General features: G+C 31.8%; 1 protein-coding gene, 1 long non-coding RNA gene and 1 other non-coding gene across 5 annotated transcripts; 1 reads left to right on the forward strand and 2 right to left on the reverse strand.

Annotated features, from left to right (window-relative positions):
* Window positions 1-29976: 29976 nt before the first annotated feature.
* On the reverse strand, window positions 29977-30083 carry LOC127124933 (small nucleolar RNA R71). The gene has a single exon (XR_007804408.1). It is a non-coding gene; the product is annotated as a small nucleolar RNA R71 (small nucleolar RNA).
* A 6768-nt stretch (window positions 30084-36851) lies between these two features.
* On the forward strand, window positions 36852-38425 carry LOC127119131 (uncharacterized). Its single transcript, XR_007802652.1, has 2 exons — window positions 36852-37531; window positions 37746-38425. It is a non-coding gene; the product is annotated as an uncharacterized LOC127119131 (long non-coding RNA).
* A 36998-nt stretch (window positions 38426-75423) lies between these two features.
* LOC127119132 (inorganic pyrophosphatase TTM2) lies at window positions 75424-83663 on the reverse strand. 3 transcript variants are annotated; one of them, XM_051049322.1, is made up of 12 exons: window positions 83441-83663; window positions 82550-82905; window positions 81689-81803; window positions 81200-81395; window positions 80993-81106; window positions 80626-80799; window positions 78514-78708; window positions 77668-77790; window positions 77479-77600; window positions 76517-76640; window positions 76108-76380; window positions 75424-75963 (listed from the first exon to the last, which is right to left on the reverse strand). In XM_051049322.1, exons 2-12 carry the CDS (start codon window positions 82884-82886, stop codon window positions 75760-75762), a joined length of 1977 nt encoding a protein of 658 aa, XP_050905279.1. In that variant the 5' UTR covers window positions 82887-82905; window positions 83441-83663; the 3' UTR covers window positions 75424-75759. The 3 variants fall into 3 exon arrangements, with proteins under 3 accessions (XP_050905279.1, XP_050905280.1, XP_050905281.1); XM_051049323.1 differs by lacking the exon at window positions 83441-83663 and adding an exon at window positions 83279-83423; XM_051049324.1 differs by lacking the exon at window positions 83441-83663 and having other exon boundaries at window positions 76108-76365.
* Window positions 83664-144179: the final 60516 nt, after the last annotated feature.

Consider the following 144179-nt stretch of genomic DNA (forward strand, 5'->3'; position numbering starts at 1 on the left):
TGTTTGCCCATGGAGGGACAATTGTAAGACCATGTAGATTGGCTATTGTTCCCATGATATGGAAGAGATAGAGTGTAAGACCTCATTGGTCACTCATATCTTCTTTTGCTCGTTACTTGATACACATTGGTGTTGTATGTGAGGATTCATTGTAAGTCCCTGTGATGTGGCATTTGTATTCCTAGGATCATACTGTGGAGGTTAGAGTAAGCCCAGATAGATTGGCATCTGACATCCATTGTTTTGATCTTGTTTGCTTATGTGAGGATGCAATTGTAAGTCCCTGTGATGTGGCATTTGTATTCCTATGATCATATGTAGGAGATTGGTATAAGCCCATTTAGTGGCATCCGGTATCCGCTTCTTTCTTTTGTTCATTTGCTTTAGGAGATCAGTGTAAGACCATTAAGTGGCATCTGAGATCCATATTTGTTTTAGGAGATTGGTGTAGATCCATATATTGGTATCCGATATCCGCTTTTGTTGTGAGATTGGTGTAAGACCATTGAGTGGCATCCGGTATCACTTTATTTGTTTATTCCATATTGCTCATTGCCTATTCCTAAGGACACACTTGAATCATCTTCTATATGATTTCAAGAGGTGGACCCTCCTAAGAAGTTTTACCTTCACTCTTCCATTCCATTCATCCCATTGTGTCCTAAACCTTTTCACACATGTTTTAAAACTTGAAATAAATGTTGTGCAAACATCCTCACCCTTTTTCAAATTAGAAACTTGGACCTTAAGTCCATGATTTTCCAAACTCCATTTTGTAAATACTTCTTTGAATTGACTCTAATCATACTTTGACCCCACTTTGTAAATAATTCCAAATCAATTAACTTCATCCATTCAAATGATTTTGTGGCTTTGTCCATGCTTATTAAGTTTTCATACATTAGCCATAGGCTTGATTTATCCTAGTTGGTTGATGTTAACCTCACCTATTTGTCCTTAGTTGATTGAATTGTAAGTCTTCCTTGCTTATTATAGGGTTAACCCCTCTCTAGCAAGTGGAAGCTTTTCTCACATGGTGGACTCGTTGTTATATAAGGTTGAGTTTTCTCCCGTGGATAACGTAAAGCCTTAGTGCTATTGTTTTAAAATGAACTCACTCATATTTTGGAAATCTTTTAGCCGAACTACGAGGTTTTGATCATGGAAAGGTACGTAGGCAACGGTTCATCCGTTCAAACACAAAAATAATTAACATGTACATTCTTTTCTCATCATCCCATTCATGTTTGCACAATATGTCAAAACAAATAAACATTTTTATACAACAAGTGTGAAAAGGGCTCCCTAGGAGTACCTAGGACGTGATGGGTGCCTAACACCTTCCCTTTGCGTAATTTACCCCTTACCCAGACTCTCTGATCTTTTTCATTAGTTTTCTACGTGTAAAACTTCTTAGGTTTTTGTTCGCTTTTTAACCAGTCCTTAGGATAAATAAAAGTGCGGTGGCGACTCGAATTCATTGTATACATTGCTTATGATTTAATTAATAGATCATATAGCGACGAATACACCGCTACAGAAAAGTGGCGACTCCACTGGGGAAAAGAGATAGGATTTTCCTGGCGGTATTGCCTACTTTTCACCCTTGTTGTATGACATTTGTTTATTTGTTAGTTGACATACTTTTGTACAATTTGGGATAACTGTATTGATTGTAATGTTTGAATTGCTTGATATACAATTGCTGTTTGCTTTGGTGATCTCTGTGAGATGAGTTCTATACCCGAACTCGAGTGCACTCTAGGATAGGAGAATGGCGTAGTCTTGTTGACTGGTGTGGAGTATTCCTTAGCCAGTTGACTTGCGAGTCCATTCACTTGGTGGAGGTCATGTTGGATTGATAATGTCACACAAGTTATTTGTGGTTAGGCATTATTCGTTCAATCATGTGCCTTAGAAGCCAAGGACCTTAGTTTACCAAACCCATCTTGGCCTATTTTTAGGACGTAGTGCGGAGGTCGTTCAGATGTAAGATCTGATGCGATTGTTACGCGATACTACACTCATAAGAGTTTCTCTTGAGAATATTTTTGGAATACGAGTATTCGTTCCTCCGATAATATCCGAAAGATGGGACGATGATTATGGGAACCTCTGGTAGAACATGTCTGGCAGGTTTAAACTCTAGTACATTCCCTTTGGGTGGTTCTTAACCGAGACTCCATGCTCGTGACTCTCAACAAACCCGTGATTCGTGGTTGAGTCGTTCAAACATCGTTAATATCAATGGAACTTGGGTATTGATAAGGTGTAAAACCTAAATCTACCAAAATGGATGATTGATATTAAGGATGTTAGAGTCGGTTCATGTACCGTTAATATCAATGGAACTTGGGTGTTGATAAGGTGAAAACCTAAATCCACAAAAATGGATGATTGATATTAGGGATTCAATGAGCTTTCCCACGACCTTTGTCTGGTGTGCTTTGCTTGATCCTTGAGTGTGATTGTTGCATTCATGCATTCATCTACATCCATATCATCAGAAAATAAGAAAATTTTCAGGGAACTCAAAGGAGTTTATTTGCAAAAAATTTCAAACATGAAAAAAACCGGGAAAATTTTTCACCTGGTATATCTGATGAGATATTCTCATATACAATCAAAATGCTTAAATATTTCGAAGTTTGCAAATAGAACCCTTGAGTTCCTTTGAAATAAAAAACAAGCATATGCATAAACACTTCATGCATCATTTGCATGAGCGGGTGTTGTTCTCAGCCTGTCCTGTGGTCTGACCCTGCGATCTTTATTTATTTTGGAGACGCACCTCACCGGTATTATACCAGAGCCATTTCTTCGAGATTGATGGATCATCTTGAACAAGAGAGTTGTGAACTCAAGGGAGGAATTTTCCAGACTGAGTGCTTTTAGTGGACAAATCCCGGGCTGGCATTGGCTACTGTTCTGGGGCATATAATGAGCAAGGTTTGTTCACGAGTGGGGGATTCATCCATGATGATCAGCCTGAAGAGAAGCTGCTGCCATCTTGGAAGAAGATGCAGAGGACTTGAACAATTTCGTCATTCCTGGCGGTGTCTGCCACAATTGGGTCGCTGTGGATGTTCCTACGGTCATTCATAAGTCAGCGTGATTTGTTCACTTTGTTCAAAACCCTTCTCCCATGCCAAAAGGAGAAGTGATGACATTGTTGGCAGCATATATACAATGATGTTTTCATTCAATTAATGCATTGTTAAACATTTGTTTTTCCTTTGTTTTCACTTTTTGCTTTTGCATGAAATCAGTGATCACAAAAAACCCATAAAAACAAGAATAAAAGCAATCTTTTTCATCTGCAAAATGATTTGCTTGTTCAAATTCTAAAAGTTTTTCATTAACCAAAATCATTATGCAGGGATTTCTAAACCCATTGAACATAATGATCCAACGCCATCTCCCAATCTTGAATTCTTTGTATTTGAGGCAGAGGAAGATGATGTTGAGGGGATTCCTGATGAGATTACCCGACTTCTTGAGCGCAAAGGAGCTCATTCAGCTGTATCATGAGAATCAGCAAGACAGTTAAACTGGGGCATTGCAAATGCAATCAAATAAAAAAAAATAGAAGAGGGTGAAAAAAAAAGATGAAAAAATCAAAAACCAGGAAATTTTTTTCAAAATTTTTCAAAAGAAAAAAGAAAAAGTATACCCTCAAAATCCCAAGTTGACTGATGCTGAATGGATTCAGAGTCGTTATGACCAGTGGAATTTGATTGAAGAGAAGCGATTGACTGCCATGTGTCATGGTCAGTTATATCAGCAAAGAATGAAGAAAGCATTCGATAAGAAGGTCAAGCCTCGTGTGTTCCGAGAAGGTGACCTCGTGCTTAAGAAAGTTTTGTCTTTCGTGCCCGATTCCAGGGGCAAGTGGACTCCAAACTACGAGGGTCCATATGTTGTTAAGAGAGCCTTTTCAGGCGGAGCTTTGATGCTTACAACAATGGATGAGGAGGATTTCACTCGTCCTGTGAATTCAGATGCAGGCAAGAGATACTTTGCCTAGAAAAAAAAAGTATATGCAAATGAAAAAACAGAATAGCTCGCTAAGTTGAAAACCCGAAAGGGCGGCTTAGGCAAAAATGAGCATCTCGGTGGAGAACCCGAAAGGGTAATCCAGGCAAAAATTAGAGACTTGAAAAGAATATATTTGCATCCCGCTAGATTGAGTACCTCATCCTGGGGCAATCTAGGCAAAAATTAGGGATTTGGCAAGAAACTGCATCCTGACAAGACTTTCTGTTCCACCAGCTGTCTTTTCGTCAGAAGATTCCCGATTCGTCGTCAACTGAAGCTTCGAATACATCGAGATTCAAATTGGTAGAGAAAGGATCATTATGTTCAATGTAGCCCTCTTCCAATATATATCACTGATTTCAAATTTGTACAGATCTATGGAGTCTTGCCTTTTGCAGACTACCATTCCATCAAATAAATTTGAGCTTTTACCCAATTATTTGCACTCTTATTTGTTTCAATTCAACAAATGTCTTGCATGTTTTAATTGATAAAAATATCATTGTTTTAAAAACAAAATTTTTCAAAATTTATTGTTTTAAACAAAGTGAACATTCACTATGATAAAAGGATACTCAAAGAATTTCTCAGTGCTCTCCCAAGGGTGGCATGATGCCCAACAGGTAAGACATTCGTTCATATTCCTGGTTTGGTTTGTATCCTTCTTCTCCAGATTTTGCTGTTGGGGTTGTTCCCCAAGCAGAGATTTGGTTGTTAGGGTTGTTCCCTAAGCAGAGCTTCTGTGATTGCTTTCTCCCGAAGCAGAGTTGTGTGTTGAAGACTCGGTTTGTTCTCCAGCAGTAGTCCTTCCCCGGCTTGGTTGTTCAGTGGTTCAGAAAGTTTGTGGTTAAGTGGGTTGGTATCCCCGTATCCCGTATTTCTCCCTGAGTGAGTTGCCAGTGCAGTCAGAGCAGAATGTTTGTTGAAGACTCGGTTTCGTCTCCGGCAGTGATTTCTCCTCAGCATGGTTGTTTTTTTGAAGATTCAGTGGTTGAGTGGGTTGATCCCGGTATTTCATCCATATTTCCGAGCTTTGTCTGTTTTCCTCAGCACGGTCGCTTTCTTTTTGAAAGACCTGGTAAGTCAGTGGTTTGATGCCCGGTACTTTACCTTTGCCCCGGCGAAGTCGTCCGCGAGGTTGTTGCTCCTCTCCATCAGAGTGTTTGTTCTCTTCAGCAGAACGGTTATCCTCTTCCTCCATGTGGAATCCTCAGTAGATCTCCGATAGAGCCGTCAGTAGATTTGTGGTGCGACGGATTATATTTGTGATTTTTCAGAGATCTCCGTCAAAGTTGATATATTCGACAGAGTCGCTGTTATAGCAGTTTGCTTGGTGAATTCTCCGTTCCCTCAGCAAATCCTCTGTTTCCCAGTTGGTTAGGATGATCTTGATGCTTTTGATCCTCAATAGTGTGGCTATGTTGCAGAATCTACTTGTGCGATCTATTTTCTCCCTCAGTGGATGTATCTTCGACAGTGATTGATGATATCCCCAGTAGAGTTGCTTGTGCAGCCAGACTCTATCTGGATGACCTTTGCTCCTTCAGTTGGTTGTTCCCCAATGGAGTTATGTTGGATCCTTTCCATAGTTGTGTTTGCTAGAATCCCCTGCATGACTTTGAAATTTCTCTTGTTCCCCTACAGATTTGTCTTGGTGGCTGTTTTGCCCGTTGTGACTCTCTGTACCCTAGTCGGGATGTTTCGCTGATCCATTGCTCAGAGATTTGGTTTTCTCCAGATATCTCTGTTTCTTTTGCCGCTGCTTCCCAGCAGTACCCGCAGATCTTTGCTTTATAGCATGGAGATCTCCAGCAGAATTGGCTTTCCAATTGGTTTTCCCCTGGAAGTGTAATACCGGACGTTTGATTCCTGGACCTGTTGTGTTAGAAATGTCTGTTTTGTCAGCATCCATCAAACATAAATCATGCATATTCATGCATATTCATAAAACATTCAGATATTCATGTTGCATTTTTGCCATATATCCTTTGTTTGTTGTTCCCTGCTATGGTGATGTGGATCTTTATAGATCTTCCTAAGCAGATGTCGGGTGTTTAATCTCTACATGTAGAGTCAGCCCTATAAGCAGAAAATGTCTGTCTTTCCTTCTGCAGTCCCCCACTGAGATATACCCTCGTGGATGATGGTTTCTTCCGTTTCCTCCCAACATATATATTGGGATGGATGTTCCTATTTGAGTTATATCCTCATTAGGGCGCGTTTTGACTCAGTCTGTCTTTTCGGATCTTTCCCGAATTTGACGTTTGTCGTCTGTTTCTTGTGCTTCCCTGTGGTGATTTTTATCCCCAGCGGATTTTTTGGGCCTCTACCTTTATACCGGTAGTTGTAAGTCCTGTTGTTCCTCTCCTCTTGGCGGAATTTGTGGTTATATACCTTTTATTTCTCCGCAAGAGTCGATTTGGCCTCTACCCTTATACCGGTAGTTATAAGTCCTATTTTCCTTGCCCTTTTGATAGAGTTGGTGGTTATATACCTTTCATTCCTCGGCAAGAGTTGTTGGTTTTCTGCCTAGTAGTGGGTAGTTATAAATCCTATTTTGTTACTCTTCAGCAGAGTTTGTGGTTGTTAAACCCTATTTTGTTTTCCGTGCGGATTTGTGATGTATTTCCATCCCCACGTGGAGTTAGTGGTTTGATATAAACCCTAATCTTTTATCCTCACCAGAGTATTTGGCCACTGCCCTTATACCGGTAGTCGTAAGTCCTATCTCTTTTCCCTTAGCAGTGGTAACCTTGGTGGTTCGATCTGATTAGTGGTGGATTTCTGTTGCTGTGGTGTTATCCCCTAACAGAGTTTTGTTCCCTGTGGTGATTTATATCCCCAGTGGAATTTGTGGTCTTCTACCCCGTATTCGGTAGTTGTAAACCCTATGTCGCTGTGATTTTTCTCTCCAGCGGATTTGTATCTTATGATACTTGTGGATAATTGCCAGTTGCTAGCAATTTTATCCTCAGCTGAGTCTTTGGTTTCTTACCCAGTAGTCGGTATTGTTAAACCCCTTGTTTTCTCAGCCAGATTTTTGGTCTTCTGCCCCGTATTCGGTAGATGTAAACCCTAATCTCTCCTTTGTGGTTATCTTCATTCAATATTCGATGTTGATATTCCTTCCTGCTTTGGGTAGTTGCTATTGAGTAAGCACTTGTATTCCCAGCAGTCTTCTGGATCATTGCCGGATGCTTGCAATGTTATCCTTTTGAAGTCGCCAGTGGGTCTTTTCACCGTTTGCTAGTGATTCGTTCCCGGATCGTTGATTGTTTATCAATGTATCCCTTGCTTTTGTGGATAATTGCCGGATGCTTGCAATTTATCCCCAGTGAGTCTTTCATTTACCCTTTTGTTGGTAATGTTGTTACTCCCTTTGATTGGTCATCATTATATGCCTGTTTGGTATCCCGATGCCTTTCTTTTCGGTCGATTTATCCTTTATTAACCCTTATACCGGTTGTGGATAAACTTCCATGCGAGTATACTATCCACGTTCTGACGGTAATGGATAATATATCTCATGCACTCTTCAGTTGAAGCCTTTTGTGTTTCCCTGGTCGAGTAAGATTCGTTATTTCCCTTTGCGGAGTCGAATATTCTTGTTGTTGGATAATTGCCGGATGCTTGCAATTTATCCATTGAGTTGTCTTTCGTTTACCCGGATGCTTGGTATCGATTGTCTCTCTCTTTTCGGTTAGTCACCTATTATATACTTCGGTATCTCTGGTGCCTTTTCCTTTCGAGTATATTATTCACGGTCTGCCGGTAATGAATAATATGTCTCATGCGCTCTTTAGTTGGAATCCTTTGTTGATTTTTCCCGGTTGAGCAAGATTCGTATTCTTTGTAGAATCGAATATTCATCCTTTAACCAGTTTGTGTTTCGGATGTGTGTCTTGGCATATATACCAACTCATGTTTTCGGTAGATCACCTATTATATACCTCGGTATCCCTGGTGTTTCTTACCATGCGAGTTTATTATCTACGTTCTGACGGTAATAGATAATATATCTCATGTGAGTATTCTTATCCACGGTCTGTCGGTAATGGATATTATATCTCATGCACTCTTTGGGTTTGTGTCCCCAGTTGAGTAAGATTCGTCTTCCCGTCGTGGATTCGAATGTCCATCCTGTAAGTCGATTTGCTTTTTCAAGCCCTCCTTTCGGATGATGAGTGTTTTGGCATATATACCAATTCACTTTTTCGGTCGGTCACCTATTATATACCTCGGTATCCCTGGTGTTTCCTTCCTTTCTACTCCCTATTATGACTTTGGTCCCTTGTGGAGTCAGATTTTCCTGAGCTTTTGTACCCTTTGTTGGTCTTCCTCGGATGTTGGTTGATTGATATCTCTCACCCTTATACCGGTCTTAGATATTCATTCTTCCTGAGTTTGTTACCCTTATACCGGTGACACCTCATCCTTGTTGCTTTTCCCAGGAGAGTCTCTTTGGTAGACATTCCCCTGTGGAGTTTCCTTTGGTGATTTTTACCCTTTGCTAAATGGGTGTTTATTCCCCAGTATATGCATTTCCCGGCAGGGAGATTCTATGTGAATCTTTTCCTGGTCCGAGTCCGGATTTTTATCCGAAGTATCCTTTCTGGATAGTTGAGTCAGCTTATGTCTTTCCAATGGATTTATTTTCCTCTGGAATTCTTTATTCCCCAGTGTGAGTCCTTTGCTTCCCCAGCAAGCTCTCCAGTCCGATGTCTGTTATCCCTACTCGGAGTCGTGTCTAGTTCACGCTGTGTCAGTTTTGTTATTATCCTAATCAAAGTCGTGTCCTGCTCACGCATTTTTCTTTTACTATCCCTAATAAGAGTCTTATTAGATTCTCTGTTCCTGGTGAGTGTATTACTCCGATGGATCATACTTTCTTCTGTGCGAATCATATATTCCCCACAGAATTTGCTTCTGCATGCATACATCTGCATCATGAGGTCTCTTAGGGACCAAAATTTGTCTCATTACTAGTATTTAAGCCCATTCTACCGCGTCGAGATGAAGATTTCTAAACTTCATTTCTCCGGATAGAATGACCTTAAATAGGGGCATCTGTAAGACCCCAATTTTGTCCCTAAGATCCCTCATGGCCCATATCATATCATATCATGGCCTCAAGGATCATTGCATACCCTAGCTGCCCTCCTAGTGGGTGGGATACCTTGTGAGTGTGATTCTTGATCACCAAGCATGTATTGCATTTGTATATCATTGCTTTCCATATGTTTGCTAACCAAAAGTACAAAAATATTGTCATCTAACCTTGTTTCTTGCAGCTGAAGCAATCATCAGTCAATCAGTCAAATCAGGCCTTGAACAATAGATGGTGGCCATTCTTGAAGAATTTGGGCACCATGATCATTCATAAAGAGTCCATATAACTTGTGATATCATTTGGAATCAAGATCTCAATTGGAAGAGGCTTGGAATTCATCAGAACATGGCCCAGTCATCCAAAACCCTAGAAAAGTCAATTGTGGTCAACTGTGCGTTTAATCAGGGATTGGAGGGTGTGAGATGGTTGGAAATGTCTCATTCATGTCCATACAAGTCTCATTTGGCATTTCAAAGATCAAGGTTGAAGGATTTGAAGTCAGACAAAAAGTTTCCCAAAATGGAAATGACCTGTAATTCTCACCTGCCAAAAATGGAAAGTTTTTCTCCTCAAAATTACTTCATCATACAAGCTTCAAATCAAAATTTGTCCAACATGAAAGTTGAAGATCTTGTTCTCACCATTCCAAAAAGTCCAAGAACACTCAATTCCCATGTGTGGTTGGCAAGATATGGTCAGATCAATTTCAGAAAATGCCCGAATTCAAAGTGGCATAACTTTCACATGGAATGGCCAAATTGGATGGTTCTTCTTTGAGAAAACCACATTTGATATGTACTTTCATAATCCATCATCATATTTTGCCAAAAACCTTCACATAAAAAGGTCATTTTTTTAGTGAACTCATTAAAATGCAAGGGCAAAATGGTCCAAAACTCAAAGTACATGGAATTTTGACATGGGACCAATTCCAATAGCTTCTAAATGAAAATTATGACTTGTTCAAATTGAAAAATCACTGTTACATTGCATGGAACTCTCCAAGGGTAAAAATGCCAATTTGCCATAATGTGCTCATTTTGCTAATTCTCAAATTTGACTAATCATGATTATGAGGTGGATTAGGCAATGATATATAAGTCTAATTATAACTGAATTCAAGGGGAATAATCACAATTTTCAGATCTAAGATCAAAATCCTCCAATTCTCTCACTTTTTCTCCACTTTTGACATAAGCATTTTTTCATCATTGCATCAAAATTCTCCATTGTTCTTGCAAGTTTTTGTTTGAATCTTCATGTGTAGGTACTGTTGAAGTTCTGTTTGAAGGAATTGAAGCAAGAAACCGCACCATTTCCAACTGTTGCAAGCTTGAGTTCTCCCATGGCAGCTGAAAATTTTCATTGATTCATGCACGGTTGAGCTAAGAATTCTTCACCAATCACTTTCATAAGCAACATACGCGAACTGTTTCACATAATTAAAGCCAAAAAACGCCAAGAACACGAGCTGCATAATCACACGGTAAATTTTCGAAATCTTTAATTCGTAAAATCAAGATATGGCTTGTGTAGTGCGTAGAACATAGATCATTCTGCAATTTGAATAGCGCGATTCCGTTAAGTATGGAGCTAGATATGTTGATCTGAATATTTGTGTGTGAAACTTCTTTCGATTATATCTTTTGGTACGTTAATCTTTGGACAAAAGCGTTGCCATATCCGTAATCTACATGGAGAGACGGTCACAACGGTATGAGGTTCGCGCGATTTGGTGAAGAAAAGCTCGAAACCGCAGCTGAAGGTGATGGACGGATGAACGCGTGAAGAACAGCTTCACTTTCTGGAAAATAATTCGCTTCAATCGTTCAGCGCATGGCAGTTTTCGAAATCTTGTTTCCCTCCAGACCGGGCCAATCGCGTGCTGCCACGCAGTTTAGTAAAACCGCGCGTTTGTACCCTGGCTCCCTCATAATTACAAGTTTGCCACTCGCTGTAATTAATCCATTAAATCCATATAATCATTTGAATAATTATTTCATAATATTAACAAATCTTTGAAAAATCATATTAAATCCAATTTTAATCCGAATTAGATGGGAGTTTTTTGTTGGATCCCATTTTTATCTAGAATTTTTCATACATTAGCCATAGGCTTGATTTATCCTAGTTGGTTGATGTTAACCTCACCTATTTGTCCTTAGTTGATTGAATTGTAAGTCTTCCTTGCTTATTATAGGGTTAACCCCTCTCTAGCAAGTGGAAGCTTTTCTCACATGGTGGACTCGTTGTTATATAAGGTTGAGTTTTCTCCCGTGGATAACGTAAAGCCTTAGTGCTATTGTTTTAAAATGAACTCACTCATATTTTGGAAATCTTTTAGCCGAACTACGAGGTTTTGATCATGGAAAGGTACGTAGGCAACGGTTCATCCGTTCAAACACAAAAATAATTAACATGTACATTCTTTTCTCATCATCCCATTCATGTTTGCACAATATGTCAAAACAAATAAACATTTTTATACAACAAGTGTGAAAAGGGCTCCCTAGGAGTACCTAGGACGTGATGGGTGCCTAACACCTTCCCTTTGCGTAATTTACCCCTTACCCAGACTCTCTGATCTTTTTCATTAGTTTTCTACGTGTAAAACTTCTTAGGTTTTTGTTCGCTTTTTAACCAGTCCTTAGGATAAATAAAAGTGCGGTGGCGACTCGAATTCATTGTATACATTGCTTATGATTTAATTAATAGATCATATAGCGACGAATACACCGCTACACAAACCACAACTCCTTTTGACCTGGTTCTTTTTGCATTTGATCAAGGACATGGAAGAGAGTATTTGACACAAGTTTCATGCAAATGCACAAGCCAGTTTCATTTGGCCCAAGTTCAAAGTTGTTGGCTTGCCATGTTGCACAAGTCAGACCACACTTAACCAGATTTTGCATTAACTTTTTTTAGTCCCCTAAGCTACTTTGTTTCACTTCCATTTGGTACTAAACATTTCTTTAAACGCCACAAGACACATTTGCAAGCTAGAATGAATGGGACCAAGGTCAAATGAAGCCCACTCGAAGTAAAAGTCAAAATCACAAATTTCCCAAAATGGATAAAGGACAAATCCATAGCAGGTCAGATCAAAGCCCTTTGTTACACTTGTTTGATGCTAAGAAGAAAAACCAAATGGCTGGGAGTGCAAACCAAGTCAGAAACAACCAACTATTGTCCCAAAAATCCCACCTTCAAGCATGCTTCGAGCTAAATCCAAACTCTGATCAAACCTCACTTTTTCTCCGACCTAAACATCCTAACACCTTTCCTATAAATAGGGGAAGGTATTCCATCTGAGAACCAAGCTTCAAAATCCAAAATCACTCTGCTTCGAAACCGAGTTTCTCTCTCAAAAACAGACTTCCTCTTTTGAAGTTATGAACCATTTCCATCCAAACCAAACACCCATAAACCTTCTCTCAACCTCACTTGAACTTTATGAAACCCTAAAACACCTTGCAAACACTTCCCATGAGTTGTCCATAGTCATCGGAGTTGTCATCTGAAATTGATTCCGACCAGGTAGCTCCACACATCTCCTTCACTCAAACAAGTTACCCTCTTGCTCGAAATCACTTGCTGATGCTAAGGCCTATGGTCTAAGCTCTGATTATCCATTGTTCAACATTTAATTTAATTTTTAGGTTTTATTTCATTTTGGAGTTCATGTGAAATACTCCACACTCAGAGCCAATCAATGGCTCATGAGTGTGGAGAAGACAACGACGATGTGTTTTGGAGTTGAATCAATGGTTGATTCCTCCTAAAAACATGAGTTGTTGAGTTTGATTTTTGAAGGTTGAAGGTTGAAGACGGTCCCTTTTGTCTCTTGATTCGCGCGAACTCAAATTCAAATAAATAACGTGCCATGTCTTGATTAGTTGTCCAATGCCTGTTTTAATTTTATTGTTTGACTTTACTATTTTATTTGTTGAAGGCGATAACTGACACCACAAGGCGCTTGGCCAAGTGGATGGGGGTTGACTCCAAGGTCAGGGGTTCAACCCTTAACACCTTCACCTTATTTTTATTCCGTTTCTTTTATTTCTATTTTTTCTATTTTTATAACCATTTGATTTTATTTTTTTCACCACCCTTTTTAATTGTGATTAAAATATTTTTAAAACAAACCCTCATTATTTCTCTCCCTTTTATTTTATTACACTTTTGTTTTATTTTATTTGGACATTTTTTGTGGACTTTTCATGTCTTGAATGATGGTGGCTAATGAGATCTATTAGGTCATGACCATGGTTGATTAGGGTTGATAAAACCTTCATTGTTTCAAACCTATTAATGAATGATCAATGGATAATTATGATACTTTGAAGCATTGATAGGTTGCCTCTATTTCAACCAAACTTGAGTCATTTGGCACATAGATGAAGCCGTGTTTGTGTATACTAGCTTGCTAATCCATTTGACTTGTTGTGATTCCATTTGACTAATTTTGATTCTATTGATTATTAACCCTCTAACCATTGTGTCTCCTTATTTACCTTGTAGATATTTCATTGTTTCATTGTCTAACTTAATCATTAACCAACTTGTTAACTTGTAATCATAGAGTGATACAATCTTCCATTTGTCAAACTATTGATAGATGAACTTAGGGTTGTATAACTTTCATTATTACAAACCTATTATTAGTTGATCATTGATCATCTTCAATACTTTGCATCAGTTATAAGTTATCCTCTGATGTGCCATATTTTGAATCTTTTGACCTATGGATATATAATCCTCAAATGATTACCTTGTACATTTAACTAACCACTAACTATACATCACTAACTTTGTTTATCACTAACCATTATTGTGATCCTGTTATTAATACCTTGTGATTTAATTTCATGTCATTGCATTGTAACTTACATTCAAGTACTTATTATTATCATCATCATCATCATCATCATTGTATATACTCATCATGCATGTTTATTATTGTTATATAATTGTTGTCATCATACAATTAAAAACAACAAAAACATGATAAAACCATAAGACCAAAAAGATGCATTTCACTTGTAATCAATCATTGGACTTATATGACTTCATATTATGACCTTTTCTTAGAGGACATTGCCCTTATCTGTTGACCTTTTGTTTCAACTTTGGATTTCATCTGTAACTTACACACCTATTGTAAGAATGGAATCATGACACTATCCTAGGGAGACATGACTGTAAGACCATTGTCTTTTGTTAGCTTAGGTCACTTTTGCACACACAGGGCTTTCTCTTGGGCTACCTTACAATGAGACCCTTTACTTTCTTGCTTTCTTACTTTGTATATTCATTATCCGTCACCAATTTCATAATCAAATCAACAAACCTTGATTCAACGTCAAGTGGCATTTTCATTATCAAATTCAAAAAACAATAAAAATATGATTAGCATTGTGTGTCACGGGTCTTAAGTGATGGATAATGAGTAAGAATGGAGCTCTCATATCCTTACTCTAATTATTTTGGACACAAGACGCTTGTCTTATTTGTCTAGAATATTCACCTCCGTCCATAGACTTTAGTACAATCTAACCATAAACAATTTTTTCATAAACCCTTCTTCAAGGTAAAAACAACATAACCCATCAAACTCATTTTTGTGCCTTAGGGAATCACACCATAAACCATTTTCTCAAAGGTAAAATCAACCAAACCACAAATATTTTCTACTCCGAACTACGAAGCTCTGATTCTTCATCACCCGATGAATGATATATAGGCACAAGGGCCACAATCCTTGTCGAGCACAATAATAAAAACCCAAAATCCCATTCTTTCACGCTCTTTTGAAAATAAAGAAATAAACGAGATAAATACCCACACACGTAGATAACTTAAATGGTTCACATGGAGTACCATGGACGTGAGGGGTGCTACTGAAGGAGAATTGCGATCCAAGACGCAGCGGAAATTAAAATTTTCTCCTTTAAAGATCCTTACGAATGGTCATGATCAGTGATAGAATATTTACCTCTTGTGACGATTGAAACCTTTGGTGCAGATCTCTTGTGACGATCAAAACCTTTGATGCAGATCCACGGAGCGATCACGAACGTTGAGCGATGACAACGTCTCTACTCAGTCCACACGAACGGATTCCTTCAATCATAGTGCTAGCTGGTACGAATGAAGGCTTTGAGTGAGAGAGAGAGAAAACGAAAATAATGCAACCGCAATGAATGCTTCTGCACAAGGGTTCTATTTATAGAACCACTTGTGTGGGCTTCAAGCTAAAAAGCCCACTTAAGTGTATTTTGGCCCATATCTTATAATATGCCCAAAATCACTTAAGTTCATGGTACCTTACCATATTTCGTATTCTACTTAAGTACACCGTACCTTTACGATGTTCTACAATTCACTTAAGGGCACCGTACCTTACAGTGTTCCTTAGTTACTCTATCTCTCATCAATCCGTCCTTTGTGTGTGACCCTGTAGGTTTTCGCGGCATTGACAATTATATTAAATCATGTATTTAACATAATAAACAGTGAGCGGTATCTAGCAACACATCACTGCTACCCAAGACACGAAAATGTCATGTGATCTGACAATTCCTTCTGTGATAATACTTATGTGTATAATTACCCTTTTGCCCTTATGTCTATATTGAACACAAGGCATAGACCGTGTCATCCTTGTCCAGTTCAATATTGGGCCCATAGACATTTATCCTGTTATACAGGATGGGTAAATTCCATCTAGGTCACTCATGTCCCTCAGCATGCTTCGTGGAGTACCCATCAACTGTCTTTATGGTTATCCAGTTACGGACAACGTTTGATCAGCAATAAAGCACTCGACTCTACATCTAGGGTCCATAGTGGTTTCAGGTCGAAGAGTGGTATATACCATTATCACCATGAGAATAACTTATGACACTTTGCATAACTTTCTATATAGTATTCTCATAGCGGGTCAATCCGGTATAAATATTACTCTTAATATTCATACTTATGTTTAAGACTTGATAACTCCTTATCCATGATCCATGAGATGTGATCATCAGTCTACAAACATAATAGTCTTAATGCTTTAATGTTATCCCACTTCACACTAAAGCTCGACTACAAATACTTTAAGAATAGTGTCCTTATGTTTAATGTGATCTCATGATTAAGTCATACTTGATACATTAAACAGACTAGCTATTCTAGGGACTTTATTAAACAAACGTAATAAAGAAAAAGTCTTTTATTATTAATAAATAATTCGATACAAGTACCAAAAGTATTGGCCTCTAGGGCTTACACCAACAACTACTACCTTCCCCTGGCATAATCGACTTCCGAACTCAATCCCGGTTGCGAGACCGATTATTTATCTGTAATTGCACTTCCTGTGTGCACACCTTTTTCCCGATGGTTTTATCGACTATTTCCCATTTCTTTCTTATAGAAATAAATAAAATTCGACGGCGACTCCGTTCCCCGATTTCGTTATCGCAACCCCGATAGCGATAACTAACAATGATTATACATATCATTTTTGTAATTCCTGTCCTTTAATAAATAATGTCTTATATTTGGGGACAATGGGAGTATTATTTACTGCCTCCAACCCTGTTTATAACATAAAATTAATTTTTTTTCTTTCTAAAATATAAAAAACACAGTAAATTATTTAAGTATATTAATTGTTTAAATATTACAATTCTCTTCATGCATCTATTTTTTCGTGAAATTTATTATACCTAAAAACCTCTCAAGTGAATTTCATCTAATGGGAGTTAAATGTTTAAAATAGTTTTCAAAAAAAAGTTAGCATTAAGTCTTTTAGATGTGTTATATTGCTTCTTTTTATTGAGCTTTTTATTTTTTATAAATAGGATTAAGGAGTGTATTAAATATAATTAATAATCTATTCCAAATTATAAATTAAAGCATAATGATATCTATATAATTTTTCCAATTCTACACGTTGGTCAAGCTAAGGATGTGTAAATTGTACTTGATGAGTTCAAAGTTTGAAATGGGGCTGACCCCTATTTTATTTGAGCAACCAGTTCACATAGATTATATGTTGCAGCTGATGAGAGTTGCAAAATTTTAGTTGATGTTTACATAATAGTTGAAGGGAATAATATTATAGATGTGATTAACATTAAGCTTGCTAGAGTTGGAGTTATAGGTGCAATGGATATTATTGAAAAAGCAAGATCAACAGGATTTTATTTGATGATTGGTGGTATGGTTGAGACAAGACTTGCTATGGGATTTGCTGGTCATCTTGTTACTGGCCTTGGATGTTTTAAGTACTATTGTTGCTTCTTGATAGATTTTCAATCTGACACTATTTCGTTATACCTCCAAGAGTGACTCAGCTTCTACCTCTTTTACTAGATTGAAAAAAAACATTTGTGCTATCAAGGTGTTTATGCTATCAAAGTACTTTTTGTGCTTGATGTCGATTGATATAAGGAAAATCTAATATTTATTTATATACGGAAAAAAAATATTATTGATTAAAAAAATTATATGAAAAAAATATTATTGTTATAAACGAGAATAACTTTACTATTGATCTAAATATTAAATAATAGAAATTTATCGACCATTCTTTTCAAATATACGAAAATAATTAAGAGAATTTATAAAAAAAGAATTGAGTATATATTTAAAAATTGTATTATCTTTTATAAAATAATATCTTATTTATATTAAAAAAACTAAAACAATAATTTATCTAATACAAGTTTCAATAGTTTTTATTTTTAATTATATTATTCTTGATATTATTGTTTAACTTTCATCTTCTGAACGAATTAATATTTTAACTTAAATTTACTATTATTCTTAAGTTTTTTTTTTTAACTTTCTATTTTTATTATAGTCTGCAAACAAATGTGTGTCCATAAATATTAGATCTTAATGAAATGTTGTTTGAATTTCATCTTCATTTGTTGGAATACTTTATTTTTTAAAATAAATTAATTTTTGTTTATGTTAATATTATTATTAAGTTTTGTCTTTATTTCAATATCTTTATTTCAATAAAATTTTAATAAATTTTATTTTCTCATAGAAATGGTTTGAAACGGGAAAAATCGAATTACTGATCCAATTATTCTTATAAACGAGAACAACTTTATTATTGATTCAAATATTTTTATAAATATTTTTAAAACTAAAATAAAATTTATATACGAGAAAAAAATATATTGTTCATTCAAATATTTTTATCTATGGGAACAACTTTACTATTGATTCAAATATTTTTATAAATAATATCAAAACAAAAATAATATTTATGTATGAGAAAAAATATATTATTTATTAAAATATTTTTATATACGAAAAAAATACTATTGTTATAAACGGGAACAACTTTACTACTGATCCAAATATTGAATAATGGAAATTTATCAAAAAAAAATTTCAAATATGTGAAAAAGATTAAGAGAACTTATTAAAAAAGATTGAGTATATATTTAAAAATTATATTCTATCTTATAAAATAATGTCTTATTTGTAATGAAAAAACTAAAACAATAATTCATCTAATTTAAGTTTCAATAGTTTTTATTTTTAATCATATTATTCTTGATATTGTTGTTTAACTTTCATCTTTTACATTTATTACTATTTCAACTTAAATTTACTAATATTCTTATGTTTTCTTTTATTTTTTCAACTTTCAAATTTTATGATAATTTGCAAATAAATGTGCGTCCAAAACTATATCCCATCCAAAAATGTCCCCCCGTGTGTAAGCACAGGTTTGTTACTAATAAGAAAATCACATCAACCTCCTCATGCATAATTATGCATTTTCAGGGTGTATAGTTTTAGTGGTAGAATTGATTTCGAATCATTTGATTAGGTAAAATTGTTCCTAACTAAAATAAGTTGAATGTAAAATACCTTATTTTTTGATACAATTGTGTAAAATTAGTTGTACTACAAAAAAAACTTCAAATTCGAACTAAAATTAGAATCAATTTAGGAAAAAAAACTTCAAAATCTAACTTCAATTAGAATCAATTAAAGAGAAAATCAATTATGTTTGAAAAACATAAAAAAAGAAGTCAAAATCAATTATGAATATCTGAAATCAACTTTGTCTCCTTACAATAAAAAATACACTTAATTACTTCATTTAACAACACTATAAATAAATTATTTAAAACAATCTAATTAGGTCAGGAATTAACTATAAACCTTCAACAAAGAGAGAGTAGATGGTAGAGAATGAATTTTTTCCGCCAAGTCATTCATTCTCACATTACTCCCGATTTTGAATGATCAACGGATATAAAAATCACAATGTTATTAAATAAATAAAATGAATAGTCATTCATAAATTCATGTGATGTTTGCATCAAATCAAGTATAAACAAAACAAAGGAGAGCTAAAACTAATTCTATTTCCCACACCACCAATTTCGAGTAACATCAACAAAACCTAAAACAGAACAAAGAGGAAAAAAGTGAAAAGATCAGTGACTCAGGCGATGTTAAAGTTCATTGAAAACAATCAAGACTTCTGTTTTTGGTTTAACTTACCATTTTCTCTTTTGTGTTGTTAAATTCTTTCAGCTGAGTCAATTTTCTACCAAATCTTAAGAATCTTATCCCTGTCATCCTCAATGGATTTTCCAACATATCAAAAAATGAAGTCCATTAACTAAAAACAATATTTTTTCATTAGAATATTTTTGAATATGTTCTAAGAAATCAAATACAATAAAGCTTGATATAAAAATAAACTAAAATGAAATAAGTAAAAAAACACAATAAAGTTTAGAGATGGAGAATTAAGTAGAAGTTTGACTTAACTGGTAAGTGTCCTTTGATGAAGCTTTAATACTATAACAATGGTTTAACCGAAGGAATGATACATTGAAGTCAAAATAAAGAGTGATTAAGATGATTATTATATTTAGATAAATATTACATGAATAACACACAGTCCCTGCCCGGATCAATAAAATATGTAATACCCAGATAAATGATGTTATTGATATTTGCAAGATGAACACATGAGAACTTACAGCAATTCTGATTCCATCTTCTTTGCCAACTTTCTCCATAGCCTTTGCAATTAACTCACCCCAATTTCTCTCTCCCCATTATCAAATATGGTCCTCAAATGTAGTTCATGTTAAAACATAAATACTAATGAGATCCAAAATTCAACTGCATCTTAGGAAAAACATGATTTCGAATTCCATTTTACCATTCACATTTTAGAAAAGATTTGTTCTTTACTTGCTTCTTTTTTCTAAAATCAAAATCCCTAAAAAAACACAAGTAGGAAGAAGAAAACAAAAATAAAACCATAACATCACAAATGATAAGAATAAATCTAAGATTATTAACTACAAATTCAATATTTATTCCCGTAAACTCTTTTTTTTTTAAAATGGGAATTTTTATAGAAAACGATAAAAAGTCATCAATAAAAATTTGAAATCAAAAAACGGAAATCTATAACATCAAAAATTTCAGTTCAGGAAAAAAATGGGGAGGTTTGTCGTAGAACAATTGACATTTAAGAGAAAAAATCGGAAAAAAAAAAACTCATCATGTAAAAGTTGAAAACGAAAAACAAAAAGCAATAACACCAAAAATTGAAGTTCAGGGAAGAAATGAGGATTTTGTGACATAAGAATGACATTGAAGCAAAAAATTAGAGAAAAATTTATAAATTGAAAGTTGAATTTGAAAACAGATTAGGGTTTAGATGTATAACAAATAAGAATATACTTATGGATTAGAAAGTTGATAACGAATGTTGAAAATAAAGGAAAGCAATGAAGATGTTATATGGATTGATAAATGACCAAAGCATAGAATAAATGAAGAAAGACTCTCGATTTTTTTTTATAAAATAACTATGTTTTTCAAAGAAATACGAAAATAATCAACTTTTCAAGTTTTTTCCTCCAAAATAACCATGTTTGGGGAGGATGCGCGGGGGAGTTGGCGCACCCAAAAAAATAAGAGGAGGCGCCAGATGCATTGGCGCACATGCATTGGGCCTCATGAAGAGGAATGAAAAAAATTAATTGAAAGAAAGCATTGGCGCCTCTTCATGAGGCCCAATGCATGTGCGCCAATGCATTTGGCGCCTCCTCTTATTTTTTTTGGGTGCGCCAACTCCCCCGGCGCATCCTCCCCTAATCATGGTTATTTTAGAAAAAAATTTAAAATTTTAATTATTTTCGTATTTTTTTTAAAAACATGGTTATTTTAAAAAAAAAATTCAAGACTGTCGGTATGAATAGACGATAAAAAGAGGAAAATGTAATTGAATAGAAGGTTGAAATTTGAGAGACTTTTGAAAAAAGGGAATATAGAGAGTCATATATTGAATGACTCATGTATTTGAAATAGTATAACATAGAGGAATGAAAAAAATTAATTGAAATTTGATTGGTTATAATTAAGTAGTATATTAGGAAATGAAAATGACACACAAATTAACCTTTTTAATTAGTTGTAATTATGGTGTTTATGAAAAAAAACGTGGTATATTTTTTTTTAATATTAAAAGTAGATTATTAAAATTAAGCGAGAGAGAATGACTGGATGTCTTTCTTTGAATTGATGGAATTAGGTACAGGACCGACCCAATCATATCGGAGACCCTGTTTTAATTACAAAAATGGGCCAATTTTTTAAAAATACAATAATAATAATTAAAAAAATATATCGAAAATACAATTATATATTAATTAAAAATAAATTTAATTATAATTATTTTGAGTTTTGATCAATCTTGATTTTTGTATGTATTGAGTGTTTATCATAATATTTCTTTCGTTTATTGAGTTTTTTTAATAATATTTTATTTATTTTTATTAATATTTATAAAAAAAAATTAAATTTTTTAAAATTTGGGGCCCTAGTGCTGCAGCACATGCTGCACTTGCACAAGGTCGTCCCTGATTAGGTATAACAGAGTTATAGATGGAGCGGAATAGAATGATATGAGTTCTATTTTATTTCATTACTAAACATAATATTTCTTCTTCTTTATGGCTTTGTTCGGTAAAACTAGCTAATAGGTTGTAGCTAATAGCATGTAGCAGATGATTGATAGTTGATAGGTGATAGTTGGTAGCTGATAACTAATGACTGGTAGATGATAAGTTAATTTGAATGTTTGATAAATTAGTTTTAGCTGATAAATACAAAATGACATAAAAAGGTATTCTTAATTAAGAAATTAGTGGTTTTATTATTTTATTATATTATATTATTAAATTATTTTTTATTTGATAAAAATAATTGTATTAATAAAAATATACATAACATTTTTAATATATATATGAAAAGTTGAAGATATCATCAAAATATATTAAATTTATATATAAATTTTATAATTAAATTTAACGAGATATATGAAATAATAATATTGTAATTTTGAATTCAGTTATATTAATATAAAAGTAATAATAAATTTATTTTCTAATATTCTACGATAAGACTGTAATAATATTCTATTAGCTTTTATATATATATATATATATATATATATATATATATATATATATATATATATATATATATATATATATATATATATATATATATATATATATATATATATATATATATATATATATATTATATATATATATATTTATATATATATATATATATATATATATATATATATATATATATATATATATATATATATATATATATATATATATATATATATATATATATATATAAAAGATAATAAATTGAAGGGTAAGAATATATTTTTGTTAAAATAATAAGGATGTAAATGAAAGAAAAAGTGACAAGCTCATAAGCTACTTCAAATACCTTTTAAGAAAAAGTCAAAAGCTAAAGCTAGTAGGAAAAGCTAAAAGCTAAAAGTTAAAAACTATTTTTTTGTGTTACAAAACAGACTCTAATTTAGGTGGAATGAAGAGTTTATCTTGTTTCGTTCTAAATTTTTTTTAACGATGGAATAAAATATTCATTCAACTCTGATCAATTTCATTACATTCCACTTTACTTTGTTCCTTCCCGCTCCATTCATTTTATAATATCTAAACATTGTCTAATGATCTAGCTTTCGATTTGACCCTAAGAAATAGAAGAAAATGATAGAAAAATGGGATGTGAGAGAGGTGTAAGTATGAGATACAATCTAAGAAGGGTGAATTAGGTTATACAATTTTTTCTTGTTTTTAAGAGATGACTCTTATGTTCTTATTTTCCAAAAGTAGTTCTATGAACTTATGAAATAAAGTGTAGAAAAAATAAATGCATAAAGTAAATAACACAAGGATATATACTAGTTCATATTTTCCAAAAAAATCAAGCGTGTAACCGATTAAGCAATTATGCAAATCGGTTACACTGTGTTAAACGTTCCAATAATTGAAATGGAACAAAAATAATATTCTGTGAAAATTACGGTGGTTCAGATTGTGGCCGTTTAAAAACGCCATAATTTATAGAAAAGTAGTTTTTTCAATACTTGTTTGATGTAATTGATTGCCTAAATATGCGAACCGATCACACTACTCATGAATTTGAATTTTTCTTTTTGAAAAATCATTTTTTTAATAAGCATGCAATAATAGAAATGATTGGGAAATCTTTAGATAAGTTGAGACGAAGTTTCTTGAGCATCTAAAGATTATATAAACATATGAATTGCCATTAAAGTACCTTGACCAATCATCCAATCTTTTAATTTCCAAAGTTTACACATTCTTGACAATTGAATTCAACATTTTTCTTCTTTCATCTTTCTTTAATGATAAGTTTTTATCTTCATCAAAATCAAACTAAGAAGGATGAACAGATCTCCCCCCTTGATGATGACACAACATTTAGATGGGAAGTTTTTGCTTGACATTTGATTGCTCCCGTTGTCTTGTATATCTCCTTTATCTTGCGTATATCCCACTTTCTTTGCAATTTATGCATTTTCCTTTGATATCTTGAAAAACAACAAAAATATTCATCTCTCTTCTTCCCCTTTTTGACATTATCAAAAAGAAAAAGAGTAAAATTCAAAGGAGTATAATAATATAAGGGAAATGATACATTATATGTAAAAATAACTTATCTTCTTCATAATATCATATGAAGTCAAAATTGATATCAATGTTGATGCTTCTTCAAAAAAATCTTTTCATTCCATGAAATTTTTAGAACTACCATATCATATGGTATTGTATCTTGAAAAATTAATATTGATTTGACAAAACTAGCATATGATATTTAAGTACCTACAAAACAATTAATAGTACTTACTAGGTACCCATTTATCTTTGGGTCATCTTGGGTTATATCCCCTCCTCATCCATATATACTCATCATAAGGAATACCATAATTTCTTATGTATCAAGCATTAGAAGTATGGTTTTTTTCATTACAATAAAATTATGTAGTTCTAAAAACATGATTCCTTTTATAGACATAAAAGATATTTCTATCATAATGCTTTTATGATGATTTATAATATGTACTTTCTTTGATTCCTTATTATTGAATTTGCTAGTAGCCTTTACAAAGATAGTTTGATTTGTACTAAGTTTGTCAAAATTAGGAAAGACAAGTACACATTTGTTACTTAAATATCTTTGATTACTTAACATATTTTCTAAACCAATTTGACTCTTTTCATATTTCTTGATCACTTGGTTTAATTCAACAATGTTAGATTCATGATCTTGACACTTATTGCATGTAGAATTTTTTACTTCTTCTAATTCCACTTTTGTGTCATTAGCCATACTTTCTAGTTTTAAAATAGTTTCCTTTGATTAGTACATTGTCTAGAAAGTTTCAAAAATCCTTCATGTAATTCATGAAAAACATTTTGTAATTCATCATATGAAGGATTATCATCAATTTCAGAATCACTAATCTCGTATTCTTCATCACTTGAATGATGTGATGCCATAAATTTCTTGCTTGCATGATCTTCATATGAAGATGAACTTATTCCATTGTCATCTAATGATACATATACTTTCTTCGAACTTTTGTCCTTCTTGCTTTTTAATTATTCTTCTATTCAAGTGTAGGAAATTCACTCTTGACATGTCCTCTTATTCCATATTAAAATCAAATAACCTTGCTTCTTAGTGCGTTTTTTTTAATAACTTATTTTGTCATTTTCATTCAGAACTTTTCAAATTTCTTGACTAGAGAATCATATTCATCACTAGTGGATTGAGATTCATCCTCTTGATCATTATCATGGTCTTTGACTCTAGTTTTCAAAGAAACATTTTTATAATTATTTTCTTGATATTCATGTTTCTCCAATCTTCCAAGTTCTATTTCATGCTCTTTGAGTTTTCCGAATAATATTTCGAAAGTCATTCTGAATAGACTCTTCTTTTCTGATATCACTGTCACTTTCTCTTGTCATGCCTTTGTTAATGACCTAAGTACTTTGAGATTTAATTTATCACTAGTAAAATCATTACCGATTTCCATTAAGTGGTTCATCAAGTGTGTGAATCTTTTCTACAAGTCAATCATTGATTCTCTAGGTTGCATCCTGAACATTTTGTATTCTTGAGATAATGTGTTCAGTTTTAACCTTTCACTTCCATAATTCCTTCATGAGTAACTTCTAATGTATCCCATATCTCTTTCGTTATTTCACAATGAGAGATACAAAAGAATTCGTCCATACCAAGTTTTGATTGAAGCATGTTCTTTGCCTTCTTGTCAAATAGAACTTTCTTCTTATCATCGTCATTCCATGAGCCTTTTATATTGATTTGTTCAACAATGTTAGTGACCATTGTAGGAATGAATGGACCATTTTCGAATGCATCCCATATATTATCTCATTTTTATTCCAAATATGACTGCATGCAATTTTTCTAAAAACACAATGTTTACCAACAAAGCATAGAGGATTGTTCCTACTGCCACCATCTCTAAAAATCTAATCAGTGGAAGATATTTTTATCCGGATCTATGAGAAAGTTACCTTAACCTGCCCTGATGCAAATTATAAGTTGAGAGTGCAATCTAAGAGGGGGGGTGAATAATGTTATATATATTTTTCTAGTTTTTAAGAGATGGTTATTATGTTCTTATTTTTTCGGAAACATTTTTATGAAATTATGAAATAAAGTTTAAAAAAACAAATGCATAAGGTAAATAACACAAGGATATATACTAGTTCAGATTTTTTCAAAAAATCACACGTTAGCCAGTTACACAATTATGCAAATCGGTTACATTGTGTTCAACATTCAAAAAACCGAAATAAAATCAAAATAGTATTATGTGAAAATTACGACGATTCATATTGTGGTGGTTTAAACACGTCATAATTTACAGAAAAATCGATTTTTTCAATACTTGCTTGATGTAACCGATCGCCTAAATATGCTAACCGATTGCACTAGTTATAAATTTCAAAATTTCCTTTTGAAAAGTCGTTTTTTTAATGAGCATGCAATAGGTATGATTGAGAAATCTTTAAAAAAATTGAGATGAAATATCTTGAGCATCTAAAGATTATAAACATATGAATTGTCATTAAAGTACCTTAACCAATCATCCATTCTTTTGATTTCCAAAGATTACATAATCTTGACAATTGAATTCAATCTTTTTATTCTTTGATTTTCTTCAATAATAAGCTTTTGTCTTTATCAAAACTAAGCTAAGAATGATGAATATATCTTCTTCATAAGAGGATTTATATAGAGATAAAGTTAAATGACAATACCCTCCAAAAATCCATACCATGCCTACCCTATTTTCTCATGTTCCCTCCTTTTGTTTGCATCCTTATTTAACTTTTTAACTTTAGTACTTTTAAAGAAAAGGACGATGGAGCTACTACTCTGGTACAATATTTGACAAAATGTATAATTTGGAGAAAGAAAACTAAATAAAAGTGTGTCCACGAGAATAGAATCTTGTGACTAGATAGAAATTTTCCATTTTTATTCTACCATTTTAGGGGCGGTTTGTTATGTTGAAAAATTAGTGTAATTCAAGTCAATGTAACAGGTTACAACAATGTTAATTATAAGACAGGGATTTGGAACAACATGTTGCTCCAAATTTGCAACCAGATGCACCTTTGTATTTTATGAGACAGAGATTTAGAGCAATTGGTTGCACTAAATGTGCCACCTGTTGCATGTCTGGGAAATTTGTTTTTTTCATTAGTTGGTTAGCGGTATTGTTTTGTATGGTGGTTTAAATATCCATGTTAGGTCATTAATATTAGAATGTCATATTTTCACCCTAATTCTCTCCAATTCTCTTTAATTCTCTCTAATTCTCTCATTCTCTCCATCTCTCAATTATTCACCATTGTTCTTGTGATTGGGGTTTTACCCAACATTTGGTATCAGAGTCTGGTTCTTTGATCAAACACTTGGTGTGCGAAAACGATTTCCATCTTCAATGAATGTATCCCTGCAAATATCCAAATTCTCGGCACGGAGAATTATGAAAAGTAATGCAAACAAATGAAGGTGTTGTTTGGTTATCAATATGTTCTTGAAGTGATCAAGAACAATGTTAATCCACTTGTAAAGACCCACATGCCATCCATTCAGAGTATAAGAAAATGACGTCAAACTGATGTGTTTGGTGGTGACCCTCGTATGGGCATAAGCAAACTTCCTATGATATCATACTATCAAGAGAGACTCTGAATGGCTCGACCACACCATTCCCCATGTACAAAATAAACGTGGCTGCATGTGGCCAGTCCTTATTGTAGGCTGATCACACTGAATCACACCGCGTTTTTGACTCAGATTTCACATGTTTATTAGGTCTTTATTATCATTTTGCTTGTGTTATGCTCTCTTTTATGTTGTTTTCAGGTATTTAGCTCTTTCGGGACCTTTTTAAAAGAAACGAAGCAAAAAGACCAAAAATAGGGTTTTTTGGCAAATATTGTACACATGGCGTTATGCATGGCGGCCGCTATAGGAGAAGCCATGACACATCAGCCCTCAACCAGGAGGAAACCGCCACGATCCCATGAACTTTCCCATTCACACACATGGCGGGCGCCATGAAGGGGTGGCGGGCGCCACCTTTGCATTTCACGTTCCCACTAAGGAGAAGTTGAAGGGCATCATGGTCTTTGCATGCTGCTAAGTTCCTCTATAAATAGGTCGTTCTAATTCATTTCCAAATCATCCAACTTAGTTTACAACACTAAAACTAAATTATCATATGTAAAAGCGGTAATTCGTCATATCGAGGGGTTATCGCGTCGTGGTGTAATTGAGTTGGAGCATTTTGATTTTGCTGTCGTCTTTATCTTCAAAGTCCAAGGTTTATTTTCCTTGTACCAGATTTAAAGCCTCCGTTTGGAGAAGGTTCTAATTTAATCGCTTTTATTTTTTTACTTGTCATGTTTTACTTTATTTAATTCCTTGTCATCATTTTTACATTATTTAATTTTCTCGCTGTTATCTTTATTGCTCGTTTTAATCATTTTACACGCTTTACTTGTTCTTCACACCTTACATTCTAAACTTCTTTTCATCATGTTCAACATCATTGTATTTGTTTGTATTACCATGTCTGGCTAAATCTCTCAAAGATTAGAATGTAAGGATCGTGGTTAAAGAGATTTTTCACATATTGAATCTGTAGAAATGCTTTAAAGGCTGTTTTAATTTTTAATTCGAGTTTTCTGAAACAAACTTGGTTAGTTTTAACTACTCAAGGAGTGCGGAAGCACCCTGGCTTAGTTAACTAGGAATTTTTATCACTTTAAGGAAAAAATGATTTTTGAAACTGTTTTCGGACGCGTTGATAGATTTAAAATCAGGAAACTCCTTAGGTAAATTTTCCAAATCAAAATCACTTTTCAACTAAGTTTACGAGTCTTATTTCTTAAAAGTAAGTTTACTACTTTAGCGTTCTGCGCACCTTTTATAAGTGACAATAAAATGCCTTAATTTAAGGATAAACTCGGTTATGAATATGCGAAAGCGACAGTTCCTGTTAAACGGATTCTTATCAAGAGTAGAAAATATTTTCCCATAAGTAATTTTATTTAGACAATTGAAACATCGTTTAACTGACGTGAATTACATTCAAGCCTATCTTTATCTGCACTGTATTTATCATTTCCTTTATTTACTGTTATTTTGCGACATCAATATCTCTTTTGTACCGCCTTAGATAAACATCGTAACATTAGTAATCGATAGATTGACGATTTGGTCTCTGTGGGATCGATAATCTTTTATATTACTCTGACGCGATTCGTGCACTTGCGAATAGAGCGATCAAGTTTTTGGCGCCGTTGTCGGGGACCAACTTCGTCAAATTTCATACCCTGTTGTTACACCGTCTAGACTAAGGCATTATTACCCGGTAAATGCGAAGAACCTGTAGTACCGGAAATTTAGTAGATCCTTTAGCGAAACCCGAATGTTACGCTCATACACGCCTCTTACTCGTCCGAATTAAGAAAGCTATGGCCGAGAATCACGACCGGAGACTTCTTAAGGAATTTTCCCAACCCTCTGACGAGGAACCTAGTTCTAGTATAGTAAACCCCCTCATTCCTGCCAACAATTTCGAACTAAAACCATCTTTACTACAATTACTGCAACATAACCAATTCGCGGGTCTCGCTACTGAGAACCCAAATCAACATTTAAAAGTCTTTATCCAACTGGCCGACACCTTTAAATCCAACGGTGCTTCACCTGATGCGATTCATTTAAGATTATTTTCTTTCTCCCTCAGAGATAGAGCACGTTCATGGTTGGATTCACTTCCAGTTAACTCAATAACTACCTAGGAAGACCTTAGAAGAGTATTCCTTGTTAGATATTTTCCCCCTAGTAAGACTGCTGTTCTTCGAAACCAAATAACTAGATTTACTCAAAACCAAGGAGAATCACTTTTTGAAGCTTGGGAGAGATACAAAGAGCTATTTAGAGTTTGTCCACACCATGGCCTAGAACAATGGCTGATCGTTCATACCTTCTACAATGGACTCCATTATAACACATAGATGAGCATCGACGATACCGCTGGTGGCGCGTTGATGAACAAACCTTACCCTGAAGCTTGTGACCTAATTGAGGATATGATGTCACACCCCGATTTTGACCCTGATATTCATATCACTATTTCATTCATTTTCTTTGTTCCTCACGATTTTGTTTCCTCTAACATGGTCCCCCCTTTTGTTTTCGTGAGCATCAAGTGGCCTCCTCTTCTGTTATTGTTGCACCTTGTTGTATTTTGCGCATTCAAGGCGAAGTTCTGCTGTTAACATATTTAGATACATAGGCACATTCCGCGTCGTTGGTAATCAAGAAAATTCAAGGATTATTGTGTTTGGATTAGAGTGGCTTACCATGTCTTAAGGGAGAGTCATTATCATGTGAGTTTTTCAAGAGGGACCAAGCATGGTCGTCTCCGGAATCAAGCATCTACTCTCAATGGATTAGATATATATCAGAAAATACTGTCGCAACGGAAATCTGCACCTGTACTGAGAGATTTTTTTCTTTTGAAACAAGGGGATATTGGATAATTCTTGACCACTTGAGGCTTTATGGTTATTGTCACTTGTTAGGTTTCGTTCTTTCATTAATTTTGATTACAGGAACTCTTGAATATGACATGCTGCATTTTGGCTATCTTGGTTTTGCTCTAGTTTTCTACCAAATGAGGCTAAAAATACTAAAGAAAGGAAATCAAGTCTTTAGGTATTTAAGGATGCACAACTTCGTTGTTACCATCCTGTTTCTTGCATATCAATCTCCTCGTGCCGGTGACTTTAGAGAAATCAAAAGTGGTTACGTAGAACGGATAAATGAATTGGTTGGATTTCACAAATATGATTGTGGTTTTCAAATTACATCAAGATCATCATTTATAGAAATCATCATATTCATGTTAGTATCACTACAGTCATACATGTTCTCATTTCCAGATTTCGTTTATGTATCAAATACTTGAGAAACAACAAGAAACATATTACGAGGATCTGAGAAAAGGCCGTGGATTTTGTTTCTCTCTCTCAACCTCATCGTGAAACTGTTCAAGGGATGCTTAAAGTCAATGTTCATTATGACTTTTCACCTCTCACTGCAGCACTCGATGTTACTTACTTTGATAGGATCCTTCTAACCTTCCATTTCCAAAAAGATAAGCCATGGATGATTTAGCTTGTTGTTGTTACTTGCATCTCTTTAGATGAAGGACCTTCACTCATTGATAGCCGGCGTCTAAACAGACCTCAAACCTGCAGGTTTTGGTTTCCAAACAAGCAAAATAAATTGTAAAATAAATTGTACATCAGTTCAATAATAATACCAGATCATGTAACAATGGTAGCAGTTTTAATAGCTTGCATTCATTCTGGTCTTGTAGCACAAGGGCAATTGCTATTCAGAAAAATGATAGAAGTCTATGCAAATAAATCTAAGGATTGAGCATTATTCATGTATGGTCCATTTCTTTGGAAGGGCTGGTCTTATTGACAAAGCAAAGGAGTTTGGAAGTGTTTAGTAATATCATACAGGATTATATATGTGTGGTTACCGTCATACTAAGACCCACCAAAGTCATTTCAAAACGGTTAAATTCCTGAACTGACCATTGTGCTTACAGGCCTCAGTTAAAACTCGAAAGCGGCACAAACCACACATCAATCTACCAAGTAATGCATCAGGAACCTAGCAGTTTGATCCGTCACCCTTGCTCCATGAACCTCCTGCAATGCAAAAGTCGCATTTTGACTACTTCAGCAGCATACCACTGATCTACACTGCTATCCTGCCAGAAGTTAGCCCCAGTAATTCAAAAACCAACTCAGTTCAGCTCATGTCAAGATGAAATTTGCAACAAACTTCGCCTTGCTTATGTATTTGGTCTGTTGTCAGAGTGCTATTTGCAGCTGGAAAATACCAAAGATACCACCGCATGTTTTAAAAATAGCTGGGAAGCATGCAAGGCCAAGGCTAGATAGTCGGTTCATTTTGGATGTCAATGTTATAGATGGTACAATGATGGCTCCATCTACTCCGTTCACGAAGATCTGGCGGATGCGCAACAATGGCACAATAGCGTGACCCAAGGGAGCTCAACTTGTTTGGATTGGAGGGGACAAATTAAGTGAATCACATTCTGTTGACTTGGAGGTTCCCGATTCTGGTATATCCGCGGAGATGGAGCTTGACATTGCAGTTGATTTTATCGCACCCCAGTCACCTGGTAGATACATATCATACTGGAGGATGGCATCTCTCTCCGGACATAAATTTGGCCAACGGGTTTGGGTCCTTATACAGGTTGATGCTTCTCTCAAGGACTCATTCTATGATAGCTTTCAAGGCCTGAACTTGAATATTCCCCTTGGTGGGGGTAGCTCTGAAGGGCATCAGATTATAGATATCAATGTTCAACCTGTTGAGGATGTTGCTTTTCACCAACCCAAAAATCCTTCTGTAATACCTGCACAGAATTTGTCAGCACCAACAAGTGTTATATCTGTAACACAAGCATGCAAAGAGAGTCAGAACAATGATTTCATTACTTCTCCAGGTCTGCTGCATGGGCAGCAGTATAAATACGTGAATTCACCTGATCTTTGTCTTTCTTCATCTAATGTTCAGAAGCATGTTGAGGAACCCTCTAGAATATCTGTTAAACTAAATTCAGGGAATGCAACTCCCATTGTTAGTTTGCCAAGTCTGACAGATTCAGTGGACAGTGTTGCTGTCAAACAAGAATTTATCCAACAGTCAGATAGAGAGAGAAGATCTAGCTTGCACAGTCAGGTTGTAAAGGCATTGAGTGGCTTGGCAACTGTCGATGAAGCTTCAGGGTCTAATATCCCTGTGCTTTCTGGGTTTAGTATTCCTAAATTGGTCTTGCAGATAGTTACAGTCGATGCCATTTTCAGAGTCACAAGTCCATCAGTGAGTGAGCTTGTTATTTTAAAAGAGACTGTCTTTACTGTGTACAGCAAGGCTCGTCGTGTTTCATTTTCTCCACACACCGCAAAACCAGTCTCAACAAAGGTTTGTTCAAAATCTGTTAAAATGCTGGTACAATTTGAAACACCGGCGGGTTTCGCTCTTTTCAAAGTTCTCAATGAAGGAAAGCTTTCTGAAGTTCGGGATTTATCTCTGGATTTTTCCACTGCTGATGCTGCAAGAAAGGTGGTCAAGCTGAAAGCGTTTTCTAAGTTTGAGAATAACAGCAGTGGGCTCATTGATGATTCACATGATATTAAGACCAGCAATAACACCAACATCCTTGGTAGCTTGACACTGAGAATCATTAAAGTAAGCAAAGGAACACAAGAGGTACAGACCCAAGACATGGCGAAACTTGTCGGTATCCGGCTGAAGCTAATGTTCAAACTTTGCAATTTAATGAAGCAGAGAAACTCTGTCAAATGGCTCTTGACATTCATAGAGCAAATAGTTCAGCATCATCAATCAAGTGCAGCAGTAGATAAGTGCTTCCTCATCTCTTCATTATTCACTCTACCGCCACCGCCGTTTAAACTTCCAGTTCAGTTCCGGATAATGCTAATATGAAGAACTGTTGGTTTTTCGATAACAATTTTAACGGTATGTCGGATGAGATTCTTGGGGAAGTTGCGATCCTAGTCTTCATGTTTTTCACATTGATGCTTAGAAGTTGGCATAAGCCCGGTAGTGATGGTTCCATGCCAAGACACAGTGGAACTACTGATGTTCATGATAAAAATTTAACCCAACTCTCTTCATCCACTTCTAAGACTTCAGTTGATGATCAAGAGAAGGAACGACTTCATCAGCAGCAGCAGGCTGAACGACTTCATCATCAGCAGCAGGTTGAGCGGCTTCATTATCATCAGCAACAGAAGGAACGATTTCAACAACAGCAAGATATTCACCATCAACAACTAGTTCACCAACAATTGAAACTTCAGCCCCAACAACAGTCTCAAGCTCAGTTAATGCATCAAGATGTTCTTGAACAGTTAATGCATGGACAATCAAAACTTGATCCTTCTAGAGATAACTTGTTAGATCAGGTATAATTGAGGAGATATCTGTATGACTGGCAGCAGAATTCACATTCTTCAGGGCACCTTGATCCGTCGACAGAGCAGTTTATCTAAGCAAAATGGCTCTCAGGTCATGAAAAAACTCAGCACCGCTGCGGAACACCCTCGAGCTTTACATCCATCGCTCTCCTCCGCCGTTAAAGAACTCGTCGAAAATAGCTTAGACGCCGGCGCCACCAGCATCGAAATCTCTCTCAAAGACTTCGGTGAAGAATGGTTTCAGGTCATCGATAACGGTTGCGGCATTTCCCCAAACAATTGCAAGGTTCTTGCACTGAAGCATCATACTTCAAAATTATCGGAATTTCATGATCTTCAGTCTCTTACTACTTTTGGCTTTAGAGGAGAGGCATTGAGTTCTCTTTGTGCTCTTGGAAACTTGACAGTTGAAACGAGAACCGCGAGCGAAGAGGTTGCTACACTTTTGACATTTAACCATTCTGGTGCTCTGGCGGCTGAAATGAAAACTGCGCAACAAGTTGGAACGACTGTCACAGTTAAAAAGCTGTTCTATAATCTTCTGGTGCGAAGCAAAGAGTTTAAGCGGAACATTCGCAAGGAATATGGCAAGTTGGTTTCTCTCTTGAATGCATATGCCCTTATTGCAAAAGGTGTTCGATTTGGCTGTACCAACACTACTGGCAAAAATGCAAAGTCTGTGGTACTTAAGACACAAGGAAATGATTCTCTAAAAGATAACATCATAACAGTGCTTGGCATGAACACTTTCAACTGCTTGGAACCCATGTCATTATGTATATCTGAGAGTTGCGAAGTTGATGGTTTTCTCTCCAAGCCTGGACTCGGTAACGAAAGGAACCAAGGGAGATGTTATTGTCTTAAAGCCCACCCTTTTGACAGCAGTACCAGCTATTATTGATCATATTCGAGATGGAGTTGTAAAAAAGGTGGAGGAAAAAGGGGGACTTGCTAAGAATCTTTTCCAGACTGCATACAATCGTCGACTGGCTGCTGTCAAAGGAAGTTGGTTAGAAGCTTGGTCTGGACTGAAATACCAAGGTTGAATTATGCAGGACAAATTCAATTAGCTGGGTGTGGAATCCTGTTGGCTTTGGAAGGTTGAATTGTAGGTCGGTGCATTGAGCTCTCACTGCCCACACATATCAGGCAACACCGAATTAGGAAAACAATGACAGCCTTAGGAAGCTCAATGATGCCATCTAGTATACTTGAAACAGACCCATAATATACCAATATAAATGCCTGCAAAAAAAAGTGTCCATCAGCTCAAAGTTCAACAAGTTAACAGTTTTGAGATTGTACTCATACTTCACTGTTGAGGAGAAGGCCTCAAGCGCTTGCGTCTCTCGAATCTTGAAGCAACCTCCTGGAAAGTTCATTAGTCATGCAGTTGATGATGTCATCAAAAATTTTACCATTGCAGTCACAATTGTAGTTGTTGCAGTGCCTGAAGGTCTACCTTTGGCTGTTACTTTAACCTTGGCATATTCAATGCGGAAAATGATGAAAGATAAAGCCTTGGTACGAAGACTGTCAGCCTGCGAAACTATGGGCTCTGCTACTACAATCTGTAGTGATAAGACAGGAACATTAACCTTAAATCAGATGACTGTTGATGAGGCATATGTTGGGAGGAACAATCTAAATCCATCAGATGACTCTTCAAAGTTTCATCCAGAAGCATTATCCCTGATAAATGAAAGCATTGCACAGAATTCCGCTGGAAATGTTTTTGTGTCTAAGGATGGTGGAGCGGTAGAGGTTTCAGGATCACCAACAGAGAAGGCGATTCTTTCATGGGCAGTCAAGTTGGGTATGAATTTTGATCTTATCAGATCTAGTTCGACAGTTTCTTCACGTCAATCCCGAGAAAAAACGAGGCGGTGTTGCTCTGAAGCTGGCGGACTCTGGAGTGCATATACACTGGAAAGGAGCTGCAGAAATAATTCTAGGAGCATGTAACCAATATCTTGATTCAAATGGTCATTTGCAATCCATCGAAGAACATAAGGCTTTTTTCAAGGAGGCTATTGATGACATGGCTGCTCGCAGCTTGCGTTGCGTTGCCATTGCATACAGATCATATGAATTAGACCAAATTCCATCTAATGAGGAGGATTTAAACCAATGGTCCTTACCAGAAGATGAGCTTGTTTTGCTTGCTATTGTTGGAATCAAGGATCCTTGTCGCCCTAGTGTCAAAGATGCTATGAGAATATGTACTGAAGCTGGTGTTAAGGTACGTATGGTTACCGGAGATAACCTTCAAACCGCAAAGGCAATAACTATGGAGTGTGGGATACTAGCTTCAAATGAAGATGTTGTTGAGCCAAATATAATTGAAGGAAAGGTATTTAGGGAGCTATCGGAACAAGAAAGGGAACAGTTGAGCAGAATGTGGGTCAGCGGCAAACAGAATTGCCGGCATATTTGATGACCTTGAATCAAACACAACCAAAACCCAGCAGCAAATCCAAAACTTCACGACTGCCGGCACCAATGGCAAGTGTTATCACACGACTGTCATTGCAGCAAAACAATCGTAAACCTGCAAAAATCAAAACCAAGAACAACCACCTATTTCAGTTGGTGACAGAGACGTTTTTCCAGAATTGTCGTTGTCATAAATTCGGAGAGCAAGTTGTTGCCTCAAGAATACTTGTGAGGAATCCGGCGTTTGATGTTACACCTGCTAATCTAATTTTTGGGATCATCGCTGAGAAGGGTGTCATTACAAAGACTAACGCTAATGATTGTTTTTGACATAAACGTTTTTGTACAGAAAACAGGTTGAGGGTCGAACTTATTCAATAAATAATCTTTGGTTATGAAGAGCAAAACACATTGCAGCAATTGTAATCCTCCATGAGCATAGTCCGTAGCATTCCAATTCATCACCACGACATGTCCTCCTGCAAGCATCAAACAACACGGTTACATTTCGATAATCTCAGGGAAAGTGTATATGCTATTCAAGTGAAAGACACTGCATTAAATAAGCTTCTTACCAGCAGTAAAAATTCTTGGAGTTGAAAAGGACGGAAGAGAGGGACCACCAACTGGGGATGAGGACAAAAATCCCAAGGCATTTTCCCACGCTCCACTACTCTGAAAACACAGCAGAGGGAGGAGATGAGTCATATATAAGAGAGGCCACTGTTCGTAAAGAGAGAGCCGAAAAACCCTAATTCTTTAGAGGAGCTGCTACTGTTTACCAACAAAAAAGAGGTCGACGGCAAGGAGAAAAGAAAACCATAGTTTTTCTTGGTGGTGAAGAACGGACAAGAAGATCAAAGACCGGTTCAAACGAAACCTTACCTACATCCGTCCGTCAATCTCGCCGCAACCGGTTAGTTTCTTTTTCGAGCTTATATTTCCATTTCTCTGTTTTAGATTCCTTAAAGCTTCTATTTGTTTGGTTATCTTGCCGTAAAATTGTGATGTTCAAATGGAAACAAAAATGATCCTAACATGAATATGTTTGCAAGAACCTGCTACTGCTACTATTATATTTGTTATTTAATTATATTCGGCGTCTGTTTATTATATTTATGGTAATGCAGGTGAGATTTGGATAACAAAGTAGTTCTAGTCTAGTGGCAGAAATATTATTTGGTAAATCCTAGGTTCTGGGTTTGATCCTTGGGTTCTAGCATTTCTTATTTTTAACATATTTTCTATTTCCTATTAGTTTTTTTATTATTATTACCATTTTTTTATTATTTTAAACCTTTTATTTATTTTTTATTTTTTTCTCTTTTTTTTAAACACTTGTTGATTTTAATGTTTGTCCTTGATTTATTGTTTAAACATCGATTTTTAATTTATGGATTTGGCAATTTTCTTGTTATTTATCCATGATTATTTTTATCGATATATTGATAGTATTTCACCACGTTTTGATTAATCGCATATGACATTTCAATTATTGTCAACATGCGCAAACCGGCTTTGAGCACATTATTTAGGTTTTGTGTGTCCCTCAATTTCCATCCGTGCAAATCTCGATTTTACCTTTTTTCTATTTAATTTTTAAGTTTGTTGTAAATATAACTTGTTGTGTTATTTTCTTCACATGGCTTACTCTTGGGCCTTCTTACAATGAGACAGTTCTCTTGCACTTACACTCATACATCGCATTGTTTGTTGTTTGGGGCCCGATTTAAATTTCATTACTTTGAATTCCCATTCGATAAAATGTACCCCCACTCCCCTGGCATGTAATAATTTTACTGTTTTATTCCTTTTATTGCTTGACTGTTTAGTTAGCTACTAACACAAGAATAAAATCAACAATTTCCGAAAGATCAAAAATAAAAACTCGATCCAACGTCGAGTATTTTCACAATAAACAAATCAAATTCATTTCTTCCTCCAATTCTATTCCATTTCTTTCAAACCTACATCAAACGCTTGATCCAACGTCAAGCCATTTTTCATAATCAAAAATAAAAAAAAGTATTAATTCATATTTAAGACCTTTTCAATAAAGATGGAAATGGAACGTGGTGGATACCGCGCACTCCTGAGACTAGGGTTCGAGATGGATGTCTCGCATATCCTAGCTCTCGCCATCATCCAAACTTATCTATTATGTTTCTCTCAAACACTCATTCAAATTTATCTTAAATGCTCATCAAATGCTTGATCTAATGTCAAGTCATTTTCACAACAAAACTCAAAAATACTTAATTCCTATCTAAACACTTTTCAATAAAGATGGAAATGGAACGTGGTGGATACCACGCACTCCTGGGATTAAGATTCGAGGTGGATGCCTCGCCTATCTTAGCTCTTGCCATCGTCCAAAATTATCAATGCGGTTTCTTCAAAACACCTAATCCTTATTAAACACTTTTTTTGCAAATAAGATGGAAATGGAGCGTGGTGGATACCACGAACTCCTGAGGCTAGGACTCGAGATGGATATCTCGCTCATCCAAGTTCTCGCCATTATTCAAAACACATCAAACCAATCAACTTTTTTTCTCGCCGCCGTGCGATTAACCCCTCAAACTTTTTCTCAAACAAAAGGTACTTTGTTTCAAAACAATGCAAGGCAATGTTTCTCCACTTGTTTTGGATAGTCCAACAATGTTTTCGTCGATTTGACACAAAGTAGCTTTCGTTAAAATCGACCAACAAACAAACATTTTTCTACCCAGAACTACGTAAGCCTTGACTTCTCTATTGAGATACGTAGGAGCAGGATTTGTAAATCTTGTCAGACCCACTAATAAAAAACTTAGGTTTAGTCCTTTGTCAAAAATCCAAAAACATATTCTTCTCTCATCCTTTCTTTCTTTCCCACTTAATAACCTGAAAAGCCTAACATTTCAACTAACACTAACGCGCACAACTGACCTAATGGTTCCCGTTGAGTACAACAGACGTGAGGGGTGCTAATACCTTCCCCTTGCGTAACCGACTCCCAAACCCTGATTTGGTTGCGACGACCAATAATCATTGTCGTTTTGTCTTGGGTTTAATCGATATTTCCCCTTTCCTTTTTAGGAATAAATAAAGTTCGATGGCGACTCTGTTCAGTCCATCATTGCGAGCATGCGATTGCGCTTCGCTAGGTCGTGTCTCTCATTTTTCATGAGGTACGACATATGGCCCAAAACCATTACCAATGGGGAACTGAACGAGCATGAGTAGAGAAAAAGGAGACCCAAGATGGAATACATGAGATAAGCTCTATGGACATGATGCAGGCAAAAATGGACGCTTTAGCCCTTAAGGTCGAACATATGTCTACAAACACTAACACCACAACGGTAGTCCACACAGAGTGTGAACTTTGTGGATCTAAAGGACATGAATTGGCGGAATGTAATCTTTTGAACGACCTGAACACCGACCAAGTGAATTACGCCCAAGGTAACCCATTTTCAAACACCTACAACCCTGGATGGAAGAATCACCCGAATTTTTCCTATAAAAACCAGAACCCTATCCAAAATTATGCACCTCGAAGACCACAAGGTTATCAAGCCCAAAAACCAAATCAACCTATGCAAGTTGTGCCCCAGAAGTCTAACCTTGAGAAGATCATGGAGAACTTTATATCAGGCCAGACTCAGCAAAACAATGAATTCCTAAACCAGAACATTCACGTAAACGAACTGATAACGCAATTAGGGACTAAGGTTGATCAGATAATCACTCACAACAAGATGCTTGGAAACCCAGATCTCACAGGTAACACAAAACCAAGCCCCACAAACTACACCTGGAGGACAATTCCCTGGGCAACCTCAACTCAACCCTCGAGGGCAAGCTAACGATATCTCATTACGAAGTGGGACCGCTTACGAAGGGCCTCATAACCTAGCAATGAGCGAGTCCAAAGCTTCTAAAGAAAATATACCTACAAACCAAGGAGAAGAACCAGTGGAGCCCGAAAAACAAACCGACCAAGAAGGAGAAGCCAAGGATAAAACTTACAAACCACCACCCCCGTACAAACCACCAATCACATATCTGCAAAAACTTAAACAAACCAAAATCAATAACCAATACCAAAAATTTATAAAAGTAATAGAGAAGCTTCATGTAGAGATTCCTTTCACCGAAGCCATCACCCAAATTCCATCTTACGCCAAATTTCTCAAAGACATCTTAACCAACAAGTGTAGGCTTGACGATCCCAAACCCTTGGAATGCAACTTTATTTCCGAGAATAAACTTGCTAAGAAGGAGAAAGACCCCAAGAGTTTTTCTATACCTTGCATTTTAGGGAGTCATGTGATCGACAAAGCTTTCCTAGACTTAGGCACTAGTGTGAGTTTAATGCCCTTAGCTGTGTGTAACAGGTTAAACTTAGGAGAATTACAACCAACTAAGATGTCCCTCCAATTAGCCGATAGGTCTGTTAAGTATCCTGTAGGCATTTTAGAAGACATCCTAGTTAGGATCGGTCAACTTTATATCCCGACAGAATTTATGGTCATGGATATCAAGGAAGACGACGATATCCATATCCTTTTAGGTAGACCACTTTTATCAACAGTAGGAGCTATAATAGATGTTAAAAGAGGAAAATTAACCTTCGAAGTAGGATATGAAAAGATAGAGTTTATTCTTTTAAAGTTCCTGATGGCACCAATCATAGGAGACGCATGTTATGCGATTGATATCATAGATGAATGCATAAGGGAACTTGATCAAGAAGGACCTATGATCAAACCATTTTCAAACCCAAATGAAAAGGATGACGAGCTAGAGGAAACGGAACCTCACACTAACGAATGTTTGGACCTTACTCCAGACCTTTCACCAAACTCCCAAAAACCAGCTCAAGAACTTAAGGAATTGCCCAAGAACCTAAGATATGAGTTTTTGGATAAAGAAATGAACCACCCAGTAATAGTTATTGCCACCTTAAACCAAGACGAGACAAGCCGACTCTTGAATGTTTTAAGAAGATACCCCTCTGCCTTAGGATACAACATCGCCGATTTAAAAGGTATTAGCCCATCCGTGTGTATGCACATGATCTCGCTAGAGGAGGATTCAAAACCTTCCAGAGAACATCAAAGAAGGATCAACCCTGTAATGAGTGAGGTGGTAAACAAGGAAGTCCTTAAATTGCTAGAAGCTGGTATAATCTATCAAATCTCTGATAGTAAATGGGTAAGTCATGTACATGTGGTACCCAAAAAGGGAGGCATCACAGTCGTGCATAACGAGAAGGGCGAGCATGTGGCTAAACGTATAGGAGGCGGATGGCATATGTGCATAGACTATAGGAAACTCAATAAGGCAACTAGGAAAGACCATTTCCCCCTTTCATTCATAGATCAAATGCCTGAGCGTCTTGCCAGACACTCTTACTTTTGTTATCTGGATGGATATTCTAGATTTTTCCAAATACCCATTGTAAGACCCCAATTTTGTCCCTAAGATCCCTCATGGCATCATAGCATAGCATTGCATAGCCTCAAGGATCATTTAAGCATCTTGGCTTCCTTTCCCTTTGGGTTGGGATTTCCTGTGAGTGGTTTGAGATCACCAGGCATGCTTGCATTATATATCATTGATTTTCTTGTTTTAATCACTAACCAAAAGCACAAAAATATGTCATCTAACATTTTGTTTTGCAGTCTAAGCAAGCACAGGTCAAGCTATTCAAGAGCATCCATTGTACAAGAGTTGAGATATTTTTCTTGAGATGAGGACCACATGATATTATATTGAGCTTATATGAGCTAGGGTCCATCTTGAAGCAGGTTCCCCAAGTGGCAAAGGTTCAAGTTCATCAGGCATTGTCAAGGTCATCTGAGGACCCAATGATCAACTGTGCAGTTAACTGAGGACTTTGAGGTGTGGGAAATAATTTGAAACATCCCATTCATGTTCAAACAAGGCCTATTCATCATGTTAAACATCTATCTTGAAGATTTTGAAGTCAGGGCAAAAGTTTCCAAAAATGGAAAGTGACATGTAATTTCAAGTTTCCAAAAATGGCAAGTTTTTGGTCCATATTCAACTTGACTTTCCAACATCAAAGAAGCTTCAAATGAATTTTTGGTGAACATGAAAGTTGAATATATTTCTCTCCCATTTCCAAAAAATCCTATATCATGTCCATCTGATAATTGGTTGAGAAGTTATGGCCAAATGATTACAAAGTATGCATGGAAGTTCAAAGTGGCATAACTTTTGATCCAAAACTCCAAATTGGTCCACTCTTTTTGCAAAATGCTCCTTGTGACCAAGACTTTCCAAGTGAATCATTGCCTTGCATGAAAGAAGATCGCATGACCACTTGTGCACACATATGCATTTTGGAGGGAAATTCAATAATTCAAAATTGGATGATCATGCAAGCCAATTAACACTTCCATGATGACCATTGGATGATTTGGAGTGATTTCAAGCCCTTGCATAGCACTGTTCACATGCACATGGCCATGCATAACCTCATTTGCATTTTTTGCACTTTGCTTCATATTCCCTTAACCATGATTAATCAAGCCTAATTTGGATTAACATCATCATTAACACACCATATAAATACCAAAACCCTAATTGTTTTTCAAAAAAAGAACAAATTCAGATCTGAAAATTTCCATTCCCTCCAATTTTTCTCTCTCTTTGATTTTCAAATTTCTTCACACAATTCATCAAAATCCTTGCATAATCTTGTTCATCGTGCATCATTGAGTAGAAATCCACCTTTGGTTTGAAGAATACAGTGCAGATTCAAGTTACACAAGTGCAAACTCATGAAGATGGAACTTGAAAATTGAGCTAGATCCAAGCTGTTTCCATTGCTAATTCTTGCATCAAGCTTCAAGGCACGCATAGAGGAGTGGATCTGGAGCTCCATAGCATCTAAGGACACGAATTCGATCACTGCAAGTTCCAAGTAAGTGAAATTCAATTATCATATTTTGCCAATTTCTTGCCATAGACATGTAGATCTTGCTTCACTGATGATGCTGATATAATTAGATTTTGATTTGGTTGAATAATGAGCTAGATATGTTGATTTAAAGTTTGGTTGTTGAAAATATTTCCCTTCGATCCGTTCGATCCATGAAGTTTTAGGCCAAATGAACATGATATTCGTGATCTACGTGGAAAGATCTTTCCAACCATGTATGATACGTCCAATTCTGGAAAAAAAATTGAGTCTCCTCTGCCTGGTTGGTCGGAGAAGACGGTTGAAACCACCGCGCGCCACCGCCTGGTTTGCTGTTAGGGTTTTAGTTCAAAACGCAGCGTTTTGTTGAGCGCGTTTTGAACCTGACGCGCACGAGTTCGAGTCCTGGCCAATGCATTTTTGATTTTACTTGTTTTATCATTTCCTACCTTGCGCGCATCAGTTCGACTCCTTCGCCATGCATTTTCTGGATTCCAATTGAATATTCGCTTGATCCTTGGGAGCGTGTGTTCGATCCTGGCGCATTGCTTGTTTCTGATTTAATTGTTGATATTATCATTTGACCCTGCCTGGCGTGTGTTCGAATCTGGTTGTGTGCATTTGCTGATTTCATTTGAAACTTCTTTTTCCCTCCTATTTTCCATATTATTTCATTATATTTCATTTTATTTTGTTCAACTTCAAAAATCCATAAAAAATAGTAGAATGCTTCAATTTGATCCTAATTTTTTTTCCTGATCTTGTTTTGATCTCTACTTTGTTATAGGATTTATTTCCTTATTTGTTGATTGCTGGATTTTTAATGAGTGATTTTTGTTTGAACCATATGCCAAATTGACATGTTACATTCAATGCTTTGTGAAATGCTCATAGTTAATCCAATTGCTTTGAAATTTGGCATGCTTGATCTTAACATGTGATATAATTTTTGAGCTTTGGTTTGGCATTTTTATCATATGATATCACTGTTTTGGACACATGAAGATATGTTGTGACAATTTGTGTCACATTTTTGGTATTCAATTTGTGCATTTTTGTTTACCTAACATTTGAGCTCTTCTGGATCTAATTTTTTGCATGATGTATATTCATAACATGTTAGTTCACATAAAAAATTTCATGATCATTGGATGCTTTTCTATTTTGATTTGGATTTTCTAATTTGGATGTCCAACTTTGTGCACATTGTTTGCCTTTGCATGACATGAATTGTTTGATGCCTTTACCTTATGAATTGATCTTGGTCCTTTTGAGGACATCTTATGACATGTTTGAACTTGATTTGTGCAAAAGATTGACTTCTGTTTTGGTCATTAGATTTGGTTTTGAACCTAGTCTTTGTACTAGTGTTTTGTACATACTAATTGTGCTTTGTGTTTCAGGTTTGGACATTTAGCATTGATGTTTGGTTTGCTCTCACTTTGTGAGATGAAAATGCTTTTGAGTACTAACTCTTGCTGTTTTGTAGGTTCTAATTGATGCTCATGAGTTCACTTGATTGCTTGAGCATTGTTCATTGAGTTGTAAATATTGGAAAGTTCCACTGTCTGTCTATTGGTTTTCTGAATACAATATTAACTGTTTGGCTTTTGTACAGGTACATTAGTTGCTAGCTTTGCTTTTGCTTAAGCTTCGGAGTGTGGTTGATACACCACTTAGGTAGCCACTCTCTTACTCCATGTAGTCTGGAAGTCCTGTCACCTTTTTGGCAGGCATTTGGCTGAAGTCCTCCTTATGAGGCTCTATTTGTGATTGTTTACATTTATGCTAAAGACCTCTAAATGAGGCATGTTACTTGATAAGTCCTCCTAAGTGAAGAGGCAATTGACAGATAGAAGGGATTAGCAAGCAATCCACTGTTATTCAGTGAGTCGTTCATTATGCTCGCACTACGTGCTGATGCTCTTGAACAAGTACCCAAGATCTTGTTTAGTGTCTGTCAAGTGGAATAGGATCCCACATTCTGGATCCCCACGCTTTCTTTGTCATTGAGCTCACCCAGGCCAGGGTTAAGAGCATGAGGTCTTATCCTCATTTCCATATTTCATCAGCTTCACCCTAACTCTCAATGTTAGTGGTTAAGAGCTCACAGATTACCTGAATACAGTTTGACTTGTTTGTCGAGGTTGATATGACCCCTCTTGACTAAAGCCCACCTTTGATTGAGCCTCTTGTTTGTATATAGTGTGTGATGCATTGTTTGCTTGATTGCTTTGCATGTGTTTGCTTTTGCTCATTTGTTTGTTTTGAGGAGTCGGGAGTAAGTCCATCTATTGGCATTCTGTTTCCTGTTTTGTTTGGAGTCGGGAGTAAGTCCATCTATTGGCATTCTGTTTCCTGTTTTGTTTGTTTGGAGTTAGATATAAGTCCATCTATTGGCATTCTGTTTCCAGTTTTGTTGTTAGGAGTTGGATATAAGACCATTGATTGGCATTCTGTTTCCTCTTTCTGTGGTTCTCTTATGAGACTTGCTTATTGTTTATACCTTGTGTTGCCTTATTCCAAAGGAACTTACTTGGATCATCTCTATGATCTCGAGAAAGGAACTCCTATTGTGGCTTTATCCCTTTTTCCCACCTCTTGCACGCTTAACCTTGATCCTTTTTCATCCTTAACCCAAAACCAAAACTTTTGTGCAAACATTTTGACTTGTTTTCAACATTAGAAACCTAGGCCTTATGCCTTTGATTTTCAAACTTTCTTTTCATAATACTCATTTTGAATTGAATCTTTAAATCAATTTTGACCATTTTGTACATACTTCTAATTGGTTAATGCAACTCACTCAAATGTGTTTCTTTGTGGTTCCAATGTCCACTTCCTAATCAAGTTTTCATAACATTTAGCTGTTAGGTTTGAGTTATCTTTGTGGTAGATATAATACTCACCTATGTCCTTAGTGATGGACAATAAGTCTTCCATGCTTATTATAGGGCATAATCCCTCACTAGCATGTCGAAGCTATCCTCACATGGTGGACTTGTGGTTTTTCAGGTCGAGTTTTCTCCCTTTGATAACAAAAGACCTTAAGGCTTTTGGACCACTCAATCCACTCATTTGTTTTTGAAATCTTTTATCCGAACTACGGGGTTTTGATCCTTATCTTTCATGAGAGGGTACGTAGGCAATGGATTCATCCATCCAAACACAAAAATGTAAATAAACTTGTATATTCTTTTCTCATCTCTTCAATCATGTTTGCACAAAATATTTTCATAAACAATAAATTTTTGCAACAAGCATGAAAAGGGCTCCCTAGGAGTACCTAGGATGCATTGGGTGCCTAACACCTTCCCTTTGCATAACCAACTCCCTTACCCAGATCTCTGACCTTCTTTTACTAGTTTTGTTAGTAAAACTTTATAGGTTTTTGTTCGCTTTCTAACCATTCCTTTGGATAAATAGAAGTGCGGTGGCGACTCGACTTTGTATGATTTACCTTGGATTTAGTTAATATCTCCAATGGTAACGAATACACCGCTACACCCATACACCCCGAGGATCAAGAGAAAACAACCTTCACCTGTCCTTACGGAACGTTTGCTTACAGACAAATGTCGTTTGGACTCTGTAATGCGCCAACTACTTTCCAACGTTGTATGATGTCAATCTTCGCAGATTATCTCGATGGGATTATGGAAGTGTTTATGGATGATTTCTCGGTATGTGGGTTCGACTTTGAGAATTGCCTCATTAATCTTGAGAAAATCCTAGAGAGATGCATAGAAGTTAACCTTATGTTAAACTGGGAGAAGTGTCACTTTATGGTTAAAGAAGGCATAGTGTTAGGACATATAATATCTGAAAGAGGCATTGAGGTCGACAAAGCAAAGATAGAAGTGATAGAAAACCTTAACCCTTCTAAGACAGTTAGAGAAGTCAGTAGTTTTCTTGGACACGCCGGTTTCTACCGACGCTTCATCAAAGATTTCTCTAAAATAACAAAACCCCTGACCGGCCTTCTGATGAAAGACGTTGAATTCACTTTCAATGAAAAATATATCGAAGCCTTTAATCATTTAAAACAAGCACTAATTTCAGCAACCATTTTACAAACTCCGAATTGGACTCAACCCTTTGAAATAATGTGTGACGCTAGTGATTTCGCTATAGGAGCTGTTTTAGGACAAAGAAAAGATAAGAAATTACATGTAATATATTACGCTAGTAGAACCCTAGATACCGCTCAACTAAATTATACAACAACAGAGAAGGAACTCCTAGCTGTAGCTTTTGCAATTGATAAATTTAGGTTTTATCTTGTCGAATCTAAGATTATAGTCTATACAGACCATGCAGCTATCTGTTACCTTCTAAGCAAAAAGGATGCGAAACCTAGGTTACTCAGATGGATCCTTTTGCTACAAGAGTTCGACTTAGATATTCGAGACAAAAAAGGAACAGAAAACGTAGTCGCTAACCATCTTTCCAGACTAGAGCATTTGAAGCCAGACCATTTACCTATAAATGATGATTTCACCTATGACAGATTGATAGTCAATTTAGATATCGTTCCCCTTGAACCTGATAGAGACAACTTTGGGACAGTTTTAGAAATTAGCAGAGTACCATGGTACGCTTATTTTGTGAATTATCTAGCCGCTGATATCATACCACCTGACCTCAATTATCAACAAAAGAAGAAGTTCTTTAAAGATGTAAGACATTTCTATTGGGACGAACCACTCTTTTTCAAAAGAGGAACATATAACATCTTTCGACGTTGCATCCCGGAAGAAGAAGTTAGAAATATCAAGAGCATTGTCACTCTTCACCTTATCGTGGACATTCAAGCACATCCAAGACATACGCTAAGATCCTTCAAGCTAGTCTTTATTGGCCAACACTATGGTGTGATGTCCATACTTATATTGTCCAACGTGACCGGTGCCAGCGCGCTGGAAACATCTCAAGATGCGACAAAATGCCTTTGAAGAACATCCAAGAAGTGGAATTATTTGATGTTTGGGGTATTGATTTCATGGGACCTTTTCCATCTTCGATGGGAAACAAGTATATTTTGGTAGTCGTCGACTATGTGTCCAAATGGATAGAAGCTATAGTCGCACCCACCAACGACACAAGAGTAGTCATCAAGATGTTTAAAAACAATATTTTCCCCAGATTTGAAGTGCCACGACTTGTCATAAGTGATGGTGGATCACATTTTATATCCAGGATATTCAATAAACTCTTAAGAAAGTATGGAGTAAAACATAGAGTAGCAACACCATATCATCCCCAGACCAATGGTCAAGTGGAAGTATCAAACAGAGAGATTAAGCATATCTTGGAAAAAACTGTTTAAATATCCAAAAAAGATTGGTCTGAAAAGCTAACAGAAGCATTGTGGGCTTACGGAACTGCTTACAGAACCCCTATTGGAACTACACCATACCAGTTAGTCTATGGAAAGTCATGCCACTTACCTTTTGAACTTAAGTACAAAGCATATTGGGCCATCAAGACCCTGAATATGGATTACCTAGCATCTAGCGAGAAGCGAATCCTCGATATCCACAAATTGGAGGAACTTCGCCAAAACGCTTACGAGAATGCCATTATATATAAAGAAAGAACCAAAGCATGGCATGACAAAAGGATTGTGAAAAAGGACTTTAATATAGGCGACTCTGTTCTCCTTTTCAATTCCAGATTACGACTTTTTCCAGGTAAGCTGCGTTCGAGATGGACAGGCCCTTTTAAGGTTTCTAAAATCCTAAAATCTGGAGCAGTTGAAATCCGGAACAATTCCTGTAATCAGTTTATGGTAAATGGACAAAGACTGAAGCAATATCAAGGAGGTGACATCCCCACAGAATGCCCTGGCCATACTCTGATCGACCCTCCGGTTCCTACCTCTGATATATAAAGTTCGAATCGTCAAGCTAAAGACGTTAAACAAGCACTGCATGGGAGGCAACCCATGATTTCTTTTCCTTTACTTTACTTTTACTATTTCAATTTATATTTTCATTTGTTTTATATATATATATATATATATATATATATATATATATATATATATATATATATATATATATATATATATATATATATATATATATATATATATATATATATATATATATATATATTTGTTTAGACTAACATTTACAATATTTGCGATTTCAGGTGTCCTATGTTTTTAACCTAACTTTTTAGGATGGAGAATTTCGACACTATGCCAGTGATCTTTCGTGACCTAGTACAGGAGCAACGCTACTCAATGTTTTCCCAACGTCCAATGATGCACACCAGATATCCTGATTCAAGTTGCATGGAAGCATTAAGCATTGAGCCTAGTGTCAGGCATTTGTGCATTCAATTGCAATGGGATAAGTATACTGAAGCGATGCACGTGACTTACAGGAACCTCACTTTTGAGTTCTTGAGCTCGCTGAACTACGAGCCCTATGTTGGTCACGCTAGTGATGGTGGCTACATTAATTTCAGGATGTTTGGGACAAAATACACCTTCAACCACAAGCGTTTTTGTGACTTACTTGGATTTCAGACTACTTATGATGCCTCATCCGAGCTCCCCATGAGCTATTTCCTGAGTAGAGACGTTGAGAAGTTCTGGAGTAACATTACATGTGGAGGTAGCCCTGACCCTTCCACCCAAATCTCTAACAAGATCCATAATCCTGCTTTTAGATATTTTCATATGTTTATTGCCCACACATTTCTGGGGAAGAGTGACACTGATACACATGTAAGTGCTGAAGAGATTTTCTTCATGTATTGTACCACTCAGTCACACCCAGTAGATTGCAGAGCTTTTCTGAACGAGAGTCTCTATCTTAATGCTCGCTCCTCTATGAGCCCTATACATGTTGGAAGCACGGTGACTCATATAGCCTCCTCCCTAGGACTTGATAGAAGGCTTTTTCACCTAACATCTTACTGCAGTTATACTTTGATGGATATTGACTTCTGTCTAGATCGTGGCCTCGTGAGGAGATCTTCTTTTCACCCAAACCAATATAGGCTCTTGATTAAGGGTGAGACTATCCACTACTTTAATTTACCAGACCCTCAGGTAACTTGTGTTTATAATCAGGCCAACTGGGCATATGCCGTAGAAGGCCAAGGCAAGACAGTAGATGAGCAGAGAACCTCACCTGAAGCAGAGCATCATCCAACACCTACCAGAATTAAAGTCCTCACAAATAATCCAAATCTTCAGAGTCCAAGCATGCATTCTGAGCTTGTTAAGTTTTGTATGGAGATAGCCCAGCTCCTCCAGGAGCTCGCTGACGTTGCTTTTCAGGTCGAAGTATCCGATGCCACACATGCCACTGAAGCCGATATACTGAACAATGAGATCGCCGACCTTAGACACCAAATTGCGGAGCTTCGAGGATCCGAAGTTGAGGAGACTCCATTATTCCCTGGACACTGATGATATCACCGACTGAGAGATGCCGTTTTATTTACCTATCACCGGCTGAGGAGACTCCATTATGCATTATTATTATTATGTTTTTATGTCCATTTTATTTTATTTTATTTTACTTTACTATTTTATTTTATTTTATTTTGTTAAGCTTAATCAAAAAAACAGCATACCATAGAAACCTATGTGCCCCCCCCCCCTTCTTGCAAAAATGAAGACAAAAAGTTGTGGCCCAAGAAGCAATGAACAAACCCGACCCAACCAATTCCGAAGCCATGATGGGCGCCATAAGCCTCATGGCGGGCGCCATGAGGTCTGAATATTTAATGGGACAAAATTCCTAATTTCACCATTTTCACATTCTCCAACCTCTCAAAACCCATTTTCTCCTCCTCCCAACTCCACCAAAGTCCACGAAAAATCTCAACTTCCTCATTTTAACTCCAAGCCATTACCATTTCCAAACTTCACTCATCCATTTCTCCACCAAAAACCCACTAAAACTCCATTTTCACTTCCTTTCCATAAACACCCATTTTTCTCTTCACTCACCATCAATGGCCAGAATGGAGTTCAACAACATCATTCTTCGCGGAGAAAAACCCGGAGAGCGTCAAAACAAAATTTTACAAAAATTGCAATCACGGGAAATTCTCGCTACCAGGTATGTAGACGAAGATTGTTTGTATACTTTAGGGACATACCATAGTGTTTTTCATATGCTTTATACTTTAGGATTACATGATATTTTTGCTAATAAAGCACCCACCTATGATAGGCTGACTAGGGAATTTTTGAGTTCCCTAATTTACACGGTTTATCCTGGCACCGCTAGCACGGTTGGTACTGTATGTTTTAGAATGTTTAATATTGAATATGAGTACACTACCGATGCTTTAGCAAGTTTGTTAGGAATGCCTTACGGAGAGGGTGCCATTTATGAGACACCCTTAGATGCTGAATGGGCACTCGAAGCATTTACTTTTTGGAATAGATTATCAAATGTGGTTGTCACTTCCTTTGAAGGAATTTTAGCTTCCAATATTCATAACCCGGTCATCCGTATTTTTTGATATCTTTTGGCATGTACTATTTTCGGTCGGGAGAATTCTAATAAAGTAAATGCTCACGAGTTGCTATTTTTACAGGGTTGCCTCACTAATCGAAGGATCAATCCTGTTCCTTTTATGCTTGCACATATGTCCACCATTCTTAAAAAGGGAGTAACCATTTCTTTTGGTGGTTTAATTACTTCTATTGCTAGAGCGTTAAATATCAACGCTGAGTTAGCCACCTTAGAACCACTCCCTCACCGCACCATTAACTTAAATTTTTTGAAGGATATGAAATTATGCAAGGTGCAGCGAGCAGTTGGTTATAACCTCATGATCCATGGTGTAGCTATACCCAGTGTTGTTTTACCTTGCTCTCAGCATACAGATGTGCGACATGTAAGAAACTAGACGTATGATCTTGATGCTCCACCTTTTACCGGTCCTTTTCCACCTAATGTTCCTATGGACAATGGGAAAGGGACCGATGATGAGTATGACCGGCGCGACCAGTCACCTGCTCATGATATTCCTACCGCATCACCTGCACACACTACACCTTCTTCTTCTGACCATTTTGCAGGTACCTCTCCCGGTTTTTACATCACTGAGGAGATGTGGCGCAAGCACCGAGAGGGGAAAGGCGTGACGCCCTTCTGAATACCATAAACCAACAATTGACAGATAATATGAGTTTTATGGTAGCCTCCTAGCAGCATAGTGAGCAAGCACATCGGACTATCACTGAGTCCTTACTTGCGATCACTAATGAGCAGCATCGCCAGCGACAGGCTGTCGCATATCGAAAAATACGATTCCTCGCGATGATCGCGGAAAAATTATGTTGTTCGAACAGAGTCGCCACCGAACTTTATTTATCCCAATAAAGAGATAAGAAAATATCGATAAAACCTTTAGGAAATAGAATAATGGTCGTCGCAACCATATTCGGGTTCGGGAGTGGATTACGTAAGGGGAAGGTATTAGCACCCCTTACGTCCGTTGTACTCAACGGGAACCTTTTAGTTCTAATTTGTATTTCGTGTGTTAATTTATGTTTGTTTGTTATCTTTGGGTTATAAGATATTGAGAATAGAAATGGATGGGAACCTCAGAAAAGGAAAGGGTTTTTTTTATTAGTGTGCTCGCGAAGATACAACAATCTCTTGCCTACGTATCCTTATGGTGCAATAAGGAAGTCAGAGCATTCGTAGTTCGGGGAACTACGGTTGGTTGGTGTTTTTTAATGAACAACTGTTTAGGTAGCATCCTAAAGGCTAAACGTTGGCTTGTCTACTCTCGGCGGAGGCTTAAACACTAGTTTGTTGTGCGCATTAGAAAGGATTAAACAGTGTTCTTTCTGAAAAGAGTTTTGATCACACGAGGGTGACAAGTTGGATTAATATGTTGGATGTTTTGTTTGACTGGTTTCGATCGCACCAGGGCGAGAAAGGATAAACTTGATAGGTTAAGATATTTTTGGTTGGATGACGATTACTCGGATAGTCGAGTAAGACAACCCATATCCTAACAGTCGGGAAAGGGAATAGAAGACTCTAGACCACTTTCTTTTTCATCCTTAATTATAGAAAGGATTTGATAATAATTAAGGTGTTTTGAGTGGATGACGAATACTCGGATAATCGAGTAAGACAACTCGTATCCTAATAATCGGGAAAGGGAATAGAAGACTCTAGACCGCTCTCTTTTTCACCTGAGTGATTATGAAAATTAGTTTGCGTATGGTTGACGTATTTTAGAATGAACGACAAGTACTTGAATGACTGAGTAAGACAACAAATATCCAAGCATTTGAGAAGAGGAATTGAAAACTCAAGACCATCTCCTTTTTCGTATAGTTTATTGTGAAAATGATTTAATTAATTTATTAATTTACGGAAAATGACAATTGCTCGACCGACCGAGTAAGAGAACTCGTATTCAAGCAATTGAGGAGAAAAGTTGAAAACTCAAAGTCATCTCCCTTTTCATTTCTTATTATGAAAATAATTTGATTTAGTCGGGTTTGGAAGTTTGTAGAAGAACGACAATTATTTGACTAACCAAGTAAGAGAACTTGTATTCAAATAATCGAGGAGAAAAATTGAAGACTCAAAGTCATCTCCCTTTTCGTTTCTTATTATAAAAGAATTTGATTTATTTGTTCTTAAGTGGGTGGAAGTGACGACTATTTGACTAACCGAATGAGAGAACCCGTATTCAAATAATCGAGGAGAGGAATTGAAAACTCAAAGCCATCCTCTTTTCATTTCCAAATGAAATGTTGTTTGATTGTGATTGGATACGTTCTTTTAATTTTTAATGAAAATACTCGACATCGGATCGAGGTTTTAATTTTGTGTTTATGAATGAAATGAATTTTAATTTAGCGTATTGTTCTTCTACTCGATTAATTAATAACCGAATAGGTCTCATTGTAAGAAAGCCCAAGAGTAAGCTATGTGGGGTTGATGGCGATGCTTAAAAGCGATCGAGTTATAAAGGTGTTTTGAAAATGGGCTCGACTTTGAATCAAGAAGTATGTGATTTTTAGTGGTTTGGAATTGATGAAATTGAAATGGTTTTGGAAATGATTATGAAACAATAGTGGAAAATGATGATGAAATAAGTCGGTCAATTTTTAATTAACAAAATTAATTGATTAAAGCTTGATTAAAATGATTAATTAAAGTTAATTAAGATTAATTATCAAAATTATTTAATTGAATCAAATAACCAAGTTAATTAAAATTAATTAATCATAATTAACTAATTAAACAAAATTTAATTAATTAATTAATTATGATTAAAAGAGAAAGAAGTAGGTGACGATGTCGATTTAAAAAGGTTGAATTGAATTGGTGGTAATGTGCTCAAACCGGTTTGTGCGAAATGACAACATTATCAATGTCATCCGCAAAGTCATAACGCGGTGAAATACTCTATTAATTTTTGAAATGTTGGCGGCATAACGACATATACAAGTCGAACCCACGAAACATAAATTCGATCAAGCAACACAAACATAAGTGACCAAATAGTAGAAATCACACATATTCTTTCGATTTATTTACAAAGTTAATATAGCATATAAGAGTTATTATTAGTGAAACTAGAGTGCATAAAGTGAGTAAAAAAAAATAGGCCTATCTTTCATCAAATCAAAAGGCCCAGAAGTCTAAATTTTAAAGCTAAAAAAAAGATTAATCAATAATGTTTCTAAATAAATATTATAGCAAACCATAAATGAGGTTGACTTTTTCACCATTCATTTACACTTCTTGGCAGAATACCATACCAATAACAAATCAAACAAGAATATTTTATTTTAGCTTATTGTTACTACTTACAGTAGTGTAAATCCAAATGTCTCCAATATCATTAATGCAACCAATAATCAAGGTAGGCTATACTATAAAATGAAAATGTCATTTTACAGAAGAAGTGTAGGTGCAGTAAACATTTTGATATCACAACACATAGCCGGAACATAAGCTAGCGTATTTAATCACAATCAAAGCTAAATTAATTTATTTCACTACTATTGGTAAGCAAACACACAAAACAAAACTAGTAATAATAATAATAATAAAAGAACATGGCAAGGCTATTTTAAAGGATGGGTATCAAAAGTAAATGGAAGAAAATCACATCCACTTAAAAGAACAATGCACACTCTAATGACTATCAAACAAAACAAAGTACCACAACATTAGAAGTCAATCCTTGAGCCTCATGATCACAGCAACATCACAAATCCATACGATGCATCAAAAGATAAGAGGTGGCAATGGGCTTAAAGAAAAACTAACAAAACAAAACAAAAAAAACAAATATTGCTAGCCTTATTTTAATAACAGTAATGATAATAAAAGCAAAAGAAAATTAACACTAAGATAAAATGGGATTACCATACACGTGTTCATCTCTTCTTCAACAAATCACTCCTCTAAAATTTTTCAAACAAAGGCATCAATGCACGACGGTAAGCAGAGGTGTGGCAAGAGCGGAAGCCGACGATGTTAACTCCAATATCCTCATGGTGGTGCGAAATCATGAAAGAAGTGGTTCTCCGGTGACGGCCGAATAGATCCGGTGATGGTGGAAATGGTGAGATGTTTGGAAGAGCGGTGGTGTTTGTGGATGTGTGACCGGTGATGGGTGGTTATGATAATAGTGAGTGGAGTTGTTGTAGGGTGGAGACTATGAACAGGAGAAAAGAAAAATGAAATTCCTTTTCCAATTGGATTCCCCTTTTCTCTGTTGGCTGATGCATCCTCTTTAACTTAACCTCTTTTTTTTATTGGTGTCCTCCCCCACTCATGAGAGAGAGAGAGAGTATTGAGGAGGGTATCCGCTTCTTTGTTTTATTTTTCTTTCTTTTATTTTGTACCGTTGGAGAGGAGTGTGGAGTGAGAGGACCACTTGCCAGCCATGTACCAGTCACAAGAAGATAAGATTGCCACGTGGCACCTAGCAATTGGATTGAAAGAGATATTTTTTTAATATTTTTTGATTTTCTATTTAACTATTTATTTAAATTTCTATTTTATGATTGGATATTAGAAATGAGTATGGATTGCTAACATGGGCCTTTGATTAATTTGAATCAACGATTCAGATTGAATCAAAGAAGCACACAAAGAAACACATCTTTTTAAATAAATTAAAATGCCTATAATGTTGTTTTTATATGATTTAATCGTTTTAAAATAATTTAAATCAATTGAATTAAATAAAATTCATAACTTTTTAAATAATCATGATAAAATTAAAATAATAACATGGAAAATTTTATTTATTCAATCTGACTATTTTGACGAAAGAACAAAATTAAAACGACTAAAAATGAATAAAAGTCGAGCAAAAAAATTTGCTCGAAAAATTAAATCGGATGCATGAAAATGATCAATGCAAAATATACTTATTGAAAAAATACAGCATTTCTTCAAATTCTGAAATAAGTTTGCACCGGTTAAAAGGCTCAGGCGGGTCAAAACGCAACTGAAACAGCTGCTGAAAAATACAACGAGCACACCAGGTTAAACTACATGAACTGTAGATTAATAATACTGGTGTCTGTAATTTTAATTCTGAAACTTTTTACCCGCTGATTTTACATGTTCTTGAGAAATGATTTAACCAATTTGTCTGTATTTTCAATAAATTTATTCTGAATGATATTTTAGGTTTTATTCATGACGAAATGCATGTCGTGCTGTGCGTATGATGCAAATTAAAAATGAAATCAGATTTACGAAAATTTAAATATGGCCGAACAAAATTGGGGTATGACAGCTGCCCCTATTTAATTAACTTAAACTAGAAGGTAAGAATGACAACAGTCTTCATACATTCGTAGTGGAAGGTAATTAAATACGAAAAGAACCAAATTTTGTCCTTTGAAATGCAAGGAAGAAATGCAAAAAAGAAAATACAGTAAGAAAAATTATCAAAAAGGTAAAATGAAAGAGTCGAGACTCTCTTGGGAATCGTCAGAACAGTATCTTGGACGTCACAATCGAGATATGTTAGCAATGGAATGACATCCCTAGCTAAAACTCAAGATTTTTCAAGATGCTAGAGCAGTATAAAGAAAATCTGGCATGAGACTCTTCATATCGATGAAGCAGCATCTCAACAGTAAAAGTGAGATTCTCTGTATCAAGTCAAAACAACATCTCATATGATAGAATTAAAATATTCCAGCAAGGGAAAAATAATTTAATTGAATCTAAGACTCTCCGAGGATATTAGAGCAGTATCTCTAAAAAAAACTGAAATGAGACTCTTCATATTGATGAAGCAGTATCTCAAACAGTAAAAGTGAGATTCTCTGTATCAGGTCGAAACAACATCTTATATGATAGAATTAAGATGTTCCAGCAAGGGAAAAATACCTTAATTGAATATAAGACTCTCCGAGGATATTAGAGCAGTATCTCAAAAAAAATCTGAAATGAGACTCTTCATATTGATGAAGCAGCATCTCAAACAGTAAAAGTGAGATTCTCTATATCGAGTCGAAACAGCATCTTATATGATAGAATTAAGATATTCCGAACAAGGGAATGATACCTTAATTGAATATAAGACTCTTCGAGGATACTTAGAGCAGTATCTCAAACAGAGAAATGAGATTCTTCAGATAAATGAAGCAGTATCTCGAATATTCGTCTGTTGGGGGAATTTTTAAGAAAAGACTTCTTTTGAGGGAGATTTACTAGAAATGCTCTGCAAGGGAAAAGCTCATAAGAGACTTTTTAGGGTAACCTCTGCTTGGGGAGCAATGATTGTAAAGAAAAATGCTGGAAATATCATTTTTAATCATAAAGTTGAACAATGATTTGCTGAGAAATAATTCTACGAGCACGTGCAGGGAAATAACTTTATTTGGAAATGAGAAATGTCCGAGACATATGCGAATGACCTTGGGTCCTGTTATTTTATATTTGATTTTTGTATGATGTTCCATTTTAGGTGGGACTTCCATGCATGGGATGATGCATGGGATGTACGCAAGTATGCAAGTTTGCTTGGGATATTTGGCTGTGCATGTAGAAATGCGAGTGATTTTTATTTTGCTGAAATTCCCATTTTGTGGGAGTGTTATGCATGAGTATGCTGATGATTGGTATGACTGTGTTTTTCTTAATTTTCTTGTTTGGCAGGAAAATCATGTATGGATGATTCGTGTGATGCATGTGGGAATGCAACTGGGTAATTGGATATTTTTGTGGGGTTTAAGATTATTCTTGACTGCCAATGAGGTTGGACTTTATATGGGAACTGCTAGATGAGGACAGAACTTGAAGGATATGTTACCAGACGCGAACTGGGGAAAATAATTAAAATGTCAGACGGGACTGAATTTGTTTTTGTTTGTCAGACAGGAACTGATTTTTAAAGTAGGCTACCAGACGAGAACTGGTGAAAATAATTGACTACCAGACGAGAACTGGTATCGAAATAGGTGACCTACCAGACGAGAACTGGTATTAAGAGATAATTTACCAGACGAGAACTGGTATTTGGCAAATGATTTGTCGTCCAAGAACTGATTTTTGATATAGTTTACCAGACGAGAACTGGACTTTGGAAATAAATCGCCAGACGAGAACTGGACTTTGGAAATAAATTTCCAGACGGGAACTGGGCTTTGAAATGAATTGCCAGACGGAAACTGGGTTTTGAAATAAATTTCCAGATGGGAACTGGGCTTTTGAAAAAGGTCGCTAGACGGGAACTGGGCTTTGAAATGAATTTCCAGACGGGAACTGGACTTTGAAATAATTTTCCAGGCGAGAACTGGACTTTGTAATAAATTGCCAGACGGGAACTGGGTTTTGAAATAAATTGCCAGACGGGAACTGGGCTTTTGAAAAAGGTTGCCAGACGGGAACTGGGCTTTTAAATGAATTGCCAGACGGGAACTGGGTTTTGAAATAAATTGCCAGACGGGAACTGGGCTTTTGAAAAAGGTCGCCAGATGGGAACTGGGCTTTGAAATAAATTCCCAGACGGGAACTGGACTTTGAAATAATTTTCCAGGCGAGAACTGGACTTTGTAATAAATTTCCAGACGGGAACTGGGTTTTGAAATAAATTGCCAGACGGGAACTGGGCTTTGAAATAAATTGCCAGACGGGAATTGGACTTTGAAATAATTTTCCAGGCGAGAACTGGACTTTGTAATAAATTGCCAGACGGGAACTGGGTTTTGAAATAAATTGCCAAACGGGAACTGGGCTTTTGAAAAAGGTTGCCAGACGGGAACTGGGCTTTGAAATAAGTTGCCAAACGAGAATTGGACTTTGAATTGCCAAGCGATGTTGGGCTTTGGTGTCAGATTTTGTGTTTCAAGGCTTTTTGATGTCAGATTCATGTTATGGGGTTAGACCCGATGAATTTTATGATATGCATGGTTTTATCTTAGAGCAAAGTGACATGACTAGTGCATGAGGATGCTTTATGCAATGATTTGAAGGTTTTCAAAATGCCCCTGCGTGAGTATTGGAAGAGAAGGTTCTTTGCAGAAAGGCTTCTGTCTGCCAGATGGCTGTTTTATGGGGGATGATAGCATGATTCCCCGACACTCATCTCGAACTCTGCATTTGCTGACTTGCGAAAAAGCTTTTGCTTGAACTGCTTAAAACATGGAGAGGACTCGCTCCTGCATGGCTCATCTTGCCCCAATGTGATGGGTCTATGCAAAATGTTTACCTTGAAAGGATTTTGAAAGCAATTGTACCATAATTTGGAGATGGATTGCCCCAGAATTTTGATCCATGAAAGGATTTATCCTTGGTTAACCGACTCTTGGAGTGGTTGACTTTCTATGCTTTTAAGGTAGCTTGCCCCGGTATGAGCGTTGAAGTGACTTAACTCACCCTAACTGAACATTGAAGGGGTCTGCCCCTGGCCACCAGAACCTCTAGGTGATCTGCCCCTAGTTAATAGAGTCCTGAGATGATTTGCTCTGGATCAACTGATTCTTGAAATGATTTGCATATTTATTAACAGATGTTGGAGACTGTTTAAGACTGACTAATTCTTGGAGTAATCTTCCTATGACCAACTGATGTTTAGGTGGCATGCCTCCGATTCATAGGTTGTGAGGTAGTCTTGATTTCGGGTTAGCACCAACGAATGTCCAAGTTCCTTTGATTGTTCCTTATTATTGGAATTTCCCTGACGTCAAGTACTGACTTGCAGTTAAAATTGTTTGCTCAGAAATGGTAATTTTAATGCGATACTCATGCAAGTTTTGAAAAGAATTTATTTGAATGACGTGATAATGTGTGACGAGTGGACCATGAGTCCAAATGTAATGCTGATTTAGCAATTTAAAGTGTGAAAGACACAGCGAGAATAATGACATTGATGTTGAATATTAGCAAATCTTTAGGAGTCAATTTACGCAACCTTGTTGTAGTATGCTTTCAGAATAAACCCTGCTTCAATTAGGTCTTTTAAGGGTTGTAACATGGCCTGGTTCACGGTTATCGAAACAAAGCATATGAGGCTCAAAATTGTCTATGTACCCACCATTCTTCTTGATAAACTCCAGTCCTACGCTCAGTTAATTCACCATACACATTCAACTTTTAAGAGAGTTTGCATGTGTAAGATCTCTTGAAATGACATACACTTTATTTTGATCTTCATGGATATTGGTGACCCTTTGATTCTTGATATGGTGGTCACTAAATCTTGTTTTTATTTTGTTGAGGGTTTTCGTGACCTCCTTTGATTCTTGTTTTGATCCCTAACTTTTGCATGGACCGCTTTTTGAAGCTTTAGTCCATCGGGATTGCCCCGGTTTTTGCCTAAGTCTCCTTTGGGTGTTCGACTTAGCGGGCTTTTATTTTTATTTTTTAGAATTGTGACTGCCAAGTCATTGGTCATTTGAAGAACAATCCAACATAACCTTTGGATTTTGCATGGTTCCTTCTATGCTTCGAGATGTGTGCAAATAATATCATGTGGTTGATCTACAGACGGGATGCTTCGTCTTGTAATTTGAATGTGTAGTCAGATTAACTGAAAACTACCCTGCCCCGGGTTTAATGTAAGGTTTTTTTTAGATCCGAAAGAAACTCCTACTTCTAGGCTCGAAGTGGTTGACTAGGGATTAACTCCTTATCTCTCCCGTGTTTGGGGATTTGAAACAATGCTTATACATCATCAGTAGGATTTTATCCGAAAGCATACAGTCAGCAATTATGGGTATTTTGTTTTCGTCATCCTCCCTCAAATCTTTGCTAAAACAAAAGTTATGGTAAAGAAAAGTGAATGAGAGAAACACTGATGTATTTTTTTATATATAAGAGAAGAAAAATGAGCGAATGTGAGATAATTAATTCAAAACATGCATCATTACTTCATCAATATTACCATTAAAAACAACAATGTTTAAACACAAGCAGCTTTTAACAACAAAGAAACTACAAATGCAAAAATAGAAACAAATCAGTCCAACGATTGCCAGTGTTGAGGATGTCTTCCTGTCTGAACTACTGGCATTAGAAGATACTCTATGAAATCTTTGAACTCATTCTGACAAGAGATTAACGTGCACCAACAGGCTTCCTTCTGAAAAGGATATGTATCTTTTGTCGATCAATTGTTGCACTTTAGCCTTGAAAGCATTGTAGTTTTCAATTGAATGCCCTATTGTTCCGGCATAATATCCACATTGCACATCAGGATCATATCCAGGTGGGTATGGTTCTGACAATGGCCTGAGAGACTTGGGCTCCACTAGTGAGCTTTGAATCAGACATGGCAGAAGTTGACTGTATGACATAGGGATTGGATCGAGAGGAGCATTCCTTCTTTCCAGATTGTTTCGAGGCCTATGCTGGTTCAGATGCTGATTCTGATATCCTTGACCACGAGATCTTTAATTTGTATGAGGAACAATCCATGGTTGCTTGAATGGTGCTCTAGGCCTTGCCGGTTGCCTATAAGGATAACATGGTGTTGGAAATGGTGATTGTTGAGAAGGTGAAGAACCATAAGGTCTGGCTGGTGCATCGTGAGAATACCCAACATCTGCCATGACTGCATTTATTTCATTATCCTCTTCCTTTTGGGAATCGCTGAGGGATTCTGTCTCGCTAGCTTGGTTGCTCGAGGCACCTTGGATTCTTACACTTTTTAGGGCACTCTCGACGCGTTCTCCAATTGTCACTAAGTGAGCGAAGTCTGATGCTGCGCCGCTAATCATCCTTTCGAAGTATGGACTTTGCAGGGTGTCCCTGAATAATTCCATCAATTCTTTGTCTAAGAGTGGTGGCTCAACGCAAGCTACTAACTCTCTCCATCTTTGGGCATACCCTCTGAAGGATTCACTGTCTTCTTGAGATAAGGCTCTTAGCTTCATGCAATCGGGAACTATGTCCATATTATATTTGTATTGCTTCAAGAATGCGTTAGCCAGGTCCAACCATGATTGAATACGACTCCTTTCTAACTTCATGTACCAACTCAATGATACCCCAGTCAAACTATCCTGAAAACAGTGAATCATTAGCCTATCATCATGGGCATGAGAAGTCATTTTTCGGCAAAACATCACCAAATGGTGCTTCGGACAGCTATCCCCTTTGTACTTCTCAAATTCTGGTGCTTTGAATTTTGCGGGTATAACCAGGCCAGGTACCAAACACATGTCTAAAACATTCAGTTCAAGAGTATCTTATCCTTCTATGTCCTTGAGTCTTTTCTCTAGCACGCAACATCTTTAAGCAATCTCATCATCTTGTGGTTGTTCAGTATTAACCACTAGGCTTGTTCCGTGGGAATCTGGCACGGAGAATGCAAAACTGTGATACTCAACAGCATCATCACGTGAGGGATCTTGAACAACATGACGTTCTTGTACAATATAGTTATTAATTGGGGTTCGCACAAGCTAAGGTTGGGTAGGACCATTTACTGGAGCTGGAATAACATTCTCTACGACTGCAGTCTGCTGAATGTTGTCCTTCCTCTTTTCTAAAGTTATCATAGCCTCCACAAGTTGGTCTATCTGGTTTTTCATCGAGTCAACATCTCCTCTTAACCCAATATGACTTTGCTCCAACGGGTCCATGATCTTTCAAGAGCTACTTCAAGTCTGATATGAGTATCGGGAAATCAATTGCAGGCTATGGACGAAGGGTGGATGAGTTTTTTTGTATATATTTTGTATGAAAGGTGATATGCAATGCATGACGATTGTAGATGCAATGATATGTGTATGAGTTGTAGTGACATGTTCAGGGTCACAGGTTCAAAGTGTTTTCAGATAGATCAGAATAACGGGTAAATGACAGGTATCTCTGATTAATGGAACCCCAAGGGTAGGCTCTACAGTTGGTAGGTTCCTAGAGTCATGGATATTTCTTAAGGACGTCACTGCCGTGACGAAGACTCGTGGGATAATAGTATCCTTAAGAAGATCTCGTCCAGGTGAGGTCTTTGTATTATCCCAACAAGGAAAACTCCATGAGGATTCTACTACACAACTCTCGAGTTCAAGGTTCTAACAAGATTCTCAGAGTCATAGATCGAGGTTGGAAATATTACTGTAAGATAGTAATACGTCCAAGGGATCTCATCTGATTGGGGCTTTTGTATTAACCTAATAAGTCCGGGACTTTTCAGGTAAATACTACATAACCACCAGATATAATGGGTTAAAAGGTCCCTAGAGTCATTGATCCAACTTGAAAATACTATCGTCGTGACGAAGACTCGTCGGACAATAATATCTCAAGAGAATCTCCTCTAGGCGGGGTCTTCGTTTCTTCCCAACAAGGAAGACTCCTTGCGGGCGCCCACTACGCAACCACCGACTCAATCTTATGGTTTTTCTCAAACTCGGGTGGAGAGCCTATCTCACAAAGTATCACCAACCCGAGGCCCCCAAATAAGACATAGTCAATAAATCACAATACAATAATTATGACAGAATAATAATAACAGAATAAAAATAACAAACAAACAAACAAGATTAACACACAATACAGAAACTGAACTAAATTAGGCTTCACTCTCTTTTGCTTGGAGCACGTCCCCAGCAGAGTCGCCATCTGTCGCATCTCGAAAAATACGACTCCTCGCGATGATCGCGGAAAAATTATGTTGTTCGAACAGAGTCGCCACCGAACTTTATTTATCCCAATAAAAGGATAGGAAAATATCGATAAAACCTTTAGGAAATAGAATAATGGTCGTCGCAACCATATTCGGGTTCGGGAGTGGATTACATAAGGGGAAGGTATTAGCACCCCTTACATCCATTGTACTCAACGGGAACCTTTTAGTTCTAATTTGTATTTCGTGTGTTAATTTATGTTTGTTTGTTATCTTTGGGTTATAAGATATTAAGAATAGAAATGGATGGGAACCTCAGAAAAGGAAAGGGGGTTTTTTATTAGTGTGCTCGCGAAGATACAACAATCTCCTGCCTACGTATCCTTATGGTACAATAAGGAAGTCAGAGCATTCGTAGTTCGGGGAACTACGGTTGGTTGATGTTTTTTAATGAACAACTGTTTAGGTAGCATCCTAAAGGCTAAACATTGGCTTGTCTACTCTCGGCGGAGGCTTAAACACTAGTTTGTTGTGCGCATTAGAAAGGATTAAACAGTGTTCTTTCTGAAAAGAGTTTTGATCACACGAGGGTGACAAGTTGGATATATATGTTGGATGTTTTGTTTGACTGGTTTCGATCGCACGAGGGCGAGAAAGGATAAACTTGATAGGTTAAGATATTTTTGGTTGGATGACGATTACTCGGATAGTCGAGTAAGACAACCCGTATCCTAACAGTCGGGAAAGGGAATAGAAGACTCTAGACCACTTTCTTTTTCATCCTTAATTATAGAAAGGATTTGATAATAATTAAGGTGTTTTGAGTGGATGACGAATACTCGGATAATCGAGTAAGACAACTTGTATCCTAATAATCGGGAAAGGGAATAGAAGACTCTAGACCGCTCTCTTTTTCACCTGAGTGATTATGAAAATTAGTTTGCGTATGGTTGACGTATTTTAGAATGAACGACAATTACTTGAATGACTGAGTAAGACAACTCATATCCAAGCATTTGAGAAGAGGAATTGAAAACTCAAGACCATCTCCTTTTTCGTATAGTTTATTGTGAAAATGATTTAATTAATTTATTAATTTACGGAAAATGACAATTGCTCGACCGATTGAGTAAGAGAACTCGTATTCAAGCAATTGAGGAGAAAAGTTGAAAACTCAAAGTCATCTCCCTTTTCATTTCTTATTATGAAAATAATTTGATTTAGTCGGGTTTGGAAGTTTGTAGAAGAACGACAATTATTTGACTAACCAAGTAAGAGAACTTGTATTCAAATAATCGAGGAGAAAAATTGAAGACTCAAAGTCATCTCCCTTTTCGTTTCTTATTATAAAAGAATTTGATTTATTTGTTCTTAAGTGGGTGGAAGTGACGACTATTTGACTAACCGAATGAGAGAACTCGTATTCAAATAATCGAGGAGAGGAATTGAAAACTCAAAGCCATCCCCTTTTTCATTTCCAAATGAAATGTTGTTTGATTGTGATTGGATACGTTCTTTTAATTTTTAATGAAAATACTCGACATCGGATCGAGGTTTTAATTGTGTTTATGAATAAAATGAATTTTAATTTAGCGTATTGTTCTTCTACTCGATTAATTAATAACCGAATAGGTCTCATTGTACGAAAGCCCAAGAGTAAGCTATGTGAGGTTGATGGCGATGCTTAAAAGCGATTGAGTTACAAAGGTGTTTTGAAAATGGGCTCGACTTTGAATCGAGAAGTATATGATTTTTAGTGGTTTGGAATTGATGAAATTGAAATGGTTTTGGAAATGATTATGAAACAATAGTGGAAAATGATGATGAAATAAGTCGGTCAATTTTTAATTAACAAAATTAATTGATTAAAACTTGATTAAAATGATTAATTAAAGTTAATTAAGATTAATTATCAAAATTATTTAATTGAATCAAATAACCAAGTTAATTAAAATTAATTAATCATAATTAACTAATTAAACAAAATTTAATTAATTAATGAATTATAATTAAAAGAGAAAGAAGTAGGTGATGATGTCGATTTAAAAAGGTTGAATTGAATTGGTGGTAATGTGCTCAAACCGGTTTGTGCGAAATGACAACATTATCAATGTCATCCGCAAAGTCATAACGCGGTGAAATACTCTATTAATTTTTGAAATGTTGGCGGCATAACGACATATACAAGTCGAACCCACGAAACATAAATTCGATCAAGCAACACAAACATAAGTGACCAAATAGTAGAAATCACACATATTCTTTCGATTTATTTACAAAGTTAATATAGCATATAAGAGTTATTATTAGTGAAACTAGAGTGCATAAAGTGAGTAAAAAAATAGGCCTATCTTTCATCAAATCAAAAGGCCCAGAAGTCTAAATTTTAAAGCTAAAAAAAAAGATTAATCAATAATGTTTCTAAATAAATATTATAGCAAACCATAAATGAGGTTGACTTTTTCACCATTCATTTACACTTCTTGGCAGAATACCATACCAGTAACAAATCAAACAAGAATATTTTATTTTAGCTTATTGTTACTACTTACAGTAGTGTAAATCCAAATGTCTCCAATATCATTAATGCAACCAATAATCAAGGTAGGCTATACTATAAAACGAAAATGTCATTTTATAGAAGAAGTGTAGGTGCAGTAAACATTTTGATATCACAACACATAGCCGGAACATAAGCTAGCGTATTTAATCACAATCAAAGCTAAATTAATTTATTTCACTACTATTGGTAAGCAAACACACAAAACAAAACTAGTAATAATAATAATAAAAGAACATGGCAAGGCTATTTTAAAGGATGGGTATCAAAAGTAAATGGAAGAAAATCACATCCATTTAAAAGAACAATGCACACTCTAATGACTATCAAACAAAACAAAGTACCACAACATTAGAAGTCAATCCTTGAGCCCCATGATCACAGCAACATCACAAATCCATACGATGCATCAAAAGATAAGAGGTGGCAATGGGCTTAAAGAAAAACTAACAAAACAAAACAAAAAAAACAAATATTGCTAGCCTTATTTTAATAACAGTAATGATAATAAAAGCAAAAGAAAATTAACCCTAAGATAAAATGGGATTACCATACACGTGTTCATCTCTTCTTCAACAAATCACTCCTCTAAAAATTTTCAAACAGAGGCATCAATGCACGACGGTAAGCAGAGGTGTGGCAAGAGCGGCAGCCGACGATGTTAACTCCAATATCCTCATGGTGGTGCGAAATCATGAAAGAAGTGGTTCTCCGGTGACGGCCGAATAGATCCGGTGATGGTGGAAATGGTGAGATGTTTGGAAGAGCGGTGGTGTTTGTGGATGTGTGACCGGTGATGGGTGGTTATGATAACAGTGAGTGGAGTTGTTGTAGGGTGGAGACTATGAACAGGAGAAAAGAAAAATGAAATTCCTTTTCCAATTGGATTCCCCTTTTCTCTGGTGGCCGATGCATCCTCTTTAACTTAGCCTCTTTTTTCTATTGGTGTCCTCCCCCACTCATGAGAGAGAGAGAGAGAGTATTGAGGAGGGTATCCGCTTCTTTGTTTTATTTTTCTTTCTTTTATTTTGTACCGTTGGAGAGGAGTGTGGAGTGAGAGGACCACTTGCCAGCCATGTACCAGTCACAAGAAGATAAGATTGCCACGTGGCACCTAGCAATTGGATTGAAAGAGATATTTTTTTAATATTTTTTGATTTTCTATTTAACTATTTATTTAAATTTCTATTTTATGATTGGATATTAGAAATGAGTATGGATTGCTAACATGGGCCTTTGATTAATTTGAATCAACGATTCAGATTGAATCAAAGAAGCACACAAAGAAACACATCTTTTTAAATAAATTAAAATGCCTATAATGTTGTTTTTATATGATTTAATCGTTTTAAAATAATTTAAATCAATTGAATTAAATAAAATTCATAACTTTTAAAATAATCATGATAAAATTAAAATAATAACATGGGAAATTTTATTTATTCAATCTGACTATTTTGAAGAAAGAACAAAATTAAAACGACTAAAAATGAATAAAAGTCGAGCAAAAATTTGCTCGAAAAATTAAATCGGATACATGAAAATGATCAATGCAAAATATACTTATTGAAAAAATACAGCGTTTCTTCAAATTCTGAAATAAGTTTGCACCGGTTAAAAGGCTCAGGCGGGTCAAAACGCAACTGAAACAGCTGCTGAAAAATACAACGAACACACTAGGTTAAACTACATGAACTGTAGATTAATAATACTGGTGTCTGTAATTTTAATTCTGAAACTTTTTACCCGCTGATTTTACATGTTCTTGAGAAATGATTTAACCAATTTGTCTGTATTTTCAATAAATTTATTCCGAATGATATTTTAGGTTTTATTCATGATGAAATGCATGTCGTGCTGTGCGTATGATGCAAATTAAAAATGAAATCAGATTTACGAAAATTTAAATATGGCCGAACAAAATTGGGGTATGACACAGGCTACTGAGCGTCACTTCGCACTTATCGAGGCCAACCAGGGGTCTCTCTTAGGTCGCTCTAGGCAGCTGCAGGAAGGACTTAGTACTCGTAGCAGGCGTCGTCGACCCAGGAATCCTGACCAGGACGGTGACGGTACCGGTGATCACCAATAGTTCTCTCTCTCTCTCTCTCTCTCTCTCTCTCTCTCTCTCTCTCTCTCTCTCTCTCTCTCTCTCTTTCAGGTTACTCCTACCCTATCTCATATCGAAACATTGAGGATAATGTTCGGTTTAAGTGTGGGAGGAGATTTTTATCACTTTTTATCGTTTTCCTTTATTTTTAGTATGTTTTGTGTGTTTTAGTTGTTTGCTTTTTCTTTCAATAAATAACATGTGTTTGACGAGTCATCTGTAGTGTATCCGTACTTCTCCCATTTCTTTAACCTTACAAAAAAATTGTGAGCAAAGAAAACAGTGTATCTTGAATATTCAGGCTATAAGACAGGTTTATGACGGGATGTAAAAGACTTAGGAAAACTTTTTCAAAAAATCGATATTGTCTTAACACCGTAGGCTTCATGATTATAAGAGTCGATCCCGATACCCCATATGCTGTGGCCCTAAATTTTGTTCCAAATAAGTCCTTAAGTAGTTTATCCTTGCAGTCAGCTCCGGCTTAAGCATGCTCTACGTAGGGGACCGATGAAAATAAGTGAATGATCACAAAAATTCCTGCTTTGTTCTCTAGTTGTATGAAAATTCGGGCTAGGTGACTCTCACACGGTCATTTAACCCAGCAAAATAAAGACATTTGCAAAACATGCAGAAGAAAAATAAAAAATATATATAATAATATGCCTATTGTTGGTTAGTTCAGAGGTATTTGGTGCTGATCTTGGTAGGGTGGATTACGATTCAATCCCCCACAACTACAAATTGGGTTAAATAAAGGGGTTATACCAACTTATGTACTAGAGCCCCATGCTTAAGATCATAATCACTAATCGGTCACCTTACTATGAGTATGTACGGATAACGGGCTTAATGTGATTGCACCTGAATGAAAAGGACTTGAAGAATATGAAAAGAAGGCCTAGGTATGGTGGGGTGATGTGGATTGATTTGTATAGGAACGAAGCCTATGACCGCATTTGCCGGAAGTGTCACTACAATATCCTTAGTTCGATTCATTAGTACCTATCGATAAATTCCTTGAATGAACTTATAAGCCTTTTTGCCTTGAATTAACTCTGGTTTATACTGTTTTTCTTGCATGAGCTATAAAGAGTTTTGCTTGAGGACAAGCAAAGATTTAAGTGTGGGAGAATTTGATCACACTGAATCACACCGCGTTTTTGACTTGGATTTCACATGTTTATTAGGTCTTTATTATCATTTTGCTTGTGTTATGCTCTCTTTTATGTTGTTTTCAGGTATTTAGCTCTTTCGGGACCTTTTTAGAAGAAACGAAGCAAAAAGACCAAAAATTAGGGTTTTTCGGCAAATATTGTACACATGGCATTATGCATGGCGACCGCTATAGGAGAAGCCATGACACATCAGCCCTCAACCAGGAGGAAACCGCCACGATCCCATGAGCTTTCCCGTTCACACACATGGCGGGCGCCATGAAGGGGTGGCGGGCGCCACCTTTGCATTTCACGTTCCCACTAAGGAGAAGTTGAAGGGCATCATGGTCTTTGCATGCTGCTGAGTTCCTCTATAAATAGGTCGTTCTAGTTCATTTCCAAATCATCCAACTTAGTTTACAACACTAAGACTATATTATCATCTGTAAAAGCGGTAATCCGTCACATCGAGGGGTTATCGCGCCGTAGTGTAATTGAGTAGGAGCATTTTGATTTTGCTGTCGTCTTTATCTTCAAAGTTAAAGGTTTATTTTCCTTGTACCAGATTTAAAGCCTCTGTTTGGAGCAGGTTCTAATTTAGTCGCTTTTATTTATTTTACTTGTCATGCTTTACTTTATTTAATTCCTTGTCATCGTCTTTACATTATTTAATTTTCTCGCAGTTATCTTTATTGCTCGTTTTAATCATTTTACACGCTTTACTTGTTCTTCACGCCTTACATTCTAAACTTCTTTTCATCATGTTCAACATCGTTGTATTTGTTTGTATTACCATGTCTGGCTAAATCTTTCAAAGGCTAGAATGTAAGGATCGCGGTTAAAGAGATGTTTCACATATTGAATCTGTAGAAATGCTTTAAAGGTTGTTTTGATTTTTAATTCGAGTTTTCTGAAACAAACTTGGTTAGTTTTAACTACTCAAGGAGTGCGAAAGCACCCTGACTTAGTTAACTAGGAATTTTTATCACTTTAAGGAAAAAAACGATTTTTGAAACTGTTTTCTGACGCGTTGATAGATTTAAAATCAGGAAACTCCTTAGGTAAACTTTCCAAATCAAAATCACTTTTCAGCTAAGTTTACGAGTCTTATTTCTTAAAAGTAAGTTTACTACTTTAGCGTTCTGCGCACCTTTTATAAGTGACAATAAAAGGCCTTAATTTAAGGGTAAACTCGGTTCTGAATACGCGAAAGCGACAATTCCTGTTAAATGGATTCTTTTCAAGAGTAGAAAATATTGCCCCATAAGTAGTTCTATTTAGACAATTGAAACATCGTTTAACTGACGTGAATTACATTCAAGCCTATCTTTATCTGCACTGTATTTATCATTTCCTTTATTTACTGTTATTTTGCGACATCAATATCTCTTTTGTACCGCCTTAGATAAACATCGTAACAATAGTAATCGATAGATTGACGACTTGGTCTCTGTGGGATCGATAATCTTTTATATTACTCTGACGCGATTCCTGCACTTGCGAATAGAGCGATCGTAGGCAAGTGTAGCTTCCCACACGGTGATGCGAGGGAAGTGGGAAAATATTCATCCCTAAAAAATGGTTCAGATAGAATATTAATAACAAGTGTAACAAAAGAATTATGAAAATATGAGTAACGGTAAATTACTGTAAGAACCATGCAACTCTTTATCATCTACTTTGTCTTCTAAAGACAACTCTCGCCTATTGTCGAGTACAAATTAACCAAATAGGCGGGACCCCAATTGAACTCGTGAATCACAGTCAAGTCGATGAAGTAGTGTACATAGACTACATTGACGTAGGTTGCCCTTTTTTCCACAAAAATGAACGTGACAACTAAGAACAAAAGGTAACACCTCAATTCACACTGCTGGTGGTACTCAACCTGCATGTCACCACCTTCGGCATCCACATCCCACTGCAGGTGTTTTTTATAAAGCTTTTTCAGAAAACTTAACCTAGCATGAACACCTTTAGGGTCTGGTTATTTTAATAGAAGAAGAGAAGGGAAAACTTGTGAAGAGAGAAGTTTAAAAAATCTGTGCAAGTTCTCCTATTTGGAATGAGATGAAATAGGGGAGAAAGAGAGAGTAAAAAATTATGGGACCCACTCAAAAATCCTCTCTCCAATGTTGCAAAGAAGTTGAGATAAAAAAACAAATAAACATGTGATCTTTTAATATTTTACTAATTTAGCCTTATAAAATCAAATTTAACTAGTTGTTTTATTATTGCATTCAATAACATTATGGTACAATGAGAGATAGAGAGATAATTCAACTAAACTTTTGTAGTTATTTAAGATATTGGTGTGAGTTTTTTTATCTATAAGCTAGTTTAATTTTAATAATAAAATAAAATAAATTATAAATTAAATAACTTTAATTAATGATTTTTAATTAAGGGTATTTTAGTACTTTTAAAAATAATTCTTACTTCTTTCATCTCTATTTTTTCTATCTTTCACTTATACCAATTAACATATCAAATCATTTATATTTCTCATTTACTTTCCTCTCTCTCTTCACACTCTTTCTCATATCTTTCTCTCTTCACAATTTCTTCTCACAACCAAACATACCCCTGGTGTCATATGCCTCCTGTGAGGCCTCAGCTGGTTCATCCCCCAAATGGGTGACCATCATGTCGACCCTTTTCTCTCGCTCGATCCTTCCATGGACCAGTAATCTCCCCCTAATGGGAAGATGCATGAGGTATGAGACGTCATTCAAGGTGATGGTCATCTCGCCTATAGGTAGGTGAAAAAATGATGTCTTTGAATGCCACATCTCAGCAAAATTTGCATGCATGTCGTGGTTTATAGTCATGTAAGCAAAAGAACATAAACAGGAAAGCCAGAAATATCACATAACATCAATGAACCATGCAACCGTGAATTGTTCCAGCTCTAAAAATCTTCTTGCAGTGGTTATTCGATTTCAAAGAATCACGCTCATGTAAAAAAGAAAATATAACCATCAATGTGGATTTAATTAGTTGATAACATATGTATTGCAAAAGAAAATAAATATATCTCTCCATGCCAGACATGCTTAGCAACATGGACTACATAAAGATGAAGTAAGGAGGTATAAAATGGGTCTTTTGGGTAACTCTCTTATGGGGCATTGGGATCGGCATCGACTTTCTCCTGAGCTTCAGGGGCTTCAGGGTCAATAGGGGCTTCAGAAACATAAGGTTCTGCTTCCTGTGAGGCATGGGAGAGTCGGCTACGAGAATCATACAAGCGGGAACCTCAGGGTTGCAAAGTAGATGCACCATCAAACGAGTTATCAGCAACTCGTTGTCTCGCGGTCCTCGCTACTGCCCTTTCATGTCGTACCGGCGTAGTTTGAGACACACACCTGAGCCTAATTTGACCAGTGTTATTTTCCAGCCATTGCACATGCATTAGAAACAAAGACAAATATAAACATGTCCGGAGAAATTCACAAATTCCACAAATTCATCCAATTTTTTGCCTGAGTCCAATCTAGAGATGTATCTCCAAAAATAATGTAGAGCAAATTTGGAGATGCATCTCCGGACAAACCTGTGATATTGTTTCCATGGCAAAAACCTCTTTTCTGCCCTAATAGTCCCAGAAAACCTCAATGCATGTTCTTTTAGCCTACCAATTTTGTTTTACTACTATCTAATATACCTAAAACAACTAATGCAACTTAAACAACTAACTACAAACTCATCCAAAAAAATCCAAAAAAGTAGAATGAGTCGGCTAATTGGATGAATATGAGTTTAACAACTAAAAAACCTATTAAAAAATCGGGGTTCGGCTAAAACCGGATCAAAACCCAAAAAAAGTCATTGACCCACTAATCAAACATTTATTATTATAATTTTAATAATTTTAATATATATTATCTTAGTTGTTGCAATTTTAGTCTCTTAAGATTTACTATTTTAGTGAATCATGACTTTAATTAATTTTGAATGTTTCACTATTTAGTTATTTTGATGTTAATACAATTTTATGTCATGCAACTTTAGTTTGTTGTTAGTATTTTATGATAATTTTATTAATTGATGATATCATTTATTATTTATGATGCTAAAAGATAGTAAAAATAGATTATCTAATTTTTTTTAAGAAAATATAAATGTTGAGTAATTTTTATGAAAAAAATATGATAACTCATCATTTTGTCATTTGAAATTAATAAAAAAAATTATTTAGACAATCCACTGTCCAATCCAACTTAATCAAAAAATTAGTAGGTTTATCCAAATCAGTCAATTGATGTAACTAGGGATTATTTTACCTAACTCAAACCAGAGTGTCCTATATGAATTTGATATTGAGTTTGACCAAACCCAATCTAAAGTGCCCCACATCCACCCTTACATACAGAGATGTATCTTCGGACTAAATTTTGACATAATAAAAATATCTTCAATTTGATTTGAGAAATAGCAAAAATAGGAGCGTTCAGAGATGCATCTCCGCGCATTAGGGACATTGTAGACTTTTTAGGATGGTGTGTAATAACACTTAAAGGTGAAAAGAACCATGCACTTACTTTTATTCATAAATTCAAAAATTTCCTTAATTTAAAGAATTTAAAATTTATATTAGAGAATGATTTTAAAAGATTTGAAAAATTGTTTGAATATAATTTTTATTGTTATAATATTTAAAAATTTAAAAATATATTAATATAAACACTATCTTTTCATTCTAAACAAAAATAAAAATAAAAAATATTAAAATTTTCTTTATATTTTTTAAAACAACATTTTACAAAACCCTCCTCCAAACTCCCAAACAAAACCTAATATGTCACATATATTGACTTGACTTGCAATTCAACCCCACAGTATTAAACTTCTAGGTAAGGTGGATTTCGTCTCTAAACTTTTTAGATAAAAGATAAAATGCTACTGAAAGAAAGAAAGATACATGATTATAAAGGAAAATGAAATTCATTCAAGCAATACGAGAGCACAGCAGTCAAGGTTAACACAGATGCAGCATGATTTTTATTTGTAAAATTTTGTTTGTCCTCCGAAATACATTCTCAAAATATTCTACCTCCCAAAACTCAACTCAATATTAAAAAGAGGAATGAATAGATTATTTTGGTATACCACTTGATAAAAATTCTAAAACAAAGACTCTATTTTGTTGTGAACTGAAGGTTAAAAATGCCTTAAAATTATGCTCTAACAAAAAGCAACTAAGTTACAAAATTTCAAGAGGATATAACCCTTTCTCTGACCCTAAAACTGCTTCCATATTCTGCCTATTACAATTGTCAACGAACTCTTCAACTATCTTTTGCATGTATATGAATCACTTTCGGGTCAAAAAGATCCCCAAACAACCAACTGCGATTACCACTACAATGCTCGCTCCAATGTAATTCAAATCTGTAATTATGCTCTTGTTGTTGATTCTTGTTTGCTGAGACCTTTCCCCTAAACCACCCCGAAGAAGATTATTTAGATTGTCCATTTGATGCATGATCTGACGCTGGCCACGTGTGATGCCTGATATCTGACAACACATAGCAGTCAAGTGAATCAATAAGAGATAATTCCATATTGATTCCAAGGCCACACACCTTGGTTATAAGAGCAGAAAATCAGCTTGAAGGGTCAAAAGTTGAACTTATAGAATAAAAGCAGGAGAATAAAATACCTCATCTATTAAGGGAGACTCCTTATTTAATTGGGATGAAGACGAGGAATGTGGCATCTTATAACCAGTTATGCTACCATTTCCCAGACTGTTGATGAAGTAAGACGTGGGAGCAGAACCATTGCAAGCTTCGGCTTGAGCCAACATATTTTGTTGGCTTGGAGACTTATTCCTAATGGTCAGCTTGCTATTCAACTCTTCAATACGATTTGTAAATTCATCCATTCTATCATTGAGAGCGGAAATCTGTTCTGAAAGCTGACTAATGGCTCTCTATCAAATATTAGTTGAATGAGGACAAAAGATGGATAAATGACCGGGGCTTTGGGGAATTAATCAACATAGAAGTGATGATTTAAGTTCAGTATGGTTACATGAAATAAGAATTATCACAAGTGATTGGAATTACCTGATTTAATTGTGTTGTGGAGGAATCTGAATTTCTTTCATCAAACCCTCGATTGTTGGTAAAATATCCATTAACTTTGGCTGCATTTTTGTCCCTTTGATTTGTATATGACTGTGACAATCCACTGTTGATGATATACACGAATTTAGTAATAGCCAGTAGTTTTCCAAGATTATTAACAACTTTCTATGTCAAAATTACTCGTCCTTCCTAGATACAGATGAACTCATACATGTATTTCCTCTTATCGTAAAATATACAAAAATGAAAAACCCCTCTCAACATTGACACTAACACTACAAACTAGTAGATACAGTAACATAGAAGTGGTTCAAAAAGAGTAATAAAATCATCCATGTTGATACAACAATTAAGTTAAACTTTAATCAAAAAATGAATATTTTTTCTGACATTAAATTTGAAACACGTATAGACTAAGCAATTAGGATAGGTCTTGTCGTAAGAGGCTCCTGCCTCCATTTATTATACCACAAAAAAAAACTCATACAAATGTAGATAAATAATTCCTTGCCTAAAGAAGACTACCTAGTAACAGAATTTCTCAATAATTACAAATTTATCCAATATGGATTGTTACAACCTAGGAAGCACGAACACCGGAAAAACGACATTGATATTGACACATCGACACTGGTAATAATTTGAAAAAATGAATGAATTAAACGTAATCACAAGTGTCAGTGTCGGTTTCGGACACAGACACACCTTTTTTCAGAGGTGTCAATGCCACAAATGTTACAACAACTGATTTTCTCACTCAATATAGTGGCAAATAATTTCACTGATGTAGGTTTCCTTTGTGCGGCTTTATCTAATAAATTATAGATGTCTATGACATTTGACCAAATGATACTGAAAGCATTTCTCATATTCTCAATAAAGACTTAAGTCATTGAAAGCATGGTTGTTTTTCCTTTTGTACTTAGATGGAAAAAACTTACCTCCTCATATTCTCATTTCTCATGGCAACCCTGTCAGCAGAGGCTCTAGAAAGTGCTTCTTTGGGGCTTGAAACCAAATCCTCATCTAGGCTGAGCTTTGTCTTCAAATCATCTGGTAGAGCCTGTGGAAAGGTCAGATAGAGAATGCTGATATAGGATTATATATTAGCAAATGGTTAGCAGACATACCATAACCTCATTCACAAGCCTTTCAAGTTGAATTTGCTCAATGTATGTACGAGGAATGTAGGAACCTTCGAGACCCAGCTGATCTCCAATCTCTTTCAAAACTAAGCGATCTCTCCCCTGTACCTGTTTATTATAAATTTCCAAACAATTCAGGCAAGCACAATTCGTAAGCAACCTAAAAATCAAAATGTAAAATCAAAGAAATCGAAGAGCAAAATGTTTATGCCATGTGTCGGAATTATTTATATAGAGATCCTTAATGCAACAGTTGGATTTAGTTGTCATGTCACTAGGATATCACGGATCCGAGTCATCAAATAAGTCTCTTGCAAGTGCAAGTGAAATGGTGAAGTTTCCTAGAATATATCTGCAATGGATCTGATCCTTCTCTAGACCCAGCTATGGTGGAAGCTTTATAGCACCAGGTTGCTCTTTTTGACAAATTTAATTTTCTTTGGAAGTTCTTCCCTTATCTTGATAAATAAAATGAGAGGGAGCAAATATTTGATATGCTTATTTTCAGAAACATTCACATCTATTTATCTTTAGGTCAAAAGTTTGACGCCGAACAGCTCTATTTTATTTTACAAATTTGTAAGAAAAATGCACCATAAAACTAATTACCATTGAACAATAGACTGATATATAGTAAAAAAAATATAAACTCATTGACCCGATAATTTCTAAAATAAATCCACTTTGACCTGATCAATCAAAACACAGAATAAATGGACATGCACATCTATACATGAAATCCTATAAACCTAGAGAATTTCAACAAATGTAAAATACAAGTAAAGCATATATTGTTAGAAAGATAGTATTATAGACTTATGATAGAGTTACCTGAACATAATGTCGATTAAGTTGCTCAAGCCAATCTAGTTTCACACAAACCTTATCATCAGAAAAGACATGGCTGTTTCTCTTAAGGATAGTAGCTATCGTGTATCCCAAGGCCATTAGTCCACCAAGGAGGCGCACACTGACCTCAAAAGTAATTCTCGGCGATATGACAAAGGGATTGTCTGTCACCCATTCCTGAAAAGATACCAAGTATCAATTAGCTGCCACCATGCAAAAAGTTAATTATCCATGCATCAACTGGAGCATTATAAAAAAATAAAATGCAAGATACCAAAGATTGAGCCATAGTTTATTATTTACTCCCTCCGTACCAATTAATAAGCAAAAGTCAATTTTTTTCACACTTATTAAGAAAAATTAACTGTGTCTTTATTGAAATATGTTTTATGGGAAGGCGTAAAAACAATTTCAATTAGTGGTTGTTTATGAAAAAAATGAGAGAGAAAGTAAATTAAAAACAATTTACATTTAATTTTATATTGAAAAATATGCACTTTGAAAACAGATACAATATAATTATTTCGCTTACACCGCAATAACGGCTCCTAATCCCACACTGGTGATAGTTTACATAGCATTAATAGAATGAAAAAAAGATTTGTGGGTTTTTGTGACAGCACTGAAAAGGCAGCATGTGAACCGGTGAGGATAACAGTTTTTAGAAAGAAAAAACTAAAGCATCAGTAAGTGAGGATTGTCAGTGATAATTCCAACGTAATAGGAACACATAACTAAAAAGAGAAAGGATAACCCTGACCCTAGCGTTGCTGGAAGAAGAATTTGATTGTGGCAGATGATCCAGTCTTGGAAGAAACAGAAAGAGTTAGAAGACATTGATGCTTATGATTCAGTAGAAGATGAAGATATGACTCATCATCTGACCATGAGAGTAATGATATATTGGCAAAAGGGAGGACATGGAATATTACTTTTTTTCCGGTAATCGCTGTGATTAAATTATGAGTATTGTCACTTTGAATGATAGTTGCCACTTTTTCTAATTTATGCTTATGCAGTTTTTCTATTTATACGAAATTGATTTACTTCAACTGTTACGCGCCTTTCACTATTTATCATAACAAATTTTGTCCGCTATTGATAGCATTGTTTGCAAAATTTTGACATTTTGCTATTTTAAATTGAATAATAGTTGCCATTGCTCATCAAATATCTTAAATTACAATGTTGAAGTGACTTTTTCTCCCATTTATGACTCAATACAGGAGTTTTCATCTCAAGTAATTATTTTATGACAGCAACAGATTGAAGTGCCCAATGAGACCCCAATCATGAACACTTGAATCATATTCAGAATTTGTAGTGCATGCTCAAGTCAATGCATCAAATGATACATACTATTACATGGTAACTTTTCAAGGAAACATAACATTATTTATTCAATGCCATAAGTAGGCAGAAACTCCAACAACAAACTATTTGTTTATCATCAGCAAAATTAACATTTTGTACACGCTTTAAGGATTTCCAAACCTCACATTATTGAATCCACTAACAAACTATTTGTTTATCATCAGCAAAATTAACATTTTGTACACACTTGAAGGATTTCCAAACCTCGCATTATTGAATCCAATATCAAATTCAAGATCTTCTAAACAACTTGACCTTCCACATATTAGAGAACACAGATTAACAAAAACATGGTACAACACATAACTATAACCGGCAAGGTTTAATTTTAGCTACTTGATTCCTGCTTCACAGATCCATTTCCCTTGCCCTCAATAAAACAACACCATCTAGCTACTTGAAGCCAACTACATGAGTAAGTTTTGTATGCACTACTCTGTTAAATACCCTTCCAGATATCAGCTAGCATATAAGTTTTTTTCATGTATTAAGTATCTTTTTATGTTTTATTAGTCTTGTTAGGTTACTTACTATGCTAATAAATATCCTAAAATAAGAGTATAAATATGTTTTGGCGGTTTTTATCAAAACATAATATATCAAACTAAATCAATCATTTGAAGTCCTACTATTATATGTTTCCACAATATTTCAATTCAATTATGCCTGTCTATGAAATATAACAAGGTTCTTAATATACAATATAACGAGGAAACAAACCTCAAACATGAGACTGTATTTCCCATCCTTGTTTCGCATTCTTAAATATGATTGGCATGTTTCTGGATCTTCACCAGGAGGTAGAAGATATATATCATAAGTTTGCTCGGTTGTTTCCAGACAATCTTCGGAGAGAACAGCTTTAATTTGATCAACTGCTACATTCTTTGCTGACTGAAACAAATAATACAACAGATTACTTGCTGCCTTTAATTCATCATCACATATAAGGATCAGAACCAACAGGACTGAAACAAATAATACAACAGATTACTAGTTGTCTTTAATTCATCATCACATATAAGGACCAAAACCAACAGGAATTGTCCATTTTTTTCTCTGTCAAATGAGCTAGATCGTAACTAACCTTTAAAATGTAAGTCGGGCTCTGGAATCCAGTAAATGGATTAAATTTGTTGGTAATTTTTATATGCGCCGTCTTGAGATCTGGCTCAATGAAAGCCTTGTACATCGGATATACCTGCAAAAAATTGAACTTCACTAATCACCTTCCCCAGACACAATTACACTCAAAATCTATAAAAGTGATGAAGGGGATTATAAAAGTATGAACCGTCTCAGATATTTGATGAATAATTTCTTCAGGCTCTTGGCCAGCACGTTGTATGTCACGAATAACTCGCTTTACAAGGTCAAGGTGAACTCCACCTGTAACAGAAACTCGAAGGTCCAGCAAAGTTCGCAACTTCTCGCTCAAAGCATAGATACCCTCTATAATCACAATATTGGATGTCGGGGGTTCTACAGTCCTGTAAGCAGGGTACACTTTAACAAGAAATTGAAGGCATGCATCATTTCGAGTTTATGTTCAATTGAAACCAATTTTGAACTAAATTATTCAGAAACTTCAGATTTACAGGAACAAACAGAAATTGGTGGTGAATATTAAGAACAGTGTGTCAAGCAATAGAGCTACATATCTTTAATTTTTATTTCCATCAAAATAGTGTTCCCTGAGCACTGGCCCAAGAAATAAAAAAGATCAACTCTGAAAATATGCAAATTGCGCAGAACAACTACTCAAGACGTCTTAGAATTTAACCTGTATCCTACGCGTGAACTGGACTTGAAATCATATATCGGAACCTGGACTGTCTTTCCTTCCTTTAAATCTTGTAAATTCTGGAGCAATGTGTCATAGTCAGTTAAGCGTGGATCTGCACAAAGAGATAGCAGAGTTGACAAGAGATGTGTGGCCTGACTTGAAAACAGTTAGCCTATGTTTAAATGTCCCAATAACCAAAGCCAAGCATGAAAGCGGGACATTTTATTTTGTCGATCAGATCAATCTATGCATTAGATGTACTCATGTGCAAAGATATGCAAGCATTCTAGCCCACCTCTCAAAAGCATGCTGCTTATAAATGAAGCCTCGAGAAATTTAAACATACACATAACTCACTGAGACAGAAGGAAATCGAAGAAAAAAACCATATTCATATTGAGTCCAAGGCACAGTAGTTGACTGCATATATACAGTCATAACAGTATTCTACTTATCGCCTTTTGGAAGCTAATATGGGGATTCCTTCATTTGTTTTAATTTTAGTTTCAGTTATTTATCAATCATTTAGTCTTCTATACAAATATCTTTCTCTTCCATCATTGACATTGCACCCGCTTAGTGCAGGCATCATTTCTAGTCATAGCCTTACTATTCTACAAGTTGATTTAATATTTCAGTTCGATGTTTCAACAAATCAGATTAGACACTTGATCTTAAAAATACCTAGATATGGCCAAGTAGCATGTGAATATATTTAACAACTAAGTTTTTAGGGAAAAGCAACACAAAAATTGTTATTGACATCAATGTCCTGGCGAAGAACAACTTTTCATCATGCTGTGAAGTCTACATCCAAATAATGACAAAAGAGAACAATAAGACAATATGATGACTTACCATCAAAGTTTCCATCAACAATTCGACTAGCATCATTGTAATTATCCATCGAAATAACAGCAACACTAGGCATGAAGTTAAGTATCTTCTCAGTAAATATAGTCTTCCCTGCTCCCGAAGGACCCGCCACCCCAACTAATATAATTCCATCATTCTTTTGAGCCAACAATTGACATGCACGAATAACTATAAAAAAACCCTTCTCAAATGATAGTTGATCTTGTATCGCAGCAATCTCATAGCGATTAGAATCTTTCCTTTTCACCAAATGAACTTGATCTTTTAAAAGACCAAGACGTTTGTTATGAAAATCACAACTAGGAGTATCGTTGGCCATCAAACAACTCTTATGTTTCCTTAAAAATAAAAAACAGAACAAGATAGTTAACTACAACAACATCAATGCTGCCATATATATATATAACCAAAAAAAATCTATTTGCATATGTCCAGAAATATCAGATATACAAACATAGTTACATATACATATGACTATGATCACATATCTCTCTCATATCACCATCAGATAATAATAATTAATTCCAATGAAGACACTTTTTTTTAACCTAAGAAAAAACACTGTTCCTCACCCCAAAAAAACGTACGAACAACTTTTAAGAGGTTTAAAAGGATCACCCTAAATATAATAATATTAATAATAAAAAAGAGAGAGCGGCAAAAGAATTAAACACAAACCATAAGCAGAAAGAAATATAAAACGTAAAACACCTTCAACCACTCTATTCTGGCAAGAACTATGGATCCAAATCAGCGATGAAAATATTTAAAAAAAAGCACTTTAACAAGAACAAAAATAAATAATGATATGGATAAGAGAATGCGAATCGAAATTGATCGAATGTGAAGCCTTGTGATGATCAGAGAACTCACAAGCGGAAGAGTTAAGAGTGAGTTCAGAGATAATCCAGAGGAGAAGCCATTATTTGAAGGTCGGTTCTGAAATATATAATCATCATTTTCATTAATTAATATTTGCCAAACCCTTTTTCCGAAATCAAAGTAATGTACGATTTTGTAGGATATCGGTGGGATGTGGAATCCTAAAGAATCTGCAATCGGAAAGAATGAAAATCTTCAAAACAATAGAAAGAAAAAAAATGTATTATTTATTATTGTCATTATAATTTTAATATTAATAAATTTTTAATGCAAATATTAATATTAAATTAAAAGAAAAAAAGAATATACACTTACGCCAACCAATAAGATCCGTATATCCCGTCACATCACATTTTTATTTTTAAAATACATTTATGATTTGACAATATAAACTATTTTAACTGGATGTCAATGTAATATTTCATTACATATACATTACCTTTAACCTCTTAAATTAATATATAAATAGTTTATTATTGATTGTAAAAATAAATTATCTGTAAAGTAATTTATTAAATAATATACTATTAACACTTTCTTATGAGTTTTATATTTCAAAAAATATATATGATTCATTATATTATTATTATTATTATTATTATTATTATATATATATATATATATATATATATATATATATATATATATATATATATATATATATATATATATATATATAATATTTTAACAATTTTTTAAAGGAAATTTTAGTTAAAGATTAATTATTTTGTAAAAAAAATTTACATTCTCAATTCATTTACTATCATCGGTTTACATTATTCTAATAAATAATTAAAATAAAAATTAAGTTTGTGTTTAAAAAAATAAAAATCAAACTATTTCCAATCTTTAATGTTTATAATTGACTTACTGTATAAAATATTTTCAATTAAATTCTTTAAAATTCTCATTTTCTATTTGTTTGCTACTTCTATATGGACGCCTGCCCCAAGCACGGGTAGAAACAAATACATTTTATTAATAAAAATTAATTTTAAAAAATATATATTCTATATTTGATTTTTTATTGATATCATGAACTATATATGATTATATTTATATATTTAATTGTTTTAAATATTTAGCTTATTTATAGATGTTAATTAAAATATAATACTTTTGTCAATTCATAATATTAATACCTTGAATTATAACAAGAGTTTAATGGGTATAACAAACGAATTTCAATAATTAAAGAAAAAATAATATACATCAACCAATCAACGACATGTATTCCGATACATTACACTTTAATTTTAAAATTATGATATAATAAATTGATGAATTTTTATTGGATGACAATGTAAAACTATTTTATACTGTTCATTATCTTTAATCTCTTTTATTTAATCCATATTTTTTTATGAAATCAAATCAATATTTTTCTTCACATTATCCTTACAAAATCTTTTATTTCAAATCGACTAATACACAAAAATAATTTCTAAGGAAAGCTATTTTATCAAAGATTAATTTTTTAAACGGTTTTAACTATATTTTCTCTATTTTAATAAACGTTAGAAGCGACTTCATTATTGTTTTAGCAACCTTCAAATTTTTAGGTCAATTTTATCCCCACTCATTTCACAAATAATAAAGTCGTGAATAAACCTTGAAATTTATGGACCAAAAAGAAAAACGAAAAAATGCAACATGATTTAAAAGTCGAATACTTGATAACCAATGTTTTGAGCATTAAATAGTTAAATAGTACAATTATATATTTGATTATAGCATTGTTAAGTAAATGTGAGACCCTTGAAATTAGGGGTGGCAAAACAGACTGTTTGTCCCGCCCCACCCCGTCTTAAGCCCGTCAAGTATTAACCTTCAACCACCAAATATATAAAATAGAATCATTAACAAGTATTCCAAAACTATAGAATCATTAAATAAATATATTCATAGAATCATTAACAAGTATTCCAAAACTATAAAATAGAATCATTAACAAGTATTCCAAAACTATAGTTCAAGTATTAACCTTCAACCAACCAAAATAAATATTTTAAGTGCTTGATAACTAGGTTGGCGGGCTCGTGGGACAAGGTTTTTTTGACAGGCTTAAGACGGGGCAGACTTAAACGATGTGGGATGAGCGGGCACAAAATCCTAACTAAATCTGCCATTTTTTGGCAGGTCGCAAGCTATGGCCTATTTCGCCACCCCTAGGTGGGATGTATCTGAGGCACACCACAGAGGTGTGTTATCTATTAATAATTTTGAACATGTTGCAATTGGGTGTGTAGGAGGCATAAGCTCCATTTAAGTCAGTTCCCACTTAGGACGAGTTTAGCAGCCATTTGCAGTGGCCTGCTAATAGACCATTATATTATGAGTGAGACAATAGTCATGCTAGTGGGAATGAAACATCGGAAGCTCAAACGGAGGATGAAGAAGATCCAAAAAGGGAAGATGATGAGGATGAGACTGATGATGAAGATGATTGACTGGCACCGGCACAACCAACATTGTTGTGAAGTTTTTTCTACTGCTTTAATAATTTAATTTTACTACCTATTGAACAATTTTACATTTTTTTATGTTTATGATATAGAATTACCAACAATATCATGCACAATGAATGTGGCCGTGTGGAGATTTTGTACTAAGTACATGAACACACAAAAGGTTCTAAGATTTAAAGAATGTTATGATAACTTTAGATTTTTTTTAAAAGGTATAAAATAAGGATAAATGATTCTTTCAATGATAATTTGGTGTAGTCAACATAAGTCACCTTTAAAAGACTACTATGATAAAAAAAATACAGTAGGTAGCTAAGTAATAAGTATATGTATATGTCATTTTAATTCAAAGACATGCATTTTGAGTGTTTCAATCCATCCTATAATGTTCAAAGAAAACTTTGCTCTTCTATCATGTATCCATCTAATAGGTTTCATGTTTCTAACAAAAGTAACTCTACGTTATTTTCACAATTTGTTTTATTTTTCATAACTTTAACCCATCTTTGTCTATAAAAAGAGTCATTTTCGTTATTTCTTTTTTCATTGTGATTGTAATTGTTTTTAAACAATAATAAACAAATACAATAAGTAGCTAAGTAATAACTATATGTATACGTCATTTTAATTCAAAGACTTGCACTTGGAGTGTTTCAACCCATCATATAATGTTCAAAGCAAATTTAACTCTTTTGCCTTTTATCTATCTACTAGATTTCATATTTCTAACAAAAGTAACTCTATGTTATTTTCACAAGTTGTTTTATTTTTCATAACTTTAACCCATCCTTGTCTATAAAAATTGCCATTTTCTTTATTTCTTTTTTTCATTTTAATTATTTTTAAACAAGATATTTTGATATCAATACATTATATTTTAAAAAAATAGATTTAAAAAAACTCAAATATCAATACATTACAATTTAAGTCAATAAAATTATTCATAAAATTTTTGCATATTCCCTTGTTTTTAGTGTTTAACACATATATTTGATTTTTTATTTTTAAAAAGGTCTGAAAATAAGGAAAAATGATTCTTTCAATGATGATTTAGTGTAGTAAACATAGTCACGTTTAGAAAACTACTACGATAAAAAAAATACCATAAGTAGATAAGAAATAAGTATATGTATATGCCATTTTAATTCAAAGACATGCATTTGGAGTGTTTTAACATATCCTATAATGTTCAAAGCAAACTTAGCTCTTTTGCCATGTATCCATCTAATAGGTTTCATATTTCTAACAAAAGTAGTTCTATGTTATTTTCACTATTTGTTTTATTTTTCATTACTTTAACCCATCTTTGTTTATAAAAAGAGTCATTTTATTTATTTCTTTTTTTCATTGTAATTTTTTTGAAACAACATATTTTGATATCAATACATTATATTGAAAAAGAATAGATTTAAAAAAAACTTAAATATCAATACATTACAATTTTAATCAATAAAATTATTCATAAGTTTTTTGCATATTCTCTTGTTTTAGTGTTTAACACATATATTTGATTTTTTATTTTAAAAAAAGGTATGAAATAAGGATAAATGATTCTTCCAATGATGATTTGTAAACATAGTCACCTTTAGAAGGCTACAATGATTAAAAAAATACAATAAGTAGCTAAGTACTAAGTATATGTATATGACATTTTAATTCAAAGACATGCACTTGGACTGTTTCAACCCATCATATAATATTCAAAGCAAATTTAGCTCTTTTGCCATGTATCCATCTACTAGATTTCATGTTTCTAACCAAAGTATCTATAGGTTATTTTAACAATTTGTTTTATTTTTCATAACTTTAACCTATCTTTGTCTATAAAAATTGTCATTTTCTTTATTTCTTTTTTTCATTTTAAGTTTTTTTAAACAACATATTTTGCAATCAATAAATTGTAATTTAGATTTTCATATTTTCAAAAAACCCAAATATCAATACATTACAATTTGAGTCAATAAAATTAATCATAAAAAATCTACTTATTCTCTTGTTTAAGTGTTTAACACATATATTTGATTTTTTTTCAAGGTAAGAAATAATCATAAATGACTCTTTCAATGATAATTTTGTGTAGTCAACATTGTCACCTTTAAAAGGCTACTATAATAAAAAAATACAATAAGTAGCTAAGTAATAAGTATATGTATATGCCATTTTAATTCAAAGATATGCATTTGGAGTGTTTCAATCCACCCTATAATGTTCAAAGAAAACTTTGTTCTTTTGCCATGTATCCATCTAATAGATTTCATTTTTCTAACAAAAGTAATTCTACGCTATTTTCACAATTTGTTTTATTTTTCATAACTTTAACCCATCTTTGTCTATAAAAAGAGTCATTTTTGTTATTTATTTTTTTGATTGTAATTATTTTTAAACAATATATTTTTCTATCAATACATTATATTTAAAAAAATTAGATTTAAAAAAATTCAAATATCAATCAATACATTGCAATTTAAATCAATAAAATTCTTCATAATTTTTTTTTGCATATTCTCTTATTTTAGTGTTTAGCACATATATTTGATTTTTTATTTTTAAAAATGGTATGAAATAAGTATAAATGATTCTTTCAATGATAATTTCTAAACATAAACACCTTTCAAAGGCTACAATGATAAAAAAAAATACAATAAGTAACTAAGTAATAAATATATGTATATGTCATTTTAATTCAAAGACTTGCACTTGGAGTGTTTCAACCCATCATATAATGTTCAAAGCAAATTTATCTCTTTTGCCTTTTATCTATCTACTAGATTTCATGTTTCTAACAAAAGTAACTCTATGTTATTTTCATAATTTGTTTTATTTTTCATAACTTTAACCCATCTTTGTCTATAAAAATAGTCATTTTCTTTTTTTCTTTTTTTCATTGTAATTTTTTTTAAACAACATATTTTGATATCAATATGTTATATTTTAAATTTTCATATTTAAAAAAACTCAAATATTATTACATTACAATTTAAGTCAATAAAATTAAACATAAAAAATCCGCATATCCTCTTGTATTAGTGTTTAACACATATATTTTATTTTTTTTAAAAAGGTATGAAATAAGAATAAATGATTCTTTCAATGATGATTTGGTGTACTAAACATAGTCATGTTTAGAAAGCTACTATGATAAAAAAAAATATCATAAGTAGATAAGTAATAAGTATATGTCATTTTAATTCAAAGACATGCATTTAGAGTGTTTCAACCCATCCTATAATGTTCAAAGCAAATTTAGGTTTTTTACCATGTATCCATCTCCTAGATTTTCAGGTTTCTAACAAAAGTAGCTTTACGTTATTTTCACAATTTGTTTTATTTTTTATTCTTTTAACCCATCTTTGTCTATAAAAACTATCATTTTCTTATTTCGTTTTTGCATTGTAAATTTTTTTAAACAACATATTTTGATATCAATATATTATATTGAAAAAAATTTAGATTAAAAAAAACTCAAACACCAATACATTACAATTTAAATCAATAAAATTATTCATATTTTTTTTGCATATTCTCTTATTTTAGTGTTCAACACATATATTTGATGTTTTATTTTTAAAAAAGGTATGAAATATTAATAAATGATTCTTTCTATAATGATTTGTAAACATAGTCACCTTTAGAAGGCTACAATGATAAAAAAATACAATAAGTAGCTAAGTAATAAGTATATGTATATGTCATTTTAATTCAAAGACTTGCACTTCTAGTGTTTGAAAATCCATTATATAATGTTCAAAGCAAATATAGCTCTTTTACCTTGTATCCATCTACTACATTTAATGTTTTTAACAAAAGTAACTCTACCTTATTTTCACATTTTGTTTTATTTTCATAACTTTAACCCATCTTTGTCTATAAAAATTGTTATTTTATTTATTTATTTATTTCATTGTAATTTTTTATAAACAACATATTTTGATATCAATACATTATATTTTAGATTTTCATATTTAAAAAAACTTAAATATCAATACATTACAATTTAAGTCAATAAAAATAATCATAAAAAATCCGCATATTCTCTTATTTTAGTGTTTAACACATATTTTATTTTTTTTAAAAAGGTTTGAAATAAGGATAAATGATTCTTTCAATGATGATTTGTAAACACCTTTAGAAGGCTACAATGATAAAAAAAATACAATAAGTAGCTAAGTAATAAGTATATGAATATGTCAGTTTAATTCAAAGACATGCAATTGGACTGTTTCAAACCATCATATAATGTTCAAAGTAAATTTAGCTTTTTTCCATGTATCCATCTACTAGATTTTATGTTTCTAACCAAAGTAGCTCTACGGTATTTTTCACAATTTGTTTTATTTTTTATAACTTTAACCCATTTTTATCTATAAAAATTGTCATTTTCTTTATTTCTTTTTTTCATTGTAATTTTTTTTAAACAACATATTGTGCTATCAATAAATTGTATTTTAAATTTTCATATTTTAAAAAAACTCAAATATCAATACATTACAATTTAAGTCAATAAAATTAATCATAAATAATCTGCATATTCTCTTGTTTTAGTGTTTAACACATATATTTGATTTTTTTGAAAGGTATGAAATAAGGATAAATGATTCTTTCAATGATAATTTGGTGTAGTCAACATAGTCACCTTTAAAAGACTACTATGATAAAAAAAAGTACAATCAGTAGCTAAGTAATAACTATATGTATATGTCATTTTAATTCAAAGACATGCATTTGTAGTGTTTTAATCAAACCTATATAATGTTCAAAGAAAACTTTGCTCTTTTGCCATGTATCCATCTAATAGGTTTCATGTTTCTAACAAAAGTAACTCTATGTTATTTTCACAATTTGTTTTATTTTTCATAACTTTAACCCATCTTTGTCTATAAAAAGAGTCATTTTTGTTATTTATTTTTTCATTGTAATTGTAATTGTAATTGTTTTTAAACAATGATAAACAAATACAATAAGTAGCTAAGTAATAAATATATGTATATGTCATTTGAATTCAAAGACTTCCACTTGGAGTGTTTCAACCCATCATATAATGTTCAAAGCAAATTTAGCTATTTTGCATTTGGTCTATCTATAGATTTTATGTTTCTAACAAAAGTAACTCTATTTTATTTTCATAATTTGTTTTATTTTTCATAAGTTTAACCCATCTTTGTCTATAAAAACTGTCATTTTCTTTATTTCTTTATTTCATTATAATTTTTTTTTAAAAAGATATTTTGATATCATTACTTTATATTTAAAAGAAATTAGATTTAAAAAAATTAAAATATCAATACATTACAATTAAAATCAATAAAAGTCTTCATAATTTTTTTTACATATTCTCTTGTTTTAGTGTTTAACACATATATTTGATTTTTTATTTTTAAAAATGGTATGAAATAAGTATAAATGATTCTTTCAATGATGATTTGCAAACATAGTCACCTTTAGAAGGCTACAATGATATACAAATACAATAAGTTGATAAGTAATAAGTATATGTATTTGTCATTTTAATTCAAAGACTTGCACTTGGAATGTTTCAACCCATCATATAATGTTCAAAGCAAATTTAGGTCTTTTGCCTTGTATCCATCTACTAGATTTCATGTTTCTAACAAAAGTAACTATACGTTATTTTTACAATTAGTTTTATTTTTCATAACCTTAACCCATATTTGTTTATAAATACTGTCATTTTTGTTATTTATTTTTTCATTGTAATTTTTTTAGACAACATATTTTGATATCAATACATTATATTTTTTATTTTAATATTTAAAAAAACTCAAATATCAATACATTACAATTTAAGTCAATAAAATTAATCATAAAAAATCTGCATATTCTCTTGTGTAAGTGTTTAACGCATATATTTGATTTTTTACAAAAAGTTATGAAATAACGATAAATGATTCTTTCAATGTTGATTTGGTGTAGTAAACATAGTCACGTTTAGAAAGCTACTATGATAAAAAAAATACAATAAGTAGATAAGTAATAAGTATATGTATATGGCATTTTAATTCAAAGACATGCATTTGGAGTGTTTCAACCATCCTATAATGTTAAAAGCAAACTTAGCTTTTTTGCCATGTTGTTGAATTGTAATTTCTTGTGTCGAAGCAGGTTGCTCGACAGGAGCAGGGAAGTGTCCAACCACCTAGTGTGTTGAGTAGTGTTAGCTATTTTTGGGATTTTATAATTTTGGGATTTTATAGTTTTGGGCCTTGGCTTGAGGTCCAAGCTAACCTAAATCTATAAATAGAGGGAGTAACCCTTATTTTTGTAATAGAGGTGAATAGAGTATTCACAACAATTGTATTCACTGTATTTTGCAGTTGCAAAGTGAATAAGAAGTTTTCCACAGGTTATGAGCAGAGAGAAACTCTATAGAATTATATTACTCTTCTCCTTCATCGTTCTATACACTCTCTTTCTCCATTGTTCTTTCTTTTCATTACCATTATGTGGGTAATGTAACACCCCTTTTTCTACCCCAAAATATTTAACATATAATAAGAGTAAATAAGCACGCATATAAACAAAAGGGCGTCACATCGACGTTTTCAAAAACTAAAAGCTTTCAAAAACCAACAATACACCTGGTCATTTAAAATAACACCTCTCAATTATCATGAATATTCAAGCATATGCGTTCGCAGCGGAAAATAAAGAATACTTATGTATTTCATAAAATGATTCATGTCCCATACCATGATCATCTCTCAACAATCATCTCAAGATAACATAACTTAAGTAATAACATATTGCATCTCCAATGAGATATGAGTTCGATACTACCAATCTACCCAGTGTTACATGACCAGAGCATTGACTCATTACCTAATCGTCAAACTAAAATACGGAAACTCTCCAACTAATCTCGAGCGAGCTACCGTCCTCTTACTTCAGTGATACTACTCTGGAGTATCTGCACGATACCCATGTAAAGGTAACATTCAAACAGAAAGGGTGAGAATTCAAATCATTATGAAATAGCATAATAAGGCACAATGATTAAATCAACAATTAAAGGAATTCATCACACCTTGGATAATCATGTCAATAATATTAACCAACATTTATTTCACATGTTTCAAACATACATTAACACTCAAGAAGTTAATACTAAAATTCAATGCAATATTCTCAAATATACACATAATCACAATTATCACATAATCACCAATTCATCACACTCCATATAACCATGTAAATAATATTCATCAACATCTATTTCACATGTTTCAAACATCCATCAAAACTCAAGAAGCATAATATTCAAATATTATATTCACAAATATACACATAACTACAACTATCACATAATCACATATTCTCCAAGTTATGTATCCAAACATCACCAATTCAATTACCACATCTCATACACACATCACAATCACAACCATGCAAACATTCAACTATCACATGACTCTAATGTGACTCAATGCAAGACATGTGACTCTATGCATGTGGTACCATCTACTACCTCGCCTATTTCCATTAAGGATCAACGAGTGCTCATCTACCTCGCCTATTTCTAATTCAGGATCAACGAGTGCTCATCTACCTCACTTGTTTCCAATTAAGGATCAATGAGTGCTACATCTACCTCACCTGTTTCTAATTAAGGATCAATGAGTGCTACATCTACCTCACCAATTTCCAATTAAGGATCAATGAGTGCTCATGTGAACCCACAGTTTCACCACTTCCACACTAAAGTCGACCATGCTATGTATGAATGCACACATACTAACACATATGCAATTAAGATCATCTCTACCATCTTAACATTCCATATATCACCATAACTCAACTCTATGAATTATCCATCAATGATACATATACACATTCATAACAACATATCATCCACCATTACATATACACATTCATAACAATATATCATTCACAATCCACCAATGGTACATATACACATTCATAACAATATATCATTCACAATCCACCAATGGTACATATACATATTCATAACAACATATCATCCACAAATCCACCAATGGCACATATACACATTCATAACAATATATCATTCATAATTATGCATCACACCATTCATCATGCAATAACCAATTCATGTTACCACATGAATAATATCAACAAATAACAACAACTCATCAACATCTTAACATCATCGACATAATAACATAATTATCACGCAATCATATTACAACAATGCAACGATTCATCAACCAAATGTATAACCCAATATATTTATCAATACAGTAGGCATGTGAATATTATTAAAACATATTAACAATCAATATCATGTTTTAGGTATGAGCATTAGCTTTATAACGCTTCAAACGCCACCAAAATTGGACTTACGAGTTAAAAGTTATGATCAAAACCGTGCACGAAGGCATTACTAAAAATTGTTGTTTATTAAATTTTCCAACATAATTTTCATCTTCTTCAACCCCCAGAACGTCCATGAAATAATCCCCAAAATTATTTTATTCCTGAAATAAAGTTATAGCCCTCTGTTTCAGCTATCCAACGCTTCGAACCACACTCGATTTGGACTTACGGATCAAAAGTTATGACCAAAACGATTTCGACAATAAAACATAAAAACAGGCCGCGAGTGTGACGGACAGCATGCAGAATTTTCCGCGGTTTTCATCGTTGGAGGACTTCCGGACCTTCGATTTCAATTCCGTAAAAACCCAAACGTTCAGAAAATTATAACTCACACCATAATCCAATTATATAACGTTAATTCGCAGTTTTAACACAATCAATCACCACAATCAAGCATAATCATCAAAACCTAACAATCCTAAAATCATGAAAATTAGGGATTTTAACCTAAACATACATCTACTCATTGATCCAATCATACTAACCCATAATAATAAGGATTCCCCCCTTACCTCTTCAATTTGATGGAAACCCTATCTCTTCTCTTTACTTTTCCTCTCCTCTTTCTCTATTGCCTTCAATGATCAAATGAATCCTAATTCTCACTCTCCTCGCCTCTTACTATTTATATTAGTATCCTATTTGGGCTTAAGTCATTATATCCATCTAATTTAATTACTAGGCCCGATAATACCTAATATTTAAATATCTCTGTAACAACCCGTATAATATATATCTAGAATAATATCATACAAGTGTTAAATTTTTGGTACTGTCACAACATAAGTGCCTAACGACATCAATATATATACATGTCCAAACTAAAATATCAATGGAACATGTCATACAATAATGCCTAAACAATAAAAATCTAAGAACTATGTACAATATCTTCATTGCACACAACTCCACAGCGGAAGATCATAATGAACAGCAACCCTTGAAACATCCATAACAGTTTCTCTTAGATCCAACCTGAAAGAATACCTGAAAAATAACAACAATGATGGGATGAGATAATAATCTCAGTGAGTTCTCCTATCCTATGGGTCCACTCGGCTCTACAGGGTATTCTAATCAATGTTCAACTCATATCCAACTCAAGTCAACAAGGGAACGAAGACTTGAGCGATGGGGAAACTATCTCGCAATTGTATGGCAACATGCATCTGAGTTCTCATAACTCAACCACGATCATTATTCAAATTCACGCAACATCGATCCCCAACCGGACCTACGTCTAGGCCAAGGCTTGGTTCACGCATGTCCGTATGATTCGACTTTCGCGGTGGATATCCGGTTCCCCTATGGGACTTAAACCCACTTTTAAGAACCATCACCTGTACGGGACTCTAACCCACCTAGGGTATCTTTCACCGTATGGGACTCTAACCCACATAGGTGTCCACCTTTCCCCCATGTCCGCCATGGTTGGGGCTCAAACCCAATTGAGGCTCGAATCATTGGTCCCACATCCCAATGCTTACTCATCTAAGCATACCAATAGAGATGTGTACCACCACAGAAAACACATATTCTGAATACATGATCGGTTCCACAAAACATTGGTTCCACGAACCATAACAAATTCATCAATCATAGGTGACTTCATTCACCATAATACACAAATAATAATAAGGCATGTTCCATACAATGCGTCGCATTCTCAATCATGGTAACAATTCGTCCACGACCTCACATAAGCGTCGTACGAATGAATACCGTATTCTCATACATATATCACACATATTTCATAACCTAGATTATCTTACTAAGTTATTAATCATTTTATCCTCCTAGGTTTCCTCACTCTCCTTTGGTAAGGTTTTTAATCATGTTATTTCACAATCAAACATATCAACCATGTTTAACACCCATCATAAATATAATTCATTTAATTTGTAAAACACATAATATACTATAATATGATATCATAATAATAGTCTTTTCCATTATCTTACTAACGCATCCGTCCGCATCCAAAACGGAGCTATAATGCTCAATTAATTCATTAATCTATCTTAATCAAGATTTAGATTAATATTTATTCATTCCATAAGCATTCAACAACAACCTCTCTAGCCTAGTGGTAAGGCATTTAATTCTCAGTAACTTCTTTCCTTAAATAACTCCACTCCTTTTCCCTTAAATAACTTCTCTTTTATTCTCCCTACTATTTTCACATAACATGATTTTTTCAACACATATCAAGTTTATCACATATTCACACAAATCCTAACCCCACAAATATAGGATATTTTCCCCCAATGCTAAAACTATCTAAGAACTCACCTAGTAGAAGAAGATGATGAAGTTGGTGATGATGAAGATGAGATGGTGGTGCTTCCATGGCTTCCTTCTTCTTCTCCCATGAGTCTTCTTCTTCTTCTCCTCTTCTTCCTCCTTCTCTTCCTTCTTCTCTTTCTTTTCCTTCTTCTCTTTCTTTTCTTTCTGATATCTCTCTTCCTCCCTTACCTACTTCTTCTTATCTTTTTCCTTTCTTTTACCACCACACAAATATATATATATATATATTATAATCTTAGGTAGTAACAAAATATCCCAATTGATATTTTGTCTTCCAGTACCAATTGACCAATTATTAATGTTACCAAAAATGTCCTCTCTTGTAATTATTAATATTGGTCTGTCTCTTTATTCATAATTAATCCCTTCAGAGTTCACTGGTTACTCTATTGGTCCCAATTGACAACATTTAGAGCACAAAGGAGCTCTAATCGTTACAAATGATAATAGATAATTTACATAGGAATTCAATTGATCTCAACTGACAACTAATTGAGCATTTAAGGAAATATGGGATATTACAATCTCTTATTTAAATAATTAAACCACTCACTATGCACACCAAGTTAGTTAATTCAATTATTTAATTATATCAACTAAATAATTAATTAACACACCAAATTAATTAATATACTCGATCATTATACTACCTAACAACCGATTAATTACTTAACACTCCAAATAATTAAAAATAATATAATAATAATAATATACGAACTAATTACTAAAATTGAGCTGTTACAGGTAATAACAATCTTGTTCATCAAGATTGATTGAAATTCTCCATAGGTTTTGGGGGATTTCCAACATCTGGTATCAAGAGCTCCGGTTAATCGATTCGTGGGAAGAAAATCACCATGACAACGAATCATCCAAACGGGGATTTTCCAGCAAATCTTCCGATTCTCAAGAACAACAATTATGAGAAATGGTGCAAGTAGATAAAGGTTGTGTTATGTTATCAAGATCTTTGGGATCTTGTGAAGGAAGGAGTAGCAACGCTTGCATAAGCCGCGACTGATCAAGAAAAGGTTAACCACTCACGAATTTGCCCAGAAAGTGAATTTTGCACGAATTTGCCCAGAAAGTGAATTTTGCTACGCGTTAACTGTAAAAAGAGGAAAAATTCCAATATTAACCGGTTAACACTGTAAAAAGAGGAAAAATTCCAATTCCCATTAATTCTCAGTAACTTCTTTCCTTAAATAACTCCACTCCTTTTCCCTTAAATAACTTCTCTTTTATTCTCCCTACTATTTTCACATAACATGATTTTTTCAACACATATCAAGTTTATCACATATTCACACAAATCCTAACCCCACAAATATAGGATATTTTCCCCCAATGCTAAAACTATCTAAGAACTCACCTAGTAGAAGAAGATGATGAAGTTGGTGATGATGAAGATGAGATGGTGGTGCTTCCATGGCTTCCTTCTTCTTCTCCCATGAGTCTTCTTCTTCTTCTCCTCTTCTTCCTCCTTCTCTTCCTTCTTCTCTTTCTTTTCCTTCTTCTCTTTCTTTTCTTTCTGATATCTCTCTTCCTCCCTTACCTACTTCTTCTTATCTTTTTCCTTTCTTTTACCACCACACAAATATATATATATATATATATATATATATATATATATATATATATATATATATATATATATATATATTATAATCTTAGGTAGTAACAAAATATCCCAATTGATATTTTGTCTTCCAGTACCAATTGACCAATTATTAATGTTACCAAAAATGTCCTCTCTTGTAATTATTAATATTGGTCTGTCTCTTTATTCATAATTAATCCCTTCAGAGTTCACTGGTTACTCTATTGGTCCCAATTGACAACATTTAGAGCACAAAGGAGCTCTAATCGTTACAAATGATAATAGATAATTTACATAGGAATTCAATTGATCTCAACTGACAACTAATTGAGCATTTAAGGAAATATGGGATATTACAATCTCTTATTTAAATAATTAAACCACTCACTATGCACACCAAGTTAGTTAATTCAATTATTTAATTATATCAACTAAATAATTAATTAACACACCAAATTAATTAATATACTCGATCATTATACTACCTAACAACCGATTAATTACTTAACACTCCAAATAATTAAAAATAATATAATAATAATAATATACGAACTAATTACTAAAATTGAGCTGTTACAGGTAATAACAATCTTGTTCATCAAGATTGATTGAAATTCTCCATAGGTTTTGGGGGATTTCCAACATCTGGTATCAAGAGCTCCGGTTAATCGATTCGTGGGAAGAAAATCACCATGACAACGAATCATCCAAACGGGGATTTTCCAGCAAATCTTCCGATTCTCAAGAACAACAATTATGAGAAATGGTGCAAGTAGATAAAGGTTGTGTTATGTTATCAAGATCTTTGGGATCTTGTGAAGGAAGGAGTAGCAACGCTTGCATAAGCCGCGACTGATCAAGAAAAGGTTAACCACTCACGAATTTGCCCAGAAAGTGAATTTTGCACGAATTTGCCCAGAAAGTGAATTTTGCTACGCGTTAACTGTAAAAAGAGGAAAAATTCCAATATTAACCGGTTAACACTGTAAAAAGAGGAAAAATTCCAATTCCCATTAATTCTCAGTAACTTCTTTCCTTAAATAACTCCACTCCTTTTCCCTTAAATAACTTCTCTTTTATTCTCCCTACTATTTTCACATAACATGATTTTTTCAACACATATCAAGTTTATCACATATTCACACAAATCCTAACCCCACAAATATAGGATATTTTCCCCCAATGCTAAAACTATCTAAGAACTCACCTAGTAGAAGAAGATGATGAAGTTGGTGATGATGAAGATGAGATGGTGGTGCTTCCATGGCTTCCTTCTTCTTCTCCCATGAGTCTTCTTCTTCTTCTCCTCTTCTTCCTCCTTCTCTTCCTTCTTCTCTTTCTTTTCCTTCTTCTCTTTCTTTTCTTTCTGATATCTCTCTTCCTCCCTTACCTACTTCTTCTTATCTTTTTCCTTTCTTTTACCACCACACAAATATATATATATATATATTATAATCTTAGGTAGTAACAAAATATCCCAATTGATATTTTGTCTTCCAGTACCAATTGACCAATTATTAATGTTACCAAAAATGTCCTCTCTTGTAATTATTAATATTGGTCTGTCTCTTTATTCATAATTAATCCCTTCAGAGTTCACTGGTTACTCTATTGGTCCCAATTGACAACATTTAGAGCACAAAGGAGCTCTAATCGTTACAAATGATAATAGATAATTTACATAGGAATTCAATTGATCTCAACTGACAACTAATTGAGCATTTAAGGAAATATGGGATATTACAATCTCTTATTTAAATAATTAAACCACTCACTATGCACACCAAGTTAGTTAATTCAATTATTTAATTATATCAACTAAATAATTAATTAACACACCAAATTAATTAATATACTCGATCATTATACTACCTAACAACCGATTAATTACTTAACACTCCAAATAATTAAAAATAATATAATAATAATAATAATATACGAACTAATTACTAAAATTGAGCTGTTACAGGTAATAACAATCTTGTTCATCAAGATTGATTGAAATTCTCCATAGGTTTTGGGGGATTTCCAACATCTGGTATCAAGAGCTCCGGTTAATCGATTCGTGGGAAGAAAATCACCATGACAACGAATCATCCAAACGGGGATTTTCCAGCAAATCTTCCGATTCTCAAGAACAACAATTATGAGAAATGGTGCAAGTAGATAAAGGTTGTGTTATGTTATCAAGATCTTTGGGATCTTGTGAAGGAAGGAGTAGCAACGCTTGCATAAGCCGCGACTGATCAAGAAAAGGTTAACCACTCACGAATTTGCCCAGAAAGTGAATTTTGCACGAATTTGCCCAGAAAGTGAATTTTGCTACGCGTTAACTGTAAAAAGAGGAAAAATTCCAATATTAACCGGTTAACACTGTAAAAAGAGGAAAAATTCCAATTCCCATTAATTCTCAGTAACTTCTTTCCTTAAATAACTCCACTCCTTTTCCCTTAAATAACTTCTCTTTTATTCTCCCTACTATTTTCACATAACATGATTTTTTCAACACATATCAAGTTTATCACATATTCACACAAATCCTAACCCCACAAATATAGGATATTTTCCCCCAATGTTAAAACTATCTAAGAACTCACCTAGTAGAAGAAGATGATGAAGTTGGTGATGATGAAGATGAGATGATGGTGCTTCCATGGCTTCCTTCTTCTTCTCCCATGAGTCTTCTTCTTCTTCTCCTCTTCTTCCTCCTTCTCTTCCTTCTTCTCTTTCTTTTCCTTCTTCTCTTTCTTTTCTTTCTGATATCTCTCTTCCTCCCTTACCTACTTCTTCTTATCTTTTTCCTTTCTTTTACCACCACACAAATATATATATATATATATATATATATATATATATATATATATATATATATATATATATTATATATATATATATATATATATATATATATATATATATATATATATATATATATATATATATATATATATATATATATATATATATATATATATTATAATCTTAGGTAGTAACAAAATATCCCAATTGATATTTTGTCTTCCAGTACCAATTGACCAATTATTAATGTTACCAAAAATGTCCTCTCTTGTAATTATTAATATTGGTCTGTCTCTTTATTCATAATTAATCCCTTCAGAGTTCACTGGTTACTCTATTGGTCCCCATTGACAACATTTAGAGCACAAAGGAGCTCTAATCGTTACAAATGATAATAGATAATTTACATAGGAATTCAATTGATCTCAACTGACAACTAATTGAGCATTTAAGGAAATATGGGATATTACAATCTCTTATTTAAATAATTAAACCACTCACTATGCACACCAAGTTAGTTAATTCAATTATTTAATTATATCAACTAAATAATTAATTAACACACCAGATTAATTAATATACTCGATCATTATACTACCTAACAACCGATTAATTACTTAACACTCCAAATAATTAAAAATAATATAATAATAATAATATACGAACTAATTACTAAAATTGAGCCGTTACAGGTAATAACAATCTTGTTCATCAAGATTGATTGAAATTCTCCATAGGTTTTGGGGGATTTCCAACATCTGGTATCAAGAGCTCCGATTAATCGATTCGTGGGAAGAAAATCACCATGACAACGAATCATCCAAACGGGGATTTTCCAGCAAATCTTTCGATTCTCAAGAACAACAATTATGAGAAATGGTGCAAGTAGATAAAGGTTGTGTTATGTTATCAAGATCTTTGGGATCTTGTGAAGGAAGGAGTAGCAACGCTTGCATAAGCCGCGACTGATCAAGAAAAGGTTGCATATAAAGAATTAAAGAAGAAAGATTATAAAGCTCTCTTTATAATCCACCAATGTGTTGATACAGATAACTTTGAAAAAGTTAATGATGCAGAGTCAGCAAAAGAAGCATGGGAAATTCTGGAGAAATCGTTTGGAGGCGCGGAGAAGGTGAAAGAGGCGAGGTTACAAACTCACAAAAGAACGTATGAATTGTTTCAGATGGAAGAAAGTGAAAGCATAACTGATTTCTTCACCAAGGTTACGAAACTGGTGAATCAAATCAAGGTATGTGGAGAAGTGTTGACATCAAAATCTGTTGTTGGAAAGATCTTGAGGTCGTTGGCTCCAAAGTTCGACCATGTGGTAGTAGCCATAGAAGAGTCAAAAGATTTGTCAAAATTGACAAAGGAAGAGCTTCAAGGGACGCTTGAATCTCATGAACAAAGAATGGCTAAAAGAGCTGCAGGAAAGTCGAAGAGTGATATGGCTTTGCAGGCTCAATCAGCAAAAGAAAGAAAAGGCAAAGAAAGCTGGAATGGAAACAAAGGCATAGGAGGTTACAATAATTCGATTGGTTGAAATCAGCAAGAAGGAAACTGGTCGAATCAGAGAAAACCCTGGAACCAAGGCAACCAAAGAGGTGGTGTTGCAGGTAGAGGAAGAGGTGGTGGTCAAAATCCAGACAAGAGTCACATTCAGTGTTATAATTGTCAAAGGTATGATCACTATTTTAGTGATTGTCCAGAAAAGTAGAAGAATCAAGAAACTTATGCAAAGCTGGCGAAACATGAAGAAGAAGAGATGTTGCTGATGGTTACAACAAGAGAAGAAGAGAGATTCAAGGACCAGTGGTACTTGGACTCAGGATGCTCATCACACATGTCTGGAAGAAAAAATTGGTTTGTCAACATAAAGCCCTCAATGAAGAACATGGTGAAATTCGCAAATGACAACACTCTAGCAGCTGAAGGTGTTGGTGATGTTCTAATTATGAGAAAAGATGGCAAGAGGTCAGTAATTTCAAATGTGTTGTACATACCAGGCATAAAGAGTAATTTGCTCAACATAGGGCAGTTGGTCGAAAAGAACTACAAGATGTCGATCGAAGACAAGATGATGAGAGTTCTCGACTCAAATGGAAGGTTGATCTTGAAGGCTCCAATGTCTCAGAATAGAACCTTCAAGATTGAACTAAATGTGATGGAGCATAAGTGCCTTGCAACAACAGCCAGCAAAGATGAATGAATATGGCATTACAGACTTGGCCATCTCAATTTCAAAGACATCAAAGATTTGAACAGAAGAAATATGGTTTCAGGATTACCAGAAATCGACATTCCAAACGAAATGTGTGAAAAATATGTGGAGGCAAAGCAGCATAAGAACATCTTCAGTAAGGATGCAGGAAGAAGGTCGAAGGCAATTCTTGAAGTCATATACTTTGATGTATGTGGTCCTCTCCAAGTGGATTCGATTGGAGGTAACAAATACTTTGTTATATTCATAGATGATTTCAGTCGAAAACTATGGTCTTACTTGATCCAGAAGAAAAGTGAAGTGATTGAGGTATTTTCAAAGTTTAAATCTATGGTCGAAAGACAGAGCGGTCGAAAGATCAAGATTTTGAGAACTGATGGTGGTGGAGAATATGTGTCGAAAGAATTCGATGCACTATGTATGAAAGAAGGGATTGTGCATGAGGTGGCGCCACCCTACACTCCACAGTAGAATGGAGTTGCAGAGAGGAAGAATAGAACCATTATGAATATGGTTAGAAGTATGTTGAAAGGCAAGCATCTACCCAAAGAATTATAGGGAGAAGTTGTGTCGACTGCGACATATATCCTGAACAGATGTCCGACGAAGAAGCTAGAAGGAATCACACCAGAAGAATGTTAGTATGGTGTCAAGCCTAGCTTGAGTCATCTGAGGGTGTTTGGATCTATAACATATAGACATGTGCCAGATCAGTTGAGAAGAAAACTTGAGGACAAGTCCAGTCAGATGATCCTGATAGGATATCATTCTACTGGAGGATACAAGTTGTTCGACCTAGTGAATAAGCAAGTAGTGATCAATAGGGACATGATCATATATGAGCTTAAAGAGTGGGATTGGACTGAGAATGTCAAGAAAGATTCAGTGAGAATCTTTTGTGATGAACCAACTAGTGAAGTCGAAAGAGAAGTTCGACAGGAAGAAGTCAGAGGTGAAGCAAGTACAAGCAGACCTCAGAGAACAAGATGTATGCCTGCAAGATTGCAAGAATGTGTGATTACATCAGATGATGTGGTCGATGAAAAAGGTGAGTTGGTCCATTATGCTTTCTACGCAGATGTTGAACCTGTCAATGTAGCTGAGGCATTGAAAGATTCAAAGTGGATGAAAGCAATGGATGAAGAACTGAAGTCAATCGAAGTCAACAACACTTGGTCACTTGTCGAATTGCCCCAAGACAAGAAGGCAATCGATGTGAAGTGGGTATACAAGGTGAAATTGAATCCCAAAGGAGAAGTGACTCGACACAAGGCGAGACTTGTGGCGAAAGGATTTCTTCAGAAAGAAGGAATCGACTTTGATGAAGTTTTTGCACATGTTGCTAGAATTGAAACAATTAGGTTGGTTGTTGGTCTAGCAAACATGAACAACTGGCAGATGTGTCAGATGGATGTGAAATGTGCATTCCTTAATGGCCCTTTAGAAGAAGAAGTTTATGTTGCACAACCAGCTGGGTTTGTGAAACATGGCGAAGAAAGAAAAGTGTACAGGCTGAATAAAGCCCTGTACGGACTTAAACAAGCTCCAAGAGCTTGGAACAAGAAGATATATGATTTTCTAAGGGAGAAGGAATTCGTGAAGTGCAAATATGAACATGGAGTATATGTAAGAAGAAGCAAGAGTGATTTGCTTATACTATGCCTCTATGTCGATGACCTGTTGATAACAGGTAGCTGCAAGAAGGAGATCGAAGACTTCAAAGGTGATCTCAACAAGGAATTCAAAATGTCAGATTTGGGTGACATTTCATATTTCCTTGGCATCGAATTCTACAAGAGTGGTAAAGGTTTAATGATGCATCAAAGAAGGTATGCAATCGAAATTCTCAAGAGATTTGAGATGCAAGATTGCAACCCAACTTCGACTCCAGCTGAGCCTAGATTAGCACTGTCGAAGGATTTAGATGAAGATGATGTCGACCCAACAAAATACAGAAGACTTATTGGGTTACTTCGATACCTGTGTCATACAAGGCCTGACTTAACATACAATGTAGGTATGGTAAGTAGGTTCATGCAGAAGCCAAAGGTATCACATCTAGCAGCGGCGAAGAGTGAAAGGAACTCTCGACTATGGCATTTTGTTTCTTGCAGCTGATGAAGGAAAAGAATGCAAATTAGTGGGATACACCGACTCAAGTTGGTGTAGTGATGCTGAGGATCAAAAATCCATATCTAGCTATGTGTTTATGCTAGGTGGTGCACCAATTGCTTGGAGTTCGAGAAAAAAGCCAGTAGTGGCATTATCATCGTGCGAAGCAGAATACATAGCTGCTTCTCTTTGTGCATGTCAAGTAACATGGATGGTGAATCTGGTCAAAGAGATAACATCGAAGAGTCATGGAGCAATTACTATGAAGATCGACAACATGTCAGCTATCAATCTGGCGAAGAATCCGATAGCACATGGTCGAAGCAAGCACATCGAAATGAGGTTCCATTATCTTCGAGAGCAGGTAGCAGATGGGAAGATGAAAGTGGAACACTGCAGAACTGAGAATCAGATTGCAAACATCATGACGAAGGGAGTACAGGTCGAAGTGTTCAGAAGGCTAAGAGCTATGATGAATGTAGATAGCTTAGACACAATGAATTAGGTGGTGTGTTAAATTGTAATTCCTTGTGTCGAAGCAGGTTGCTCGACAGAAGCAGGGAAGTGTCCAACCACCTAATGTGTTGAGTAGTGTTAGCTATTTTTAGGCTTTTATAATTTTGGGCTTTTATAGTTTTGGGCCTTGGCTTGAGGTCCAAGTTAACCTAAACCTATAAATAGAGGGAGTAACCCTTATTTTTGTAATAAAGGTGAATAGAGTATTCACAACAATTGTATTCACAGTATTTTGCAGTTGCAAAATGAATAAGAAGTTCTCCACAGTTTGTGGACAGAGAGAAACTCTGCAGAATTATAATACTCTTCTTCTTCATCGTTCCTATACACTCTCTTTCTCCATTGTTCTTTCTTTTCATTGCCGTTGTATGGGTGATAACAATCTTGTTCATCAAGATTGATTGAAATTCTCCATAGGTTTTGGGGGATTTCCAACACATGTATCCATCTATTAGGTTTCATGTTTCTAAGAAAAGTAGCTCTATGTTATTTTCACTATTTGTTTTATTTTTCGTAACTTTAACCCATCTTTGTCTATAAAAAGAGTCATTTTCTTTATTTCTTTTTTTCATTGTAATTTTTCTTAATCAACATATTTTGATATCAATACATTATAATTAAACAAATTTAGATTTAAAAAAACTAAAATATCAATACATTACAATTTAAATAAACAAAAGTCTTCATAATTTTTTTTGCATATTCTCTTGTTTTAGTGTTTAACACATATATTTGATTTTTTATTTTTAAAAATGCAATGAAATAAGTATAAATGATTCTTTCAATGATGATTTGGTGTAGTAAACATAGTCACGTTTATAAGGCTACTATGATAAACAAATAAAATAAGTAGCTAAGTAATAAGTATATGTATATGTCATTTTAATTCAAAGACATGCACTTGGAGTGTTTGTACCCATCATATAATGTTCAAAGAAAATTTAGATATTTTGTCATGTATCCATCTCCTAGATTTCAGGTTTCTAACAAAAGTAGTTCTACGTTATTTTAACAATTTGTTATCTTTTTCATAACTTTAACCTATCTTTGTCTATAAAAACTGTCATTTTTTTATTTCTTTTTTCATTGTAATTTTTGTTAAACAACATATTTTGATATCAATACATTATATATTAGATTTTCATATTTAAAAAACTCAAATATCAATACATTACAATTTGATTCAATCAAATTAATCATAAAAATTCCACATATTCTCCTGTTTTAAGTTGGTAAGTAATAAGTTACAATTTGCAATTAAAATACATTACAATTTATTCAAAAATTAGATTTAAAAAAATTAAAATATCAATACAATTTACAATTTATCTCTTGTTTTAGTGTTTAACACATATATTTGATTTTTTATTTTTAAAAATGATATGAAATAAGTATAAATGATTCTTTCAATGATGATTTGTAAACATAGTCACCTTTAGAAGGCTGCAAATGATAAACAAATACAATAAGTTGCTACGTATATGTATATGTCATTTTAATTCAAAGACTTGCACTTGGAATGTTTCAACGCATCATATAATGTTCAAAGCAAATTTAGCTCTTTTTCCTTGTATCCATCTACTAGATTTCATGTTTCTAACAAAAGTAACTATACGTTATTTTCACAATTTGTTTTATTTTTCATAACTTTAACCCATCTTTGTCTATAAAAACTTTCATTTTCTTTATTTCTTTTTTTCATTGTAATTTTTTATAAGCAACATATTTTAATATCAATACATTATATATTAGATTTTCAATAATAAAAAAACTCAAATATCAATACATTACAATTTAAGTCAATAAAATTAATCATAAAAAATCTGCATATTCTCTTGTTTAAGTGTTTAACACATATATTCAATTTTTTTAAAAAAGGTATGAAATAATGATAAATGATTCTTTCAATGATGATTTGATGTAGTAAACATAGTCACCATTAAAAAGCTACTATGATAAAAATAAATAAGTAGGTAAGTAATATATGCCATTTTAATTCTAAGACACGCATTTGGAGTGTTGCAACCATCCTATAATGTTCAAAGCAAACTTAGATCTTTTGCCATGTATCAATCTATTAGGTTTCATGTTTCTAAAAAAAGTAGCTCTATGTTATTTTCACTATTTGTTTTATTTTTCATAACTTTAACCCATCTTTGTCTATAAAAAGAGTTATTTTCTTTATTTCTTTTTTTCATTGTAATTTTTTTTAATCAACATATTTTGATATCAATACATTATATTAAAAAAATAGATTTAAAAAAACTAAAATATCAATACGTTACAATTTAAATCAATAGAAGTCTTCATAATGTTTTTGCATATTCTCTTGTTTTAGTGTTTAACACATATATTTGATATTTTATTTTTAAAAATGGTATGAAATAAGTATAAATGAATCTTTCAATGAGGATTTGTAAAGATAATCACGTTTAGAAGGCTACTATGATAAAAAAAAAATACAATAAGTAGCTAAGTAATAAGTATATGTATATGCCATTTATCCATACTATAATGTTCAAATCAAACTTACCTCTTTTTCATTGTAATTTTTTTAAACAACATATTTTGATATCAATACATTATATTTAAAAATAATTATATTTAAAAAAACACAAATATCAATACATTACAATTTAAATCAATAAAATTATTCATAATTGTTTTGCATATTCTCTTGTTTTAGTGTTTAACTACATATTTCATTTTTTATTTTTAGAAGTAGTATGAAATAAGTATAAATGATTCTTTCAATGATGATTTGTAAACATAGTCACCGTTAGAAGGCTATAATGATAAACAAATACAATAAGTAGCTAAGTAATAAGTATATGTATATGTCATTTTAATTCAAAGACTTGCACTTGGAGTGTTTCAATCCATCATATAATGTTCAAAGCAAATTTAGCTCTTTTTCCTTTTATCCATCTACTAGATTTGATGTTTCTAACAAAAGTAAGTCTATGTTATTTTCACAACTTGTTTTATTTTTCATAACTTTAACCCATCTTTGTCTCTAAAAACTGTCATTTTCTTTATCTCTATTTTTATTTTAATTTTTTTAGACAACATATTTTGATATCAAGACATTATATTTTAGATTTTCATATTTAAAAAAACCTCAAATATCAATATATTACAATTTAAGTCAATAAAATTAATCATAAAAAATATCCATATTCTCCTGTTTTCGTGTTTAACACATATATTTAATTTTTTTAAAATAAGGTATGAAATAAGGATAAATGATTCTTTAAATGATAATTTGGTGTAGTAAACTTAGTCACGTTTAGAAGGCTACTGTGATAAAAAAATACAATAAATAGCTAAGTAATAAGTTAATTAATATGCCATTTAAATTCAAAGACATGCATTTGGAGTCTTTCAATCCATCCTATATTATTGAAATCAAACTTAGCTCTTTTGCCATGTATCCATCTAATAGGTTTCATGTTTCTAACAAAAGTACCTCTACGTTATTTTCAATATTTGTTTTATTTTTCATAACTTTAACCCATCTCTGTCTGTAAAAAGAGTCATTTTCTATATTTCTTTTTAATTGTAATTTTTTTTAAATAACATATTTTGATACCAATACATTATATTTAAAATAAATTAGATTTAAAAAAACACAAATATCAATACATTACAATTTAAATGAATAAAATTATTTATATTTTTTTTGCATACTCTCGTGTTTTAGTGTTTAACACATATATTTGATTTTTTAGTTTAAAAATGGTATGAAATAAGTATAAATGATTCTTTCAATGATGATTTGTAAACATAGTCACCTTTTGAAGGCTATAATGATAAACAAATACAATAAGGCTATATGTATATATCATTTTAATTTAAAGATTTGGACTTGGAGTGTTTTTACCCATCATATAATGTTCAAAGCAAATTTATCTCTTTTTCCTTGTATCCATCTACTAAATTTCATGTTTCTAACAAAAGTAACTCTACGTTATATTCATAATTTGTTTTGTTTTTCATAACTTTAACCCATCTTTTCCTATAAAACCTGTCATTTTCTTTATTTCTTTTTTTCATTTTCATTTTTTTTAAACAACCTATTTTGCTATCAATAAATTATTATTTTAGATTTTAATATTTAAAAAAAAACTCAAATGTCAATACATTACACTTTAAGTCAATAAAATTAATCATAAAAAATTCGCACATATATTTGATATTTTTTTAAAAAGGTATGAAATAAGAATAAATGATTCTTTCAATGATGATTTGGTGTAGTAAACATAGTCACCTGAAGACTACTATGATAAAAAAATACAATAAATAGCTAAGTAATAAGTATATGTATATGCCATTTTAATTCAAAGACATGCATTTGGAGTGTTTCAACCCACCCTTATAATGTTCAAAGCAAAATTAGCTCTTTTGCCATGTATCCATCCAATAGGTTTCACGTTTCTAACAAAAGTAGCTCTACGTTATTTTCACAATTTGTTTTATTTTTCATATCTTTAACCCATCTTTGTCTATAAAAACTGACATTTTCTTTATTTATTATTTTCATTGTATTTTTTTAAATAACATATTTTGATATCTCTACATTATATTTAAAAAAATGTAGATTTAAAAAAACACATATATTAATACATTACAATGTAAATCAATAAAATTATTCATAAAAAATCTGCATATTCTCTTGTTTTAGTGTTTAACACATATATTTAATTTTTTATTTTAAAAAAAGGTATGAAATAAGTATAAATGATTTTTTTCAATGATGATTTGTAAACATAGTCCCCTTTAGAAGGCTACAATTATAATAAAATACAACAAGTAGCTAAGTAATAAGTATATGTATATGTCAATTTAATTCAAATACATGCACTTGGACTGTTTCAACCCATCATATAATGTTCAAAGCAAAACTAGCTCTTTTGCCATGTGTCCATCTTACAGGTTTCATGTTTCTAACCAGAGTAGATATATGTTATTTTCACAATTTGTATTATTCTTGATAATTTTAACACATCTTTGTCTATAAAAATTGTTATTTTCATTATTTATTTATTTTTGTAACTTTTTTTAAACAACATATTTTGCTATCAAGAAATTGTTATTTAGAGATTCATATTTTAGAAAACCTCAAATATCAATACATTACAATTTAAGTCAATAAAATTAATCAAAAAAAATCTCCATATTCTCTTGTTTTAGTGTTCAACACATATATTTTTTTTTTTTGAAAGGTATGAAATAAGGATAAATTATTCTTTAAATGATAATTTGGTGTAGTAAATATAGTCACGTTTAGAAGGCTACGGTTATAAAAAAAATCAATAAGTAGCTAAGTAATAAGTTAATATATATGCCATTTAAATTTAAAGACATGCATTTGGAGTTTTTCAATCCATCCTATAATGTTCAAAGCAAACATAGCTCTTTTTCCTTTTATCCATCTACTAGATTTCATGTTTCTAACAAAAGTAACTCTATGTTATATTCACAACATATTTCTTTCATTCATCTTTGTCTATAAAAATTGTCATTTTCTATATATCCTTTTTTATTGTAATTTTTTTTAGACAACATATTTTGATATCAATACATTATATTTTATATTTTACATATTTAAAAAAACTCAAATATCAATACATTACAATTTAAGTCAATAAAATTCATCATAAAAAAATACGCATATTCTCTTATTTTCGTGTTTAACACATATATTTGATTTTTTTAAAAGGTATGAAATAAGGATAAATGATTCTTTCGATGATAATTTGGTGTAGTAAACATAGTCACGTTCAGAAAGCTACTATGATAAACAAATACAATAAGTAGCTAAGTAATACGTATATGTATATGTCATTTTAATTCAAAGACATCTTGGAGTGTTTCAACCCATCATATAATGTTCAAAACAAATTTAGCTCTTTTGCCATGTATCCATCTATTAGGTTTCACGTTTCTAACAAAAGTAGCTTTATATTATTTTTAGTATTTGTTTTATTTTTCAAAACATTAACCCATCTTTGTCTATATAAAGAGTCATTTTCTTTATTTCATTGTAATTTTTTTTTAAACAACATATTTTGATATCAATACATTATATTTAAAAAAATAGATTTAAAAAAACTCAGATATTAATACATTACAATTTAAATCAGAAAAATTATTCATAATATTTTTGCATATTCTCTTGTTGTAGTGTTTAACACATATATTTTATTTTTTATTTTTAAAAAAGGTATGAAATATGTATAAATGATTTTTTCAATGATGATTTGTAAACATAGTCACAAATAGAAGGCTACAATTATAATAAAATACAATATGTAGCTAAGTAATAAGTATATGTATATGTCATTTTAATTTAAAGACATGCATTTGGACTGTTTCAACCCAACATATAATGTTCAAAGCAAATTTAGTTCTTTTGCCATGTATCCATCTAATAAGTTTCATGTTTCTAACCAAAGTAGCTCTATATTATTTTCACAATTTGTTTTATTCTTCATAACTTTAACCCTTGTTTGTCAATAAAAAGTGTCATTTTCATTATTTCTTTTTTTATTTGTAATTTTTTTAAACAACATATTTTGCTATCAAAAAATTGTATTTTAGATTTTCATATTTTAAAAAACCTCAAATATCAATACATTACAATTTAAGTCAATAAAATTAATCATAAAAAATCTGCATATTTTCTAGTTTTAATGTTTAACACATATATTTAAATTTTTTTTGAAAGGTACAAAATAAGGATAAATGATTCTTTAAATGATAATTTGGTGTAGTAAACATAGTTACATTTAGAAGGCTACTGTGATAAAAAAATACAATAAGTAGCTAAGTAATAATTTAACGTATCTGCCATTAAAATCCAAAGACATGCATTTGGAGTGTTTCAATCAATCCTATAATGTTAAAAGCAAACTTATCTCTTTCGCCATGTATCCATCTAATAGGTTTCATTTTTCTAACAAAAGTAGCTCTACGTTATTTTCAATATTTGTTTTATTTTTCATAACTTTAACCCATCTTTGTCTATAAAAAGAGTCATTTTCTTTATTTCTTTTTTCATTGTAATTTTTTTTAAACAACATGTTTTTATATCAAATCATTATATTTTAAAAAAATTATATTTAAAAAAAGTCAAATATCAATACATTACAAATTAAATCAATAAAATTATTTATAAAAAATTTCCATATACTCTTGCTTTAGTGTTTAACACATATATTTGATATTTTAATTTTAAAAATGGTATGAAATAAGTATAAATGATTCTTTCAATGATGATTTGTATCACATAGTCACCTTTAGAAGGCTATAATGTTAAACAAATATAATAAGTAGCTAAGTAATAAGTATATGTATATGTCATTTTAATTCAAAGACTGACACTTGGAGTGTTTCAACCGATCATATAGTGTTCAAAACAAACTTAGCTCTTTTTCCTTGTATCCATCTACTAGATTTCACGTTTCTAACAAAAGTAACTCTACGTTATCTTCACAATTTGTTTTATTTTTCATAAGTTTAACCCATCTTTGTCTATAAAATTTGTCATTTTCTTTATTTCTTTTTTTCATTGTAATTTTTTTTAATCAACATATTTTGATATGAATACATTATATTTAAAAATAAATAGATTTAAAAAACTAAAATATCAATACATTACAATTTAAATCAATAGAAGTCTTCATATTTTTTTTTGCATATTCTCTTGTTTTAGTGTTTAACACATATATTTGATATTTTATTTTTAAAAATGGTATGAAATAAGTATAAATGAATCTTTTAATGAGGATTTGTAAACACAATCACCTTTAGAAGGCTACAACGATAGACAAATACAATATGTTGCTAAGTAATAAATATATGTATATGTCATTTTAATTCAAAGACTTGCACTTGGAATGTTTCAACCCATAATATAATGCTCAAAGCAAATTTAGCTCTTTTACCTTGTATCCATCTACTAGATTGAATGTTTCCAACAAAAGTAACTCTACGTTATGTTCATAGTTTGTTTGAATTTTCATAACTTTAACCCATCATTGTCTATAAAAACTGTCATTTTCTTTATTTCTTTTTTTCATTGTAATTTTTTTAAACAACATATTTTGATATCAATACATTATATTGTAGATATTCATATTTAAAAAAACTCAAATATCAATACATTACAATTTAAGTCAATAAAATTAATAATAAAAAATCCCTATATTCTCCTGTTTTAGTGTTTAACACGTACATTTGATTTTTTTTAAAAGGTTTAAAATCAGGATAAATGATTCCTTCAATGATGATTTGGTGTAGTAAACATAGTCACGTTTAGAAAGCTACTATGTTAAAAAAAATACAATAAGTAGATAAGTAATAAGTAAATGTATATGCCATTTTAATTCAAAGACATGCCTTTGGAGTGTTTCAACCCATCCTATAATGTTCAAAGAAAATTTAGATCTTTTTCCATGTATCCATCTCCTAGATTTCAGGTTTCTAACAGAAGTAGCTCTACATTTTTTTTCACAATTGGTTTTATTTTTCATAACATTAACCCATCTCTGTCTATAAAAACTGTCATTTTCATTATTTCTTTCTTTCATTGTAATTTTTTTAAACAACATATTTTGATATCAATACATTATATTTTAAAAAAAGTTAGATTAATAAAAACTCAAATATCAATACTTTACAATTTAAATCAATAAAAGTATTCATATTTTTTTTTGCATATTCTCTTGTTTTAGTGTTTAACACATATATTTGATTCTGTATTTTAAAAAAAGGTATGAAATATGTATCAATGATTCTTTTTATGATGATTCATAAACATAGTCATCTTTAGAAGGCTACAATGATAAAAAAAATACAATAAGTAGCTAAATAATAAGTATATGTATATGTCATTTTAATTCAAAGACTTGCACTTGGAGTGTTTGAACCCATCATATAATGTTCAAAGCAAATTTAGCTCTTTTGCCTTGTATCCATCTACTAGATTTAATGTTTCTAACAAAAGTAACTCTACCTTATTTTTACATTTTGTTTTATTTTCATAACTTTAACCTACCTTTTTCTATAAAAACTGACATTTTCTTTATTTCTTTTTTTCATTGTGATTTTTTATAAACAACTCATTTCAATATTAATAAATTTTATTTTAGATTTTCATATTTATAAAAACTCAAATATCAATACATTACAATTTAAGTCAATAAAAATAATCATAAAAAATCCGATTTTTTTAAAAAAGGTTTGAAATTAGGATAAATGATTCTTTCAATGATGATTTGATGTAGTAAACATAGTCACGTTCAGAAAGCAACTATGAATAAAAATACAATAAGTAGATAAGTAATAAGTATATGCATATGCCATTTTAATTCAAAGACATGCATTTGGAGTGTTTCAACCATCCTATAATTTTCAAAGCAAACTTATTTACACAATTTGTTTTATTTCTCGTAACTTTAACCCATCTTTGTCTATAAAAAGAGTCATTTTATTTATTTCTTTTTTTAATTGTAATTCTTTTTAATAAACATATTTTGATATCAATACATTATCTTTCAAAAAAAATAGATTTAAAAAATTAAAATATCAATACATTACAATTTATATCAATAAAAGTCTTCATAATTTTTTTGCATATTCTCTTGTTTTAGTGTTTAACATATATATTTGATTTTTTATTTTTAAAAATGATATGAAATAAGTATAAATGATTCTTTCAATGATGATTTGTAAACATAGTCACCTTTAGAATGCTGCAATGATAAACAAATACAATAAGTTACTAAGTAATTAGTATATGTATTTGTCATTTTAATTCGAAGACTTGCACTTGAAATGTTTCAACGCATCATATAATGTTCAAAGCAAATTTAGCTCTTTTCGTAACTTTAACCCATCTTTGTCTATAAAAAGAGTTATTTTCTTTATTTTTTTTCATTGTAATTTTTTTTAATCAACATATTTTGATATCAATTCATTATATTAAAAAAAATAGATTTAAAAAAACTAAAATATCAATACGTTACAATTTAAATCAATAGAAGTCTTCATATTTTTTTTGCATATTCTCTTGTTTTAGTGTTTAACACATATATTTGATATTTTTATTTAAAAATCGTATGAAATAAGTATAAATGAATATTTCAATGAGGATTTGTAAACATAGGCACGTTTAAAAGCTATGAAATAAGGATAAATGATTCTTTAAATGATAATTTGGTGTAGTAAACACAGTCACGTTTAGAAGGCTACTATGATAAAAAAATACAATAAGTAGCTAAGTAATAAGTATATGTATATGCCATTCATCCATACTATAATGTTCAAAGCAAATTTAGCTCTTTTTCCTTGTAATTTTTTTTAAACAACACATTTTGATATCAATACATTATATATAAAAATAATCATATTTAAAAAAACTCAAATATCAATACATTACAATTTAAATCAATAAAATTATTCATAATTGTTTTGCATATTCTCTTGTTTTAGTGTTTAACTACATATTTGATTTTTTATTTTTAGAAGTAGTATGAAATAAGTATAAACGATTCTTTTAATGATGATTTGTAAACATAGTCACCGTTAGAAGGCTATAATGATAAACAAATACAATAAGTAGCTAAGTAATAAGTATATGTATATGTCATTTTAATTCAAAGACTTGCACTTGGAGTGTTTCAATCCATCATATAATGTTCAAAGAAAATTTAGCTCTTTTTCCTTGTATCCATCTACTAGATTTGATGTTTCTAACAAAAGTAAGTCTATGTTATTTTCACAACTTGTTTTATTTTTCATAACTTTAACCCATCTTTGTCTATAAAAACTGTCATTTTCTTTATCTCTATTTTTATTGTGATTTTTTTAGACAACGTATTTTGATATCAAGACATTATATTTTAGATTTTCATATTTAAAAAACCTCAAATATCAATACATTACAATTTATGTAAATAAAATTAATCATAAAAAATATGCATATTCTCCTGTTTTCGTGTTTAACACATATATTTAATTTTTTTAAATAAGGTATGAAATAAGGATAAATGATTCTTTAAATGATATTTTGGTGTAGTAAACTTAGTCATATTTAGAAGGCTACTGTGATAAAAAATACAATAAATAGCTAAGTAATAAGTTAATTAATATGCCATTTAAATTCAAAGACATGCATTTGGAGTGTTTCAATCCATCCTATATTATTGAAATCAAACTTAGCTCTTTTGCCATGTATCCATCTAATAGGTTTCATGTTTCTAACAAAAGTAGCTCTACGTTATTTTCAATATTTATTTTATTTTTCATAACTTTAACCCATCTTTGTCTATAAAAAGAGTCATTTTCTTTATTTTTTTTAATTGTAATATTTTTTAAATAACATATTTTGATATCAATACCTTATATTTTAAAAAAATTAGATTTAAAAAAAATTAGATTTAGAAAAACAAAAATATGAATACATTACAATTTAAATCAATAAAATTTTTTTTTTTTTTTTTTTGCATATTCTCGTGTTTTAGTGTTTAACACATATATTTGATTTTTTATTTTAACAATGGTATGAAATAAGTATAAATGATTCTTTCAATGATGATTTGTAAACATAGTCATCTTTTGAAGGCTATAATGAGAAACAAATACAATAAGTAGCTAAGTAATAAGTATATGTATATATCATTTTAATTTAAAGACTTGCACTTGGAGTTTTTTACCCATCATATAATGTTCAAAGCAAATTTAGCTCTTTTTTCATGTATCCATCTACTAAATTTCATGTTTCTAACAAAAGTAACTCTACGTTATATTCATAATTTGTCTTATTTTTCATAACTTTAACCCATCTTTTTCTATAAAACCTGTCATTTTCTTTATTTTGTTTTTTCATTTTAATTTTTTTAAACAACCTATTTTGCTATCAATTAATTATTATTTTAGATTTTCATATTTAAAAAAAACACTCAAATATCAATACATTACACTTTAAGTCAATAAAATTAATCATAAAAAATTCGCATATTCTCTTGTTTAAGTGTTTAACACATATATTTGATAATTTTTTATAAAGGTATGAAATAAGAATAAATGAATCTTTCAATGATGATTTGGTGTAGTAAACATAGTCACCTTTAGAAGACTATTATGATGAAAAAATACAATAAATAGCTAAGTAATAAGTATATGTATATGCCATTTTAATTCAAAGACATGCATTTGGACTGTTTCAACCCATCCTTATAATGTTCAAAGCAAACTTAGTTCTTTTGTCATATATCCATCCAATAGGTTTCACGTTTCTAACTAAAGTAGCTCTACGTTATTTTCATAATTTGTTTTATTTTTCATATCTTTAACCAATCTTTGTTTATAAAAACTAACATTTTCTTTATTCATTTTTTTCATTGTAATTTTTTTTGAACAACATATTTTGATATCACTACATTATATTTTAAAAAATTTAGATTTACAAAAACTTAAATATTAATACATTACAATGTAAATCAATAAAACCATTCATAAAAAATCAGCATATTCTCTTATTTTAGTGTTCAACACATATATTTAACTTTTTATTTTAAAAAAAGGTATGAAATAAGAAGTATAAATGATTTTTTCAATGATGATTTGTAAACATAGTCCCTTTAGAAGGCTACAATTATAATAAAATACAATAAGTAGCTAAGTAATAAGTATATGTATATGTCAATTTAATTCAAATACATGCACTTGGACTGTTTCAACCCATCATATAAAGTTCAAAGCAAAACTAGCTCTTTTGCCATAATCCATCTTATAGGTTTCATGTTTCTAACCAGAGTAGATCTATGTTATTTTCACAATTTGTTTTATTCTTGATAGTTTTAACACATCTTTGTCTATAAAAATTGTCATTTTCATTATTTATTTATTTCTTTGTAACTTTTTTTTAAACAACATATTTTCCTATCAATAAATTGGTATTTAGAGTTTCATATTTTAAAAACCTCATATATCAATACATTACAATTTAAGTCAACAAAATTAATAATAAGAAATCTGCATATTCTCTAGTTTTAGTGCTCAACACATATATTTGATTTTTTTGAAAGGTATGAAATAAGGATAAATGAATCTTTAAATGATAATTTGGTGTAGTAAATATAGTCACGTTTAGAAGGCTACACTAATAAAAAAAATTCAATAAGTAGTTAAGTAATAAGTTAATATATATGCCATTTAAATTTAAAGACATGCATTTGGAGTGTTTCAATCCATCCTATAATGTTCAAAGTTAACATAAATCTTTTTCCTTTTATCCATCTACTAGATTTCATGTTTCTAACAAAAATAACTCTATGTTATATTCACAACATATTTCTTTTATCCATCTTTGTCTATAAAAATTGTCATTTTCTATATTTCCTTTTTTATTGTAATTTTTTTTAGAAAACTTATTTTGATATCAATACATTATATTTTAGATTTTCATATTTAAAAAACCTCAAATATCAATACATTACTATTTAAGTCAATCAAATTAATCATAAAAAATCCACATATTCTCTTATTTTCGTGTTTATCACATATATTTGATTTTTTTAAAAGGTATGAAATAAGGATAAATGATTCTTTCGATGATAATTTGGTGTAGTAAACATAGTCACGTTTAGAAAGCTACTATGATAAACAAATACAATAAGTAGCTAAGTAATAAGTATATGTATATGTCATTTTAATTTAAAGACATGCGCTTGGAGTGTTTCAACTCATCATATAATGTTCAAAGCAAATTTAGCTCTTTTGCTATGTATCCATCTATTAGGTTTCACGTTTCTAACAAAAGTAGCTTTATGTTATTTTCACTATTTGTTTTATTTTTCATAACTTTAACCCATCTTTGTCTATATAAAGAGTCATTTTCTTTATTTATATTTTTCATTGTAATTTTTTTTAAACAACGAAAAAAGGCATGAAATAAGTATAAATGATTTTTTCATTGATGATTTGTAAACATAGTCACATTTAGAAGGCTACAATTATAATAAAATACAATAAGCAGCTAAGTAATAAGTATATGTATATGTCATTTTAATTCAAAGACATGCATTTGGACTGTTTCAACCCAACATATAATGTTCAAAGCAAATTTAGCTCTTTTGCCATGTATCCGTCTAATAGGTTTCATGTTTCTAACCAAAGTAGCTCTATATTATTTTCACAATTTGTTTTATTCTTCATAACTTTAACCCTTGTTTGTCAATAAAAAGTGTCATTTTCATTATTTCTTTTTTTCATTGTAATTTTTTTAAACAACATATTTTGCTATCAATAAATTGTATTTTAGATTTTCATATTTTAAAAAACCTGAAATATCAATACATTACAATTTAAGTCAATAAAATTAATCATAAAAAATCTGCATATTCTCTTGTTTTAATGTTTAACACATATATTTTATTTTTTTGTAAGGTATAAAATAAGGATAAATGATTCTTTAAATGATAATTTGGTGTAGTAAACATAGTTACATCTAGAAGGCTATTGTGATAAAAAAAATACAATAAGCAGCTAAGTAATAAGTTAATGTATATGCCATTTATTCCAAAGACATGCATTTGGAGTGTTTCAATCAATCATATAAAGTTCAAAGCAAACTTAGCTATTTTGCCATGTATCCATCTAATAGGTTTCATTTTTCTAACAAAAGTAGTTCTATGTTATTTTCAATATGTGTTTTATTTTTCATAACTTTAACCCATCTTGGTCTATAAAAAGAATCATTTTCTTTATTTCTTTTTTCAATGTAATTTTTTTAAAAAAACATATTTTTATATAAATACATTATATTTTAAAAAAATTGGATTTAAAAAAAGTCAAATATCAATACATTACAATTTAAGTCAATAAAATTAATAATAAAAAATCCGTTTATTCTCCTGTTTTAGTGTTTAACACGTACATTTGATTTTTTTTTTAAAAAGGTATGAAATCAGGATAAATGATTCTTCCAATGATGATTTGGTGTAGTAAACATAGTCACGTTTAGAAAGCTACTATGATAAAGAAAATACAATAAGTAGATAAGTAATAAGTTAATGTATATGCCATTTTAATTCAAAGACATGCCTTTGGAGTGTTTCAACCCATCCTATAATGTTCAAAGAAAATTTAGATCTTTTTCCATGTATCCATCTCCTAGATTTCAGGTTTCTAACAAAAGTAGCTCTATATTTTTTTCACAATTTGTTTTATTTTTCATAACATTAACCCATTTTTGTGTATAAAAACTGTCATTTTCTTTATTTCTTTCTTTCATTGTAATTTTTTTAAACAACATATTTTGATATCAATACATTATATTTTAAAAATTTTAGATTAAAAAAACTCAAATATCAATACATTACGATTTAAATCAATAAAAGTATTCATAATTTTTTTTTGCATATTCTCTTACTTTAGTGTTTAACACATATGTTTGGTTTTGTATTTTTAAAAAAGGTTTGAAATATGTATAAATGATTCTTTTTATGATGATTTCTAAACATAGTCATTTTTAGAACGCTACAATGATAAAAAATACAATAAGTAACAAAGTAATAAGTATATGTATATATCATTTAAATTCAAAGACATCCATTTGGAGTGTTTCAACCATCCTATAATGTTCAAAGCAAACTTAGCTATTTTGCCATGTATCCATCTATTAGGTTTCATGTTTCTAACAAAAGTAATTCTATATTATTTTCACTATTTGTTTTATTTTTTGTAACTTTATCCCATCTTTGTCTATAAAAAGAGTCATTTTCTTTATTTCTTGTTTTCATAGTAACTTTTTTTAATCAACATATTTTGATATAAGTATATTATATTAGAAAAAATTAGATTTAGAAAAACTAAAATATTAATACATTACAATTTAAATCAATAAAAGTCTTCATAGTTTTTTTTTGCATATTCTCTTGTTTTAGTGTTTAACACATATATTTGATATTTTATTTTTAAAAATGGTATGAAATAAGTATAAATGATTCTTTCAATGAGGATTTGTAAACATAGTCACCTTTAAAAGGCTAGAATGATAAACAAACACAATAATTGCTAAGTAATAAGTATATGTATATGTCATTTTAATTCAAAGACTTGCACTTGGAATGTTTCAACCCATTATTAATGTTCAAAGCAAATTTAGCTCTTTTGCCTTGTATCCATCTACTATATTTCATGTTTCTAACAAAAGTAACTCTACGTTATGTTTACAGTTTGTTTTATTTTTCATAACTTTAACCCATCTTTGTCTATAAAAACTATCATTTTCTCTATTTCTTTTTTTCATTGTAATTTTTTTAAACAACATATATTGATATCAATACATTATATTTTAGATTTTTATATTTAAAAAAACTCAAATATCAATTCATTACAATTTCAGTCAATAAAAATTAATAATAAAAATCCGCATATTCTCTTGTTTTAGTGGTTAACACATACATTTGAATTTTTTTAAAAAAGGGAAGAAGTCAGGATAATGATTCTTTCAATGATGATTTGGTGTAGTAAACATAGTCACGTTTAGAAAGCTAGTATGATAAAAAAAAAATACAATAAGTAGATAAGTGATAAGTAAATGTATATGCCATTTTAATTGAAAGACATGCATTTAGAGTGTTTCAACCCATCCTATAATGTTCAAAAAAAATTTAGATCTTTTGCCATGTAACCATCTCCTAGATTTCAGGTTTCTAACAAAAGTAGCTCTACATTTTTTTCACAATTTGTTTTTATTTTTCATAACTTTAACCCATCTTTGTCTATAAAAACTGTCATTTTCTTTATTTCTTTTTTTCATTGTATTTTTTTAAACAACATATTTTGATATCAATACATTATATTTAAAAAAAATTAGATTAAAAAAAACTCAAATATCAATACATTACAATTTAAATCAATAAAAGTCTTCATAATTTTTTTTAAATATTCTCATTTTTTAGTGTTTAACACATATATTTGATTTTGTATTTTTAAAAAAGGTATGAAATATGTATAAATGATTATTTTTATGATGATTACACATAGTCATCTTTAGAAGGCTACAATGATAAAAACATACAATAAGTAGCTAAGTAATAAGTATATGTATATGCCATTTTAATTCAAATACTTGCACTTTGAATGTTTCAACCCGTCATATAATGTTCAAAGCAAATTTAGCTCTTTTGCCTTGTATCCATCTACTAGATTTCATATTTCTAACAAAAGTAACTATACGTTATGTTCACAATTTGTTTTATTTTTCAAAACTTTAACCCATCTTTGTCTATAAAAACTTTCATTTTCTTTATTTCTTTTTTTTCATTGTAATTTTTTTTAAACAACATATTTTAATATCAATACATTATATATTAGATTTTCAATAATAAAAAAACTCAAATATCAATACATTACTATTTAAATCAATAAAAATAATCATAAAAAATCTGCATATTCTCTTGTTTTAGTTTTTAACACATATGTTTGAATTTTTTAAAAAAGGTTTGAAATAAGGTTAAATGATTCTTTCAATGATGAGTTGGTGTAGTAAACATAGTCACGTTTAGAAAGCTACTATGATAAAAAATACAATAAATAGATAAGTAATAAATATATGTATATGCCATTCTAATTCAAAGACATGCATTTGGAATGTTTCAACCATCCTATAATGTTCAAAGCAAACTTAGCTCTTTTGCCATGTATCCATCTATTAGGTTTCATCTTTCTAACAAAAGTAGCTCTATACTATTTTCACTACTTGTTTAATTTTTCGTAACTTTAACCCATCTTTGTCTATAAAAAGAGTCATTTCCTTTATTTCTTTTTTTCATTGTAAGTTTTTTTAATCTACATATTTTGATATCAATACATTATATTTAAAAAAAAAATAGATTTAAAAAAATTAAAATATCAATACATTACAATTTAAATCAATAAAAGTCTTCATATTTTTTTTTGCATATTCTCTTGTTATAGTGTTTAACACATATATTTGATTTTTTAATTTTAAAAATGATATGAAATAAGTATAAATGATTCTTTCAATGATGATTTATAAACATAGTCACCTTTAGAAGGCTACAATGATAAACAAATACAATAAGTTGCTAAGTAATAAGTATATGTATATGTCATTTTTATTCAAAGACTTGTACTTGGAATGTTTCAACCAATCCTATAATGTTCAAAGCAAATTTAGCTCTTTTACCTTGTATCCATCTAATGGATTTCATGTTTCTAACAATAGTAACTCTACGTTATTTTCACAATTTACTTTATTGGTCATAACTTTAACCCATCTTTGTCTATAAAAACTGTCATTTTCTTTATTTCTTTTTTTCATTGTAATTTTTTTTCTACAACATATTTTGACATCAATACATTATATTTTAGATTTTCATATTCAAAAAAAAAATTAATACATTACAATTTAATCAATAAAATAATCACAAAAAATCCGCATATTCTCTTGTTTAAGTGTTTAACACATATATTTGATTTTTTTTAAAAAAAGGTATGCAATGAGGATAAATGATTCTTTCAATGATGATTTGGTGTAGTAAACATAGTTACATTTAGAAAGCTACTTTGATAAAAAAAAATACAGTAAGTAGATAAGTAATAAGTCTATCTATATGTCATTTTAATTCAAAGACATGCATTTGGAGTGTTTCAATCCAATCAATAATGTTCAAAGAAAACTTAGTTCTTTTGGCATGTATCCATCTACTAAATTTCATGTATCTAACAAAAGTAAATCTACGTTATTTTCACAATTTATTTTGTTTTTAATAACTTTAACCGTCTTTGTCTATAAAAGTTGTCTATTTCTTTATTTTATTTTTATTGTAATTTTTTTAGACAACATATTTTGATTTCAATACAATATATTTTAGTTTTTCATATTTTAAAAAAATAAAATATCAATACGTTGCAATTTAAGTCAATATAATTAATCAGAAAAAATCTGCATATTTTTTTGTTTTAGTGTTTAACACATAAATTTGATTTTTTATTTTAAAAAAGGTATGAAATAACGATAAATGATTCTTTCAATGATGATTTGGTGTATCAAACATAGTCACATTAAGAAAGCTACTATGATAAAAAATACAATAAGTAGATAAGTAATAAGTATATGTATATGTCATTTTAATTCAAAGACATGCATTTGGAGTGTTTGAACCCATCATATAATGTGCAAAGCTAATTTAGCTCTTTTTCCTTGTATCTATCTACTAGATCTAAAGTTTATAACAAAAGTAGCTTTATGTTATTCTCAATATTTATTTTATTTTTCGTAACTTTAACCTATCTTTGTTTATAAAAAGAGTCATTTTCTATATTTCTTTTTTCATTGTAATCTTTTTAAACAACATATTTGATATCAAGGCATTATATTTTAAAAAAATTAGGTTAAAAAAATCTCAATACATTAAAATTTAAATCAAAAAAATTATTCATGAGTTTTTTTGCATATTCTCTTGTTTTAGTGTTTAATGCATATATTTGATTTTTTTATTTTTAAAAAAGGTGTGAAATATGTATAAATGAATCTTTAATTTATGATTTGTAAACATAGTCACCTTTAGAAGGCTACAATGATAAGAAAAATACAATAAGTAGCTAAGTAATAAGTATATGTAAATGTCATTTTACTTCAAAGGCTTGCACTTGGAATGTTTCTACCCATCATATAATGTTCAAAGCAAATTTAGCTCTTTTGCCTTGTATCCATCTACTAGATTTCATGTTTCTAATAAAAGTAACTCTACCTTATTTTCACAATTTGTTTTATTTTTCATAACTTTAACCCATCTTTGTCAATAAAAACGGCCAGTTTCATTATTTCTTTTTTCATTGTATTTTTTTATATACAACATATTTTGATATCAATACATTATACTTTAGATTTTCATATTTAAGAAAACTCAAATATCAATGCATTACAATTTAAGTAAATAAAATAATCATAAAAAATATGCATATTCTCTTGATTTAGTGTTTTACACCTATATTTGATTTTTTTAAAAGGTTTGAAATAAGGATAAATTATTCTTTCAATGATGGTTTGGTGTAGTAAACATAGTCAGGTTGAGAAAGCTACTATGATAAAAAAAATACAATAAGTAGATAAGTAATAAGTATAGGTATATGCCATTTTAATTCAAAGTCGTGCACTTGGAGTATCTCTACCCATCATATAATGTTCAAAGCAAACTTAGCTCTTTTGCCATGTATCCATCTAATAGGTTTCATGTTTCTAACAAAAGTAGCTCTATGTTATTTTCACTATTTGTTTTTTTTCATAACTTTAACGTATCTTTGTTTATAAAAATTGTCATTTTCTTTATTTCTTTTTTTCATTATACTTTTTTATTAAACTACATATTTTGCTATAAATAAATTGTATTTTAGATTTTCATATTATAAAAAACCTAATATATCAATACATTACAATTTAATTCAATAAAATCAATCATAAAAAACTGCATATTCTATTGTTTTACTATTTAACACATATATTTGAATTTTTTAAAAGCTATGAAATAAGGATAAATGATTCTTTAAATGATAATTTGGTGTAGTAAACATAGTCACGTTTAGAAGGCTACTATGATAAAAAAATACAATAAGTAGCTAAGTAATAAGTATATGTATATGCCATTTATCCATCCTATAATGTTCAAATCAAACTTAGCTCTTCTTCATTGTGATTTTTTTTAAACAACATACTTTGATATCAATACATTATATTTAAAAATAATTATATTTAAAAAAACTCAAATATCAATACATTACAATTTAAATCAATAAAATTATTCTATATTTTTTTGCATATTCTCTTGTTTTAGTGTTTACCTACATAATTGATTTTTTATTTTTAAAAGTAGTCTAAAATAAGTATAAATGATTCTTTCAATGATGATTTGTAAACATACTCATCGTTAGAAGGCTACAATGATAAACAAATACAATAAGTAGCTAAGTAATAAGTATATGTATATGTCATTTTAATTCAAAGTCTTGCACTTAGAGTGTTTCAATCCATCATATAATGTTCAAAGCAAATTTAGCTCTTTTTCCTTGTATCCATCTACTAGACTTGATGTTTCTAACAAAAGTAACTCTACGTTATTTTCACAATTTGTCTTATTTTTCATAACTTTAATCCATCTTTGTCTATAAAAACTGTCATTTTCTTTATCTCTATATTTATTATAATTTTTTTAGACAACATATTTTGATATCAAGACATTTTATTTTAGATTTTCATATTTAAAAAACCTCAAATATCAATAAATTACAATTTAAGTCAATAAAATTATTCATAAAACATATGCATATTCTCTTGTTTTCGTGTTTAACACATATATTAATTTTTTTAAATAAGGTATGAAATAAGTATTAATGATTCCTTCAATGATAATTTAGTGTAGTAAACTTAGTCACGTTTAGAAGGCTACTGTGATAAAAAAATACAATAAGTAGCTAAGTAATAAGTTAATTAATATGCCATTTATATTCAAAGACATGCATTTGGAGTGTTTCAATCCATCCTATATTATTGAAATCAAACTTAGCTCTTTTGCCATGTATCCATCTAATAGGTTTCATGTTTCTAACCAAAGTAGCTCTACGTTATTTTCAATATATTTTTTTTTATAACTTTAACCCATCTTTGTCTATAAAAAAGAGTCATTTTCTTTATTTCTTTTTCAGTGTAATTTTTTCTAAACAACATACTTTGATATCAATACATTATACTTAAAAAAAATTAGATTTAAAAAATCATAAATATCAATACATTACAATTTAAATCAATAATTTTTTTTTTTGCATATTCTCTTGTTATAGTGTTTAACACATATATTAGATTTTTTATTTTTAAAAATGGTATGAAATAAGTATAAATGATTCTTTCAATGATGATTTGTAAACATAGTCACCTTTTGAAGGCTATAATGATAAACAAATACAATAAGTAGCTAAGTAATAAGTATATGTATATGTCATTTTAATTTAAAGACTTGCACTTGGAGTGTTTCAACCCATCATATAATGTTCAAAGCAAATTTAGCTCTTTTTCCTTGTATCCATCTACTAGATTTCATGTTTCTAACAAAAGTAACTCTACGTTATATTCATAATTTATTTTATTTTTCATAACTTTAACCCATCATTATCTATAAAAACGGTCATTTTCTTTATTTCTTTTTTTCATTATAATTTTTTTTAAACAACCTATTTTGCTATCAATTAATTATTATTTTAGATTTTCATATTTAAAAAAAAACTCAAATATCAATACATTACACTTTAAGTCAATAAAATTAATCATAAAAAATTCGCATATTCTCTTGTTTAAGTGTTTAACACAAATATTTGATAATTTTTTAAAAAGGTATGAAATTAGAATAAATGAATCTTTCAATGATGATTTGGTGTAGTAAACATAGTCACCTTTAGAAGACTACTATGATAAAAAAATGACAATAAATAGCTAAGTAATAAGTATATGTATATGCCATTTTAATTCAAAGACATGCATTTGGAGTGTTTCAACCCATCCTTATAATGTTCAAAGCAAACTTAGCTCTTTTGCCATGTATCTATCTAATAGGTTTCATGTTTCTAACAAAAGTAGCTCTACGTTATTTTCAATATATATATTTTTTTATAACTTTAACCCATCTTTGTCTATAAAAAGAGTCATTTTCTTTATTTCTTTTTCATTTTAATTTTTTCTAAACAACATATTTTGATATCAATACATTATATTTAAAAAAACACAAATATCAAGACATTACAATTTAAATCAATATTTTTTTTTGCATATTCTCTTGTTTTAGTGTTTAACACATATATTAGATTTTTTATTTTTTTTAAATGGTATGAAATAAGTGTATAAATGATTCTTTCAATGATGATTTGTAAACATAGTCACCTTTTGAAGGCTATAATAATAAACAAATACAATAAGTAGCTAAGTAATAAGTATATGTATATGTCATTTTAATTTAAAGACTTGCACTTGGAGTGTTTCAACCCATCATATAACGTTCAAAGCAAATTTAGCTCTTTTTCCTTGTATCCATCTACTAGATTTCATGTTTCTAACAAAAGTAACTCTACGTTATATTCATAATTTGTTTTATTTTTCATAACTTTAACCCATCTTTGTCTATAAAAACGGTCATTTTCTTTATTTCTTTTTTTCATTGTAATTTTTTTTAAACAACCTATTTTGCTATCAATTAATTATTATTTTAGATTTTCATATTTAAAAAAAACTCAAATATCAATACATTACACTTTAAGTCAATAAAATTAATCATAAAAAATTCGCATATTCTCTTGTTTAAGTGTTTAACACATATATTTGATAATTTTTTAAAAAGGTATGAAATAAGAATAAATGAATCTTTCAATGATGATTTGGTGTAGTAAACATAGTTACCTTTAGAAGACTACTATGATAAAAAAAATACAATAAATAGCTAAGTAATAAGTATATGTATATGCCATTTTAAATCAAAGACATGCATTTGGAGTGTTTCAACCCATCCTTATAATGTTCAAAGCAAACTTAGCAATTTTCCCATGTATCCATCCAATAGGTTTCACGATTCTAACAAAAGTAGCTCTACGTTATTTTCATAATTTGTTTAATTTTTCATATCTTTAACCAATCTTTGTTATAAAAACTAACATTTTCTTTATTCATTTTTTTCATTGTAATTTTTTTTAAACAACATATTTTGATATCACTACTTTATATTTTAAAAAATTTAGATTTAGAAAAACTCAAATATTAATACATTACAATGTAAATCAATAAAACCATTCATAAAAAATCTGCATATTCTCTTATTTTAGTGTTCAACACATATGTTTAATTTTTTATTTTAAAAAAAGGTATGAAATAAGTATAAATGATTTTTTCAATGATGATTTATAAACATAGTCCCTTTAGAAGGCTACAATTATAATAAAATACAACAAGTAGCTAAGTAATAAGTATATGTATATGTCAATTTAATTCAAATACATGCACTTGGACTGTTTCAACCCATCATATAAAGTTCAAAGCAAAACTAGCTCTTTTGCCATAATCCATCTTATAGGTTTCATGTTTCTAACTAGAGTAGATCTATGTTATTTTCACAATTTCTTTTATTCTTGATAGTTTTAACACATCTTTGTCTATAAAAATTGTCATTTTCATTATTTATTTTTTTCTTTGTAACGTTTTTTTAAACAACATATTTTCCTATCAATAAATTGGTATTTTGAGTTTCATATTTTAAAAAACCTCAAATATCAATACATTACAATTTAAGTCAATAAAATTAATAATAAGAAATCTGCATATTCTCTTGTTTTAGTGCTCAACACATATATTTGATTTTTTTGAAAGGTATGAAATAAGGATAAATGAATCTTTAAATGATAATTTGGTGTAGTAAATATAGTCACGTTTAGAAGGCTACAGTGATAAAAAAAATTCAATAAGTAGCTAAGTAAGAAGTTAATTTATATGCCATTTAAATTTAAAGACATGCATTTGGAGTGTTTCAATCCATCCTATAATGTTCAAAGTAAACATAACTCTGTTTCCTTTTATCCATCTACTAGATTTCATGTTTCTAACAAAAATAACTCTATGTTATATTCACAACATATTTCTTTTATCCATCTTTGTCTATAAAAATTGTCATTTTCTATATTTCCTTTTTTATTGTAATTTTTTTTAGAAAACATATTTTGATATCAATACATTATATTTTAGATTTTCATATTTAAAAAACCTCAAATATCAATACATTACAATTTAAGTCAATAAAATTAATCATAAAAAATCCACATATTCTCTTATTTTCGTGTTTAACACATATATTTGATTTTTTTAAAAGGTATGAAATAAGGATAAATGATTCTTTCGATGATAATTTGGTGTAGTAAACATAGTCACATTTAGAAAGCTACTATGATAAACAAATACAATAAGTAGCTAAGTAATAAGTATATGTATATGTCATTTTAATTTAAAGACATGCTCTTGGAGTGTTTCAACTCTTCATATAATGTTCAAAGCATATTTAGCTCTTTTGCCATGTATCCATCTATTAGGTTTCACGTTTCTAACAAAAGTAGCTTTATGTTATTTTCACTATTTGTTTTATTTTTCATAACTTTAACCCATCTTTGTCTATATAAAGAGTCATTTTCTTTATTTCTATTTTTCGTTGTAATTTTTTTTAAACAACGAAAAAAGGCATGAAATAAGTATAAATGATTTTTTCAATGATGATTTGTAAACATAGTCACATTTAGAAGGCTACAATTATAATAAAATACAATAAGCAGCTAAGTAATAAGTATATGTATATGTCATTTTAATTCAATGACATGCATTTGGACTGTTTCAACCCAACATATAATGTTCAAAGCAAATTTAGCTCTTTTGCCATGTATCCATCTAATAGGTTTCATGTTTCTAACAAACGTAGCTCTATGTTATTTTCACAAATTGTTTTATTCTTCATAACTTTAACCTATCTTTGTCTATAAAAGCAGTCATTTTCATTATTTCTTTTTTTCTTTGCAATTTTTTTAAACAACATATTTACTATCAATAAATTGTATTTTAGATTTTCATATTTTAAAAAACCTCAAATATCAACACATTACAATTGAAGTCAATAAAATTAATCATAAAAAATCCGCATATTCTCTTGTTTTAGTTTTTAACACATATATTGGAATTTTTTTTAAAAGGTATGAAATAAGGATAAATGATTCTTTAAATGATAATTTGGTGTAGTAAACATAGTCACGTTTAGAAGGCTACTGTGATATAAAATACAATAAGTAGCTAAGTAATTAGTTAATGTATATGCCATTTAAATTCAAAGACATGCATTTGGAGTGTTTCAATCCATCCTATAATGTTCAAAGCAAATTAGCTCTTTTACCATGTATCCATCTAATAGGTTTCATATTTCTAACAAAAGTAGCTCTACGTTATTTTCAATATTTTTTTATTTTTCATAACTTTAACCCATCTTTGTCTATAAAAAGAGTCAATTTCTTTATTTCTTTTTTTCATTATAATTTTTTTTAAACAACATATTTTGATATCAATACATTATATTTTAAAAAAATTAGATTAAAAAAAACTTAAATATTAATACATTACAATGTAAATCAATTAAATTATACTTTCGAGGAGGAACGGGGATCAAATGTTCCTGAAGTTAATCATGTAACTCAAGTTGTATATTAGTAAGAGCATGAGCTAAGATTATTGAAGATGGATCAGGACGTTGAGACGAAGGGTTCTAGATAAGAAGTGCAATATTATTTCTAAAAGTGTGAAGTGTGGTGTGACTCTGAACTAGTATGGAAACTCACAGTTACATTATAGATTGCTTAAGGTTTCTTGGAAGTGGTGTCTCGTTGATGACTCGAAGCTCCTTGATGGTGTTATTCTGTTAGTGTTCGAGATCCTGTGTCAGTAGAAACCTTGAATGAATCAGAACCCTATAAGAGGATATGATATGGAATGTAGTAATAAAAACCAGATATTGTTAAACTAATTTGGGTAAGTTCATTCGAGCACAGAATAATCTGAATGTCGTACACTTTTATGATTGTAGTCGCGTGACTCCTGCGTATCTATCTTATGGAGGGTGTTAGTCATATTCTAAATCTTTGTGTGTCAGTAAGAAATTTATTCCACTAATGGATGTTAGTGAGGTCCTAGTACTGTGTTGGGAGATGGGAGCTCTACAGGATATACGCGGTCTTCTATGTAAACTGTTAGTTAACAAGTGGTGCCTAGGAATCCCAAGTGTTCCATTGTTGGAATCAGAGTAGCGCAGTAGAAGGTGGTGGATGAAAGAGATCAATCAAGATTATGAGGATCAGAAAGATAGTTACTCATAAGAATGGGAGTAAGACAATCTCGTGCTAATGGTGATATCTTATTGGAGTAGTACGAGAGAAGTGAAACAATAGGAGTAGAGGCTTGCAGCCTACAGTATCAGATCAAGTGAAGTTGATGAGATTATCATTAGATGGATTACAAGTTTGTCATATTTGTTGAAGGAATAATAAGAGAAGAGTAGTAAATATTGTGGGTGGTCAAGGAATCAATAAATTTTCTTATGAAGAATTAATAAGTATTGATTACCCAAGTCAATATAAGATGTCGTAATTATGTTTTGTGTATCTTAGTGCAAGGAAGGGAAGTCGTGGCTTCCGGGAGGAAAGTGACCAACGGATGTAGAGCGGTATATCAGATGAATTAAGTGGGAGCAAATTTAAATGTTAATCCAGTATTGGAATGAGGATATGGTTAAGACCGTGAAGTATTGAGAGTTCACACAAGAAAGAAGTTTGCCAAGGAGGATAAGTTGGAAGAATGAATATGTCAGAGGTTTGAAATCAAAGGGAAGTCAGGTGTTGGTCTAAGACATTGATGCAAGAAGTGTTTATTTGTTCAGTGGAGGAAATTCGGGTGCGAATTTCAATTTAAGGGAGGGAGAATGTAATATCCCATATTCCCTTAAATGCTCAATTAGTTGTTAGTTAAGACCAATTGAGTTTCTGTGTACTCTATCTTTTGTTAGTTGGAACAATTAGAGCTCATATGTGCTCTAAATGTTGTCAGTTGGGACCAATAGAGTAACTAGTGAACTCTAAAGAGATTAACTATTAATAAGAGACATGCCAATATTAATAAGTACAAGAGGGGACATTTTTGGTAACATTAATAATTGGTCAATTGGTACTGGAAGACAAAATATCAATTGAGATATTTTGTGTCACTACTTAATATTATATAGTATGAGTATGTGTGATGGAAAAGAAAAGAAGAAAGGATAAAAACAAGAGAGAGAGAGAGAGAGAGAGAGAGAGTTATCAGAAAGTGGGAGAAGAGAAAAGAAAGAGGAAAAGAGGAAGACGAGAAGAAGAAGAAGAAGGAAGGAAGAAGAAGGAAAAGCTCATGAAGAATCATGGAAGTTCATGAACTTGAGAAAATTATGGAATGTTTACATGTTATGAGTGGGTGTTCATGAACTTGAGAAAATTATGGAATGTTTACATGTTGTTTGATGATCCATATCATGTACTTGCTTGTAAATTTGATGACCATGTTGTTAGAAGTAGAATGGATTATGCAGATAAGATAAATGGAAGTTACAGAGGAGGAATTTATAAATTAAAATATGCTACCAATGGGGGTCGAACCCAAGACCTCCTTAGTATGGAACAAGCCTTACCACTAGGTTAAGCTCTTATTGTTGAATATTTGTGCAAGGAACAAATGTTAACCTATATTCTTGATTAAGTTAGATTGTTAAATTATTTGAGAATTGTAACTCTGTTTTGGAAGCGGACAGTTGCGTTAGAAAGATAACGTAAAGGACTATTATTATTATTCCATGTTATAATATATTGTGTGATTTATAAATGCTATGAGTTATATTATGACGAATGTTAAACATTGTTGTTATGTTGAATGTGAAATAACATGAATAAAAACCTTATAAAGATGAGTGAGGAAACCTAGGAGAATAATTGGTTAATAACTAAGAAAGATAATCTAGGTTATGGAAATGAGTATACGGTGATGCTTGGACACAACGGTACCTAGGTATGTATCGTGGACAAGTATTCACTTGGTAAGTGAATCAATATACTTTGTATGGAACATGTGTGATTTATGTATGAGAATGGATCATGTTATGATGCCATGAGAATTGATATTTTGTTCCAAAAGTCCTATTTTGGTGAGGAGCGTTGCTCCAAAAGTCCTATTTGTTATTGTGAATTAATCACGTATTCAGAATAGTTTGGGTGGTGCACGTACCACTTCAAAGGCTTAGGTAAAGCGGTAAGTGGGGATGTGACACCAATGATTCATGCCTCAATTGGGTTTGAGCCCCAACCACGGCGGACGTGGGGGAAAGGTGGACACCTAAGTGGGTTAGAGTCCCATACGGTGAAAGATACCCTAAGTGGGTTAGAGTCCCATACGGGTGACGGTCGCTTGAAATGAGTTTAGAACTCATAGAGGACCCGATATCCACCGCGAAAGTCGAATCATACGAGCATGCATGAACCAGGCTTGGCTTAGACGTAAGTGCGCTTGAGGATTGAAGTTTCGTGCATCGAATAGTGATTCGTTGAGCGGATGCACTCAATGACATGTTTCTATACATTGCGAATATCCCTTAGATACTTGAGTCTTGGTTATCTTGTGTGCATGATACATAAGTAACGAGAGATGAAGACTCGAGTTAGGATTTGATTAGAAAACCCTGTAGAGCCGAGTGGACCCATAGGATAGGAGAACTCACTGAGATTATTATCTCATCCCATTATTGTTGTTATTTTTCAGGCATTCCTTGCAGGTTGAATTCAAGAGAAGCTATTTACTAATGTTTCAAGGGACGATGATTATCGTGAACTTCCACTGTGGAGTTGTGTACAATGAAGATATTGTACATAGTCCTTAGTTCGGACATGTGTCTATAATTTCTTAGTTCGGACATGTGTCTATAACGATGCCATTAGGCACTTATGTTGTGACAGTACCAAAATTTAACACTTGTATGATATTATTCTAGATATATATTATACGAGTTGTTACAAAATGATTCTTTCAACGATGATTTGTAAACATAGCCACCTTTAGAAGGCTATAATGATAAACAAATACAATAAGTAGCTAAGTAATAAGTATATGTATATGTCACTTTAATTCAAAGACTTGCACTTGGAGTGTTTCAATCCATCATATAATGTTCAAAGCAAATTTAGCTCTTTTTCATTTTATCCATCTACTAGATTTCATTTTTCTAACAAAAGTAACTCTACGTTAATTTCACAATTTGTTTTATTTTTCATAACTTTAACCCATCTTTGTCTATAAAAACTGTCATTTTCTTTATTTATGTTTTTATTGTAATTTATTTAGACAACATATTTTGATATCAATACATTATGTTATAGATTTTCATATTTAAAAAAAACTAAAATATCAATACATTTAAATTTAAGTCAATAAAATTAATCATAAAAAATCCACGTAATCTCTTGTTTTCGTGTTTAACACATATATTTGATTTTTTATTTTAAAAAAAGATATGAAATATGTATAAATGAATCTTATTATGATGATTTGTAAACACAGTCACGTTTAGAAAGCTACTATGATAAACAAGTACAATAAGTAGCTAAGTAATAAGTATATGTATATGTCATTTTAATTCAAAGACATGAACTTGGAATATTTCAACCCATTAAATAATGTTCAAAGCAGATTTTGCTCTTTTGCGATGTATCCATCTCCTAGATTTCAGGTTTCTAACAAAAGTAGCTCTACGGTATTTTCACAATTAGTTTTATTTTTCATAACTTTAACCCATCTTTGTGTATAAAAACTTTCATTTTCTTTTTTTTCATTTTTTCATTGTATTTTTTTTTAAACAAAATATTTTGATATCAATACATTATATTTAAAAAAATTTAGATTAAAAAAAACGCAAATATCAATACATTACAATATAAATCAATAAAATTATTCATAATATTTTTGTATATTCTCTTGTTTTTGTGTTTAACACATTTATTTGATTTTTTTATTTTAAAAAAAGGTATGAAATATGTATAAATGATTCTTTCTATGATGATTTGTAAACATTGTCACCTTTAGAACGCTACAATGATAAAAAAAAAATACAATAAGTAGTTAAGTAATATATATATATATATAAATATATATATATATATATATATATATATATATATATATATATATATATATATATATCATTTTAATTCAAAGACATGCACTTGGAGTGTTTCGACCCATCATATAATGTTCAAAGCAAATTTAGCTCTTTTGCCATGTATCCATCTACTAGATTTTATGTTTCTAACAAAAGTAGCTCTACATTATTTTCATGATTAGTTTTATTTTTCATACCTTTAACCCATCTTTGTCTATAAAAACTGTCATTTTCTTTATTTCTTTTTTTCATTGTAACTTTTTTAAACAACATATTTTGATATCAATACATTATATTTAAAAAAATTTACATTAAAAAAACTCAAATATCAATACATTACAATTTAAATCAATAAAATTATTCATAAGTTTCTTTTGCATATTCTCTTGTTTTAGTGTTTAACACATATATTTGATTTTTTATTTTAAAAAAAAGGTATGAAGTATGTATAATAGATTCTTTCTATGATGATTTGTAAACATACCTTTAGAATGCTTCAATGATAAAAAATACAATAAGTAGCTAAGTAGTATATGTATATGTCATTTTAATTCAAAGACTTGCACTTGGAGTGTTTGAACCCATTATATAATGTTCAAAGCAAATTAAGCTCTTTTGCCATGTTTATTTTCATAACTTTAACCCAACTTTGTCTATAAAAACGGTTATTTTCTTTATTTCTTTTTTTCGTTGTAATTTTTTATAAACATATTATGATATCAATACATTATATTTTAGATTTTCATATTTAAAAAAACTCAAATATCAATAGATTACAAATTAATTCAATAAATTTAATCATAAAATATCCGCATATTCTCTAGGTTTCATGTTTTGATATCAATACTTAGCTCTTTTGCCACGTATCCATCTAATAGGTTTCATGTTTCTAAAAAAGTAGCTCTACGTTATTTTCACTATTTGTTTTATTTTTTTTAAAACTTTAACCCATCTTTGTCTATAAAAAGAGTCATTTTCTTTATTTCTTTTTTTCTTTGTATTTTTTTAACAACATATTTTGATATCAATACGTTATATTTAAAAAAAATTAGATTTACAAAAATTCAAATGTTAATACATTACAATGTAAATCAATAAAATTATTTATAATTTTTTTGCATATTCTCTGGTTTCAGTGTTTAACACATATATTTGATTTTTTATTTTTAAGAAAGGTATGAAATAAGTATAAATGATTTTTTCAATGATGATTTGTAAACATAGTCACCTTCAGAAGGCTACAATTATTAAAAAAATTATACAATAAGTAGTTAAGTAATAAGTATATGTATATGTTATTCTAATTCAAAGACATGCACTTGGACTGTTTCAACCCATCATATAATGTTCGAAGCAAATTTAGCTCTTTTGCCATGTATCCATCTAATAGGTTTAATGTTTCTATCCAAAGTAGCTCTATGTTATTTTCACATTTTTTTTATTAACTTTAACCCATCTTTGTCTATAAAAACTGTCATTTTCGTTATTTCTTTTTTTCTTTGTGATTTGTTTTTAAACAATATATTTTGCTATCAATAAATTGTATTTTAGATTTTCATAATTTAGAAAAACTCAAATATCAATACATTACAATTTAAGTAAATAAAAGTAATCATAAAAAATCTGCATATATTTGTTTTTTTAAAAGGTATGAAATAAGGATAAATGATAGTTTTGTGTAGTAAACATAGTCACGTTTAGAAGGCTACTGTGATAAAAAAATACAATAAGTACCAAAGTAATTACTTAATGTATATGCCATTTAAATTAAAAGACATGCATTTGGAGTGTTTCAATCCATCCTATAATGTTCCAAGCAAACTTAGCTCTTTTGCCATGTATCCATGTAATAGGTTTCATGTTTCTAACAAAAGTAGGTCTTCGTTATTTTTAATATTTGTTTTATTTTTCATAACTTTAACCCATCTTTGTCTATAAAAAGAGTCATTTTCTTTATTTCTTTTTTTTCATTGTAATTTTTTTAAACAACATATTTTGATATCAATACATTATATTTTTAAAAATTTATATTTAAAAAAAGTCAAATATCAATACATTATAATTTAAATCTATAAAATTATTCACAAGTTTTTTGCATATTCTCTTGTTTTAGTGTTTAACATATATTTGATTTTTTATTTTTAAAAATGGTACGAAATAAGTATAAATGATTCTTTCAATGATGATTTGTAAACATAGTCACCTTTAGAAGGCTATAATGATAAACAAATACAATAAGTAGCAAAGTAATAAGTATATGTATATGTCATTTTATTTCAAAGACTTGCACTTGGAGCGTTTCAACCCATCATATAATGTTCAGAACAAATTTAGCTCTTTTTCCTTTTATCCATCTACTAGATTTCATGTTTCTAACAAAAGTAACTCTACGTTAATTTCACAATTTGTTTTATTTTTCACATCTTTAACCCATCTTTGTCTATAAAAACTGTCATTCTCTTTATTTCTTTTTTATTGTAATTTATTTAGACAACATATTTTGATATCAATACATTATATTATAGATTTTCATATTTAAAAAAACTAAAATATCAATACATTTAAATTTAAGTCAATAAAATTAATCATAAAAAAATCCACATATTCTCTTGTTTTCGTGTTTAACACATATATTTGATTTTTTATTTTAAAAAAAGATATGAAATATGTATAAATGAATCTTATTATGAAGATTTGTAAACACAGTCACGTTTAGAAAGCTACTATGATAAACAAGTACAATAAGTAGCTAAGTAATAAGTATATGTATATGTCATTTTAATTCAAAGACATGAACTTGGAGTATTTCAACCCATTATATAATGTTCAAAGCAGATTTTGCTCTTTTGCGATGTATCCATCTCCTAGATTTCAAGCTTCTAACAAAAGTAGCTCTACGGTATTTTCACAATTAGTTTTATTTTTCATAACTTTAACCCATCTTTGTGTATAAAAATTTTCATTTTCTTTATTTTCGTTTTTTCATTGTAATTTTTTTTGAACAAAATATTTTGATATCAATACATTATATTTAAAAAAAATTAGATTAAAAAAAACGCAAATATCAATTCATTACAATATAAATCAATAAAATTATTCATAATATTTTTGCATATTCTCTTATTTTTGTGTTTAGCACATTTATTTGATTTTTTTATTTTAAAAAAAGGTATGAAATATGTATAATCAATTCTTTCTATGATGATTTGTAAACATTGTCACCTTTAGATCGCTACATTGATAAAAAATACAATAAGTAGTGAAGTAATAAGTATATGTATATGTCATTTTAATTCAAAGACTTGCACTTGGAGTGTTTGAACCATCATACATTGTTCAAAGCAAATTTAGCTCTTTTGCCATGTATCCATCTACTAGATTTTATGTTTCTAACAGAAGTAACTCTGCCTTATTTTAACAATTTGTTTTATTTTCATAACACATCTTTGTCTATAAAAACTTTCATTTTGTTTATTTCTTTTTTTCGTTGTAATTTTTTACAAACATATTTTGATATCAATACATTATATTTTAGATTTTCATATTTAACAAAACTCAAATATCAATACACTACAATTTAATTCAATAAAATTTATCATAAAAACCCCCGATATTCTCTTGTTTTAGTGTTTAACACATATATTTGATTTTTTAAAAGATTTGATATAACGATAAATTATTTCTTCAATGATGATTTGGTATATTAAACATAGTCACGTTTAGAAAACTAGTATGATAAAAAAAATACAATATGTAGATAAGTAATAAGTATATGTATATACCATTTTAATTCAAATACATGCATTTGGAGAGTTTCAACCCATCCTATAATTATCAAAGCAGACTTAACTCTTTTGCCATGTATCCATCTATTAAGTTTCACGTTTCTAACAAAAGTAGCTCTATCTTAATTTCACTATTTGTTTTAGTTTTCAAAACTTTAACCCATCTTTGTCTATAAAAAGAGTCATTTTCTTTATTTCTTTTTTTCATTGTAATTTTTTTAAGCAACATACTTTGATATCAATATATTTTATTTAAAAAAATTTAGATTTAAAATTTTTCAAATATCAATACATTACAATTTAAATCAATAAAATAATTCATAATTTTTTCTCATATTCTCTTGTTTTAGTGTTTAACATAAATTTGATTTTTTATTTTTAAAAATGGTATGAAATAAGTATAAATGATTCTTTCAATGAAGATTAGTCGCCTTTAGAAGGCTATAATGATAAACAAATACAATAAGTAGCTAAGTATATATATATATATATATATATATATATATATATATATATATATATATATATATATATATATATATATATATATATATATATATATATATATATATATATATATATATATATATATATATATATATATATATATATATATATATATATATATATATATATATATATATATATATATGTCATTCTAATTCAAATACATCCACTTGGAGTGTTTTTACCAATCATAAAATATTCAAAGCAAATTTAGCTCTTTTGTGGTGTATCCATCTCCTAGATTTCAGGTTTCTAACAAAAGTAGCTCTACGTTATTTTCACAATTTGTTTTATTTTTCATAACTTTAACCTATCATTGTCTATAAAAACTGAAATTTTCTTTATTTCTTTTTTTCATTGTAATTTTTTTAAACAACATATTTTGATATCAATACATTTAATTTAAAAAAAATAGATTAAAAAAAACTCAAATATCAATACATTACAATTTAAATCAATAAAATTATTCATAAAAAAATTCCATATTATATTGTTTTAGTGTTTAACACATACATTTGATTTTTTATTTTTAAAAAAGGTTCGAAATATGTATAAATCATTCTTTCTATGATGATTGGTAAATATAATCTTAGAACGCTACAGTGATAAAAAATAAAATAAGTAGATAAGTAATAAGTATATGTGTATGTCATTTTTATTCAAAGACACGCACTTGGAGTGTTTCAACCCATCGTATAATGTTCAAAGCCTCTTTAGCTCTTTTTCCTTTTGTATCCATCTCCTAGATTTCAGGTTTCTAACAAAAATAGATCTACGTCATTTTCAAAATTGGTTTTATTTTTATAACTTTAACCGATCTTTGTTTATAAAAACTGTCATTTTCTTTATTTCTCTTTTTCATTGTAATTTTTTTAAACAACATATTTTGATATCAATACATTATATTTTTGGTTTTCATATTTAAAAAAACTCAAATATCAATACATTACAATTTAATTCAATAAAATTAATCATAAAATTTCCGTATATTCTCTTGTTTTAGTGTTTATCACATATATTTGTTTTTTAAAAAAAGGTTTGATATAAGGATAAATTATTCTTTCAATGATGATTTGGTGTAGTAAACATAGTAGATAAGTAATACGTATTATTATCAGCATTACGTATTATGATAAAAAAATACAACAAGTAGATAAGTAATACGTATATGTATATACCATTTTAATTCAAAGATATGCATTTGGAATGTTTCAACCAATCCTATTATTATCAGCGCAAACATAGCTCTTTTGCCATGTATCCATCTATTAGGTTTCACGTTTCTAACAAAATTAGCTCTACGTTATTTTCACTATTTGTTTTATTTTTCAAAACTTTAACCTATCTTTGTCTATAAAAATTGGCATTTGCTTTATTTCTTTTTTTCATTGTACCTTTTTTTAAATAACATATTTTGATATCAATACATTATATTTTAAAAAAATTATATTAAAAAAAACTCAAATATCAATACACTACAATTTATACCAATAAAATTATTCAATTTTTTTTTGCATTTATTTGCTTGTTTTAGTGTTTAACACATATATTTGATTTTTTATTTTTAAAAAAGGTATGAAATATGTATAAATGATTCTTTCTATGATGATTTGTAAACATAGTCAACTTTAAAACGCTAGAATGAAAAAAATGCAATAAGTAGCTAAGTAATAAGTATATGTATATGTCATTTTAATTCAAAGACTTGCACTTGGAGTGTTTGGACCCATCATATAATGTTCAAAGCAAATTTAGCTCTTTTGCCTTGTATCCATCTACTAGATTTTATATTTCTAACAAAAGTAACTCCACCTTATTTTCACAATCTGTTTTATTTTCATAATTTTAACCCATCTTTGTCTATAAAAACTGTCATTTTGTTTATTTCTTTTTTTCATTGTAATTTTTTATAAACAACATATTTTGATATCAATACATTTTATTTTAGATTTTCATATTTAAAAAACTCAAATAACAATACATTACAATTTAGTTCAATAAAATTAATCTTAAAATATCAGCATATTTTCTTGTTTTAGATTTTAACACATATATTTGTTTTTTTAAAGGTTTGATATAAGGATGAATTATTCTTTCAATGATGATTTGGTGTAGTAAACATAGTCACGTTTAAAAAGCTACTATGATAAAAAAGAATACAACAAGTTGATAAGTAATAAGTATATGTATATACCATTTTCAATCAAATACATACATTTGGAGTATTTCAACGCATCCTATAATTATCAACGCAAACTTAACTCTTTTGCCATGTATCCATCTATTAGGTTTCACGTTTCAAACAAAAGTAGCTCTATGTTATTTTCATTATTTGTTTTATTTTTCGTAACTTTAACCCATCTTTATCTATAAAACGAGTCATTTTCGTTATTTCTATTTTTCATTGTAATTTTTTTTAAACAACGTATTTTGATATGAATACATTATATTTAAAAAAATTTAGATTTAAAAAAACTTAAATATTAATACATTATATTGTAAATCAATAAAATTATTCATAAATAATTTGCATATTCTCTTGTTTTAGTGTTTAACACATATATTTGATTTTTTTATTTAAAAAAGGTATGAAATAAGTATAAATGATTTTTTTAATGATGATTTGAAAACATAGTCACCTTTAGAAGTCTAGAATTATAAAAAAATACAATAAGTAGCTAAGTAATACGTATATGTATATGTAATTTTAATTTAAAGACATGCACTTGGACTGTTTCAAACCGTCATATAATGTTCAAAGCAAATTTAGCTCTTTTGCCATGTATCCATCTAATAGGTTTCATGTTTCTAGCCAAAGTAGCTCTGTGTTATTTTCACAATTTGTTTTATTCTTCATAACTTTAACCCATCTTTGTCTATAAAAACTGTCATTTTCATTATATCTTTTTTCTTTGTAATTTTTTTAAACAACATATTTTGCTATCAATAAATTGTATTTTAGATTTTCATATTTTAAAAAACCTCAAATATCAATACATTACAATTTAAGTCAATAACATTAATCATAAAAAATCTGCATATTCTCTTGTTTAGTGTTTAACACATATATTTGATTTTTTAAAAAGGAATGAAATGAGGATAAATGATTCTTTAAAAAATCTACAATGAGTGTTTCAATCTATCCTATAATGTTCAAAGCCCTCTTTTGCCATGTATCCATCTAATAGGTTTCATGTTTCTAACAAAATGAGCTTTGA

Source organism: Lathyrus oleraceus, chromosome 2 (assembly GCF_024323335.1).
Source record: "Lathyrus oleraceus cultivar Zhongwan6 chromosome 2, CAAS_Psat_ZW6_1.0, whole genome shotgun sequence".
NCBI lineage: Eukaryota > Viridiplantae > Streptophyta > Magnoliopsida > Fabales > Fabaceae > Lathyrus > Lathyrus oleraceus.

Excerpts from the sequence above, each read along its gene's own strand:
- LOC127119132 (XM_051049322.1), bottom strand. The coding sequence starts at position 82,886 with ATGGCCAACGATACTCCTAGTTGTGATTTTCATAACAAACGTCTTGGT. Across the intron at positions 81,804-82,549 it reads TGTTGATGGAAACTTTGATG|ATCCACGCTTAACTGACTAT; the intron begins GTAAGTCATCAT and ends CTCTTTGTGCAG. Across the intron at positions 81,396-81,688 it reads AGTTCACGCGTAGGATACAG|GACTGTAGAACCCCCGACAT; the intron begins GTTAAATTCTAA and ends CCCTGCTTACAG.